Genomic DNA, 144179 nt, shown 5'->3' with positions numbered 1-144179 from the left:
TGTTACATATATCTTCCACTTGTATTTTGAGCACTGAGTACCAAAGCTGGGTGAATCGGGAAGCATATAGCCTCCTCACATGGAAAGATCACTCAGAAAGATGAGGAGAAAAGATAGTGAAATTCTCCTCCATGTTTTCAAGGGACTATTTGTTTTGGAGAGATGGATTCGTGGGTGGAGATGTGAATTTTGAATTCCCTTTGCTTTCTAACCTTGTCTAACAATTGTGAAGATTTACTGGGTAGGATGCTCCTCTTGGATGTAAGAGCCGTTTGTAGGAATGAGTGTCATTCTGCCTTTCTGTGCCTTACTGCTTTAGTTAAACAGTGTTTGCTGGAAGTCCTAGGAACAGATGGAGCAATAGCACATGTGAAGGAACATCTGTGCAGTGAAATTGCCGCAGCAGACACCTCCTTTTCAGCAAGGAGAGAAAGATTTGTCTGTCTGAAGGGATCCTCTCCTATACTTCTTTGCTCAGAACAAATGACTCAAATCAATTGAGAAATAAAAGATTTTTTTTCCTTGTCAAATACAAGAGATCTTGCTCTTTGATTTTGAGTTCTTGAGCTTCCAGAACTGTTGTGTGTTAACAAATGCAGAATGGCAACTGTATGACCAGACTCCTAAAGGCGTGTCGTTTGACAGACAGATCAGAAGTCCTTTGAAGAAATATGAGGTAGTTCACATCCATAGGACAATTTTTTCTTTGGTTTCAATTTGCAGGAGTGGTTTTGGGACCTGAGGCTACGTTGCATTGCATTTTGCTTCACATCGTCAACTTTGAGAAACTGGAAAGATGCCTCGTTGCATACCGGATCCATTTTCTAGCTATTAAGATACAGACAGCACCAGATAGCTAGTGTGCCAACTTCTTGCAGGTCAGTCTGTGTTCAGTTTTAATTCTGTGAGATTTTACTGACCTGACAAGCTACCCTAGAACATGCACATGCTGAAAGTTTAGCAAAATCACACCTACTAAAATTGCCTTCTTTTACAGGGCAATTTGCAAAGCACTGGAAGCACTCTGGTGGCATGTTACAGTGTCAAGAGAGGCTTTCTGAACTTGCCACTGACCAATAAGAGCACTAAGAAAGACTTGAATAGCTTCTATTTCTTGCAGATAGCTTAAATAATCAGGTGATAGCACTTTCAAGTAGTGAAGTCATTCTGTCAGGCTTTAGTGAAATCTTAAGAAAATTAATGTTTTATGACATCTGTGCCAAGTTATCTGTGTGCAGTATGTCAAATCTGCAGTAAAACACTGTCTTACTGGAAATCTCAGCCCCCCCTATATCTGAAAAATAGATACGATTCTGATTTTATAGGGGCAGAAACTGAGTTTGTACAATTTGAGCAAAGTCTCCTGGGCTGTCAACCCAGAAAGAATCTAGATATATTTTTAACTAAAGGTTCATAAAAATGGATGAGGTCTAACTTTCTTGAGAAAAACTGATTTAGATGAAAATAATCAAAGGATCTGAACTAGAGTTCACTAAAGTCAGGCTGATAGTATTTCTGTCTGTCTGAGCTGGATGCCTTTTTGGATGTCTACTTCAGCTGTGGATATGCAGATGAGGACTAAGAAGAAGAGTACAACCTAACAACCAGTACACCACCCAGGTTTATTGCATGTCTCAGAGGAGATGGAATAGTGTTGAATGAATAGTCTTTAATGTACCCATTCAAATTCACAAAATGGAATAAAATTCTTTGCGTTCCAAAATGGAAAGGAGTCATAGAATGGAGAAGGAAAAATTAATTAAAGCAACTCCAATATTTTGATGTGTGTTTACAACTAGAGTGATAGTGTTAAAACCTTTACTGAATAGAATTTTCCCTGAAAACTGTTATTTACAGTATCAGAATATTCTTGCAACATTTTTTTATCAACTCCAGACACAATCACATGATTTGTAAGTGTAAAAATAATGAGGGACATAACTAGGTTTTATATGTGCCAGCATTTGCAGGATGTTGAATTTGTTTTTCAGTGCCAGTTCAGAATGTTGGTATCTGCATCGCTTCTGATTAACTGCAGAACCTGAATCTGGGAGAAGTTCTTCTGAGAACCATTTATTTACATGTGACAGTTGTGTAATGTTGTCTGTTAGGTTTGTGAATTAGACTCTAGATTTCATTAACTGAGATGTCTTAATGATGCCTGAGAAGCCCCAAGAAGACTACGGAGCTGGCTACAGAGGGATCTTCCCATTAGTGATAGTATCAGCTTGTGGCAGGGCCAGAATGCTGCAAGCTGTTATGTTTTTCCTGGAGGATCAGAGCTACTGTCTGGTCTCAAAAACTCAAATCTTAACAGCACAGTAGTACAATCTATAGTCTAGCTAAGTGCATATTGTGACATGTGAGAAGGATAATGCAAAATACTAGGAAGAATCGGGCACATTGATAATGGTTAATGCCAACTGCTAACTTTGCCGTCCTAAGTATAAATTTTAATTGCATTAAAATTTATTCTGTGTCCTAGTGATTGTTCACCTGCTGGTAGCTACATCACTGTGATGTGGGCATAGCTACCTAGACAGAGGGGTAGGTGTTCACCACAACTGACTGGGTGAAACAACTGAGACGAGGAATGGTTGGCAAAAATCTTTTAGAATTTTAGTAAAAATTAAGTAAGTGACCTTGCTTAGTTCAGAGTACCCATGCTTTTCACAGCTCTAGTAGCTGACATTTTTGGATTATGTCTCAGAGGAAGAAATAACTTTATTTTGACTCTTATGACTGTGAACAGCCCAGATGGACTGATTGATAGCAGTAGCAATACTCATGGGAGGAGAAAGAGTTGGGATCAGAACCACGCAGAGTTGTTGCCATTTTCAAGGACTTTGCCCAAGCCTCACACTGAAGTTTTGCAGATAAAAACTTGGATGCACTGATAGCTGTATGTGAAACTTTGAACAGTATCTGCTTGCAGTTCTTGACTCATGCCGGTGTAGTTTGTCCTTTGCCTTTATATGCACCAAATTCACCCACAACATTTTTTAGATATGAAAATATTACATGTGTTTAGTAGTCAATTTACAAATATTAAACTTCTCAATTATTATTACAAAAATGGTTTTAGAAGAGGCTAATCACCATTATGGACTGGTTTTATAAAATACAAACCAGCTAGCTTTCAGCTACAAAACAGCTCCCACACTACAACTGGCTTCCAACTTTTCAAATGGCCAAACAAATGTTCTTGAAATGTGCTGAGATCAATTTGTACTTACTTGGAAGTCTGGTGTAGAATCATATGCAGTCTGACAGGCAGTTAAACCTCTGTGGGATAGGAAAAAATCCTATGTTTTAATGGAATTGCTCGAAAGTATCCTATAGCACTGCTCTATTCAGTTTTCATACAGCTTTGCAATCCTTCCTCTGGGCAGCCTGTTCCTGTGCCTCACCAACAGCCACAGTAATGAATTTCTTCCTAATATCTAATCTAAACCTACTCACTTTCAGTTTAAAGCCATTCCCCTGTCACTACATGTCCTTGTAAAAAGATCTGGTGACAGTGCTTTAAATTTCCATCTAAGAGTGAAAAATGCCACTAGCCTTACTCAATTTTAGTAACTGTATCAAAAAGACAAGCTTACATGAGTGCTATTGCAAAAAGAAAACTCATAATTTAAACCCTTCACTGTTGCTCTCTGTTTATTGTGTTTGGGATTCATCTCACCTATTTTGATATGTCTGTAGTGGAGCCCTCTACAACTGAGAGAGTTACCCCAGGCTGCTTTTTAGGAGAGAAAGAGATACTTTTAGAGCACAATTCATCAGCATTATTTGTGCTGTTTACTTTAGAAGCAGAATATTTACACTTTCTTTCTGCTGACTAATAAAATTAGTTAGGCTTCCACACTGTAGGTGTCTACAGTTGGTTAGGTGAGTCATAATGTTATGGAGTAATTCTTTAATGTTCATCCTTGTGGCTGATGCAGAAAACTACAGCATCAGAAGGAAAATGTTGGTTCCCATGTTCTAAAGACTTAGCAGTCTTTAGCAAAATGTATGCAGAGAATCCTGAGAGGTCCAACTCATGGAGGAATGGACTGTCACTGGGAACAAGTAGAAAATATTTAAGCTCGAGATCTGTAGAACACAAACCTTAACCAAATCAAGCCCTTCCTCATTGGACACCATGAACTTAATGTATGCTTATTTGAATTTCTCCTTCAACTCAGGTGCAATCATGAAGTAGAGATAATACTTGTCTCCTTGGCATCCTCAGGAAATTCCATGGGCTACTCCATGGGCTACTGGTCTTAGCTGGGCTTCTTTTCTTCAAAGCCAGTGGACCTCAAAATCCATAGTAAGTTTATCTAGAGTCTTCAGAGAGAGTTCTTGACAGTTACTACACATCATTTTTTTCTGTCTTGGAGAAAATTATTGGTCTCTTATTAAAAAGGTTCCAGGAATCTGGCATCTGTGGCACACCAATCTCACTTTTAAAGGAGGTGCCAAGGGATTGAGGCTTTATCTGTTCGTATCCTCACAGTTGTTTACAGTTGGTATTTTTTGCAAAAATGTTTGTGTGTGTCATGCGTTCAGTAGTGCCTGCCTGAGTCAGCAAGTAGACATTAATAACAGCATTCAGAGAAGTTAACTACTATGCTCATCTTCTCCATAGAGTTCTGCAGAACATGTTTGCTCAGAATGCTATGACATTCAATCTTTAGCTGCATCCAGGTATCTAGGATTGAGTTTTCAGTCCTACCATACTGGAATTTCTTGCCAGCCTTTTACTTTCTCACAATGATAACTCATTTTATTGTGTGCTTCAGGTATTGTACTGTGAAACAAGGGAGTTGGGAATCATGGAGCCATATTGCAGGAGTCATAAAATCACGCTAGAGAGCTAGACAGTGTGGAGAGCACTGTGAGATGGAGGTGGTAGCAGTTGTGAAGTTTATGTTCTACAGGTACTGCTATCAAGACTCACTAGTACAAAATTTTGTTCTGTATAATAGAAAGTATGGAAGGCAGTGTCTGAGTTTGTTTTGCCCTGCCCTCCTCTGTGCCTTCTAGTATAGAACAGCATCTGGACCACCATTTTTAAAGGGAAGTCACTCTTTCATGTTTCTGTATCTGTTAGCACAATCCTCAGGCGTTTGACTCTTTCAAACCTTCTAACCATGTAGTAAAACGTTTTAAAAGAATATATCTAGACAAATAGGCGACTGACTCTCAAAAGTGTTTGTTCTTTTCTAGCAATGGCTTCTGGTTCAAAAATCCCAGCCATCTGCTTTCCCTCTTATGTATATTGATGTTATTTTTTATTTAGTCAGCATTTTATGGGGCCATTATAATAAAGGGAAGCCTGGGTAATTAAAACTGTGTCATGGTTTCATGATCATTAGTGGTAAAACACATCTGTTGACACAAATTTATCTCCATTTTTTTCTCTTTTTTTTTTTTTACTACTTCAACTGCTTCAGAGATGCTGACACTTTTTCTTCAACGTCACTGTACTAGTCTAATGTAGTCTGTTAATGCTAACAAGGATTGGCTGCAAAAGTGTCAAGTACTTAAAATAAAAATGGACAGGGCCATCTGAAACCACAAACTGTTGCCTGCCTTTCCTGCTGCTTGGCCCTTTTTTGGGAATATAGAAATTCTCAACTATTTCATGTTCCAAAATATTTCAGTTACAGCACAGGAGCAACTGTAATTTGCTGTGCTGTAATTAGAAGTTATTATTTCAATATTAATAGAGAATAATGCAGCATGAAAGTCTAAAAAGTAATCTTCATATTAAGTTGGCTAATGATAATCACCTTGGACTGCGAGGTTTGGAAAGATTACTCTCTTCCCCACTGACTGGTAATCTGTGATCACTACCTTTTTCTCTGTAGTGGCTGCTATGTGAAAAGAGAGTGTTTTCAACCATTCAAAAATGGGAATGTTTTATTATATGGGCATACCTACTAGACTATTTTCTGACCAAATGTTCTGGATAATTTATATTTCTATTGGGGAAACATTTCTAGACTAACACTTTTCTTTAAAACTCTGTGAACTAAACTAGTACAAGATTACAAAGCTCATATTGGTTAAATGATGGGCTTGTTGATGTTTCTGCAGTTTGCTGGCAGGGCTATTCCTTAAAAGCAGATCACAACAGAAAGTGGTTTTTTTCTGTGTTATTGCACCTATTACAGGCTTTGGAGTCTTGATTTTTATGCTTCACATTCTCTAATCAACATTATATTCCTGGCAACAAACTAGCCTGATATAGTCTAGTTTCTGTGCATGGGGCTGAGCATGCTATAGCACAGATAGGCAGTAGATCCCCACTCTTTGAATTTTTTGAGCTGCAGGATAATACCTGAGAGGATAACATCTGGCAGTGTAGGCTGATGCTGTGTGGATAACAGAATTCTTAATACTTGGTTTGGGGCCTCCTTTTTATCCTACATCATAAGCATAAGGTGGGTATTTTCACCTTAGTCAGCAGATAATAGAGCAACCTCGTTGTACCATATACCCAGACAGGAAGGGTAACAATTTGACAGTGCTGAAAAGAGAAAGGGACTGAATGAAGGGAATGAATTTTGGCTGTGACCATCCCTTTCACACAAAGCTCATAAATATTAAAAAAATGATCCAGACTCAGGGAAGAAACTCAAAACATGCTATAACACAGGTGTTCTGACAGCTCACCATATGCCGCAACCAGTGACTTCACATGACAAACAGAAAATAGACAAATATGAATAGACCTGTTTTTAGAAACTATTTGGGATTGAATTAGAATTGATCAGTGCATTAGTGGATGTTATCCTGCATAAACAGAATGTCCCTTTTTAATCCTTGCATATTAATGCTCAAGCTGGTCACTAAGTAGGATGCAAGTACCCCACTGACTTCAGAGAAAGGGAGATTGAAAAAAATAATGCAGCAGGATGAAATCCCATTTTATGCACTTAAAATTAGGGGTTTAAGTTCAAGGCTAGTCTGTGGGGTTTTTTTTTCCACTGGGCATAACCTAATGGCAGTGGTTTGCCAGGTGTCTTTCTCTAGGCTCTTGAAAGCACATACATTTTCTGTCCTCTCATCCCTCAATAGAGGGTGTTTTCTGTGGCTGTAGTGGATTTAATTATTTAAGCCTTATTTATGTCCTGGTAGTTTATAAACAACTGTACCTTAAATCTCTGACAGTAACATAATGTGTATTGGGATTCTCAACAGAAGAAATATGCAGACAATATGGTCACTGCTGTAACACCCCTTTATTAAGCTGTGATTGCAATTCATGAAATCATTGCAAAATAATAAAAAAATGGTTGGAAGATAAATACCATAAATACAGTCCCTAGAAACCACCTCTCCCTTTAATTGAGAGCAGCTGCAATATTGCAGAAGCCCAGGGAACATTGCAGTTCATATTCTCCCTCCCTGGCTCCTTCTAGGGGAGCATAATTTTCATTTTCATCATTCACTTTCATGGCTAGGCTTTGCGAACGAAGATTTGGGAAGGGCACTACCCATGTTTATTGCAAGCACGTTGGTGGCTAAAAAGGCCAATATGAGATAGACATGTCCGGTTGCAAAAGGCACAGCAGAAAGACTCCTTAGGTGGTATATTCTGCAAGGCACAATTCTTTCTGCGTTGCCTTTTCTCCTCAAGGGTGATCCTGCGTGCTTTCTCAAAAGCATCAGCAGCGTTATAGATGGTGTGTCTCCAGATCTCCCGACTGGAGGCCAGAGTAGACCAGTTATGTTGCTCAATATGGCCAAGGCTGAGATGTTGTTTCAGGGAGTCCTTGTATCTTCTCTTTGGGGCTCCTCTCTTGTGGCAGCCGGTGGCAAGTTCACGAGAAAGCATCATCTTAGGGAGGCGGTGGTCCTTCATCCTTGAGACGTGCCCTGCCCAGTGCAGCTGTGTTCTCAGCAACATGGCCTCAATACTTGTGATTGCTGCTTGTTCTAGAACAGATGTATTGGTCACATAATCTGACCAGCGGATGTTTAGGATTGTGCGGAGACAGCATTGATGGAAGCGTTCTAGGAGATGCAGGTGTTAGCGGCAGATGACCCATGATTCAGATCCGTATAACAGAGCAGACAGCACTATGGCTCTGTAAACACAGATCTTTGTACTTTTCTTCAGGTGTTTATTTCGCCGAACTCTTTTATGAAGCTTTCCGAAGGCACTATATGCCTTTGTTAACCTGTTGTCTATCTCTCTGTCAATCTTACCATCCAAAGAGATGAGGCTACCTAGGTAATTAAAGTGCTGAACTGATTTGAGCTCTGATTCACCAATGGTGACACGGGGATGATGGAAGACTTCCTGAGGTGCAGGTTGATAGAGGTGCAGGTTGTCTTCTTTAAGCTGACTTCCAGCCCAAAGAGCTCAGCAGCATCTGCAAAGCAGGATGTTAAACGCTGCAGAGCTGCTTCTGTGTGGGCAACAAGGGCGGCATCGTCAGCATAGAGCAGCTCCCGGACAAGATGGTTTAAGGTCTTAATGTGGACCTTCAGTCGCCTTAGGTTGAAAAGGCTTCCATCAGTACGATATTGAATGTAGATACCGTCCTGATCCTCGAGATCTGCCGTGGCCCTTTGGAGCATCATGCTGAAAAAGACTGTGAATAAGGTTGGAGCAAGAACACAGCCTTGTTTCACACCATTCGTTATTAGAAAGGGCTCAGAAAGCGCATTGCCATATCTGACTTGGCCGTGCTGATCCTCATGGAGTGAGATGATCATTTTAAGGAACTTGGGGGGACAACCTAAACGTTCCAAAATCTGCCATAGACCTTTTCTGCTCACAGTATCGAAAGCCTTGGTGAGGTCAACAAAGGTTATATAGAGACCTTTGTTCTGTTCCCTACACTTCTCTTGCAGTTGTCTGAGAACAAACACCATGTCTGTGGTGCTCCTGTTGGCTCTGAAACCACACTGACTTTCAGGAAGAATTCCTTCTGCTATAGTGGGTATTAGTCTGTTCAAGAGTACTCTTGCCAGGATTTTGCCAGCAATGGAGAGCAGAGTAATACCATGGTAATTTGAGCAATCAGATTTAATTCCTTTCTTCTTATACGAAGTGATGATGACTGCCTCTCGAAGGTCTGATGGTAGTTCACCTAGTTCCCAACAGCGCACCACAAACTCGTGAAATTTAGCATGGAGTGCAAGGCCCCCATGTTTCCAGACTTCGGGTGGAATTCCATCAACCCCAGCTGCCTTGCCGATTTTCACCTGCTGTATGGCCTTGAGGGTTTCTCCCAAAGTGGGGGCAGTATCCAATTCATACTTCACCAGTTGCTGTGTGATGGACTGAATTGCTTGGACTACACGGTTGGTACTGAAAAGAGTCTGAAAGTGTTCAGACCATCGATTCAGAATGGAGGTTTTATCTGTTAGAAGCGTTTGACCATCAGCGCTGAGTAGAGAGCTTTGGACTTGGTATGTAGACCCGTAATGCTGTTTTCAGAGCCTCATAGAATCCTTTGTGATCACCTGTATCTGTGCATAATGAGTTTTTTCAGCTAGATCGATCCACCACTTGTTCTGGATGTCACAAAGTTTCTGTTGGAGCTTGCTGCATGCAAGACGAAAGGCTGTTTTTCTTGTGTGACAGGATGGCAGTGCAAGGTGTGCTTGGTGGGCAGTTCTCTTCTTCCTCAACAGTTCTTGGATCTCTTGATTGTTTTCATCAAACCAGTCCTTGTTCTTCTTGAAGGAGAACCCTAAGGATTCTTCAGAGGATTGCAGGATGCTGTTTTTAATATGGTGCCAAATTGTTTCAGGAGAGGAATCTGTAGAATCTATGGAATGGTTTTCCAGCCTAGTTTGAAGGTTTGCCTGAAATCTGTCTCTCACTGTGGCTGATTGGAGATTGTTAACTTGGAGTCTTCTCCTTGGGATACTGCCCCTTTCAGGTTTGAATTTAAGATTGAAGTTGAGTTTACAGTGCACAAGCCGATGGTCTGTTTGGCATTCTGCAATGGGCATCACGCAGGTATGGTGGACATTGCGAACATCTCTCCATCGCACCAAGACATAATCAGTGAGGTGCCAATGCTTAGATCTGGGGTGCATCCAGGTTGTCTTCAGACTATTTTTCTGCTGAAAGATAGTATTAGTGATGGTGAGCTGTTGCTCCGCACAGAATTCTAGCAGAAGTCGACCATTATCGTTGCAGTTTCCAACACCATACTTGCCTAATATTCCTTTCCAGGCTTCAAAATTCTTACCTACTCTGGCGTTGAACTCACCAAGGATAATGATCTTATCGTCTGCAGGCACCTTTTGGGTAAGGCGGCACAGGTCAGTGTAAAATTTATCTTTTTCAGCAGGGTCAGCTTGGAGAGTTGGGGCATATATACTAAAGAGGACAACGTGTTGCTTGTTGTGTAGTGGAAGGCATAGGGAGATAATGCGGTCAGAGTGACCTGTCAGCAGATTTTTGAGTTTAGGAACAATAGAGTTTTTGATCATGAAGCCAACTCCAGAGATACGCTTTTCAGTTCTGGGCTTACCTGACCAAAAGAGTGTGTAACCGGCACCATGTTCTCTGAGGCTGCCTTCTTCATGAAGGCGAACTTCACTGAGAGCAGCAATGTCGATGGTGAGACGAGCCAGCTCATGGGCGATTAGGGCAGAACATCGCTCAGGACGTCCGCCATCCGCAGAATCAAGCATGGTTCTGATATTCCAACATGCTAGATTTAATTTAGGTACACCTTTGGAGGCAGGTGTATGCCTTTGTCTTTTGATCTTTGTGCGACCGCATTAGAAGAAGATGCTCATTGGCCTGCAGTTAACCAACCAGGTGAAGGTGGAGATGAGCTTTGTTTAGGCCACCTTTTCTAGGCCCCTCTCCGAGTGGAGCAAGCAGTGCTGTCCTTGAAAAGGCTGCTTGGTCGTTCAGGGTGCTGCCCCAAGAGACTGTCATCTCCGGTCAGTCTCAAATGACCAATATCCTGAACCGCCTGCATGCAGGGTTCGGTCTGCAGCTTCCAGTGCACCTTTCACCTGCCATTTCGACCCTCGCCTGTCGCTACAGGGCTTTATGAATGTGGGTAAAGCCTTCAAGCCTGCACAGTGGATTTTTTAGGTGAGATGCAGTATGCTCAGAACTGAACCCACCCTTTAATCCTAAGGTTCATCTGCCAGGGCTGAACGAGCTTGGACGGTGGCAGCGAGGTCCTCAGGATGTAGGTTTAATTAGAGTGACCTTCTCTTAGATGGATGGCCTTACAGGGCTAAGTGAGCTTCATCTGCCCGGGTTTGGGATTAGAGTTGTCCTTCTCCTAGGATGACTGCCAGAAGGCTAACGAGCTCATCCTGCCCAAGAATGTATTGTATCTGGCCCTACGGTTTTGATCTGTCTGACATGGGCAACCCTACCAAAGGCATGTACCATCGCCAGCGTAACTCGCAACCACATAGGGGTACACAGGCTTCATTCCTACTAGAACGATTTGGGCAAGTCTTTCATTTCCTACTTTACTATCACCTATCTATATACAATCTCAAGGAAATACCCAGGAACAACCCTTTGTCCTGACCACCCTTTCAGGATGTAACAAAGCAAAGCAAATATATCCAGAACATGCCAAACCTGGGCAGTAGCCGCAGGTGAGCCAAAACCAACCAACCAACCAAACCAACCATTCTGACCCTCATACCCATCCAAGGCTGGGGTGCCTTTCAAGGCCCCAGCCCAGCCGGGACTCTCATCACTCTAAAAGAGCCCACTATCCACCCTGACCTTATCCTTCCCCCGCTGTGTTACCACATATCTTCAGGCGCACTGCTCACCTGCGACACTTCATACAGGATTGCCCCGCTCACCCTCCTGCCACTCCGGGGACCCCCTCGACCCGCTTGACACCCTTCCCCTCCCCCAAACCTGGAATGGCAAACCTTTGTGTGTGGGGGGGGAGCACAATACATTTTGACTAACATACATACTGGCAAGTTTGTATGCAAAGTTTTTACTTAAATATAAACCAAAATTAACTTAAAAGGTCCTTGCACTCAGGAACGTTGATCCATAGATGCTATTTGCCCATTTTCTTTGTTCGTTAAACATTTCCCATACATTGGGTTGTGTCTTTAAGATTTCCAATTGAATACGGCATCTAGAAACTCAAGGGAGCACTTCTTTGCCAAAAATGTGCAACACAAATAGCAATGATGTGGAAAATGTTATCTGGTTCATCTTCTAGTTCAAAGAGTTTGTTTGGCCTAGTCTTTCATGTTACTTCTTTATCATTACTACTGGAAAAAAAAAAACATTAAGTCATACAGTGCTCCCAGAACTCATATCTCCATTGAAACAGGCATTAGAGCAAAGAAATAGTGAGAACCTGGTATTTTTCATTCCCACTTGTATAACTGATGTGAGACTGTAACATATCCTTAGTCTGAAAATATTCCTGTGTGCATTTTTGGAGACAAAAACCAGGTATTAAGAAACACAGAGACAAACAGCTTAATAGTCTCGGTGCATAACTTGCACCAAGTCATTCTCTCCCCCACGCCTATATAAACCATTTTATTTTCCTGAAAGCCGAGTGAGATGCACTAGCCAATATAACCATTTTCACAGCATCAAATATGTCTTTGTGCAGCTCTCCTCTTGATAGCTTTAAGGATTGACTAGAGTGAACACAACTCTCTGGTATAGAAACCTTCAGAACAATTGCCAATCAAACACATTCGATTCCTGCCAATGAGTAGCTCAGTCAGCTGATCTGAGATAGATTTTATGTCTGACATAGATTTTATAGTGTAACTATTTTGAAGAAAAGATGCAGACAAGAAGATAGCATCTCAGAGTAGAACACTCCCCATCATACCAAGTAATGTTAAGGATTATGCTTACAGGTTAATCCTTGTCCTGTGTATTGCACTAGCCATTTGGAGTGTGTGCCACACTTACTTTATTTGTTTAAAAAATACATTGCTCTTCCTTACAAGACTTTTATAAACACTAGTAAATAATCTCTCAATGGTTCTGGGAGGCATATCAGTAGCATTAATTAATTTTTATTTTCTTAGGAGAAAATGAGGCACAGCAGCTGTGTCTCTCACCCACGATCTGCTAGACAGTCTGAAAAAGAGAAAGCAAATGAAGCCAGATCCCACTTACTTGAAGCCTCTCTGCTTTCCCCACCAATATTGTCTTCCTCTTTAATATTTCAGATTAGCTATACAGTGTATAAAGAAAGAATTCATAATGAGATATTCTTCTGTGGAATTTTTCCAGGGTTCCACCTAGACATGGCATTTTTATTTTTATTTTCACAGGACTCTCCCTTCCCCAGGCCTCACAAAAGTTTTTCTGATGGAGAGATGGGACAACTTGGGAGGTCTGTGTGAAGAACTACATTTTGCTGGATACTCTCCTGCTGTTAGCAAATTGCTCCAATGGGACGACCAGCCAACTAACTCACTCAACCTGCTAAAATGAATTCCCTGTTTTATAGAGTTAGATCCCCTCGGTTAACTCATCTGTTAGATTGCAAAAAATGAGAGAAGGCAGCACATGCTACATGGGAAGACTAAACAAAGGCTAATGGATAAGGTTTTGTTTAGTACCAGCAAAGGTGGGTACTTCCCTGTTTGCTCTTTGTGCTCTACGTAACTTTTCATGCTTTCCCTCTCTTCTCACTGATTCTGATTTTGATTCTGTAAACATAAACCAGTCAAAAATTTCCACAGGGAGCGAAGAACTCCTTGCAGATTATTGCCGGTATTGTCAAAACAAAAAAAAAGGTATATGCAAACCCCACAAAGTATTCTCAGGAGACCCTCATCAATATTTGGATTTAACCAGAGCTCTGTGAAATCTGAATCCACTGCTCTTTACTGCTACCTGTACAAGTAAGAAACTGCCCAAGCAATTGGAAAACTGGTACTAAGTTATAGGCTCTGACTGGATGTTTCCTTCAGTCAACTTTGGCAGTCTGTGAAAGAATACTGGCTTTTGGAACAGCTAGTTCATCACATGAAAACCATACTACTGAATTGTATTATTTCTGCTGGTGTCTTTGAAGATGGGTCTCTGGTTCTCTCTCTTAAAGTAAAGTTCATTAATATTTTCAGTTGGTAGATTTTGCTCCTGGTAGTTTTCTGGCAGCAGTACTGTTACATCAGTGAGTTTCTGACAGTGTTGGATAGCTTTTGAAAGCTGGTCACATTTTTTGAAAGAGCAATATGTATTTATAGCTGTGTGGCTTTTTTTTTCCCCCTTTATTGTAGCTAGTCAAAGCAACTGATATGACAATCAAATCTGAACTCTGGGCTGTAAAGGCAAGAAAGCAGGGTAGGTAATGGGTAGGTAATATGTTAGAGTGTCTGTCAGATGGGAGATCCAGCTAAGGCAAATGACAAGATAGGAACTGTTTATTGTGTGTCTTTTTACAGGCTGCATGCAATAGCGAACAATGCAGGGAGGACAAATAAGTCGCTTCTGCTTACTCAGTGTAACTGAAGGTCACTCAACTGTGAAGGGATTTTGCAGTATGACTTAAAGTGGTAAACAGCTAGCTAAAGGAACTGATTGCTGCAAGTTTCAGACCATGAACTTAGCAAGCACAAACAAAGCAACTAGATTGTTATAACCATATATATTCAGTTTAAAACAGTGAACAAAGAATGAGAGCTGTAGAGAGACAAACCCTCAACTTGTGAAGCTGAACTTATTCTAATGCAAGTTATTAGTGGCTGATCTAAAGAGTTGAGCACAAGAAGCATTATATGTCAGTAGAATGACCTCTAGTTTCCTTCTGTTTGGGTTTGTGATCCTTCATCAGCTGCTGACCTTGGAGATGGGACTGTACTCCACATCAGTATGCATGCTCCTTAGTTACATCCTGCTATTTTCAAAGCCATGATATGGCAGTTTTTGTCAGTGTTTCTGGCAATATCATTACACAATGGCAGCCAAGATGCTAGCATATTATGGTTAGCTCTGTAACAAGTTCAGCTATCCAGGGCTGGAATGGGTATAGGAGAAACTAGTCAATGTTTCATCTCAAAAGCAAAATAAGGAAAAAGGAGAAAACCCCCATAATTCACAGACTCTTTGTCACAACTCTGTGGGAAATGCATATCCTTGCATCTCTAAGTCATGGGGGCATTTTTATGGAGTTGTTTTTTGTTGTCATGCTATATTAACTGATCATTGTTTTAATTGTATAAACTCTGCCAGATTGCAAATAAGCTGTAAAATCATACCATCTATGACAAACACATATTACACAACATTATTTCAATTAGTCTTGATTGTGTTTTGAGTCACTCTCTGAAGCCAGTGAGTCCCAGTCTTGTAAATCTATCAGAAAAGACATCTGTTCTTACACCATTTTTGTGTGCCTAGCAGTCTCTTCTCCTGATTTGATTTCTCAAGTTAAAGACTCACTATGTTGTGTAGGAAAACACTGTCATCTCCTTGTTTACCATCCCTTGATGCTTATTATGAGATGAAAGCATTCTGCTGTTCTAGAGGTGGATGACTATATTATATTTTATTGAGGAGAAAGGTTGATGCAGACTGAGCATTGCATAATGGAGTATTATTTTAAAACATACAGTAGGACCTTTGGATCAAAAGATTGATACTAACTTGCAGTATAGCAGCTAAGCATTTTTAGCTCCTATTTGGACCAAAAAATAGTATTTATATAAAGGCATGTCATTGGTTTGCAACTCAGAAGAAAAATCCCCATTACAGACCTGTGTAATATCAGACCTTGCATGGAAAAAAGCAAACCCAATAAAATTAAAAATCTGCCTATTTGTATCACAGGTTCCTTGGGTGGACAAAGGACAATGACTAGACCTTCAACTTGCACCCAAGTGCAGCTAAGCCAGCACACCTTTGTAAATGCAATCTAAATGACCTAGATCCTTTCAGGTATGCAGGCACCACTCTGCCCAGCAAGACATAAAGAATTTAGACTAGTGGCTCAGTGTTCAAAATGGTTCACAGACATATAAGGTCAGATCCAGTGAGGACTTAGGTGCCTAAAAGTTAATTCTTGCAACACCAGCCTGCTCCTCAGGCTCTTTTGTGGATGCATAGACTCCCTCTGCAGTAGGGGAAGCTGGCTTCCAAAAGAGCCAACAAGTTGAGCTGCTGTAAAAGCCTGGAATTTCTCCAGTTAAGAAATTTTAAGAACATAGGTAAATCTGTACACCTTGTTCCCAGTGGACCTCATAAAGTCTGCAGGAACTGTTTCTATTTACTCTGCATCTACAGCCTGCCACTTCTTGAATGAGGTTAGCAGCATCTTTTCTTTCAGGAATTCAACACAGCTCATTTTGCTTCTGAAATGAGTCTCCATTTCTGGTAGCCTTGCCATTTTGCTTTTGATATAACAGTTTGAGCACACTCCTCTGACACAAGAGACTTGGGACAATCCCTGGCTCTGCTGGTGGGGATTCACGCCCAAGAGAATTGCCTTCCAGCAGGGTGATCCAGCTGCCAGATTAAAGGCTACTGGAATGAGGGAGAAAGTGGGCTGTCTCTATTTCTTCTGTTAGGCTTGTGCCATTGCAAAATGTAAATAAGAGTCTAAGGCCAAGCATGACTTAGTTCTAGTGGTTGAGAAAGTTCTGCTTGCTATTTTCAATGTAGTTGCTGTAGTTTAGCTGAGGACTATTTAACGCTGTTAGAAATATGAATGGTACTGACAGACAGGATGAGAACTCAGGATTTCTCTCTTTGTGCTTGTTTTGAAAGATTTACTTCATTTGTAGCTCTGACAAAGGACAACCCTGCACATCTGGAAAATGAGAAGTTTCAGGATTTTTCATGGCACAGAAAAAGGTGACTTATTTTTTTCAGTTAGATGCAGCTGAGCTTTCCAGGGCCACATGTCTGTATAGACAGTCTCTATCTGGATTTGGTCCATGTTCTTTTCCAAACGTAGGCTAGTATCATGGAACACTGGAATGAGTGAGGCTCCCCAGCATAGCAAGTTCATGGCTCTTTGGCAGGCTGCAGGCTACCTATGGTACTGAAAAATGGCTAGATCTGAAAGGAGATCACATGTCAACCTGATCCATACGTGCAAACTTGAACTGGTGTGTGTATATCGATATGTACCAAATATTAATCAGCAAAATCAGACAAAGTTCAAATCTAGATAATTGAACAATAGGATTGCCATCCAGCTTACCATCTGCTATAATATTCATGCATGTTAGTGAATTGTCTTTTCTATTCATACATCTGCATCTAACTGTCCTAGTATAAATCCAAATGGTCTAGAAAGAATGACAGTTAAAGGAGTCTGTGGTTATCACAACACACTCAGTTTATGTTCCATCAATGTGCATGTCTAGTGTTCTCTTGGAAACAAAATTTGAATAACTATGTCCTTTGAGACCAGGCTCAAGTATCTTCATAAGAGACTTCTACAGGACTGTTCTATTTGGTATTTCATGCAATTATGCAGAAACAGTTATCTCAGAGTTTGGATTTCTTAGACCTACACACTCTGCTGGTTTGACATTGCTTGTCGGATACTAAATGATGACAGACATCATTACAATCAGAAGGACAGCACTGCTCCTCCATTGGGTATAAATCTGAAGCAAACCCATTGGTTTCAGAAGTTTTAGCCTAGGTTTGGTTTTGTGTACATGAGAACAGAATTTGGACCATACCTCTTATTTTTCTTTTGATATAATTCAGTGTATCTGGAAACAAGAAAGCCATATCAAGCCCCAAATCACAGAATGCAAGTTTTCAAAGATATCAGCTTTCTTTTACAATCTGGGTGGCCTTCACCATGTCTGGGAAAACATGAACCCAGTGGCCCTGGTAATGCATCACCTGCTTTTTCCAGACTGCTGTAATCAATTTGTCTTTATTCACCACATTACCAAAAGACACTATTAAAATTCATATTTGTGTGTTCTCCCCAGAGGGTAAACCATCAGAGATCTCCAGGGTTTTAGAGGGGTTTTTTGTGGAGATGCAGAAGGCTTTAATTAGGTTTAAAATAAGATCAAATTTCTTCCCTACAGTAATATCAGATACTTCCACCAGATTCCTGTAGGGCTATTTTGCTCTCTGAAAACTTGATCAATTCTCAACCTCACAAATTACATCTTTTGTTTACATTTTTCTAGAACATCAAAGCAGAGAAGTGTTGCCCTTAACCAGTGTTTCCAGGCTTAAATAATGATGATTCCATTTTTTGCTTAAAGACTTATGATGATCTCTCCTTTAGGCACTGGAATGCTGTGGGCCTGAAGGATCTTAGTTGCACTTAGGATTGTCTTTAAGATACTTGGTATTTTCTAAGAGGTGAATCCTGAGGTTATTCCTTAGGTAAAGCTGTTGAAATAAATGGAGTTCTGCCCAAAGAATGAAAGAATAAGAACAAAGTAAAAACTTTAAATGTTGGCCCCAAGATATTAATGTCTTCTAAACTGTCAGGAGAGATGCAGTATTGTTTTATTTAAGGAATTTATTCCACTGTTTTGCTAAAACCATTGACATTATAAATGAAGGAAGGAGTCTCAGTTCTTCTTCTAGATGCCTCTCTCTGCAAAACATGACCCTAGAGAAGTCAAACATCCAAAAGAACATGTCTTTGGGCCACCATTCCCCTGCTTGTATTTGAGGCATCATCTTTCAAAAGAGCATCTCATGAACATGAGCAGAAATCCAGAAATAAATAAAAATGCAAAACTGATTGGAAAAGGGGAATATGTGGTAATAATAATCCCACAATGAGACCTGTCATGAAGAACCTACTGGACCTTCATGGCAGAGCCACCAGTAACTGCACCTGTGTCTGTCTACCCACTTACTATGTTCTACTTGTCCATCATGTCCCAGAGTGTTGTTCTCTGGAAATCCATTAGAACACTTGATTGCTGTTTCTAAAAGACAAATCTTAGTTTTCAAACACTGTAAAATTTCTTAGAGGAAATTCGCACATAAATGTGGTTTGGCTTCTCCAATATTCCATTTTAATAACTCCCTATATCTCCTTTTTATACAAGAAATACATTGTATTTTTTGTATCCAATAAATGTTTCTTTGGTGCGTACCGTTCTATTGTTTCCAGTGTGAGAAAAGTACTTTCTATAACTAGTGTTCCTGCCCATAAACACTGATCACTTGAATCCCATTTTACTTCATTCATACTGTTTTCCACACTCTGCTGCTCTGTTTACTGCTGGATTCTATATCTATCCACTTACACTCCAGAGTCTTAAATGACAGCTAAATCTGGAGCAACCATGCACACTGTTCTGTGGTTATCTAATGAAGTCTGAACACACTCCCTGTGGGTGTTGGTTGTCCTATGGTTTCTCTCCTCCTTTTTGCTATGAACAATCCCACATTTGACTTCCCTACCAGTCAAAAAGAGGAGTTTTGCAGCAAGTTTGGAACAGTAAATGTTCTGAATGACCAGTCAATCATCTCTACTGAATGGATAAAGGGCTACTGTCAAATTTAACATATTACACCTGAATTCTGCTCAACTTTCCCTCTGTCAGAGCAGTCATTCAGATCCCCCTTATTTATTTGTAGGAGCCTAATTATTTTTGAGACTTTGACTGTTCTTTCAAATATGGTTGAAATTAATGGATTTTTTCTTTAGAAGGACAGGCTTAACATGATTGCTGGTGGAGTGCCATCCATTTTGCTGACTGTACGAGGAGTTCTTTAGAAAGCATACAATTCTGAGAAGCTTGTTATTCCCACAGAACAAAATAAATTATCAAATCATGACATCAAAAGCAAGTTGTGTTTCCCAAATATTCCAGTACTCTGCAGTCTTCTCCACACCATCTCTGTATTGAGACTCTCAAGTCCCTGCAAAATTACTAGTTCCTTGCAGATTGCAGTAAATGTTAATGTAATGCAATATAAATAGCACTTCAAAACTAAAATGGTTGCAGTTAATTTCTTTGATGACTGCAGCACTGGCAGAATCTTGCAAAAGCAGTTTTGTGGTCACTTTTGGATCAAAATTGAGACCAATTTCAAGTCTTTTTTCCTAGTCTTATGAGTTTCCCTCTTGATTCTACCTTTTCTATGCAGACCTATATAACAAAAAATTCTAAGTGTCAATATATGCAGCCTGCAAATGATACTCTGGAAAGAACTGGAGTACTCTGCATTCTGTCCAGCAAAGCATATAATCTCTTTCTTAATTTTAGGCATGTGAGTAACTCCACTGAAAAGAACAGAATTACGTAGTCAACTGGTTCCTGGCCAAAGTACTGAGCCTATAAAGTATTGAATTCTCAGGGAAAATACGCTGTCTTGGTATGAGTGAGAGAAACTTTTGGAAATAGGAGAGTACTGTATATCATGCAGGTCTATTATTCCATTATTTAGTTATGCCAGTTATTGTATGAATGTCCCATCAATTTTTAATTTATTTATTTTATTTACACAAAGTTCATGCATTTAGGAATGTGTTCAATCTGTCAAACAGTATAATTCCAGATAATTACATTCTATTTTAAAGGACATACACACTTGCAATATACCAACATTCGAACATCTGGCGTCTAGATTTTTGGGATTTCCTTAGAATTTACATTCCAAGTATCCTGCTCAACTCAGTGGAAGCACCTGTACTGATGTTACCACACAAATGTTACCCAATACCTTCTCAGATCTTACTGCACAAATGTTACCTAATACATTGTCAGAAATCAAAATACAGTTACTACTTTTCCAGTTCTAATATGGATGTAGCACCTACTCTAACCTTTAGTTAAGATACTCTGTTGTAAAAAAATTCTGTATGAAACTGTGACTTATGCTTCTATTTAAAACATTTGTTACTAGACTCAGAAGTTTAAACATTTGGTTTTGAGGACAAAGAAGAAAAACTGTAACTTTCTGTTTCTTAAACTCAGAGTTCATATTTTCATTGTGATATGTATTTCTACAGACTACACTTGTAGACACTAGGGACACATTGTGTATGTTGCATATAGTTTACTGGTACTTATTTGGAGTGGCTTGCTTTTGGCTATTCTGTACTGAAAGTGGTCCAAACTCAGGTATGTATACCCTGCAAACACTCTCTTCTTACACTAAAACACTTATCTTTTTCCATAAATATAGAATATCATCCTTTAATGGGTAGGATAAACAATACTCTGCCACAATCTATGTTAAATTTCTGGTGTCCATTTTAGCCTATCAGGTAATGTAGAATTTTATTCTACAGGTGAGCTGAGAATCTCTAAGGCATTAGTTATACATAGCCAAAGAGAAGTATACCCTAGAACTGCAACTGGACTGCTGTGTATTAAACTACTCTATGGAAAAGCTATTTTTGGATAATATTAAGAGGGTTCTACTATGTTAATATGTGGTTTTTTTTCCTTCCATCAGTTAAGTAAAGTAGTTAGGTACTTAGACCTCTAGTACTAAGGGAGTCATACTTCAGAAACACAAGAAAAAAGTGTGTGAAAAATATTGTCATTAAATCCCAAGTAGTCTCATAAGTGGGATAAATGACACAATTTTCTGCATTATGCTTGATATGCCCTTTTCAGCATCTGTGACCACAGATGTAGACCCTTCCCTCTTCTGTTACCTCTCCCTCAATATCCTCTGTCCCTTACGTGTGTGTGGTTGGCCCTGACAATCAAATGATCAAGAGAGTACATATGTATGCTGTGATTCTATGCTATATGTATGTTTACTGCCTGACCAGCCTGAGAATACTCTAAGGGGTGGTGACAGACCTTCATCTATTTTAAGAAGAGGACTGCTGAGATCACACTGCAGCTTTTCTGCCAGTGGAGGCATCTTCATCTTTTCCTGTTAAGCTCATATAGCGTTTTAATTTTTTTTTTTCTTCTGAGGAATATGGGTGATTCTGCTGCTTATATTTGATGAGAAGAAGTACAGAGACAGACAGGCTTCATGAACTGCTAGCATTTTTCTCTTTCACTCTTGCTAGGTCTTGCACATTGACTGGTCAGGCAGAGACTAAACTTTGAAAGACTTCTCAGGTAAGCACTGAAGGTGCTGAAGGTGCTACTGGACTTCATAGTTCCCTGAATTTAGTCTGAAGGTATGGTCCTGACTCATTTTGGAGCATCCATATTTGCTACTGCAGCTTTTTAGAAATCAGTCAGGGCTCCCGGTGACCCATACTATGAAACACTACAGAAAAGTTTGACAGGGCTGGTATTAAAGGTTAAGATTCTTTGCCAAAACATACGAATATCAATTGTTCATGATGCAGATACGTATCTTAGATATATAAGATGTAAATTTGTCCTACCCTAACACACAGTTAATAGAATGTGATAACTAAAAAATTGTGATAGAGATTGACTTTGGATAAACAGCTTACAAAGAAAAGCTGACTAGTAGGTAGCATTTTTCTTCATCAAAGTTCTTGCATGGAAGAAACTACATTTGTTTTTCCTCATTGGCCAAGCGAATTGCTCAGGATTTTCTGGAAATAACCCATATGCTTAGAGTGGGACTTCATTCCATGCAGATCCTGGTCAAGATCATTTTCTGTGAAAGCTTTTCTGTGAAAGATTTCTTCCAAGCCAGCCCTGGAGCTAGTCCAAGAGGGTAGTCTCTTTAGGAAAGCAAACCTAAAGAAGACAGAATTAAGAAGCGTATAACGGGTGCACTATCTCTTGCCATTTCTGCCCATGCATTTGAGTCAATACTGAATCAAAGAAAAAAAAATCACAAGGACAGTGAATAACTGCTTTTGCTTTGTGAAGTTCTGGAGATTTTAGTGCCATTTGCTGTTGAAAGCAGAGGAGGGAATGATGCTCTAAGGACAGATTACAAAGTTTGGTCTAATAAATATGAATGAATATACAGGGTTGATTGTTCTTTCACACCAGTGAAACTCCATGGACTGAAATTAGGCACACTAATTACACAATATACTTCTGTAAATGATTCTAACTTTGGAGCGAATGAACTGTAATATAACCTAAAGCACAAAGTGAATGTGCAGCCCTGGCCCCTCAGGCATGTTTAAATAGTAACACAGATTGTCATCATGTGTTTTTAAATTTTTAAAACTAAATAAAATATAACACTGCATGTAATATATACTTTAAATTGCCGATGTGTAATAAATATCTCCATTTATGACAGACTTAGGCAGAAAAACACAATGAGGTGTGGTTATGGAACAAATTTTGCTTCAGGTTCACTTTGTACTTTTAACCACCTCTGTTAATTACACAGCTAAGATTATGCCCTGGAGAGTTTTAATTTTCTTGTGATTATATAATGGACTCTTGCTAATGTCATTATTCAAAAAAAAAAAAAAAGTCTAGGAATGTTTTCAGACAGACTTTTAAGTATTAAGATTTGTTACACCTCTTTTTACCAATTCTGAGCCCCAACTTAAAACATCTAAAAATGTTTCTTTGCCATGCAACTTTCTTCAGTGTTTGCACTACTGTCTCATATATATGATTTTTGAATGTCTGCCATCACCTTAGGTTTTTTTTAGACCAGAACTGTCTTTTCATAATGGCCCTGGAAGACAGGGAATACTCACATCTGCGTTTTCCTGGTAGGGCACAGACTTGCTTGGCTCAGTGTGAGGTAGACATCCAAACACCTCCAAGGAATTGTGTGTATGCAGTTTGCCCAAGGTCAGTCAGGAATGAACAGGAGTTGTCTCTGTTTCCTGAACTCCCAACTGATGCTATAAGACCTGGACCCTCCTTTGCATTCCATATATGCACACAGGGAAAATGGTCAAAAAGCAACCTAATTATGAAAGAAACGCAACAGTTTGAGACATGATGACTGTACACTGTAGGAAACACATGCTCACCCTATGGAATGCCAGCTTTCGTGGCAGGTGGGACAATTTATCAGGCTCACAGCCTGTTCCCATAGCCTTCTTTCCTGGGTACAGTGCTGGAGCATGTAAGGAGCAGGCTGTGTGTCAGATGAATTGTTTTGGCAGCAGCCACAGCTCCCACCCGGCCCCAGCCTTTCCTGATGGCTGCTTGGCTGCTCTCCCATCACATGGGGGCTAAATGTCTGGGATGTGACAAGCAAATGACCCCTGGGCAAAATGGCGGCTGGGAGCAGCTGCCATTGCTGGGAACGCTCCCCCAGCATGCAGCCAGCTCTCCTGGTTCCCAAGACGTCCAGGGAAAGTGAGGCAGCAAGGCACAGGCTGAAGGGCTCTGCTGCTGTGGCCACAGCTTGCTCCCGGCAGCCCTGTTTGCTAAGGCAGCTCAACCTGCTGAAGTAGGGACTGACTGAATTGTGCAGGGGTGTGGGGAAGCCAGCGCAGCTGGGGAGCCTGGGCATGGAGTTCCTGCACTGTTCTGCTCCCGCTGCCACTGCAATCAGTGATGCACCGTGCCTGGTTGGAAAACATAGGCACCTCTGGGTTTGTGCAAAGTTTTGATTAGAAAGACTACGCACAGTGGCTAGCATATGCTGTGCCTCTGGAAGGGGATGGGTGTCAAAACAGACAGCAGACCCAAATCTTCAGCTGCTTAAACTGTCGTCACTCCACTGGCCAGTCTGTGTCTTTCTGCTCCATACTGGTTTCTTTTCCTTCCTTCTGAGTTCATTTTTTCAACAAATTTGTTTTGTTCTAGCCATATTACAGTGGTTTTAAGGCTTCAGCAGGCAACACAAGATCTTAAGGTCTTAATGCTCATTCACAAAATATCCATTAATTTGAGCGAGAATGCCAATTTTACCACCTTTTGGAATATGTACTAAGAATTTACTGTAATGTAAATAATTTACTCCATACTTTGTGAAAGTAAGTATAGTGGAAAATTATAATTAGCCACTAACTTCTAAACTGAAACAGCAATATACTTCTCTGGTGTAATATATTTTCCAGTCATGTGATGAAGAAAAGCATTTTTTTCAGCTGAGCTCACTTAAAGTTCAAAAGATAAATATATCACAATGACAAATTGCAAAATGCTGTTCATACATTTAGGTAAAAATCGTTCCCTCATTTGTTTGTATTTCACATAAACTGTATTACTGTTATTTCCAAAGAAAATATAATACAAAATAATTCTGATTAAAAATACAAGTATTGTTAATGGACCAAAGCAGAAATTTATCTTAGCTTGTGAGGCAAAAAAAAAATATAGAAACTAAGTATACTCTTTTTAGGTAAAATTCATTCCACAAAATGATATCCACTCAGCCCTGTAACTGCCTAATCTCCAACGCAGGGCCCTACAGAGTGGGACAAGAGTGGAGTAGCTAGTGCAGGGGGTTTTGCATCTTTTCTGTTCTGGGTAGTTGAGAACTTCTCCACATGGGAAAGAGGTCTGAATTTACAGCACCGGCAGACTGTCTTAGCACTTGTCCGCAATGAGAAATTTAAAGAAATTTGGGAGTAAATTTGCCATGCTCTTGTGACTCCATACATGCAACTGTGAGGACGCCCAACCTGCTGTGAGTGTGAACTGGTTTATCTGGAAGGCTAAGGCAAACTTGCTGGGCACAAAATCAGTCCATGTAGGGAATAAACATGCAGTAGATTGATGCTGTCCGTTTGCCACTTAAATGCATCCTCTATGTGTGGAGTCACAGGCAAGAGTCAAAGGTGCCCACGGCAACAGGGCTACCAATTTCATTTTGTCCTGGGAGTAGAGAGGCACTTCTCAGTTACATTTTCATAAACTCTGTCCATACATTATGACACTGTGAGTTGAGTTTTTTATTTGTTTTGGTTAAAGCTTATGATTTGTCAAATGAAGCATCAAATTCTGCTTTCCCCCTGTATCACTAATTTACCCTACATGTGTATGTTCTTTGTCTTCAGCAGATAATGAACTTTTGGTATAATGAGTAAGGACTTTCCACTGCTCCCTTAGTTTCATCTTCATGTAGCTTACCATTGACTAACATGTACAACTCAGGTCAAAGGATATCTACACTTAGAATACAAGTAAAAATAAGGACATGTGGCAACAATAAATCTGATCCTTAAAATTATATAGCAACAAAAGGTGAATGAGTAATTTTATTGTTAGAATATATATAGTAGAGTAACATGTTGGGATCAGAAGTATTATTTATCACATATACAAGGCAATGAAGTGGAGATCTATAATTTCAGTGCTCACTATTTTTATCACTTTCATGTTATCAGTTCAGAAATCCCTTATGGAATTGATATACCCTGATTTCTCTCTCCAAACAATTATATGCACCCTGCCTTGCTTCCAACACATATGCATGTTCTCTCGTTCTCACACACACACAAAGGATTCTATAACAACAGGACTATTATAGAGAATGATCTAAAACATGTGGACTGCAGCCAATACTTAGATATGGTATAGTAAATTCTGGAAAGTATAAAAAGGAAATAACTGAATTCATTGCAGAGAAAAATGAGCCAGTCTTAAGTACTTTTAATCACTGAATTTCATATAAAACCATGTGCAAGAGCCTAATACTGAGGGGAAAAGGAAAGGGGCTATGGGAGAGGAGAAATCTAGTTCCACTGGGATTTTGGATGGGAGTTGCTTAGCATTTTTATAAGAACCTTTCAGGAATTAATGAAAACCATTTAAGCAAACATGTAAATATGTTTGCCAAGTTGTATGACAACTGTGACCTGTGAATCTTATCATGCATCCCCACAGCTCAATATGAGCTAAAGGGGTAGTCAGTATGTTGCTGCTCTTTCCCTCCACAGACAGCTGTCACACCTGCTTTGCAGGCTACTCAGTTACTGTGCCCAGTCCCTTTGCCCAAAGGGATCTGTGGGAGGGAAAAACAAGTCACCACAGCAGTATCAGAGATGAAGGAAGAGTGAGCCACTTCCGTTCCCCTTTCTCAAAATATCCAGCTGTATCCAAGTTTCTGCCAAATCAGTTTTTGCTCAACATCCCAGTGCCCTAAGCTGAGCTCTACTGCTCACTTTCACAGCTAGGAGGCTGTGGATTACATCTCCTCTGTGTCTGCCCCTTTGCCATTTCCCTGGGCAGATATGTTGAGCCTCTGCAGATATTCACAGGCATAGGCAGTTGCCCAGAATTCTGCAAATAGCTGTGTTCTATATTTGCATATAATGCTGTGTATGAACTGAAACCTGCTTGTCATTAATCAAGGGTTTTAGTGAGCTAGAGTTTTTCACTGAGATTTTTGCTGAGCCTGGACTTCAACATTTTCACACTTGCAGATTGCACTTAAAAAACCTGACTGCCAGCATCTGTCTGATAAATAGTTGTTCAAAAGTGTAACAAATGCCAAACAACACTTTCTTGTTTTAGTTGGTGTTAGAAATGGATGTGGGAGAAGGATAGAGAGGGGCTTTTTAGAAGTATTAGTCTTACTCAGCAGAAGGTGAAATACCCATACTTCAGCAGCCTGTTTCACAACTGCTTCCTAAAGCACATGGAAACACTTGGGACTGATTCTGCCAACTCTGCTCATTCAAAATAGAACTTTATCAGAAATCAGCTAGAGTCTTCATGGTGCTATTCTGCGTAAATCAGGTTTTACTGGTTAACAATAAAAAAGCAAAATTGCTAGTGAACAAGAAACTACAACCATAAATTAAAGAACTGAATCTGCATTAAGAAATTAAGACCAAAAACAAATTCAAAGATTCTGTGAGTGAAAGGGCAAATTTTATTTTGAATTAATGAATGTATGAATCAATGAAAAGACACTACCAGAAAATTGGCTCTTTCAAGACACATCTTCAAGCCCAGAGCTAGTGAGAACTAATGAGCAGAGGCAGTTCTATGGAGGGGACAGGAACACCGATTTGCTGAGATGAAGTACTGAGTATTTCATATAGAAATGCAAAAAGTAACTTCTGGACTGAAAGAAATCCTCTTATGAATGGTGACTGCCTATATGTATAGCTGTTGAGGTGCACTGGAAGCATGTTTTGGCCCATAAGGTGGCTGTGTTGCATTTTGAAGTAGCTTTCAGGTTGGAGAATTGTTAACAAATAATCCCATGTGGGCCTATTCCACTGCAGCTGCACCAGAGTTAGCAACAATGGGAACCTTAGTATAAACAGCTTTCAGCTCCAGCAGCCATTTTCAGCACTGTATCAGTTAACCCTGCTCTGAGGAGGGTTAATTGACACAGTGCTGCAAATGTCTGACTAGATGAAAACTCATATATTATGCCTCCCAACATCTCTAACAATTGTGCAGCTGCATTCATATTGGCAATGGTGGGAATTTGGAGGAGGGAAGAAAATTCCCCAGTGCAGGCAAGGCCTGAGAGTGAGCCTTAATGTTCTTCTCTGGGTCTTGTTTGTCAGTCACAGTCATGCTTCCCTAAAGCATTCTCCCAGCCATCTCCAGGTTGCTGATTATGAAGCAGACCACTGTTGGTCCCACCAGCTAGATGATAAGAGTGGAAGAGTGGTGATTTCACCTTGGCCCATCTGATAGGTGCACTCAAGTTTCCTCTCTCTTCTGTCTTGCATCCCCAAAGACCAGAGAGAGCCAATTCAAAAAGAACAAGGGAAAACAAAAGTTAACTTTTCCCAGAAATACAATGCTTGCAAAATGTACTTCTCCTGTGAGGACTGTTTCTCTAGAAGCAGAGTATTAGGATTCCCAGCTCGCTGAGTACCCAGTGTAGCCTTTGAGTACACAAATATCTTTGGCTGCTCTGGTTGGCCACAAAAGTGAAATACCCAACCGATTTACAACCCCTCTAGACATGGCAATCTCTAGCACTGGTAGACCAAGGCTGTTCCTCTAAGGAGCTTTCTGAGGCAGTGTAGAGCTGTAAGCTCCTTGAAGAGCTGAGGAAATGAGCAGAAAAATCCTTGTAAATTTTACCATCTGCTCTCCCACCGTGGCCAGAGACCTTTCAAAGTTAAAATATTGCTGCTCTCCCTGAGCTAAGGTCTTAAACTTACTATCACTACCACTTTTGAGTATCTTATACTCCATGAGAACTAGGGTGGAGAAAACATGACCTCCTTGAGCAGAACAGAGAGGTGCCGTGATTCTTTGCACTCTTACACACATGGTGAGCAAGCACTGTAAAGTTGGTGACAAACTTTCTGTCACACAGTCTGCATCACAGACCTTCAGGGAAATGTTATAACTTGGAAAAAAAATGTCCTCTCCTTGTGTAAAGAACTGCCAGTTGAGACCATCTAAGCCCACAGAATTCCACTAGTGGAAGTCAGTTATACTTACGTATGGGTTATGTTAGGTTGCTATCTATAGGTGTCATCTCCCCATGACCATGCACAGCATGAGCCTGTTGATTTATAGGCTGTGATTCTTCGGCCTCCACGGACTTTTGAGAAAGGAGGTGATGAAAAAGTGAGCAAGGAAAGCCATTTATTGGTGCTATTTATAAGCTCCAAGGCCTATTTAACCTGTAATTTTCCGTCTTCCTAAAAGATACTTTCCTGCAATGTTGGGTTCTTTGTTCTGATGCAAAATATTATTGTTGCTGTTAGAATACACAATTGAAAAAATCATCTCAGAACAGAGACAATTAACCCTCTACAAGCCACCACACTGACTACAGAATAACAAATGGCCTCCAAGTGTTCTGGGCTAGGTAATAAAATCTGCACCTTATTTTTCACTGTCTTCTTCTTAATCTTCTAGGAAGTTCCTCTAATTTCTTTGGAAATTTCCTGAGTTTTTAAACCCGTGGAGAGTGAAACCAGGCCTTATTTTATGCCTATAAATTTCCTATTTTATTATGAATGCTTTTGGGGTGGAAAAGAAAAAAAAACCACTGACAATTAATACTTTTGTTGATAGACCAAAGCTTAAATCTCAGACCAAAGCTGGTGGAAAGTAGGTCACCTCTACTCCACTGACTTTGCAGGATTCCCTCAAATTAATTATACAGTTGTATTCACTGGTGTTTGCACGGAATATAGTGCAAATATAGTTATACTGTCAGAAAACAGATTGGAACAGTGGAAGGAACAGCTACCACATCTTTTTTGGAAAAAAACCTGGGATAAAACCAAGAGCTGTTTCTGGCTCCTCAGCTTCTACCAGCCACTTGAGGAAACCGGGCTTTCTGGGTTCTGGATATCATGTTGTTTACCTCTGTTAAAATACTCAGAATATACATGACGTAAACCCAAGGTCTTTTATTAGTCTAGACAGCTTTGTATCTCCAGAGCTGCCATCAGGAGTATCACATTGGTCTAATCTAAGGACTTTTGGTTAAGGAGGTAATCAGGACAATTTCAAATAAATGAAAGACCCATCACGGTTTAGATCTTGGATACATAATTCTTATGATGGTGCATCGGCTGGCAGATTTTAGAAAGACCCAAACTCTTGTGCTGGGCACAGTGCAAGCGTCAAGACCTTTTTTGTCTGGAGCAGCTTTCAAACAGTGAGTTTAGGAACACTGCTTCCATATGAAGATTATTTGTTTATAACTGTATGTAAAAAATCTTTGGACTACAGTATAGTTACTAAAACTACTGAAAGGAAGACTAGTAGAACTATTAGTAGCCCATATAGAATGACTGTGCGGAGATGGCCATTTTGGAGCTACAGACTATTACCAATTTCATGTACCACTTTCTTTCAGAGAAACGAATACATGAATATGCTTTAAAGAGATTAATGGATGTTATAGAAGTTATGTGCTGCTACACTTTAAACTATAGATTTCACAGCCTCCGCTTGGAATCCTGATCTCATACAGCAGCTTATCATTTGATATCCAGAATAGATGTAGGGCCCTGTGGATTGCTTCATGGTGTGATGGTAACTGAGTATTGTACGAAGTGTAGTTGGGACTACAAGACTTTTCTTACAGCTATTACATTGAACAGGTGGACTGTGTCTATCTTCCATAGCTGGTTGCTTTTGGGGATGGGAGGGAAGCGGGCTTTGGGAGCCTTATGATTCGATTAAGAACACTTTGGGAATATTTTCAGCCTTAAGAAGTATTCTAGGATTACTCTTTCTTTAGCCCATCTGTCTGTAGTGTACTTTTTCTATTCCTCAGAAAACAGCTGTTTCCTCAGTGCAGCCCTTGCTGGTCAATGACTGTGTATGTTTTACTGTAATAACTTTTTGCCTGAGTATGTTATTTATCTATAGACTTAAGAATTTATAAGGTATCAAGACAACTGGCTGTATTTCGATAGCCAGTACAAGGAGCGTTGCAGCAGTATCTCTGCCCTCTTCAGTATTATATACGATAATGCAACTTTTTATTTCCTTCTGAGGACTCTCCTGTGCTCGTCCACCTCTGAGTAGGGGAGGAAGGATGCGATCTGACCTTGAGGGATGTATGGGACTGGAGGAAATGCCCAAGGTGCCCATGAAGCCCAGGTCCGACCGTTTTCTTTGGGGGACGCACAGACAGCGTGGTCCTCCCTGGCCTTTGTGGCCGTCTGCTTATGCCACAGAGAAGGGGCGCCTACGCATGGCTTGCACGGGAGAGGACCTAACATCGGCGGAGAGAGAGGGCTGCTGGACACCCTGCTTACCGCGTCTGTGAAGAGGTACCGCCTGCAGCCCCGCCGTGCTTATGGGAAAAACTACTTATGGGGCAGGGCACTCCGCAAGAGGTCATTCCCCGTTCCGTCATCCTCCCGACAGGACAGGTTCGACCCGCTGTCGGGTTACACCGCCCACATCTTACCCCGGCGCGGCCGTCTCGGGAGGCGCCGAGCCTGTGCCGCAATAGCAGCGCCTTCCTGGCAGCCGCACCGGCGGGAGGGGGCCCCGCTGCCCGGGGCCGAGCCCGGCGGGCGCGTCCCCGGGCCGGCCCCGGCGCGGCCGCCTTTGTTCCGCAGGGCCCCACGTGCAGCGGCGGCCGCGTTGTGTGCGGTGTGTGCGGTGTGTGCGGGGCGGCAGAACCCCCCCGCGCCGGGACCCCGGGCTGGCCCTTTAAACCTGCCGTGGCGGCGCGGCCAGGCCGGTGCGGGACACGTGAGGCGGCGGCGCGTTCTGCCGCCGCTGCCCCGGCTGCCGTGCTGCTCGTGTTTTATCTGGCCGGCCGCCAGGCCCCCATCGCCGGGTTTTCTCTCTGCCTCCTCCTTTTTTTTTTTTTTTTTTTTTCCCCGCACAGCCCCCTCCTGGTTTTTCCACCCACGGGTAAAAGTGGCTTTTCTTTTCCTCCTTTTTTTTTTTCTTTTAACCCTCATCCTAGTTTAGTCCGTGGGCAGGACTCGCATAATAATATTTCCAGTCTCAGCAACTCGCATCACAGACACGAACTCAGGACCGCCCCCCCCCTTTTTTTTCCTCCCAATCTCCCAAATCGTTTTATTATTATTTTTTAAGTGATCGCTCCTTTTGCGCGCTGCTCCTGCTGCTGCCGAAATCCCCATCTTCCCAGGGTGCATGCTTTTGGCAAGATTGTGCAGTGTTCTCAGTCCATTTTCAGTGTGTCTTATCTTAATTTGTCCTGATCCGATCTAAGCGCGATAGCCACCACTTGCTTTCAATTTGTTGGATTTTTCCCCCCTTCTTGGTTTGCTCCCGACTACCCTCGGAGTATTTCCCTCTCTCATTCTATTTCCAGGGTTGCAACTTACTCTGCCTTTTCTTCCTTTTTTTTTCCTCCCCTCTTTTGAATTGCTTCATGTTACTAATCATTCCTAAATTGTAAGAGAGATTAATTCCCCCTCCTCTTCCACCACCACCAGCACCACTACCACCATCACCTCCTCCTCCTCCTCCTTCTCCCCTTCTCTTCTCCTTTTTGGCAGCACCAGGACGTCCGGTGTGGTGGTGGCAGCGAGCAGCAAAAGCAGCAAGAGCTCGTTTTGATTCCTCCCCTTCCAAGGTGCTTTGGAGAGACTGGTTTCAGGCTGAGCAGCAGAAATCACGATGAGTGCACAAGGTGAGGGACCCGGTCAGCCTTCCACTGCTGCCCAGGATCAACCTGCAACCGCAGAGCTTCAGAAGAGAGGACGAGGCAGACCCAGGAAACAAACAGAAGTCAGTATCGTATAAAAACGTAGAGACGTAGATCTGTAGTGTTGTAGGCATGTTCATGTACGTATTGTGCTGCAAATGAAGCAGTCCTGGCGACGGGGTGGGGGGCTTTGTTGTGTGCTGCTTCCCGGCGAGGTGGTGCAGAGGCGTAGCGAGGGGCTCCGCCGGGCGCTCTGGCGGGGAGACCCTGGGGCCCGAAGCGGCGAGGCGCTGCCTGCTCGTGGCTGAGCCTCGGAGCCTCCTCGGGACTTTCACTATTGTGCAGGGAGCGAGCTGGGGCTTTTCAATGTAAATGGGGAACATGGAGCAGCGCGGCTCCGACCAACCAGCGTTCGCTGGGTCATTTCGAGCTGATTTTGAAATTGCGAAAGCGAGGAGCAAGGAACGGGGCTCTCCTGTCCCTTCTCTCTCAGCCCTCGCAATAGCTCAGTCCGTGCGTGTGTGTGCGTGCATGTGCGTGTGTCGGGTCCCACCGGGCGCTGCTGCCGCCTCCGATCTTGACCAGCCCAGCCCCTGACTGCCCCTAGATCCTGGGGCTGGGGGGAGAGGAGGGTGTCTAGAAAGTCGCATAGGTTTTTTCGCCTCCCCCCCCGCCCCCCGGCTTTCCCCCCTTCCTCATCTCCCTCCCTCGCCCCGTCATCGTATGCAGAGGTGCCCCCGTTGTCGATGGAGGTGGGGGAAGTAGCCGGAGGAGGCTTACCCTGCTTTTGCAACACCTTTTGCCTTTGCTTCGGCGCTTTTGCAGGCAGGTCGAGGCGACGGGAACGCTTGTCGGGTGTCTGGGTGCGGGGAGCTCCTTCCCACCCGCACCTACAGCCTCCTCCCGGGCCCCGAAAGGGACGCGTTGGGTTTCTCTTTTTGACTTGCAAGACCTGAATCCACGCTAAGGTTGCTAGATCCGTGCATTATTCCCACACCCCTCTCCCCCCCACCACCTTCCCTTCCTTTCCCGAAGTACCATTGTCGCATCGTTTGGAGCTGCCGGGCCGCGCTCAGCCCCCCGCCGCGGGGTGAGGGGCCCGGCGGGAGCCTCCGCGCTCTGCAGCCCCTCCGGCGGCGCCGCCGAAGGGGGATTTTGCCTGCGGATGCAACCAATTAATTCCCGCAGCTCGGCGGGAGCAGCGCGAAGCCGCCTGCAGCCTTTTCCCTGCCTCTCTCGGAAGTCACGATTGAGGAGTAGGGCTGTCCACGGAGCTCATTTTAAAGCGAGCTTCCGCGGGCTTTAAACATGTTTACTCCCATTCATTTGGCATCAGCCCCACTGCCACGAGAACCTTCGAGGAGCTCTAAGCACGGAGGGAGCTGAGGAGCAGAGCCGGTAGCCGGGGGAAACCGTCTGCTTTACTTCCCCCCACCCCCCATCCCCCGCTCCGATATGGTCCTGTAAATTGCACAGAAAGTACTATTTGGAAAGCCATAAAAGCGGAGACCCCAGTTTTCTCGCTCTGCCGTCGGTGACACTCCACCGAACCGGCTGCGGGCTCTGTCCCCCTTCCCGCTTCACCCTCTGGCTGCCCTCGCCCAGCCTCGGCAGCCGGCACCCTCCGGCCCTGCGGACTTGCGCCAGGGGTCCGTTTTCTTTTTTTTTTTTCCTTTATTTTTTTTTTTTCCCGTATTCTTTATTTTATTTTTTTTTTCCTCCTATAGCATTTGAATGTATGGAAGTGAAAGAAAAGCGCGTCTCCTTCAACGTGGTCAGCCCAGATGTGCAGTGCTTGCGAGGCTCACCACTGAGCTGGAGCACTTGGGGAGTCCTCTCGCCAGCCTCCTCTTAATCTACCTGGGAATTATAAAAGCTGAAGGGGTTTAAACTGGTTTAAGTTAGCAAACTGCATTTAATTACTTTTACCACATCCTGTAACCTGAATGAAATGTATAATATTTAAGACTGGAAGAGTTTTATAGTGTTTATGATTCACTGAATAAATATTTGGAATCCGAACTCTTAGTAATTCATACCCAGTTTTAAGAACTGGATATTTACTGTCGGGTAAAGGAACTAGTTAAGAAAATAGCTAAAATAATCAGTGTTCCTGTCAACTCATCTTAGAGTTGGGGTTTTGTTTCAGATTTTTCTTTGGTTGAGTTTTTCTGGCTTACTATTTTCATATTTGAAGAAACTTTTACATTTGCATTTTATTACGAATGAATTGTTTTTAGAATAGGTGTGAATATAATGCCGACTTCAGAACAACAGAAAAAAAATCCCCCCTCCCCAATATTTGTGGCCTTGAGGGAGAAATAGTCTCAGCTTACTTTACAGTAATCCGGTATTTAACTTTTTTCCCAAAGAAAGTTTGTGCTACAAGCTACATGTTATAATTTTATCTTGCTATAATGAAATGCAATTGCAATTAAGTGGGTAACTGTATTATTTGGTGAATAGCCATTCTTATATGAGGGAAATCACAACTATCTTTAAAAAATGTGTTTCCTCCTGTAACTTATGTTAGAATATACAAACTTTTCAAAGTTTTTTAATGCGATTATAAGGGAAATTAAACTCTTTTATTGTGCAAAAGTGTTTTTTTTTTATGTGGAGTTGTTTAATTTTTCATGTTGCATTTTTAATATTATGTTATTTATACTATTAATTCATATGTTTTAAGCAACTTCTGTTATAGTTTATCCTTCAGATCTCCTGGGTTAGTTGTTGCCTTTTGCCACAATAGCATGTTTTCCTGTGTTTAGGAACCAACTGGTGAACCATCTCCTAAAAGACCAAGAGGAAGACCCAAAGGAAGCAAAAATAAGAGTCCCTCTAAAGCAGCTCAGAAGGTGAGACTATTAAAGGGAAAGAGTTACTAATGCTGTTTTTTCATCAGCTGGTAGGGAAAAAATCCAATCATTTAGGCTGTGAACTGTGAGGTTGGAACCCTTCTAATAATGGAAGCTACATAAAACATGAATTTTGCATTTTTAAAACTAGAATTATCATGAAGACCATAAGTACAGAACCTATAAGGGCATCTTGCTTTTTGAGTAGTGTACAGGTTAGTGAAATAACATGTGTTATGTTATATGATGAGAAACCATTGAGATATCCTGTATCTAGTAAGGAAATCAATATTAAGGATATTATTTTCTTCATTAAAATTTTTGCAAGAGGAAGATTAATTTCTTGCCCACTTACAGTTGTTACTACTACAGACCAAATCTGTATATTAAAGCTGAGTGCTTTGTCAAACATAGGTTAATTAGAGGTAAATCCAATTATGTGTTGATGGAAATAAGTGCATATACTGAAATTTACAGCTTTAAAATGTGATGCTAAAGTAAACTGTGAGTTACAGTAAAAGCCTGCTATATCTTGTTTAGTAATCAGTTTCAAAGAGACTTTTACTGGAAGTGCTATTAGTCTTCTGAACCACTACTTCTGCTTGATGATGGGAGCAAACTTTTATTCTGGTGGTTCTGAATGCATTTAGCTATAGGAGAAGCTCTCTGAAGTCACTGTATTTAGTGCATGGACTTGACATCACAAATACAGTGACTTAATTTTATTTGAATTGGGGAAAGCACAGCATTAAAAACCTATACTGTCAAGGCAAACAATACCACTCTCTAGGAAATATTTTAGGGAAGGCAAATAGTTGTATATAGTTGAAAACAAATATGGGAAATTTGTTTGTGTTGATAGTTATACAGCAGTTAGCACTAATTTACAGGTACTAAATTGGAAACAAAAGCTTACAAAATCTAGTAGTGAACTGTAGAGCTTACTCGTATCAGTATCTTTTAAGGAGGTCTGTGACAAAACCTGTGTCAAAGGTATTTGTGTCCTCATCTAATTATGGTTCAATTGCCTATGGTACTGTCCAGAATTAAGTTTATAGTTTTCAGTGTTATAAATTACTATAGCAACTACTGATAAATATCTAATCATTAGGAGGTGACTATGATTTCATGTCTGTTTTGTCTAAAATGTTTTCAACATTTGTGTGAATTTTCCAACTCTTTAAATTCAGTTTTTTTAATTTTTTTTTAGTTTCTGGGCTGGAAAAAAACCCAGTATATTCTATCAAGAAATTAACGAATTACTAAAAAATGCTTTACAGGTTAAGTATTTAAAATATGTCAAAGTCATTCTTCAAGGTAACGTGCTTAAAATGTTGGGTTTTTTTTCTTTATACCATAAAAATATTCCTCAGATGTACTTTGAAATAGCTTAAATGTCACTCTTGAGAAGAGAGAGAGCATTTTTTTTTATTAGTCTAGCAAATCCAAATGTGAGCTTTAGTATTTTGAATATTACTCCTAGGAGTGTTGACTTTCTAGGAGAAATATTTGTAATAAGATTAGATTTTAAGTAATTCATAGAAATGTGTTTTAAAAATATTCTTCCAAAAGAAATATTAACATTGTTTCATTTACATAGTAATTTGGAAATCAGTATAAATGGAAAATAACTTAAAACATTCATATATGTGTTGGTTTATCAAGTCAAAAGTTTTCCAGATGATTTTGGTACATAGTTGTGTTTTCTTAATCTAATTTACAAACTGAGCAATTTCCTTATAACATTTTGATTTTCAGAATGCATCAAGTTACTGCTGTAATTAAAGCAAACCCTTTTGGGTGTTGCTAATGTAAAAAATTGACCAAAGACCACGTCTTTTTTTATAATAAAAAAAACTTTGAGGAGTATATAATTACAAGTCTTACTCGTTTCTGGGTTTGTAGATAAAGTATATAAATGTTTGATAAATCCTCTAAAACATAAAACACTTATAAAGCCTTACTAGAAGAAAGCGACTGGGATCCCATTTCAAATAAATATTTTAACTCTTTTTCCAAATTGATAATTGACCCTCTCTAAAATGGTTTGGCTTCTCACCAGGCATCTCAAAGTATCTTTTAATGTAATATTAATTCCAATAGTTTTTTTAACAGTAATATGCATGGGAATGTTTTGGCACTGTAAGAAAGCTTCATTTGGTGGTGAGGGTATCACCTCTAAAAAGAGTGAGTTATATGTTTGATTTTGTGCTAAACATATTTATACATACATATGCATACATAAATTTATTAAGATTTTCTCCAGCCTGTCTCAACTCTGAGAAGGAGAACTGTCTATCTTAGCTTAAGCCCCTCTACATTTGAACCTGGGTGTACTATACACCCAACTGGAATTTGCTGGAATTTCTAAAGAATAGTGTGTGTTTCAAAGGGAGCTCATTGAAATGCTTTAGAGTGTTCACATGTTAGATAAACGTTGACCAGGAGAACCCACCGAGCAGCCATAAGAAGGCACTCATGATTAATTGATTGGGTGTTCTCTTGCAAAGCATTACACATCACAATTAAAAATGTATTGCACATTGGCAGTGAGTTAAAAATACTCCAGAACTGGGGCTTTGTTTTGCTATACTTCAGAAAGGAAATACCCTTAAATCAGTTGATGGACAATTTACCCTGAAATCATGGTAATGTTGTGTATTTAAAATTTCTTGGTAGACAGGATTTTTCTGGGGTTTTTTGTTTTTGTTTTTTTTTTAAGCTTTCAGAGCTTATGTTTGGTCTTAGTAAACTGGCCTTAGGGCATCTGAAAACAAAGTGCTTGGTAGGAAATTAGCAGTGTGAAACTTGACAATGCATACAGAATGTTGCAAAACTAACTGAACAGCTAATAATGTGGCAATTACTCTAATTTTAGGTAATATGCCTTTTTTTTTTTTTAAGAATTGCATATCACACATGCCTAACTTGTTATAAATTGGACACAGAAGGTAAGCTGCGTTTTATGGAAGACCAAACCATTTCTCAATTGTTTAATTTTCACAAACAGAAGGAACAGAATGTGTTAGCAGATGAGAAGAGATAGATACAAAAAGATTCCTGATCACCTTGCACTTGAGTCCCCACAATTGGGTTGTTATTGCAGTCTATGTCTTTAAAGAAGTTATTCTGTTATTAATTTAAAATATTTGTAAAAAAATACCAAAACGTGAAGTGGGTTTTTTTTCCCCTAAAGCACAACTAGTTTTCCAGGAAGATGCTAGTGGGGATCTTCCTTTTTAATTTCCTGGGTGTTCTGTATTTGAGTTTTATGTATTATGCTGAGCTGGGTTCCCAGCCCATCACATTTCCCTTTCAAGGGCTTTTCTTTCTTTAGCTAGTGTAGTTTGGCTTGGCAAAAATACTGTATAGGCATAAATACTCTCCTACTTGGAAGCAGGAAACACATTTGTGAGGTCAAAAAAAGAAGCGATAGATACCATGTTTTTGTCTTTCAAGAAATTGTCAAGGGATATCCCAGGAAGATCTAATGGTAAGAGCTCTCTGGTAAAATTTACCTTCAGTTAAAATATGTTGAGTTTTGTTGTAGTTATTAATGTATTGAGGTTCACTGACAATACTTACAGAGTTTGATAGATCATTTTCTGAAAATGAGAACTTGTGATCCTGTGTGTGACTACACTTGCTACTGTCTCTACATTAGTCTCTACATAACATGGCCAGAGTTTGGTATGTAGAAGTGCATGTCCCTGGGTTAAGCAGTCCAAAGGTAAAAAAAGAAAACAAAAAAACAACAAACAGAAAACCACCAAACCAGAGAAGTGCATGTGACCAGAACCGTGCCCTAAATTCATTCACAAAAATCTAGTTGGCTTCTCTGTGCTTCATTCATTTTCACCAAATTAATCATTACAGGTTTAGAGGGAAAACACGATCAGATTTAACAAGTGATTGTAGCATGGTTGTTGCACTGAAAAAAGAAGAGAGATCAAAATCAGGTATTCTGAGCAAGATGGTGAAAGCAAAAGACTCTTGCTTAAAGTGGATAAAACTGAACATGGAAAGTGTGATATTTTTGTGTTTAGCCAATACCTAAGGTTTCTTTAAGAGTATTTTTTTTTACCGAATAACTGGGGTTTTTTTGAGAGGGACATGTTTCTGTGCAAGTCTTTTGACATGATTTAAGGATGATCTTCCTCCCAAACTCTCGCTTATTTCACCTGACTTACAGCTCTGACACATTTTGTTTGAGATCCCAGCAGATCAGTTTGCAAAGTGGATAGAGTTCTTCAGATTTGGATTCTGTTGCACTTGAGGTCTTCCTTGACAATGGATGATGCCCAAAAGAGCGCTTTATAGCCATTCAATTATTTATACTTGTCTTGTCTTGTTAATTGCTTTCAGTAGTACAGCCTCAGTTTCTGCCTGGGCACAGCACAGTTTTGCAACAGGGAGGCAGAGATGATGGGCAGTCAAGTCCGAGGGTTGACTGGAGCTATTTGTAATCAGGGTTTGATAGACCTGTGGTACAGGGCTTAGGTGGATTGCAAATCTGCCTGGGAACTGTTAGCTCGCTTCCAGACAGCAGTAACTGGAATGGTAATCTTTCTCACCTGGGACAAATAAAAAACATTTCCCATATGGATCATGCTCTTAAAAGTGGATATAAAGAATAAATTTAATTCTGTTCCTAAAATGTGACATACCAAAATCGTTGTATTCATATTATTGTTTATAAGAAATTTCATATTTTTTCATGGAATATGTTTTGTGTTTGATAACATACTCAACCCTTCTTTAAGTTTGGTGATTTCACGTCTTAGCTGTATGGAGCAAGGTCATGCCTCATAGTGTAGCACCAAATGTTAAAAAAACCCTGACTAAACACCACCTTTGAGTGGCCTGGCACTCTCTCTGGGTTTGCCCCTAGCTTCAGAGGCAACACTTAATCAAAGCAAAGAGCCGACAGACTGGTATGTTTCTAATGATGTAAATACCTGTGCAGAGGAATGGCAGTGTTTTGGCACTTATGTGTTCCTTCTCTTAATTGAAAATTATATGGAGAAACATTGTATTATTGATCTGATTTGCAGTAAAACATTTCTTCAAGTGCTTAAATTAAAAGACAGTCTTGTACTGTTGGAGAAAATACGAACTAAAAAACAATCCAGAGGGAAAAAGTTAGAATATTTTCCTAAACTTCATGACTTTATCATTACCACAGTACTGGCACTACTCCTTTTGGTTGTTCCAGAAGTGTTTTGTCTTTCTCTTTTCTTGGAAAGGAGATACAAACATCCACTTTGGAGGTTCTTGTCATTCATTTTCTGCAGTTTAGTCTGTGAAAACCTTGCTTTTTGCTTACAGAATTGCTCTGTACCAAAACATCATCTCTGGCATGCCTGACGACTGTTTGCTCAGCTCACCTCTGGGAAAGATTTAATTTTGATAAAACTATGGAAATATTTTTCTTCTAACATGAGGTAGAAGTGATATACAGCAGGAATTTAGTGCCTTTCAATTGAAAGGTCCCCAAGCACTTGACAAACTGATATCCAAACTAGCCAGGAGGAACACTAGCCCGTTCTGACATGGACCTTCCTCAGTGGTAAAGCGCAGCACTGCTCGTGGCAAGTGGCAACACTGTGTAACAGTTTATGGCAGGAAGCAAAGATTAGTTATTCAGAGAAATCTCTCATGTTCTCTTTCCAGAGACTAGATAACTAGATTGTGTGCTGTAGTTGAAGTTACAATTTGTGTCAGGTTTGTAGGAACTTTAATTGTGAGATAAAGTAGTTTGTGTTTCCAAAAAGTTAATTATTTTTTAATAATTTGGTTTTAATAGAGTTTTGGAAAAGGATCTTTCCTTCAGATGTGGTAATACACAGAAGAAAATAAATGGCATTAGTGCTTTGATCACGTCAGGTGTTGATTTGTTAAGAACAATTTTAACCAATATTTTCTTTTAAAATTTATGTCCAGTGTTTCATGAAGTAAACATAGATGCAGGGGGCTAAAGCTTATCAAAACTAAATCACATCTTTTTTTTTGCATCCATCATGTTACAAGGTATAAAGAAATGAACACTTACAGGAAACAAAACTCTGAAATAGACAGCTACAGGATATAGTAAATGCACTTTAACAAGTATTCTCATAAGAGGGTTTCACCTTACATGTAACACTGGTATAAACGATTAAAGCTCAAGTTTACTCTTTTAACAAGTCTGAGTGATAATTTTGCCCTTTAGGAGTGTGAATTTTATTTTTCACAGCTTTCTTATTGGCAGGGTATTTATTTCAAAGTAATTGTGTTTAACTCACAGGGCAGTTTTTTTGTAGAGATTCCTCCACTAGTTCCTCAGCTCAGGTTCTCTTTTAGAGAGATCCAATTTACACAGCATTAGGTTACAGTATATGTTACAGAGATTGACCAGCAAGTGATTTATTTAATGGCACAGTTGATTTTTAAGGGCAAATCAAATACACACACAGTGAACTGGAGGAAAAGAAAAGCAATTCACGTGTACTAGAAGTCTTCATTCTTGGGGACTTCGTATGTGGCAAATTCTGCCCTGACTAAAGGTAGTGGCAAAATCCTCATCTCCCTCAGTGGAACAGGATTACTTACCTGATGGAGTGTATGGATGGGCATAGCTTATGTAGAGAAAATAACCTGAATTTTTCATTTTAAACTCTGTATGTATTTTAGTGTAGTGCATAAGTACTAGTATTAGTTGTAGTACTATTCACAATGTCACAATGTAGATTAATGGAAGAGTCTGTAAGAGGACTTTTTCTTTACGCTGAGCTCTAGGAACAAGCACAGGCCTTCCATAAATACAGCTGTCACTTTTAGGGACCCTTCCATGCTGTTTCCTTAAACCTGGAAAGGAAAGGTGTGTTTTGGACAGTAAAAGTTTCACTTACAGCTTAAGGATGTGCTTTTACCTGGAAAACTTCAAGTGAAAAGTAGAGAAGTTATTTCCCACTATGAACACAGACATATTCATGGTGATATTTTGTCTAATCCATTTCATGCCTGAACATAATGAGACTAAAAAAGGAATTATAGCTGCTATAAACTGCTTTGACCAGGCTTGAAACAGGCAGTATTTTTAATTTAGTAACTTCAAGTACTTTTTGATAGCCTGTGAAAGACTAGATTTGATGCTTCTGGGGTTTCTCAGGTTTCCAGGCTGCCCTGTGTCCCCATCCTCAGCCTGCACGTTCCATGGCTGGCCTAGGCTCAGGCACACCAGGCTCTACTGTGGGCACTGAGCAGCTGTGTGTGTGTGGCCACACTCCTCCATGCCCTTCCACACGGTGTGGATTAGGGCTGGGGGCACCCTTGGGTGCTGGTGAGGCATCACCTGGCCACACTGGCTAAGAAATGTCAGTAAAACTGACATAATCACGTTCTACCAGAAAACACATAGATTAGGCAGGAGGCCTAGTGCCACCCAAGAGATATAATTGTAGCTAATGTTACAGGAAAGGAATTCCTAGTTACTGAGGCTGTTAAGTAATGCTGAGGTATAAAATATGCTGTGTTTCTTTTCCCTTTACAGGGAGCAGAAGCCGCTGGTGAAAAGCGACCCAGAGGCCGACCCAGAAAATGGGTAAGTATTTCACTTCCAGATTTATTTACTGTATTATAAACCATGTTATTAAGTCCATTCTTTTAGAGAACAATAATTTCTGTTTCATTTGTAAAAAAAGAGCATCCATCTTCTGTGTCTGTTCTGGTGGATTGACTGAAGGGTTAAGATAGCAGAGAAGTTAACCACAACTTCCTACCTTTAGACTCTAGTAGTTTGCTCAAGACACTTTACAATTAAATGTTTGCTGGGAGTGAATGTTTATGTGTCTCTTATCAGCATGAAAAGAGGCACAACTCTTCCTTCAAAAGAGAGTAACAATGAGATAACTTGTTCAGTAATTGAGTAACGAAGGTTAAAGGAGCACTATCAGACATCAGAAGGTGATAAGATTCAGATGTAGTGTGCACAAGCTAATGTTTAAACCCAAAATATCTTTGTCCTACCTTGCCTGGAAACATGCATATTTTCCTTAAATCCGGCAAGAAAGACTACAGATGAACAACAGGATACTTGCACTTAGAATTTATTTTTTCCATTCAGAGCTGTTTTCATGCCTCATATATTTGTAGTGACTGGTAATACATTTCATTAAAAGTTTCCACTTTCCCTGGCCCCATTTAGTCTGTAGATGTGTCTATCAGACACATGTGTTTTTATTCTTTGACCGTGTAAATATTTCAGTCTTGGATACTTGAAATTCTGTGTTTTCACTGATGTTTACAGCTAATGAGAGTCTGCTTAGTGCAGCTCTTATCTCCATGTCTTTTCCTTATGCATGAGCTTTCATAAGAAAAGTGATTGGGGATGTCACTTGGAAAACATGATTGGATATTAGAAGATACGAAGGTGTGGCTGTGTGCTCCATCACACATTAACATTTCTGATTTCCCTTTTCCAGTTCCCTTTCCCTTTAGCTGGTCAACATTCTTCTTTAAACTTCTTTTTCAAATCCACCCCCACCCTCTCAATTTTAATCCCTTATTTCACTCTGCATTCTCTTTCCTCTCTGCAGTCCTGTCATTTTCCCCTCATTTTGTTCAGTTGTTTTGCATAGCTTTTACAGAGCTGTAAAGGTATATGCTTGGAAGAGCTCAAACAACACCAGAAGGTACTGAAAACTACAGCTGAATAGTATCAGCAGCTGAACACAGGAAAAGTTGGCTTTAACAGTTGCTTAAAGACCTAGTAGTTCCATAGTGTTGTCCAGTGATAAAGTACCCCAGGACATTTCTTTGGAGAAAACAGACCACTGCATACTAGATGAGTTGCTTACACCTGTAGTTTTCAAGTCAGGCAGTTTTCAGGTATATGAAGAAGCTCACTGGCATTAGAAAAAATGATGGTGTATCAAAACATACCTGTGCTGGTGATCCTCTTGTAAGCAACTTGCAGAAGGCAAATGCCAAGTACAGTAAAACATGGATCAGTTCCTGTCTGCTTCCTCCCGTCTGGCTCAAACCTTGCACATGTGGATGCTGAGTGTTGCTTGCTTGATCTTCACCCTGGGTGCAATCCCAGGGAAAACAGACTCTAGTCTATAAGAGTAAATAATTTATAACAGTCAGGCCATCCCCACTGGATTGGGAATGTGTGACAGGTGAATAGGAATGGTTAAATGGTTTGGGGAAGAGGGAAAAGGCAGCAGTCTAAAGTGTTAAAAAGATTTTTCTCTTCCAAGCACTCATAGTCAGAAACTAAGGTGAGTTTTCAGTGAAAAGGGCTAAATATAGCGCTTGTAGCATCTTGTAGGCTAGAATGTTTCCCTTTTTTTCTTCATGGGGAAGAAAGAATGGGCATTGTCAGTGGAGCATTCAGTATGGAATGGGCTGTTTGTCAGGTGAGGAATCTGTTTTGCAGAAATGGGAATTACTAGTTATCTAGTAGATATATGCATTACTTTACTGTGAGACCAATACTTACAACAGTTTTGTTCATTTTTTTGAAACTAATGCATATTTTAAAACTCGGTATTACTTTGCTGTTGTACCTGTTGAAAGTGTAGTCTTTTTTTCTTATTCCAACTATATGATTGCTTCTTGTGATTTTCGGAGATAATGCTCCTATCTGCAGCTTGCATTGAGATAATTCTACAGACCATGATAATCAAATACGCTTTTTCCTTCCTCTCTTTCTTCTCTCTTTCCAGTATAAATTAAGTTCATGGGTTCCTTCTCTGTGCATGACAAAATGGAGAGTGATGTTATATTTTCCTCCAAAGAGAAATGTGGTTAAATTATTATAAGCCACTATGGTGCCAGCTATAAGCAGAGTTTATATTTGAAATCAAAGGAGGATTCTGCCCGAAAGCAGATGGCACAGAATCATCCTTTCTATTTAGACATCCAACATGTACTCTGAAAATGTCACTTTTTATCACCCATACTTCAGTTGAATTAATGATTATATTCTTCTTAATCCAATTTATTTGTGTATCAAGCCTTAATGATGACAGTTCAGTATTAGCGAAAGTACGGTATGTAGGTGGTTTGTTTTTTTTTTTATTGGAGAGGGCAGAATTCTACATGACAGGTATTTTCCTAAGTTTGTAACCCTTTTTTTGAGAGTCTAGAGGTTCTGTGTCATATGTTGTTCATCAAATTGTAAAGTATTATTTCTGCTATTTCCTTCAATATGCACATGCGGAGAGGTATGAGCTAACAGACCACTGTAGAATTCCGGTAGCTGGTCTTTCTGCTGGTTCAAATTAAGTATTTAATGTTTGTGACTCACAGTATATTTATTTATGTATTATTTTTTAGAAGAGAAGTGAATCTTTTTGACTAGTATAAAACTGAGAAGGGGGAGGGAGAGCCCAAGTGAAGAGGGCGAGGATCCCAATTTATCGCAAGCATATGAGACATCAGATGATCTTTTTAATGCAATAATGTGTACTTTGCAAAGTTGTCAAAGGAAAGAAGACAATAGAAAAGATAGTAAAGATCGACAAAATCTTCTGAAAATAAAATATTTAACTACATAGAAAAGCCTTCTAAATGTGGAGAGCTAATTGAATAAAAGTCCTGAAGATAACAAGGTCAAGTAGGTGGGAAATGAACATATTTGGAAGAAACACAGTGCCTGCTGCTTTAAAACTGATCTTCACTGTAGGTTGCTGCACACGTGAAATGCACTGAAGGCTGTGAGTCCTGTTACCTATTAACCCTCTTCATGGGGACCTTGGTACTCCTTAATTTTAGATGTTTTATTGCACTAATATATTCTGGGCTCTTTGGATGTATCTGCGTTAGTGTGTTAGGTCAAGTCATGAGTGTGCTTTGGAAATGCATCTCCTAATTTTCCCCACTTACTGTATACATTGTGTAGCAGTCCCAGAGCTTGTTGGCTGGACTACTTTCAAATGAAACAAAATTGGAGGATGTGCTGCAGAAGTGCAGTCTGGTAGACATTCAACCCATAGAACTAGGCTAGAGTGAAATAAAAACCTCTAGAAAGGTGCACAGTGTGGAACTTAGGTCCTCAGCACCAGCCTTTTTATCTCCTGTGGTCCATATTGTGGACTATAGCCTTTGATGGTTGAAAGAGGCTATGAAGCAATCTGGTTTTTATTAGCAGAATTATTTTATGTAGCACAGGCATAAAGTCAAATTCATAGCCATGGAGATTCACATTCCCAAAAGTCAGTGGAGGGTTTGTCATTGACTTCATCACTGCCAGGTGTTTGCCACTGAGGTCTGATGCTGCTGCTTGTGAAATCAGCAACGGTTTTGCTCACGGCTTCACATAGCCCTTTGTAAAGTGCCATCAGAGTTTTTTTATTTTATTTATTTAATTTGTGTATGCCTGTAATTTCACTGAAAGCAAGGGGCTGAAGGTTTATGAGTAGATCGGGAGACTAAGTAATCAATTACTTTGCTGTTTGTTCCAAAGAACTACGTCTAAAAGCTCTGGAAATCTCATAGGCTTCTAGTGCTCTCAGGCATCAGTTTAATGGAGAAACCTGAAACCTAGTTCTGAAGTTGATGCTTAAAAGAGTATTTGTTTTTAATTTGCAGTGTTGGTGTTATGTCTTTAGGTAGAATTTTTGGGCATTTCCACATTGTTTAAACTGAGCCACAGGCTCTCTGCATGGCATAGCACAATTGCTCCAACCCTCCAAGGAACAGTTCAGAGTTTTTATAGCCTTGAGCAGGACTTGGGTGAGGAGGAGAGATGGCTGATGCCATGCCATGTAGCTGTTTTAAAGGACGGATAGATGAAGATATAGGATCTGCATGATTGTGACAGCAGAAGATAGTGACTTTCTTGACCAGTGATATGCAGGATGTGTGTGAAGTATCCACTTGTGCATCTCATCACTGATGCCTAAGTAGCAACTGTGACTTGATCAGAAAATTTCTCTCTCTTTCAGTAATTTTATTTTCTGGTAGATTGTATATATAGCACATTTCCGGTTGGTAGAAGATAAAATATAATCAGAAATTAACTTAATTTTCTTAAGCAGAGGCTTAATCTGATCCAGTCACAATCATCTAGACAAGCTGAGAGCCTAGAGAAGAGAAGCCTTTGAGCAGACCTTAGAGCAGCCTTCAGTACCTAAAGGGGGCTACAAAAAAGCTGGAGATAGACTTTTTACAAGGGCCTGTAGCAATAGGTCAAGGGGGAATGCCGTTCAACTGGAAGAGGGTGGGTTTATGTTAGGTATTAGGAAGAAATTCTTTACTGTGGGGGTTATGAGACACTGGAACAGGTTGCTCAGAGAAGCTGTGGATGCCCTATCCCTGAGAGTGTTCAAGGCCAAGCTGGATGGGGCTCTGAGCAACCTAGTCTGGTCAAGGGTGTCCGTGACCATGGCAGGGGTGTTGGAACTAGATGATCTTACAGGTCTCTTCCAACCCAAACCATTCTATGATTATAGTAATTTTTGAAGCTTTCTTTTTCAATGAGGGCAGAATTTCACTTTATACAGAAAGTCAGTTTAAGCAGTGCCAAACCACATTTAAAAAATCATTACAAAAATGCTTTTTTATAATAAATTTTTCTTCAGGTTATTTCCCAGTGCAATTTTGACATAGATGAGATATCAAACTTTAAACATGGAATTGGCAAGATATTTCTATGCCAGCAGTTCCAAAAGGCCTGTGGCAGGGCAAGGACTTCTAATACTCATTAACTTGTAAGATTTTGAAAATTTCTGAGTTTTGAAGAAATGCGTATCAAGAGAAGCCTGTTGCCTCAGAGAAGTGATCAATGTTTTGACGATATTTCTTGACCATATTGAGCCTTTGCATACCAAAGTCAACTTTCTAAGTCAAGTTTATGTCTGGTAGTGACATACTCTGTGATGTGAAGCCATTTAACTAATTTTTCTTATTTCTCATGCACTGCAGTCATTTTTGTCTTATATGAAGTCATGGTCTAGGAGGTGCTTAAAGTCATGCAGGCTTCTTCACTAGGTGGTAGAGAGGGAGAAGGATGTTCTGAGATGATAGTTCATCCTACCCTAAAGACGGCTTTGTTATAGTTGTAGTGAATTCTCATCTGGAGATAGCAATCTTTTGACATTATGGAAGACAACCTAGAAAATGAAATGGCACATATATGACTTCTAGATAGCAAAACCTATCTAGAGAGATTCCCCCCTTTGATGTGGTGCTTAGCTGTGCATCCCTAAGATAGGATAGAGATTCTGTTGTTATGAGAACACGTTTTTGTTTAAATTAGTTACTACCTGGTCAATTTGGAGCAAACCATGATTGAGGTAAAACTGAAGTCACGTGTATTGGATGATGAATGAAAAAGTTACTATTTATGTAATTATAGAAATTATAATTGTAATTATAGAAGATAGTACAAATAAAAGTTCGGTTTCTTGTACGGGGAAGAATAACGTCGCTTTGAGTTACTTTGAGTCTTTACAAATTTTGACCACAATATAAGAGGTGTTACTGCTTCGTGTGAAGCATGTCATAAAAATTTGCATATGTTGCTGTTAATTTAATCTTCTAAACTGTCTTAGCTCCTTTGTGAAGATCATAGATGCTATTTTGTAACTTGGTAATATAAAATACCTTCTTTCTTGAACATGTTTTACATCTGTGTGGGCAAGAAAATCACCTGAGAGGGTTTGTTGTTTCAGTTGTCTAAAGAGCCTGAAGGGGCTTTTATAATTATGAAAAACAGACTATTGACCTCTCTCCTTTAAAATTCCTAAACTTAAGAAGTGGATGAAGGACATGAATTGAAAGCCTTAAAAGCTTTATACCTATAAATTTACTTTCCAGTTGAGATGATCTGTAAAAGAAATCTTCTCTCAAAACCTGAAAATTTTGACAAAAGCATTGGTTGTTGAACTTTTCTCCTATGACTAACAGATGCTCCTTTTTTTTGCCATTTTTTGTTTGCTTTTGTGGGTTTTTTTCTATTCACCATTCTAGGAAAGGAAAAAAAAAATCTTACATGCTTGCACCAAATGCATTAAAAAGGTCACTAAAAATATGTTCTGTCTCACCAGTGTTCAGAGACGTACGTGTCTTCATTTCTTTAGAAGCTTGTCTAAAGAAATGTTGTCCTTCCTTGGAATTTCAGAGTCCTGTTCCTTGTTGGTATAAATAGATGTGGCACCATTTATTTGAAGGAGACTACAACAGAAAATTTAGCCATGATATTTCTTTTCTAAAACACATTTATACTACCAAAAGGATATTTCACTCATTCTCTAGTTCAGTTCCACTTCGGTTAACGTATATTAAAAGATACCAGTTTAACTAAAAAATATTTTTACTTCAGCTGACATTTCAGACTCCTTAAAGGAAAATATTTTATTCTGTTTGAGGTCCAGAGAGGAAATTTTAGCAGGCAAAAAATGCAGAAAGCATTTCACTAGCATCTCTAGTGAAAGGCAAACTGAAATTCTGAGCTATTTCCTTTTTATGATCTCAGATAACAGATGTTCAAGGACTCTAAAAATTAGTTTTCTGTTTGGCTATATACTTTGACTTTACAAGCCTCATTGCCCATTTTACATAGGAGGAAACTGAGCACTGAGGCTGTTCACAGCAACATCAGGAAGCTTTTTTGCATCTGTGATTTTTGAATTCTTAGGGTTTTTTTCACTAGTAGTTATTGGCAATTGTGCATCTGAATACCTGACAGAGAAAACATACCAGGTTATGAAAAGTACAGGCACTCATTCTTGCTCCTACAATTCCATTTGCACCATTGAAATGCTATGAATGCAAAAAGAGAAGCTGGGCCCCACCTCCATTGAAAGTGTACTCCACAAGGTTAATTGCCTTGCCCAAGGAAATCTCTGGGAGAGCCAGGAATAGAACTCAGATTTCCTGGCAGCCTGCCCTATGCCTTCAGCTCAAGGCCATCCTCCTCCAGTAAAGCTTGCTTGAGAACAGGTTGGATGAGGGAGGGAGGGAAACACACTTTTCAATCCTGTATCTTAAACCCATATATGCTTTTTTTACCTGTTTCTGTAAACTCAGGTGTGAGTATTTTGGCATCTGTAGCATAAGTCCACCTGGTGGGCAGTGAGGGGTAGGAGTAAGCTATTTAATATCCTTCCTGGAGATACTTGAAAGATGTGTAGATGTGATGCTTTAAGGACATGGTTTAGTGGTTGACTTGGCAGTGCTGGATTAATGGTTGGACTTGATGATCTTAGAGGTCTTTTCCTAACCTAAACAATTCTGTGATTGTATGATTCTGTATACAGGATAGAGTGAAGAGATTTAGGACCATGAGGGTTTTGAACCAATCCCAAATATAAGCCTGAAAGGTATTTGATGCATATTGATGGTATTCTCTCTTCTTTGTACCTTGATTACACAGAAGTCCAATACCAATCAATTAAATTATAAACGTAGTCACAAAGCCAAGGTGCTTGGTTCCTTGAATATTTTAAATATGGTTACTTTTCTATTCAGCATTAGCTGACCTGAGCTATAGTTGCCGGACAGGGCCATTCCAAGTCACCTCATCCACAGATGGTATTTCTGTTCCCTGTGCTCTTAAAATGTAGTGCTGCAGAGGGAATGAAAACCTATGATTTAACATGTAATACAGGACAGAAGATTCAGAGTCAAGACTACTAGGTTTCCTTATAATTTCTGACGAATTGTACATCTTATTTAATGCAATTTAATTTAATTCTGCATTATACTGCAGGCCCCTGTAGTGCAGTAGCTTACAGGAAAATATCAAATTTTTGTCCCTGTGTGGGTGAATTTACTCCCATCGATTAAGAGTTACCATAATAATTAGAGGGGTAATACTTTTGGCTTTGTTCTGCATTCTTTACAGACCCAAACAGGTGATGTGGATACCAGAGGAATGCACAGTTGATCCTCTCTTAGAAGGGTTGGGGGGAGGCTAGTACTGTGATAATTAATATTTGGAGAGTACTTTCAGGTGTTTGAATGAAAGTAATTATATGCTTTAAGTGCAAGTATTGTTATTTCTTCTTCCTTAATCCTAGGACTAAGCCTCACTTCAAATTACAGTTCAGTATTACATTTTAGGTATGAGGCTAGATTCTCAGCAAGAAAATGGGCTTCGTTCAGTAAATAGCTGCAAAATATCCTCACCAGGAGTTGTCTTCTAATTCTATAGCGCACAACATTGAGTGAGGAAAAAAACCTTTTTTTGGCTGTACTGTTTTGAATTTCTTTTTTGCTAGTTCCAGTTTAAAATACAAATGAAGCATAGTTTACAATAGCATTTACAAGTATACCTGTTCTTCTGTCCCAAGGCCTATGTGAGATATTCATCAGACTGCAAAAGAAAACCAAAATAAAATAGAGGGACAAGACCCTAATATTTGAAAATTGTGACTTCATAAGCTGCATTGCTTAAATAGTCAGATTGGGATATGCAGTTTAATGATTTAAAGCTGCAGTAGTGACAAGATCTTTTCAGATCCAAGAGAATCCAGATATTTTCAGTCTTGGGGGAACCCTGCAACTGAAACCAGGACAGCCTGGGAAGATGACAGGCTGAATGATAAAGCCTATGTTGAGAAGTAAGTAATTGTGGAGTAGAGGCTGATAATGCTGATATCACTGTTTGTTTTGCATTCTTTTACTGCTCACTGTTCAAAATGGTTCTGGTTGCACAGAAGATGCTAATCAGCCTTGCTGTTACTGGAGGCTGTTGGTGGGATATGATTTCCTTCTTCGACTTCTTCTCGGTTGTTTTGATGCTGCAGTGATTTCATTTTAAAAAGGAAATCTTACTGCCCCACAAGGGCAGCCACTGACCAACCTGTGCTGACAGGAGGAGAAGGTGGTTTTTTTTCCCAAACACACATATCTCTGGATTTCATCCCTTTTCTTTCGTAGCCTGACATTGTGGGAAATCCATTACACCCAAGTTACAGCCTGCCTCACTAGGATTTTAGGAGCCTGTCATGGAAGAGGATGCGTGATATAATCTGTGGGACAAAACTCATTCTTACTTAGTTTTTATACAATCAGTGCTTGACATAGGTGCCTTATAAGGACTGCAGAGAAGGATCCATTCCCTTAGATTATGTGCTTCCTCCTCTCTACCAGGTGGTCCACTGGGTTTACATGGAATTAACACATCCACCCCTCCACTCTGTGTATGGGGAAACAGAAATGTATCACTTCCTCTCATGCTACTCGGGACCAATTTGCTTAGCCCTATCATAAGGATGGACACTTTGTGGAGGAGGACTGTCAGTCCATCTTTAGTATAATAGGATAATAGGTGAAGCACTGAGAGACCATAGATGCTACTCAGCTGGGGCTGAACCTGTGTGCCGAGAGAAGTGATGTGCCATGAGCTGGTCTGGGTTGACAACTCGTTAGACCCAGGGCTTGTAGTCAACAATGCAGTTAAAAGTAGTGGAACCACATGGGAGATGAAAAAAACAAGAGGAAACCTGTGCATATAAAGATCTGAGATGACATCTCCGGGGCTGCTTTTTGTGTGATTTAAAATGCAGACGCTGGAGAAGATAGCCTGGAACTCACTTCTGTCTCAATTTGAAAACTGACCTTAACTAGTGCTCAAAAGATACCACTTTCTTGTTTTTATGTTGGAGCTGCTTCTCTGCATTGCATTTCAGCTTCAAGAGAATGGCTGGAGAATGCTTCTCATCCAGGAAGACTCAGGAGTTTGTGATTAGGACACTTGTATAGGAGGTGTGGATTTAAATCTTCATCATGTTTACTAATAGACATACCCCCTGTGAGCAGTCCTGCTCAGAGATGCTTATGGCCAGGTTGCACATGAACGCTATGAACAGTGCTGTGCTCTGTCCTGGCCTTATGTAGCTCTGAAGGTTTCTCCAGGGATGGAGCTAGATTTTGGGTGGCTGTCAATTGAAACTTGAAATGCAATTACATTTGAGTGAGAAGGTAAGGCTTTCTACCTGAGACTAATACTTTTGAGCATGTTCAGCTAATTAAACTTCAGTTTGCAGAGGGCTTGAAGGTTAAGTAAGAAAATACTAGGCAACTGAGAAACGTCCAGAGATAGACAGTTACAGGGAATAGATGGATCAAAGCTTGTGCTGGTGAAATCTCCACACACATAAGACGTTATTTGTGTGTTTTATAGCATGGATGCTAGGATTTTGTTGGCAACAGCTTGCTGCAATCTATTTGCATGTGATTTTAATTCTGTCTTCTACCAGTTCAAATTGTGCTCTCTGTTATTATTGCAAGTATTGTAGAGTTTTGGGGGGTTTATTGGCAGTTCAGTTATATATCTGTATATTTGCTGTTTCCATAGCGGTTTCAGGAGATTAGTAATGAATATGTATGTCTTTATTCTGCTTTTTCTTTTTACTTCTTTAAACTGTCTACTTTCAGTTTGTTTTATTCAAGTCTGTCAATCCTGACAGCTGCAGAACTGTGGAACTGCAGGGTTAGACTTTGGTGTTACTTATGATCATTTAAATAATAGTACTGATAAATTAAATTTTTTGTAATGTACTACTTGTGTATCTGTATTAGTATCAGGGAATGGTGTCTGGTCTGCAGAAATGAGTTTGTTTTGATTTAAAGTGATTGGCCAATAGTGGCAGTCTCTGTTTTGGAGCTTCTGAGACTGTCAGTGAATTGGCACAATGTAGGGTTTTTACATCCTGTCTGTTCAGAGTAACTGCTGAGAGCTTAAAAACAGACTGGTAGTCCCTCTATACCACAGAAATCATGTCTTTACCTAATATATTACCCTAATCCTTTTTGACTGTTATATCAATTATCTTAATAGAGAGCAATTGGAGCCTTTTCCAAGATGTAATACAAACACATATGTGAGCTTCACTGTTACAATCTTATCAAAGTTGCATTGTGTTACTGTGTTCTTGGGGTTTCCTTAGTGTTCACACAGAACCCATTCAGGCTCTGGCTGCTCCTGCTGCATTGTTTCCTGTTAATGATACTAAACGCCTTGAGAAATCTGCTTGGGAACTCTCCTTCCATGTACAATTGTCTGTTTGGTTCTTGAAAAAAACAACTAACACAATTGACAAAGTATATACAGTACTGGGATCACAGTATTAAAAATGTAGAGGAAACAAGGCTTTCTCTGACGTGGCATGTGCTCTTTCATTCGTTAACATTCATTAACATTCATAAGCTATTCAGAGAAGTCAGAGGTGTACGCAGTTTTCAAGGTACTTCTGCAAACTTCCCATTCAGGTCAGGAATAACCATTCAAGCAATTGTTTTGTCAAGCTTTACAAGTAAGTGTGATCAGGATAGGTAGACAGACAAATGGTCTGCCGGTGACACATGACATTAGTGTGTCTGCTGCTTCATTACATGCTCTATAAATTGTGCAAGTAGCCATGTTTGCACAAAACCGAGGTAGTTTGAGGAAGAAGATCTATACATGTTCAACAGAAACTTAATGGTGACTCTCACATAACAAGAATAGTATTTGAATCGATCTGTGAATATGATAAATTTGTTATTAATGTCAGTAAGTTTTGAGCAGTCACTGCAGGAGTAACAGGTGGAGTAGACTTGTACAGAGATACAGAGAGAAGATTTTTATTGAAGTTTTTTTATTCATAAAGGAAACTTGTATGCCATATAAACAGTAATTCTTCTTAAAAGTAGATTTTTTTTTTAATCATTTCTGTGGACTGTTTGAAAAGTGGGATATGGACACCTCTGTACTGTAACCTTCAGCAAATTTTTCAAAGATACACAAAGATGTGGTTTTGGAAATTCCTGAATTATCTTGGTTTTTCCATGTGTATAACTTTCATTAAGGATATACTCAGTTGTGTTCATAGGTAGGCACATATAAATGGTGTATTACCACTGAAACAAATTCTTTTAAAGGTGAGTCCGTGTAAAGGAGTGACTCCATTGAAGTGAATCCAATAGCGAGGCTCCAACTTACTTGGTTGAAGTCAGGATTTTTGTCTCCAAGGACTTGTAAATGGTGATATATAAATTGGAAACCCTTTTTTAGTTATGCTGACAAAAAGCCACTGATTATGATTTTGAGTAAGGGAAAGAATTTGCCCTTTAATCTGCAGTATATCTTGAGGGAGAAGGTTTTGTACATTGTACTTTTTGTTTCAACTAGAACAAATTCCTTAGGTAAAGACAATATCCACTGCACAGAGAACAACAAAGAGAAATTATGTTATAACTGAAGTTCACACATGAGCATAGAAACGTTTCAAAATTATATCCTTAATAATAATTTTGCTCCAAGCAGAAAGCTACTTTATATCTTTCATTGCTCATTTCAGAAAGTAGAAGGTCTCAGAACCTCTGTAGGCAAACCAGAAGCCACTGGTTTCCAAGAAAGAGGTTGTTAATTCTGTTGTGCTAAATCACTAAGAAAGGTATTTAAGGGAGAAGTTAGAGTCATCATGATATTTTTGCATAATTATAAATCATTGTAGTTTTTTTTTCATGATTAAAATTTTGAATAGTAATTAAGTAATGTCCCAGAGCAAGCTTTGTGCATTTCAAAGCTCTGCACACCTTCCTTCACATCCCCAAAAGCCATTATGTTGAGTGTAATCATAACTGGGAGGCAGAACTCTAGTGATTTATTTATCTTCCTGATTTTTGTTGGCTTGTTAGTTATCAGAAAAGTTTTTGGTGACCTTAAAACAAAAAAAAAAAAAAAGAGGGGGTAGGAATTCCTTCCTTTCTTTGCACTTTTGTGGTGTGAGCATTCCAGACACTTCTCACAAGTATAGAAGCAGGGGTGAACATAGCTGCTTCCATTCTCTGTTTGTCTTCTCTGGGTCAATGTTTGAATACTTAGCTTACCTGCTCTCCTTATTCAGGGCTACATAAATGTCATGGATAAAAACTTTGAAAAAGTTCTCATTTTGAATAATTTGAACATGATAAGGCAGTTGAAAAATTGAAAAGAGCATTTATTTAATTAAAAAAGGAGTCTGACTGGATTTATTTGGGAGCTATCTAACAAAATAAACATCTAGTCCAAGACAAAAATGAGAATGTGAGAAATTTCAGGTAATCTTTGAGAAAGTCTTACAGTAAAGAGTAGAAGACAGGCAAAAAGAATGAATAAAGAGCCTAAGACTCTGTAAGACTTGGAGCAGTGGGAAATATTCACTCCTAGGTTCTTGGACTGAATCTAATCTCACCAGCTGTCAGCTCAGTTGTGTCCTATGTGGTGATATTATGAGTTTTTCAGTGTAGGGTGAGTGCCTAAGTTATCCATCTCTTATTTTGCCATTCCACTGCTTCAGGTGGCTGCTGCCAGACTGGGAGAGAGAGGTTGCAGTGGTCAGTGAGCTCATGGGAAAGGTCTTCGCTCAGACCCCATCAGGCAAAAGCTTCAGCTGCAAGCTTATGCCTGTACTGCCACGCTGACCTTGCAGCTGGCAAGCCTCATTCATGCCCTGTCACCTGCCAAAGGGAGAGAGTTCACCAGTCTGAGCATTAGGGTATCTCGTGGCAATGATGCATGAGAGCAGTTGCTCTGATGGATGTTGCAGCAGGTAGGCGCCATGAGGAGCAGGTTTTAGTTTGTTTGATCTGAAGTCCACCAAGGAGCTATTTTTACCACTATGCCAAATGCATTACTTTCCAGGGGAAAAAAAATTGTCCATCCACAAATTAGCCACAGAACAGTTATTTTGTTCTTTTTTTTAGAATGAGAGAGAAGCATAAGGTTCGCAGTAGTTTGAAAGTAAGGTCGTGTGTTCTAGAAGTATCTTAGCAAGATGCAGCAAATATATTCACAGCCAGTAGATTTTCTTGAACATTGCTACTGGACCAAAAGTCTTGAAGGAAAATTCTTCTGTCCTGGTCCATGTCAGCACTGTATAAACATATGTCGTAGATCAGGTTTGGAGGAAAGTTTTTGTTTTCCTTTTTTTTTTATTTCAATGAATAGTTGGAGTAAAACTTTTTTAACAGTTCAGCTGTTCAACCTGTTTATTTCCTACTTGCAGTTTTACTAACCCTTGTTTTTTGTGACATCATAATGATTTCCACAGCAACTAGTTGTGAGGTTGAAAACAAAGGTTAGTTTAAACAAAGGTTATGATTGCAGGTGCAGAGTGAACAGACAAACTCCTAAGAAACAGGTTTCAGGCAAATGACTCTATTAATAAAGAATGAGAAGGTTTGGTAAAAATCCCCAAACAGATGATGTGCAATACCAACAGAGGTGATTCAAGCTGAACAGTTGTTAGGATTTCCTATGAGGCTGTAGTATTGTTTGAAGGCCATAAGAATACATGAATCTGCAAGAAATTATTCTCTGCTGGAAATGCTGAAGTTGCTATTTAAAGCTGCAGTGTTTGTCAGAATGAAGTTACCTCCTGACTTTTGTGTTGTTTCAAAACAACACAACCCCCCAAGGTGTAACTATTATTGAAAAAGGTACTATTGAATCCTCAGGAACTCCGTTGTGAGTGTGATCCATGTGTGGGCGACAACCATGATGAGTTTCTTGCAAAAGCTTCCTCAGATTATCAGCAGCAGACATTTCTGATGAACTTCATCACATTCACTGTTGGAATGAAGGGACACGGCAGAGAAATTCTACCAGCAGTAATCTTGCCTTTGTTGCCAGAAGTTCCCAGATCTTTTTGATGATGTTTCCTACCTCCAACTTCACTTTTGGGTTTACAGTTCACTTCTGCTGCTTAGTGGGGCTCATAACCCCATTTGAAGGAGTCATGACAGTCCTCAGCGTTCAGGAATGTCTGCCTTATGTCCCCACCAAGCAGATAGATTTTTAATTCCTCCTCTGTACATTGGAATTGTTAGTTTAAACAAGAAACGAGATGCTGGACTGAGTCCATAACAACCAAGTAGTTCCTGTGGCCGTCCTTTTGTGTTCGTATCCCTGTAGTCCTTGTTCTTCCTTGGACAGCTTTCTGGGAAAGCTTATATATCACAGCAGCTTTAGGAGCTTGTTTCTTACACTTCTTCCTGGCTGCTGACAGAGATGGAAGCCTGTCCATGTCCATGCTTTGGCCTTGGTTCAAGACTCTCTGCAGAGTTCATGGCCCCAGCTCACTTCAGATGGGTACCTGTCACCCTTCAACCACTTCATCTCCCTGTGTTGATCTCCCCCTACCCCATGCCTGGGTGTGTTTATCAGAAAGCACCTGGAAAGGTTTGTGAAGATTTCATTAAATGGGCAGCAAATGCTTTCCTCTTCCCGTGCTTTTCTTCAGCTTCTTCCCATATCAGACCTTGAGACAGGACTCATGTTTATTGGCGTGGCATTTAATAAAGTTACATTAGGTCTTGCTTATTTAATTCTGTTTGTGTTCCTCAGGCATCGTTGTCTTACTTGTTTCCCTCTTCTGATAACAACAGGAGGGCTTTCTGTGTGGGCCACTTGTTCTGAAACTCTAAATACTTTCCAAATTTCCTTTCCCTTTTAATTTCCCAAAGGTACTATTTCTTAGTTTCTCTGGCATACTTCCCCTAGGATTTGTCTTTTTTTCCCCCTAACATTTCAGAGTTTGGACAGGGACTCTCTGCTTCCTGGAGTTTTAATAATTATATCCTCTGTGCCCAGCCATGGCCTGTTACTGGAGTCATGTGCATTAGGTTTCTTACAGGAATTTTCTGTTTGCTGCTCCCAAGACAGCAGAGTCTTGTCATAACTAGCATTAGAGTAAGAACTACAAATGCATTGGGCTTTTCCTGAGCAGCAGGACAGTTTGGGAGGGGCTGCTGACTCTTGATTTATCCACCCTGAGGAAATGACCTGGATAAGTTTGCTCTCTTTGATGAGAAGAGGTAGAACAGTCCTTCTGGGGAGTGGGGTGTATTATGCACATCATTTTAATCATATTTCTATGTAGCCTTTACAACTGTTTGTCAAGATGATACCTTTTCCCTTTTGAAAATTAAGACATTTTTGGTAACTTTGTCTGCAGTACAGTTTCTTCAGGTGCTTGAAAATTAAGTTTGTATAAAAGTAAACACATGAGGCAGAAGTAGCTTTTAGGGATGTTGCAGTGATGCCAACATCTTTTCAGGGACATGTACTGTTTTAGGTTTGTGTGAGTGATATTCAGGTAACTAGGACAGATTGAGGTGATTAATCACTTTTCCTTAATGACTAATGAGTCAAGATGAGAGGTGATCTGCCATCCCTTGAGCTACCTCTGTGGTCCGAATATAAAGCCATGCCATGAAGAAATGAGAAGACTAGTTGTAAGGTTCTTGTTTTGTTCTTCTTTCCCCTGTCGCCTCTCATGTTTTCCCTTTTGTCTCCTGGGCCCTGTCTTCCAGCCTGCTGCAGGTTGCTGTAAACCTTTCTTTCCAATCCTCTTTCAGCTAAGTAAACCTGATATATGGGAATAGTACTCCTAGAAATATTTACCCTAGTAGACACTGCATTCCCTTGGCTGTGTAGATAAAATAGAAAATCCTTTAGCTTTGTGAGGAAATGTGCAGACACCAACAGATGGTATCCGCTGAGGCTTTTGCATGCCAGAAAGGACAAAGAGGATAATAAGAAGATCTGTTGTATTTATCAGGTACCTAGAAAATCTGTGATTGTCAATGGATAAATGCAAACACACTCACATTCCTGGTCCTGAAGCACTCTGAAATCCTGTTGCAGTTGTTGTGAAGTCATTCACCTTTATACGCACTAAACCGTGATGTTGGTAGTTATTTTAGTCTCAGTTTCACAGTAACTGTACCTGGAATGATTACACCAGCAACAATGTGAAACATCTTAATGCAAATGGCAGAGATGAGTGGCAGTAGGCTGGAATCTTTCAAACTCCCACCTCCACTGCAGCTGTGCTGCACATCGGGGCTTCCCACAGCTGGGAGTACTTAACTCACAGCCTCCAAGTAAGTAGCTTCTATTTAATTTTGAGCACCAGAACATCTCCGCTAAGAAAGAAACTGAATTTCCTGAAGCTTGTGGAGCTAGGATTGGAGACAAACAAGTTTGTAGGAGGTTTAAACATTAAAAAAACCTGAGATTAGTCTCATGTTCTGGGCTTGATTTTTTTTTTAGCCTCTCCTTAGCTGCTTCTCTTTCTTAAATGAGTATTTTATTCCATTAGCCTCGGTGAAGAGAACTCCCAGAGACTAATGGGATTCTTATGGCATTTTAGTCTTCATTCAGCTAAATACTCTTCAGATGTTACATATGTAAAACAACCATGGCTGATGAACGCATTGTAGTATATTTATATAACGTACAAAAATACTTAAGGGCCTGCAGTCTTTTTGTAACAGCTGAATAATGCCTTTGTTTCTTTGAAGAAGTCAGGAGGCTGTGAGTGGCTGTGGTGAGGAGTCATGTAAGGATCAGTCAGATCTGATTTGGTCAGAATGAAATATTGAATGAGAAGTCAAAAAGAGATACCCTTTGTGTGAATTGGATGCCATATGAGAAAGAACAGATCAACCTGTATGAGGTTTGTGAGGTCCTTTGAAGTGCCTGTATTGGAGCAATTTTTCTACATACGTATGCACTCAGACAGACATGCATATTTTCAAATCAAAGAAGTTCCAAGGCAAATACCTTTTAATATAGAGAATAGAAAACATTAATATAACAGAAATAGAAAATATTAAATTGTGCATAAAATTAAATTTTATTAAATCGTATACAAATATAAAATACTAAATAATATAGAAAAAAATATTGCTGTTAAAAATTTCCAATTCTAATGTTTTTAAGCCTGAGAGACTGAAAATTGAGGTTACACTTGGAAAAAAGTCCCCAACAAACAACTCAAACCCCCAACATATGCTATTTCTCAAAGCTGGAAAAATATGCAAACACTTTGTTAAGATCAGTCAACTTTGTCTCCTCCTCATGTCCCTTTCCTCACAACCAGAATTCGTTCCTCACAACACAGACCTTTCCTGTAGAGACACTGCAGTAGTGGCCCCTAATAGTAAAAGCATTTTTTTTTTTAAATAAGTTACTTTTCATTATAGCTGTGGCAGACGTTAGTGGGGACAAAATGTTAACCTCCCCAGTGAAATAATTTGGGGTTTTTTCTGTGTTTAGTTGTCATTTTTTCTTTTTCTCTTCTTTAACCGAGATTTTTACTTTATCCTTAGATAGCTTGTCTTTGAATCCAGAATGTGTACCAGGATATCATTTAAAGAGAGATGGCCAACCTTCTGACTTCATTTCATCTGATGGATTATGTTTTGTCTGGAGTCACTGTGGTAGCTCTTGTTGATGCCTGACTGTGTGGGGAGCGTGCTCAGGCCTGGAGACTGAGTTGTCCGTGGGTCAAGTTCAACTTGCAGGTTGTGAGGAAGGCATCATTGTTTTGTACCCAGTGATAGCAAAGTTATTTAATTTCATGTTTCTTGGCAAAAAAAGGAGTCCATCTTGCTCCTGAAGTCCTACGTAATACCCAGCAGCATTGATCAATAATTACTTCTGCATTCTTAGACACCAAAATGTTGTCTTTCTAAATAGAAAATGATGTGATACAAATCCTGAAATTATGGAATAAATAATACGGAGTGCTATGTGCAAAATATAAAAAGTGTATCGAATGCACCAAGAGCCGTGTTTAATGATCTGGCAAACAATCTCACTCTCTGTGTATGCAGCTTGGACTGCATTTAATATGGCATGCCCTACATGTGGCATTCAGCTCCCTGTGACTTTTCCATGTAGTTCACTGATGTGCACTGGTTTTCTTGAAGTGCTTGGGAAAAAGAAGTTGAGCAGCAACTAATCTCCTTCAGGAAAATAATGATAATGTAGCACTTTACAAAATAAATATGAAAAGTAAATGTTTGGCAGGGTTAGTGAAAAGAGTTAAGGTTAGGTATATAATCAGAATTGAACAATCCTGTCTTTCACTTATTTGCATGCTTACAGTGCTAATTGCTGCCTCAGTTTTTATTTTAAAAGTTGCAAGTTGATATGCTGTTTTAAAAGGCATGAACTTATCTTACCGAGTGAATGAGCAATGATACAAGAATATTTGTTAAAGAGTCATTTCCTAGTACCACAAACTGAGGAAGTAATTTGAAATGAGTAACTAGTCGATTTAATAAGTCAGCTAATGTACTCTTGAAAGGAATGGAAATAATTTAATATCAAACTAAAATATTTGATAAAGAACCCTTGTACCTTCATCTCTCAGGCTTGAATCAAGTATTTAAAATCTGTGGAAGAGTTTTCTCTGACTTTAGTGTGGGTTAATCAGATTTTTGCAAATACATTAAACAATTAGGCTGGTTGATCCTTTACAGCACAGTTCTTACAGGAGATTATGTAGATAGATGGTAATTTTGACCTTTATTAACATTGCCTTCTGTGGTGGTCAGTGGAGATTTTTGAATAGTCATGAGGTGCTGATGTAAAGTAGTCAGTTTGCTATTACTACCTTAAATGTGTCCTTAAGTACTAGAATGCAGTTAGCAGAGCTAAGCAATAAAAGCTGTTTGTTCAGCTAAAGTCCAAAACCTTGATTTTAATATGTTTGACAAGGTCTTTCACAAGAAAACCATTTCTCTCCAGGCAGACTTCCAAGTGTTTTTTTCATCTATTTTTAAGTGGCATTTGTAGGTCAGAGAGGAGAAGCTGAGTTGTCTTAGCTTGTTGCAATTAAGATCACCTTCTTCACATAGCAGTAACTGAATTTTATGGCTTTAAAATTTTTTCCTTCTATGTAATAAAAATGAGTATAACAACAGGAATAGATGAACTAGTAGTAATGAGTCATAAAATCAATGCAGAAAATCCCCAAGGATACGTAGTTGCTTTTCAGTAGTTCTTTTTCAGTTATTTTTGCAGCTTTCTTCTCCAGGAAGGAATTTTGCACATGTTAAAAAGCAGGCCTGAAAATTCACTTTCATAGGAAAATCATTAATGATGGATTGTAGTAGAAATTGATGTGGCTATAGAGTTTAGTTTGTTTCTTTAGGATTTTTTTTCTAAAACAAGTAGCAAATAGTAGAAAAATATGTTCTTGTAAAGTATCCTGTATAATACCATATCCTGTGTAATGCAATGATTTATTCAGTACACTAGCTTCGGGGTTTTTTTTGCTTTTGCTACTATTGATATTTTATTGATGTTAGTAATGGAGTTCATGATGCAAAGATTTTTGTAATTAAAGTTGGGAGGTTTTTTCCCGTCAAGAACTTGAGAGTCAATATGCAGAAAAGCATCTGAAATGCTTATTGCTTTATACTATAAAAGCTGTTAGCAGAGGTCCAGCACTTTTGGCACATTTAATATAAAAATGAACAAGGACCAATAAAAACTAACAGATAAAGTTGTTGTAATAGGAAAAACTGAACAAAAGAAAATTTAATTTGGATATTAAGAGTATTTCTAAAAATGTATTTCTAAAATGTATTAGGCCTCCCAGGGGTTGTACTGGAAAGCAAATTGCTTTAGTCCCTTAAAGAAGAGCTACCAAACTGCGAGGAAATTGGACTTAAGCTCAGCTATGCCTGTTAATACACCGCTCCTGTCATCAGGAGTCATCGCAGCAAGATCAGCTGCTTCATTTCCCCACTGCCTTTTGTTGCTCTGGTGGAATCCAACCCACTCATCTCAGTTGCTGCCCTAGAATGTGCCAGGTTGCTGTGTTGACACCCCAGCAGACGCAGTCCCACACTTTGGCAGTCTAGGAGAGCATCTACAGCACTGTCTCAAGGTCTGCCTCAGTCTCTCCTGATGTTACAGCTGCGGCTTTTCACAGATGTGCAGTCAGATGGCCCATGCAACCACTGGTCACCCTTACTCTTTCTCAGGTTCTTAATGTCCCAGAGGGCCAATCCTGACAGAAGTGTGACATTCTTATATGCTTTTGAAAGAAAATGGACATTTCAGAGTTTCTAAACATAAAGCGTTGCAAGATGCCCTAGCTTATGGAAACCTAAGCAAAATAATGGGTGTCCACACATATTTCCCTGCTTTAGCTTGTTCTTAGGTTTATGGGGAAAGAGAATGTGAGAAGGCTATGATGTTCTTTCTGATACTTCTGTTCTTTTCTGATCCGTAGAATCACTTTCTTTTTGGCAATGAATTTCTATCTGTCTCAGCTAGTTCAGCAGTGAGACACATTTACCCCCTAGGAAAGCATGCTGCTTTTTCCTGCTTAAAGCCTCCTGTTCCTGTGAGGCCTGTCCCTGTCTTCCTTACCTTTGTATTTTTAAAAGCTTTTCCCAACACCTAGTCTCTTGTTATGCCTTTTCTTTAGACCCGTGTTTCTTCTCAGAAATTGGAAACAATTGAGGTAGAGCATCTGACAGTGACTGTGGACAGTTCCAGAAGGTCCATGGACTGTGGGACTGAACATGCACAAAAAGAAAAGGGGCAAACAGCAACATGCTTTCAGAGCAAGAGAGGCTGAAAGGACAGATAAAGAGGGAGTTGTACCGTCTAGACAGTTAAAAACCTGATGAAAAGGAAAGAGGAAACAGACATTAAAGACAAATGGAAAGAAAGATAGGCTGTAATCTACTGTACAACATAAAATAAAGGAAAAGTGGAACAAAGCCAGAAGGGATAAAAAAAAGCAGGATACTACATTGCATTATACGAAAATGTAGTAGAAAGTCAGTGGGCTTTCCTGCAATCAGGGGACTAGATGAGGTGAGGAGTATTTCACAGTCCAGACTCTTGTGGTTCTGTGATACTAAGGAAGCAGAAGTAGGGAGGGAAGCTCAAAGGAGGGACACAGATTAAATAACAGTTTGAGTAGCGTAAAAAGGCAAAACTTTAGAGGAAACCTCATAGTTTGTGAGTATCAACTCACAGAATTCTTGAGTTTATACTTGTGTATTTAGATGGAGATTCAGTGAAGCTATCTACTGTTGAAGATATTATTCATGTGGGAAGCTGTACTGAGCAGTCCTGAAGACAATGCTCACAGCCTAATCAGGAGCTCAGTGTGGTCAGAACTGTCCCACTGCACATGGGCGTGTTTCCAGAGTCTCTGACCACTCAGCCCGAAAGGCAAATGCAGAACTTTTGCCACTACAATTTGGCAAGTGTCTCTGAAGCAGAGGAAGTAGTCATGAGTGTGTTTTGCCCACTGACCTGTCTTCTGACTAATTTGTTGGTGTAGGAGGAGAGCTCTATATAAGAGCAATGAGACAGAATATTTCTGCTGTTAGTGTCCATGGTTAAGGGGTAAAGGAAATAACTCAGAACTTGTTCTAGCATCGTCACCCAGCAAACCACACACTAGTATCACTCAAGGAGTATTTATATGGCATTCCTATCTTAGGTACTCAACAGTGCAACATACTTCTCTCTTAATAATATCAACTGGAAAGGCTGACTAAGAGTCCAGATACTGTTTTCCAATTTGTCTTTGTTTCCTTCCCTTTCTGTAGAGATGGGTTGATTGTTTATAATGTGTTTAACCCTAATGGGTACCAGATAAGCAACAATTTTAAGCAAGTTTAGGTCTCTGTAACTAATCAGCAGTTGCTAAAACTCTGATATTCCTTGTCCATATCTGGTGTGCTGTGAATTTCCACCATCATTTGATTAGTAAGTTACTCTTCATGGTCTTTTCTGAAAGAGAACTGTTATCTGTATTTTCACATTCAGGCTCTCCACCCATATGTTCCATTTAAGGTTCCAGGACAGGAAATATAGTAGAGATACCCTTCACTTTCACATCTAATGACAATTAAGTGCTTTACATTGATTCAGACTTTCAGTTTCCCAGTTCCAGCATTCCACAGATGGGACTTTGTGTTAAAGAAATAGAAGTTAAAGAAATAGAAGTTAAAGAAAGCTTTGCCTCTGTATTCAAGTGCTGATTTTGTAATTTCCTTTCATTACTATCCAAGACAAAACCAGGCAAAATGCCTTTTGTCTATTGTGGATTTTTATTCCCATGGAAAGATTTTATAGACACAGTTTAGTGTTTAAGAGAATCTAAAGGTCCATGTTACTCTGACCTTCTTTTATGCAAAGGTGCTAAGTTCTACTGGCAGAAGCCAGGCTGTAAGTGAGTGGAGGTGGAGAAGGATTTTCATAAGATTTCTTAGTTGCAGCAAGCCGCAATAACTCCGACGAGGTATTACATTTTATACTAATTGAGGATTCCAGCAGGGTGCACTCACTATTTAAAAATAGTGTTGGTTTTGTTGTTCTGGGATTTTTGTATAGGTTGGGATAGGTCACCAGAAAACTGAAGAACAGCAACACTGTGATCTAGCAGAATTGTAGTAGGTGCTGCCAGCAGGGTTACTAGTCAGTTTCAATAATCAGATGTCATCTTTTTAGGAGTCTTGATGTCAGTGCTGTGTGCAGCCCAAATATCCTATAGAAGGAAGACTGTATCAGACTATATATGTCTATATAGCTGAGATTTTTGACTATATATGTCTAACTTGCATGCTCTTTGCCTTTAGTTCTTTTAATCTACAGAAGATAATGACCTGAGGATGATAGACCAGAACCTGTGATGCTATTGAAATTACCAGAAGTTGAAAGAGAGTATCTCAGAGTAGCATTTGTCTCAGACTGTCTTCTAACCTTGTGTAGTTAGAAGAAGCAGAACCTGCTCTTTTATTACATGGGTATACACACAAAAGACACCATGCAGTGACGTACAAATAGGCAAACAGATCCTAGGTGCATTTGCCCAGCTGTTTTTTTCAGTCCGTAGTAACTTAAGTTTGAAAAGGCTGAGCCTAAAGTAGTACCTGTCACCACATAACATTTACAGCTTCACTAAACATAGCCAATGTCTTACAATTATGAGCCTAGCCTTTGCCACTTTGGGCATGACACCTCTAGGTGTATTTTAGAACTACTGAGGATGCTTTTAACTACAATTAAAAATACATTTCTAGTATGGTTTTGAAAAATGACCTTCCTTTTTTTGCCTACAAATTCACCTCAGGAAATATTTGTGGTTGCCATTTATAGTACTTAGAACACTAACTACCCAGTCACATCTACAAATTAGACAATTAAACACCTAAGAACTAGGAAATGAACCTCTGAAATAATCCTCACAGGTATTTCTGGAAGCAAAATTCCAACCAAAAAATTAATGAAGTCAGGCTCTTTCAGTAACAGCAAAAAGCCCAGAGCCACTAAATTAGTTTTCTTGTAAAGTGGTTATTGACCCAGGTTTTTTTAGGTGAATGATGATACAAATATTTGATTAATACAGAAAAGCAGTGAGTAACAGTATTGACAAAAAAAATACTTGTTTAGAATATAGATATCTTAATGAAATTAAAGGTATTAATTAAAGGTGGTGATGAATAAATGGCCTCTGAAATAGTATTCTACATGCAAATAAAAATTTGATCATGGCTAGAAGAATTGCAGGTTGGCCCACACTGCTTTACCTGTTTGCCTAAAGCTGTTGAAGGATAAATTTAAATATAGTCTCTGGAGTCTTTTCTCTGAAATCCTCAAAAATATGTACTTGAACTGAGTAATAGTGTTTATGAGAAGTTGAATCTGATGCCACAGACTCATTTAATGGAAGCTAGTCAACCAGTGTTTAAAGCCCAGTAGTACACAGTCATGTGTCATTGAGTCTGTACATGAATGCATGATTCTAGAGCAAAGAGCATTTCATTTGTTCTTGGGAAAAGGAACCTCAAATTCTCTTATATAAAAAGAGCATATATAAAATTCATACAGTCATATAGTGGTACAGGGCAAAGACGTCCTACTGAATCATTCTTGTTCTTCTACTTCACTGTAATTTCTTCCCAGTTATATTTGAGGTCGTAAGTAGGTACAACATACCAGTGAGGTTAAAAGGAAGGGTCAATAGGGTGAAGTGACTTTCATTCAACAAGAAGACTGCTTACAGACATCTTAAGTGTTCCAAGTATGTATATACCAACTATCAAAATTACTTTAAAAGGATTATGAAGAGGTTGCCATTTCTAAGGAGATGTGTGGAGAGGAGAATTTTAAATAAATAGTTCACAAAAAGTAGAAGTCATGTCCAAATGAAGGAGACAAGAAAATATGTTAAATGGGAAGTATGTTAAATGAAAAGCATTGATGAAGGAGGACTAAAAAGGTGCTGAGGAATAACCTGGTAAGGGCTTGGAAGTATTAATAAAAACACTTTCATACATGCTGGAAACAGGAGGTCATTGAAGAGCACATAGAAACAATGAATCTTGAACAAGTAAAAGGAGAGCTCAAGTAAGGCAAGGCCACAGGAGTAGAGCGACACAAATTTTAGGCATCTTAGAAGAATTTAAGAAGATTTCCACATCAGAACCTTTCTTTACAGGGAAGGATTTGGGGGAGCTGTCTAGTGTTGGAATACGGGTGAAGGAGTTTTCAAACAGATCAAAAAATCAGTAGTGACAAATTGTCAGGAACAAACACTGTTCTCCAAAGAAGTCAGATCAAACTGAAATACGAAATTTCTAAACTTCCTACAGTAAAGTCGTAGCTGTAGGGCATAGGGCGGGTGGCTTAACCTCAGAGAAGGTGGTGGCAGCCATTATGACATCAAGAAAGCTCCTGGAACTATGGGCCAGTAGGTCTGATCACCACTCCAGGCACATAGGTATAAGCTATGGAAAAAACCCCAAAACTATAGAAATTTGGATAAGTATAATATTGATAGGTACAATAAGTAAAAAAAAAAAAAAAAAAAAAAAAAAAAAAGGCAGCAATCTTTTTTTTTTTAGAAAGGAATGTGTATCACAAACCTGTTGCAGTTCTCTGAAAGAAAACTAGTAAGTGTGTGGCCAGGGATGGTTCAATCAGTGTGATGTGTCTTGTTTTCCAAAATAGTTAATTTCAGTGTTATTCATTGAGTACTTTAAAGGAATTAAGTGCCAGGGAATGAGAGAGAAGGTTCTCTCCTGGGCTGCTTTGACAATATACCTGTATATTTCCAATAGGAATTGTGCTGAGACCTATGCTGCTCAAAATTAATAATTTGGAACTAATTGTGTGAAGTTATGAATTGGGGATGATAAAAAAATTAGTTAATACTAAAATAGATAATGAACAGTTAAAAAAGGAACTCATGCTACTTAAAGGCTTGGCAATGCAATGGCAGGCAATGCTTTGTGTTACTGTGTTCAAGGTGATGAGAAGCAGCTCTGCTTTTGCAAAGGTGACCTCTGAGGTATTTATTGCCGAATGGAAAAGAGAACTTGGAGTCATGATGAATAGTTCTTGCAAAATACCAGTTTTGTTAGGGCAGTGGTCAAAAGAAGGAATAAGATATTAATAATTGTTAGGAAAGGAAAAGAGAATAAAATGTAAAACATAATTCTGACATAGATAGCTCATTGACCCACTTGGATTTTTAATGGATTTGAACACTACAAATAATAATCAATCTGAAGAAGTGCAGATGAATGTTAGATTGTTCAAAGATACAGAATTATTTCCCCACAAGGGGAGATAAACAGAATAGGTCTTCTCAAAAATAAGAGACAAACTTAAGAAGAAACAGGACTGAGACCTGTACATCTAATTAATTTTGTACAGAACATGAATGGAAAATAATTATTTATTATTTCCCAAAATCTAACAGCTAGAAGACAAACAGAAATTGTTTAGGTAAACACAAGCAAAAGGGAGTATTTTTTTCACACAATGCAGTTAAATTGTTGAGTTTGTTAGCATGGAAATTCTTTATGTCAGATGTGTAAATTGATTTACAAAAATGTTAGGCAAATTAAAAGGAAAAAAAAAAATAAGATACAGAAGAAGGATTTTTACAGACCGTACAGAAAGTGTTTTTAAACTCGGTGGACTTAATGCTGTATCCCACTTAGAAAATGCAGGAAATGTCATTCCATATTTGCCACGTGTATCTTTCCTCAGCATCCATTATTAGCCACTGTCTGAGCTGGCACCACTCTAGAAATAGATTTTTATTCTGACTCACTGCAAATGCTCTTAAGGTCTTAATTTCTAGTTCAGTATGCTTCTATATTATAGTTAATATTTAAATAATAAGAAATTTCAGCTGAAATAGTAATTCCAGCATCTCCTACAAAGAAGAATATGTGTTTTGATGGGTATAAAGTATCTGGGACCCCTATACTGGAATTATGTCTCCCAACTTTTACATCTTTTTACATAACACAAGTAAAGATTATAATTTCTGTTATATGCAGAGAGACTTCAGTAAGTTCCGTGTGCTTTCTGTAAGTTCTTTACCTGCTTTAGATATGGTAGTATATGATAGCATGCTGCAGGAGAATTTTTCTGAACACTGGATAGAAATATTAGTATTTTTAATGAACATGAGTATGGAACAATTTGTCCTGTTACAGCACGTCTTCGATTCCCTAACAGCGTATCTACATCTCTTTTTCCATTATCATATATATATATATATATACACACCCATCTATATGTGTCTGTGAGAGAGAAAAACCCTTAACACGTTGCAAATAAGTTCTGTAGGTGAAAAACTTTCCACATTAATACTCAAACATTTCCAAATGTTCAGTGTTAGTTAAGCGTGATGAAGTGTACTTATTAGATAGAAAGAATTGTGAATATGCTGAATTTCAGGTAATATTGTGGTAGAGATCACATTGGGATTTACTGAATTTCATCCCAATAGCATGAGGTGAGATGTAATAAATACAGGTAGAGCAAGAAAATAATACCTACTGCACTGCTGTTCTTTATGGTTGAACTCAATGATTTTAAAGGTCTTTTCCAACCTAAATGATTCTATGATTCTATTCTTCCTCTTTAAAAGCAAACAAATAAACTAAAAACCAAAAAAACCCAACCCCCCCACCCCAAAACCAACCCACAAATAAACAAAAAAAACCCCAACTCAACAAAAAAAATCAAAGAAATTAATTAAAAGCACCCTTTCAAAATGACAAGTCAGATATACCTGTGGTAGAAGTCTGTGCCATCAGTTGACTTACTCCATGGATGATTTTGCACAAACAAAATTTCAGTTACATGATTGAGAAATGAATGCCCTCAGTGGGTGCTGGGAAGTGAACTGCACCTGGGTGCTGCCATGCAAGGAGGCAGGTCCCCGGGCAGATGGAGTAGCAGAGGTACCTCTATGGTAGCTCTCCTCCAGGGCTTACAGGGAGAGTAGCAGCTACTTTCCTTTGTAGAGGCTAAATTCTGCTGGCAGCAGGGATGGCAGAGAAGTGTTGGGTTAGAGCATGTTCTGCAGTATGGCACAGTTACTGTCCCCACCTGATAGGAAGGGATTTTTTCCCCCCTTCTTCTCTGGTTTATGTCAGTGGAAGGTTGCATGAATTAAAGATGTTTTCTGACATGTTCTACCTGACTTTTTATCCCCTATAACATTTGGAAACATAGTCTTTACCTATCGCAGTAAGGTCTGAGCACTTCATAAAGGTTTGTGCCCTAAATTGGAATAGATACAAGGCAGTAATATCTCCTTTTATAGTGAGCAAAAATAGCATTCACTGGTTTGCTCAGAGGAATATAGAAAGGGATATAGAAAGGAATAAATAGCGCAACCACGAACAGCGCTGAAATCTAACACTCCTGCTATCTTTAGGGTTGTTCCTCCTGCATCAACTTCTGCACTGTAGACACGAAACCTTTGAAAAGTGATTTGTGAAACTGAAACATGTCAAGGTAGATTCATGTAATATTTTGTGGAGATTCCAGAGAAAGTTGGTGGGCAGTTACACATTTTTAAAAATATGTTTATAATTAAGTTAATTAAAGCATTAAACAGGGCCAAATACGGCAGTATCTGCCTCTGTCATATTGATGTAGCTCAATGGTTGTTTAGTTTCCCTGTTTTCTTAACTTTCTGGAGAATAGCAGATGTTGAAGTGGACGTAAAAATCTATCAAGTGTCCAAATCTACCTGGAGTTCTATGCAGAGACAATGTGATGACACTGATTCCGTTTTCACCACAAAATTCTACTCTAATTCCAGTTTAGGTCCAGTTGCTGTCAGAAAAGAAACCAGATCCTTCAAGCTACTGTCTCCTTGGCTGAAGGGGACAGTTTAACAGCAGGAAGACTATGTTACCATTTGACAGATCCTAGGTTTCCAAAACAAGTGGAATGTTGTGAGGAGCAATTTAGAGCAGCTCAGGGCAAAGGTGGGTTGCTGCAAAACTAATTTAGCTGAACCTGCACATGCAGTGCCTGATTTCTTGATGGGAATTTAAGAAGGTTAGTTTAAAAAGCAAAGAAACCATAAACAAAAATAAACAGTGAGAATATGTACTCTTCATGCTTAACGAGAGTCTTGAAAATGCTGGTAATGTGGTGAAACAGCCACAGGCTGTATATTTTTTTTTTTTCTCCTCGTTAATCTTGGTGGACTATAAAGAGAGCAAGGTAAAACCTGCATACCTGTCCCCAGTTTTACCTTACCTCCTCTGCCTTCTGCAGACTGAGCTTTTGGGGAAGCCAGAGGCCCCAAGGAAGGTTGCAGCTAAGCTGATGTTTTGCAGCAGAGGACAGAGACTTGGTGTGTGGCAGTTCCAGTGCAGCTGTTTCCAAAATGTGCTGTGTTCTGTACAGCCAAAGGAAAGGCTTGTGGTCAACAAGCCAGAGAAGAAAAGAGACAAAAGGAATGAGCTGGCCCCAGGTTTCAAGCCATTGCCATATAGTTTATCTCATCTTTGGGGCAAAGTTATGTGACTGGGAAGTTAAGGCAGGAACAGGCTTCTTCCTAGAGCAGTGTACTGAAAGGGCTTGCAGGATTTTTAGGATGCCTGAATTCATGCTATAATCGGAAAAGCATCACGGCTCCATTGAGTTGTAAAGGACAAAGTCAGTGTGACTTTGCATGTACTGCATGACCTCAGAGCAACAGGAGTTGTTAACTACCCAAACAGCTAGAGGTGTAGAATGAATTCAGCTGAAGAATCTAACAGAGCAGAGCTCTTTGGCCAGGAGGAAGGTGACAGTGGGTGGGATACATTTAGGAGGTCTCAAAGATCAGTCGTGGCACACAGAAGGGAAAATGTTCACTATCATTCTTCTGGTAGCAGAACGGAGATCATTTAATGGAAGTAGTAGCTGGTAGATCTGAAAGAAACAAGAGAAGATGCTTTATCATACAAGGCATATTGAAACACCTTATTACAGGATGTTGCAGAAACTGGAAGTGTTTATGGGGATTTAAAGATTAATTGGATAGGCTCAAAGAATGTCATTTTTATCTTGGGCTATTTAATATCAGAGCTTATGTTCAGGAAGTCCCAGAGTCATAAATCAGTGAAAACTGAGGTACCATTATGGCAAATATCTCTATGTGCTTGTCTTACTCATACATTCTTCCCTAAATGTCCCTCACTGACAACCATTTCAGAAGGGATACTGGCCTTGATAGTGTAACAGAAATGCCCATTCTCTTTTTTTTAGGAAGAGATATGGAGAAAAGATAGCATTTGAGATCTGAATAATGATACAGACCTTTTACTAATAACATGATAGTAGCAACCAACTAAACGAGGCATTACTGTAACTGAGAGGATGAAGCATACCATATTGCCAGTCACTTGTTTTCATTATTGGAGACCTCTGAAGCCCTGCTCCAGCTGTTTGGAAACTCGGTGACGTCCCTGAGCTCCAGGTGCTGAGTACTGTCAGTTGTCAGTGAAGGAAGTCCTTCTGAAAGCAAAGTGATTTCAAATTGGCGACAAGCAGGATTAGGTCTTTAATCACTCTTCTCCTCAGATGAAAGTGCTTATTTAGGTCACATTCTCCTCTCTCTCGGACATCACAAAATTAATACATGATAAACTGTGTATAGGATTTTGTTAAATGTTACTTTGCAGCTGTAATTTTGTTAGGTGGTCAGTTGACTTTTTTTGACACCATTTCAGAAGGGGAAATTGTTAATTAATCATACTGCATCATTTGTTTATATTAAAAATGTGCATTTATTTACTTGAATAAGATGCTGCAGCAGGATATGCGTGTGTTAGGCGCAGGAGATAGTGCTGACGAGGTTATTTACTACAATTCAACCCCAGCCTGTCACATCAGCTTTTATGTCATTTGGGGCCTTTCTTGAGCTGTTTGAGGTTTGTGCCAAACTGTGCCAAATTCATTTGTTTGTTTTATGAGGTGAGAACAGAGGCTGCCAAACAGCATCTCTGCTTGTAATATGTGTTAACATCTTGTGCAGTTGAGGTGAAATGGATTAACATACTGTCTCTGTTAGGTAAAATACCCTTGCTGTTCTTCAGGTTTGATATAAAAAGGGTTTTAATAGAAAACTGGAGCTAATTTCAGGGAGGTTTAGGCTTTTTTATCTTTATATAGTGTAGATGAACAATTTAGTAAGGTCTGAATTACAATTAAAAGACCAAAGTGAACTGAGTACAGTAAAATTGTATATTTTACTTGAAAGGGCTCTATGTTTTGGTAATTTCCATTTAGCTGAGCCAGCAGACTTTAAAGCAGATAGAGACACTCAACACTATAAGTCATGTGAAATTTAAATATAAATGTATAGTGATAATGTACAGTTTCTGTTCCTTGGTGTTCCTCTGCTTTGCCCCTTAGTTGTAATTTCTCTTAAAACATAAAAAACTCTCTCGTATAAAAACTATATATGTAATTTTGAAAAGTACCTCAGTGCCTTCTTTATGTAATTTCTATAGCTGTACAGAAATTCTTCTAAAAAAGAATGTATACACCAGTCTTCATGAGAATGGCTGAAAATCATAAGAGACTTTTAAAAGTAGCTGATTTTATATTTGCCTTCAGGATTTTGAGCTTTTCCTTTAAAAATAATTTAATTTTGATGTATTTTAGTATTTTTATATATGCATTTGACTCCAGCATCTGAGATTTTGAGAAACTCACTGAGTACCACAGGACACATCATGAAGCTTAGTGAACCGGTCTTTCAAAGTGGTAGCTCCCAACTGTTCTTCTACTAGCCTTCATTTCCATCCTCTCTACTCTTCAGCATCCTGTCCGCTCCTGGTGAGAACTGTTGCTTCCATAACCTACCTTGTTGGCCCCAGTAGCCCAGCTTTCCCCTCCTTCTCCTGTTCCCTGCCTTTTATCAAGTCCCACCAAGGCAGGGACAGAGGTCAGCACAGAGGTCAGCCTGGTCATGATGTGTCCGGGAATGAGCTTGGGCTGTGTGCCATGTCTCATCTCTGTTGTCAATACACCTCACCCATCAGAAATGCTGCATTTCTGGAACGATGGTTTTGACTGGCATAATCCAGGAGTACTCTTATGCATGAGTATTTCCAGGCTTAGATCCACACTCACAAGTACTACTCCAGTCAGTACAAGTGGTAAGGTGAATGTCAGAAGGAAGCATTTCCCCTTCTGCTAGACTAAGTTTTATGTGAGAATCTCTGAGGAGGACATTTTCTTGACCCGTATGCATACTCAGCAGACTGCAGTAGTTCCAAATAAGCCTTTTCAACCCAGCATATAAATTACTTTCTTGAATGCTTTGGTGTATTGTATAAAATAAGAATTTAGAGCAGGGATTTCGGGTTGGGTTTTTTTGGGACACACACACACACACACATGTGTTTAGTTAAAGAAAACTGCTTCTTGAAAGATGTGCAAGTTTATCTATTAAAGATGGAAGACCAAGTCCTGCTTCAACTGAAGCTATTTTATGAGATGACCAATATGCTGGAGCCTCACGCAATGCCGACTCTCTCTCCCCATTTGTTAGGGAAAATGAAGTAATCCAGAGCCATACTAAGATTTCTCATTACAGAGATGTTGCAGCGTTTTCAGTACACTGCAGCCCATTTGCTGGTGCATTATTAGTTATTATCACAAGCAGTGATAATAACTGGTTGCCACAGTCTAATAGCAGGAGATACAGTGGTGCTTTCTTTTCTGAGGATACTTAGCAAGACAGGGATGTAGGGACAGGGATGTATACTTGTGGGACAGGATGTAGATGAGGTTGGTGATGGAGCAGGAGCAGTACTGGAGTGTCTGCCAAGTAGTGCATTTCCTGAGCTGAGGTGATGTAAAATAGGAAAAATCCATCTGTGGTGAAGATGTTCCCTGCACCAATGAGGCACCTATCGGGGTTATGTTGAGGAGCTGCAAGCAGACAGCTGGATGCCAGAGGTGTAGCACCAACACAGTTTTTCGTACTTACATAGGTTAGTGCTAAGGTACAGGGTTGAGGAGGTAGGACAAATCCACACTGGTAAGCTGTAAGCCGCTTTTTCCTACAGAATCCCGCTTTTGGCAAGAACAGTGGTGCAGGATGGTTGCCCACGGGGAGCCTTGGCTGGTGGATTCCCCCTCTGCAGCCATTCTGTGCCATTGATGTGGCAATCTTATCGATACAGTTTTATGGTGAATCATGGGTGGTTCTTCCAGAAGGTATTCTCCCTAGGACCAAAGCTGTGCTCTTCATACCAGCAATAACATCCATGCTCCTCCAGAGAGCTAACCAGTTGCTTCCTACACAGCTGAGCATCTCCTGCACATGCACTGTGGGAGCTGCATCTGCACAGGTGGGAATGCACAGGCATAACTCACAGCAAGGCTAGGCACATTTTGTTTCAATCACTGGCTCCTGAAGAGCCCATGTCTGGGCTGAGCATCTTAGACACATGCTTGTCATTCTGTCTGGGCTGTGAATTTTCACCATCATGTGTGTAATTTAGTATGAAACAGTTATAATTTCTTCAGTGTCGAGCATTATGTGAATTCTATCTAGAAGGCATATTCAGAGTGAGACATCTGAATCCCTGCACATCCAAAATATGCATCTCCTAAGCTGCATTTTTACGACTGAATATGTTGGTCATTATTCTTTTATTTTCCCAGTCAGACTAGTTGACTAGGATATCGGTGTTTCTTTGTATAATTGGAAGATATATGCTAAAAAGTATCCAGATGTGGTAACTTCAGTATTTTTACAAAACATTAGTATGATTTTAAGAAAGCCAAACAGTTATTTCTGAAATGTGGTAAAAATAATTTGCTCCGTATCTGACAGCTGTGTGCACCAAGTTGTACCTAGTGAGCCAGTTTTACAGTCAGTTGTAAACTCTCTCATTTAGAGGTTTATAATGGAAACTGCAACTCTGCCTTCACTAATGCTGTGTAGACTATACTGCTGTAATATCAATTTGATTAGATGCTTTGTTAAATCAGTTATTCCTGGTAACAAAGGCAAAGGGCATGTGGTGTTTTAGCATCACACATACTGCTTTTATCTGGGATACTTGGCAGGTGAATATTTGAAGGGAAGAACTAGAAATAGAGGCTCTAAGCTGTTTCAATTCCCTTCTTGCAGCATGGGTTTGTAAAGCAATTTATTCAAGCTGCAGCCTATAGACCATACATCACCTTCCTGGTTGGCTTTGTTGGCACCTTGTCACATTCTTGTGGGCTTGAGGAATTCATTGTTCTTGTTTGAGCTGATAAGAACAAAAAAGGATTTTCTGCCGAGACCTTGGGAAAGGCAGAGGGGGAGGAATGTTGACATGAAACAGCAGGGCTGCACTTTCCCAAGCCTTGAAGCAGCCTGCATTCTTCCCTAGCTGGGGAGCCCGGGTTGAGGTGTGATAAGCACTGATTTCCTTGCTGCTGCTGCCCAAAAGCATGGCCCCAGTGTTGGATCACTTCAAAAGGAGTCTCTCATAGGGCAGGAGATCACAATTGCCAGGATGAATGTGAAGCATAGTTTTACTTAATTTGAGCCAGTCTTCTAAAATTCACCTTGCTCTGTGTGTGCCTTTTGGGAAAGGTACTACTCTGATCCTTCTTCCCCCACTGTATCCTTGAATGCTCAACTTAGGACAGTGGCCTAAAGTTCTTGGTACCAGAACCACTCCTTGAAGGTGGAACATGCTATGAATATTGAAAGCATCACTTTGCTTCTTATGGGCTTGGTAACAAGAGCTGTCACAGACGTAGCATCTCATCACTATCCTGGGACTCACTATCCTGAATGAAAACTCTAGCTGAATTTTTGTGGGTTTTTTTTTTGGGGGGGTTGTTCTTTTTTTAATCAAATTTCCTCAATATTATGAAAGAAATTTGTTTTCTTGCTTCTCCTGGAAACACAAGAGGTCACCACAAGGGCTTGAGGCTTGTGCCAGTATGAATCACGTTGGTACTGATGAGCAGTGAGCTACAAACAATATCAATTAAAACCAGAATTTTTGCTGGAGCAGACAACAATCTGTTCAGAGGTTTTTTTCCTGCTATGTGTACAGAGGAGTGTTTTGATTATATTATGCCTTCCAGGTACCTTAAGCTCTCTTGTTGAGAGGATATCAAAAAGCCCTAACAGAGGCTGTCCTTGAAATAATATCAGCTCTCTTTGAAATAATAATAATAAAAAACCCCCACCTCTTTACCTTTCCAGGGGGGCCAAACTTAAATTTCAGGACAATGATGACAAATAGAAAGGGTTTTTTCCATTTTTAAATTCAAACAGAAACAAGATGTTGGCTCCAAGGGGAGTATGTAAGATCAGTGTGTGGCGAAGGGTCTTTCCAATAAAGTTCTTAGTTTTTCCTTTCATGGTTATTTTTCTTACCATCTATGCTACCGATATGCTGATCTACAGGACCATCTGGAGTGATCCACAGATAAAACATGCCACTTGGCAGTACAGCATAGGATGATGGAGAAAGCTGCTAAAGGAGCATCTCTTATAAGGAAAGGCTGAGCAAACTAGGCCTGTTCAGCCTCAAGAAGAGATGACTGAGAGGGGACCTTATCAATGTCTATATGTCTGAGGCAGGGGTACCAGGAGGATGGAGCCAGGCTCGTCTTGGTGGTGCCAGGCAATACGAAAAGAGGCAACAGACCCTGATGCACAGGAAGTTCCATCTGAATATGAGGAAGAACTTCTGTACTGTGCGGGTGACCACGCACTGGAACAGATTGCCCAGAAAGGTTGTGGAGTCTCCCTCACTGGGGATATTCAAGAACTGTATGGGTGCAATCCTTTGCAAGGTGCTCTAGGATAACCCTGCTTGAGCAGAGAGACTGGACCAGATGACCCACTGTGCGCCCTTCCAACCTGACCCATTCCGTAAATTCCGTTATAGTGCAAATATTAAGGCTGAACTAGCAATGCTTTTCGAAGAACACAATTTGTGTGATATACTGGATGTTCTGTGGGGTTTTTTCATGTTAAGAGCAGACTTGTATCTATATGTGGGACACAAAGCCAAAAGAGATGAATTATGGTTTAAATCAGCTTCACACAAGGAGGGGACTCTCACTAAACTAGGTTTCCTGCTGAGCCAGGGTACTGTGGGGAGCACTGGCTTGAAAGCTATGCAAGGAGTACAAGCATCCCCACCAATGCTGCTGTCATAGGAGGATGGCAGTGGCAGAGAGCTGAGGAGATGTAGGCAAAAAAGCAGTGGCAAGGTGTCCTGACTACAAGCAGATTGGGAAGCATCAGCAAACAACATAAAACTTGCCTGACCGGCTTCAAGTCCAGACAGTATACTTCATGTGCTTCAGTTTTCATCATGTGTAAAATAGGAATGGTAATTCCAGTCTTTTGCTTTATGAAATATTTTGACATCTTTAGACAAAAAGCCAAACATTTATTTTACTGGCACATGGGACAGAGGAAAACATTTCTACTTGGGAAAACCTGCTTCTAGGGGTCCAGATCAGTTCCTTTGGAGTTGGAACAGTTAAAGCAATCATCTGCCTGTTGCTCAGACCACAGGACTGAAATCTGTAATTTAACATTCAGTACCTTTCATTGCCTAACAGGGGTTGACATTTTGACATTTTTTTATTACTCATAGTGGCTATACAGAGAATATACCCAAGGATAAAATACACGCAAGGTGTAAATGGAGAAGTGCCAATATGCGTGGATGTGCCTGTGTATATGTGTAAGCCTATTTTTGTAATACGTGGAGCATCTTATATACAGGACAAAGACTAGGACAAGCTTGTTAGGTTTTTTAAGTCAGTATTGGCAGGTCTAAAAAAGAGTCATTTTCTGCCTGCAAATCTTGCCTTGCTCATAACCTGAGCTGGTCATATTGCAGTGCCTATTCTCTTGGCAGCATGGTGTCTTCTTGATATCACTCAAACAGGTTTGTGCATCTTTAGCAATGGTCACTGGAGAATATTCGATACTAATTTGAAGTGGGGTGGAGTTTATGGTACAAATGCCCTCTGCACTGGACTTACAGTGCAAAATGCTGCAAAGATCACATCTCTCATGTGAGTATTTCTACTGAAGTGAGGGCTGTTGGCTCAGGTTCTGCCTTTGCAGGTGTTCTTAATGATTTTCTTTTGAGATGACTCCACATTTTCATCTGTTTCTCTAAGTTCAGCTCCTCTGACATTCCCATTGGCAAGCTTGCCAGCTCTGAGCTTTGCCTTTTCTCTGGAAGCTGCCCTGCTTTCCAGGACTGAGCTCACTGACAGTGTATCACTGCTCTCTGCTGGAGAAGCACTGAGCTGGGCCAGACCTCTCTGGGTCTCCAACTGTTTGTCAGGAATGCAGGTGTGATGGCCAAACTGATAACCTCTGAGCCTTCAAGAGCAAACTTAACGTAGGGCTTATTCCTGTTCCCTCTACAGTACAATTTAGGGTCTCTGTTGTGCAGGCTGGAGACAAGGGTTTTCAGAAAAAAAAAAGAGAGAGCTAAATAGGCTGATACTGGGTGATTATAAACATCTGTGGTCACATGCGCTCGCATCTTGGTAGTGCATGATAACAGGCACTGACTGGTGTCATTTTCACAGGTTTCTGTACTGGCCTGGAGTATAATTGCCAATTGTATTTGCAGTCATATAATTATCCCTCTGTAAAATGTTTCTTCAAGTCAGATGGAATGTCCAGTTAGGAGAGTGTTTTTCTACTCAAAGGGAATAGCAAACATGAGGTCCTAAGAGTTCATGTTGAAAGAGACTTGTTCCAGTCATCTTGATCAGATTTTCGTAGTTGCGGAAGTTATTCTGGCTGTTGCATTGAGTCATTTTTCAAAGACACAGGCAAATGATCAGATCTTCCCCACAAAATGAGACTTATTTAAAATAATGTCTCCCACTTGAGCCCCACACACACACATCCATACATGCACATGCACACATGATACATCTTCTAATTTCATATACGCTTGTAGCTCTGGCATCTTTTTTGCTTGAAAACAACTCAAATCATAAAAAGGCAGCTTTACAACAGCTTTAAAGTGCTATTATATTCTGCAGCATTCCAAGTGAATTATTGCTGTGCTGTCAAAGAAAACAAAAACATTTGGGAAGGACTGTTTATTTTACAGTGCTTGACCAAAAGTATGCAAGTGGTTATAAAAAATGTAGACAGCTAACAATGGGAGGTACCATTGCTGATTCTGTAACCCATTCACAAACCTTTGACACTGATTTTAGATCATTAGAGATAGAGCTAGGTACTGCGCACAGGAAAACACATACACTTCCAAATCACTCAAGTTATAAACAAAACACACCATTCTCCCCTCCCTCAGTCCACCCTGATCCTTCTTCCCCACTCACCTACATAGCCAAGCAAAAAGCATGAGATTTCTAATGTAGTGTGGCCTTTTCAGCCAACTGTTCTTTGAATGGTTTCCACTACGGCAAGGTAGTAGTAGAGATGTGTATTTAGATTTGACTTATCTTTCAGAGAACCTTTTATATAGGTGGTACCACTTTTGGTGCCTTGCAGAATATACCACCTATGGAGTCTTTCTGTTGTGCCTTTTGCTACCGGACGTGCCTGTCTCATATTGGCCTTTTTAGCCACCAGCGCGCTTGTAACAAACGTGGGTAGAGACCTCCCCAAATCTGCGTTCGCGAAGCCTAGCCATGACATGACCACTTTTGGTGCTATAGGGTACCGGTTGCTATGATTAGACTTGCTGTGTATTGAGGTCCCCACCAAAAATTGTTGCCTGCAAGTTGAAGGTAAGTTGGAATCTGTAAGCTAATGTGCTTGTCGTAAGAAATAAGGCATGTGGTTCTGGTCTGCTCATCCTAGAAAGTGAGTAGTAGAACAGAGGGCAGCCCAAAGGGTGACCAAGGAGGCTGCCATATTGGTGGCTGCTCAATGATAAATGGCTGAGTAAGCTGGGACTCTTCAGCCTGGAAGAGAGATGACTTTAGAAGAGTCTACAAAGTCACGAGAGGCGTAGAGAGAGTTGGTAAGGATTGGCTCTTGACTAGTTTTTCTAACACTGGAGTGAGTGGTATCAAATCAAATCAGCAGTAGCCTATTTCAGAACAGGCAGAGATGGTTCTTCACACTGCAGGTTGTAGATCAGTGGAACTGCTTGCCCCAAAGGGCATTGGATACTAACATTTCATGAGAGTTCAAGTGAAGGCTGGAGAAATTCAGGGGAGGAGAAACTCATGAGATCCTTTGAGGGTTACTAAACATGGACAGACCACATGTTGCTGAGGAGCTCCCACAATCTAAAATAATTAAAGGTTCGAAGAGTATCAGGGCATTATCCTTTCTCTGTGTGGCCTTTTTCTAGGCATATGCAGAAAAAGAACATAGAACACAGTAATACTCATGGTCATAATGATAATAACAATCATAATCATAAGAATAATTTATGAAAAAAAACAAACCTGTGAGTACTTATTGCAAAGTGCTAGAAAGTTCAGCCTTGGTCTGCTTCAGTTTTTAGCTGCCAATATCCTGCAGGACACTAAAAAAAGAATAGAAGAAAGAAAACTGTTAAAATATTATTGTCCACCCACTGCCCTGCTCTGTACATGCTGAAACACGTGCAGGTTCCATGCAGTTATTAATGAAGGTCTGTTAATGAAGAAAGGATGTGAATCCCAGTGAACATGCCTTTCATAAATGTGCCAGGATTACTGTGTCACTGCTGTTGACACATTTCCTTTCCCTGTAGGTACACACCCTTTCCCATGTGTTCCTGCAGTGCATGCAATTTGGTCTGAGTAGTCCTCCGATTATGTGGAATTTCATTTGAAAATCGAGATGGGGAGTGTCTGTGAGCTGACTAGTAGCTGATCAGTCCTTTTACCCTCTATTTACTACCCTAGTACGTCAGCAGTGCCAGGGACTGTACAATACATCATTAAAGCTATCTTTCCTGACCAGCGGGAAATCAGCATGCAAAAGTCTGCTGCTGTTTGCCAAAAGGAACCTTAGTCAATGGGAGAGAGAGAGATGTTTGGTCTTTTTGCTGCTTATATTAGAATCATGCACTGCTATTTCTATCTGTTTTGCCAGTTGGCATCTGTCCACCTTTTCTGTTCATGCTCAAACAGCCAGGAACAGTACGGCAGGAGAGGAAGCCCGTTCTCATATGTTGCTGACTGAACTGCCAATGGCTTGTGTTTGTAGAGGATCCAGCAACAAAACAAAGCAACCCCATCACATCAACTGTGCGTGCTAAGGATAGGTCCATTGAATAGTATTGGAGCAGCGTCCCAGACCTTCCCTTCCTCTTCAGTTGCAATAAAGGCATTAGATTTATTTAATGTCCAAAGAAAAAGTGGCATGTATTTCTCTAAACTTGAACAGGGATTTCGTTAGAAAAACAAAAACAAAACAAAAAAAAACAACCCAAACAAAATGAAACAAAAAAAAAACCACCAGAAGGAAAACCCTGAGGCACTTACTAGTCAAGTTTAGGTGGAGATAAATGACCTTGGTATGAACTGATGAAGTTGATGAGATGGTTTAATTGAGCTCTGGTACAGCCAAAAATTAACTAGAAATCTCTTATGACTGGAAAGAGGTAAAAGCAGCTCACAAACAACCTGTAATGAGAGAATCTGAGTCATTAACGTGCATGTGCAGATGGGGTATACACTGGTGTGTCTCATGCCCAAGTTACAGCCTCAACAGAAATACTTTTATGGGGACTGAATAATAGCCGGGAGAAGCAGAGAGGGTAGGGAAGCAAGAAGAACAGCCAAGTAATTGAAAACATCCTCTAGAGAAGTAGCCTGCAAATGACATTTGGGATGCTGAATGTGAGCTGGCAATATGAATGCAGTTCTTACTGAAAAGCTGTTCATTGAGGTAGTCATCATTTTGGGACTGCTTGATTTGAAAGGATACACTTGTTGATAGAAACAGGTTTATCCTAGCCTTCCCCCATGGGAACAGTACCTACTGATGCTGAAGCTGAAAAATAATCTTCAGTTTTTCTTCCACACACTCATTCTGAACTACCAACTTATGTGATCACCATGGCGGTCAAGGTACACTCAAGGTGCTGTGCCCTGTGCTAACCTTAGTGAAGCCACTGACTAGCTTTAGTTCAAAGACTCAGATCAATCTGCTGTGTTTTCTAAAGCAACTTGCTATTGAGAATAATAGAAGGGAATATTTCTGACATGAATAGTTTGATCTTGTTGTAGTCAGACACTTTTATTTCGAGAATTTATTGGTGCCTGCAAATACCGCTTTCTTGCATTAAGGCAGAGGTAACAATGATTTATTCAGTTTTCTGTGCTTCATTCTTGCCTGATAGACTTTGCTGTTTCTGTTTCCTATAAGTGTGTTTCAGAAGTTTAAATTTTGTTATAAAGCTATACTTCCTATTCCTTGCAAGAAAAGTAATTTATTTTGAAAAGTTTTATTCCTCAGCTGGAAGAAAAGATTATTGTGAAGGTATTTCAGAAACTGACAGCACATTTTCTCAAAGATTGTCCTTTCTGTTATGTGGAGAGCCAGCAGTTTCTGCCTTGGCACCATAATAAGGAATACTTTGAAAATGGAAAATCTAGTTAATGGGTTGCTCATGTTACAGAAAAAGAGCAAGAGTTGACCCTGGGCATTTCATGTATTCTTATTCAGCATCTTTTTTCCGCAAAGCCAATTGGAGCTGTGATTATTTCTGTGTGTTACTTCATAGAGAAAACTCACAAAAGGAGTGGAATCTAGGGTCGGTTTTGCTTGTTGGCTGATCTGCAGTAGCCAGCCACATGTGTATGGTTAGTTTGCTGCAGATGGAGGGTAAATGGCATCACTTAAACTTGACTGTGCCTGCAGTTCCTGTTTTGAACTGACCCAGAGGCAGACAGTTGGTAGTAAAAACCTACTCTAGAAACATTTGGCAGGGAAAGTTTAAGACATGGGTATGGGATTTAGGTATTAAATTCAATTTAAAAGATTAAGGTATGGGAACAGGCTTAGAAAAAAGGGGATTGTTAGCATACCTGCAATGTCTGGGGAAGGTGAACATTCACTTCTGGGATGTCCTTGAGTCTGGGGTGTCTGGATGTGGGAATGCTGCATATGCAGAACACAACAGTAGAGCTCAGAGATTCCAGAGTTTAGTATCTGTTGGGGTGCTTTTCCTTCCTTGCTTTTATGGATAATGAATGAACCTGGGAGAATAATATAAGTCTAGATTTACTGTACATGTTTTAAGTTTCATATTCTTTGTAGCACAAGGTAAGCTGTAAAAGTTCCAGGTTGCAGTTCTGTGTAAATCAGTGCAGTGCCATCAGAGAGATGGAGACAGTGCTTAAGTATCAGAGCATAATTTGGAAAAAAAATAAAGCTAGTTCAGTGTTATTGAACTAGAACCTTTTCACTAACTTAAAGCAAGTAAAAACATCCAAGATTAGTAAAACTTTTCTTGTGGCCAAGCATTACTCTTGATAATTTTTCAGTCATTTAGAAACAAGCTAGTAATCTGTAAGGCCAGGTAGAGATGCTTTCAGTTGTGCCTTAAAGAATGAACCTTTTATGATCCTGAATCTCCAATCTTGCTTGTATGTCTAGTGTTCTGGGCTGTCATAGAATCATAGAATCATAGAATCGATTGGGTTGGAAAAGACCCCCGAGATCATCGAGTCCAACCCTTGGTCCAAATCCAGTCCATTTACTAGATCATGGCACTCAGTGCCACGTCCAATCTGCGTTTAAAAATCTCCAGGGATGGTGAATCCACCACCTCTCTGGGCAGCCCATTCCAATGCCTGATTACTCTCTCTGTAAAGAATTTTCTCCTGATATCCAACTTAACTTTCCCCTGGCGGAGCTTAAGCCCGTGCCCCCTTGTCCTATTGCTGAGTGCCTGAGAGAAGAGACCAACCCCCACCTGGCTAGAACTTCCCTTCAGGTAGTTAAGACAGTGATGAGGTCACCTCTGAGCCTCCTCTTCTCCAGGCTAAACAACCCCAGCTCCCTCAGCCTCTCCCCATAGGACTTATGCTCCAGTCCCTTCACCAGCCTTGTTGCTCTTCTCTGGACCCGCTCCAGCACCTCAATATCCTTTCTGAACTGAGGGGCCCAGAACTGAACAAATACTCAAGGTGTGGCCTCACCAACGCAGAGTACAGGGGAAGGATCACTTCCCTGCTCCTGCTGGCCACGCTATTTTTGATACAGGACAAGATCCCATTGGCCTTCTTGGCCACCTGGGCACACTGTTGGCTCATGTTGAGCTTCCTGTCAATTAGTACCCCCAGGTCCCTTTCTGCCTGGCTGCTTTCCAGCCACTCTGTGCCCAGCCTGTAGCGCTGCAGGGGGTTGTTGTGGCCAAAGTGCAGGACCCTGCACTTGGCTTTATTGAACTTCATCCCATTGGAATGTCATTGCCATTCTTTGCACGAATAGGAAATATTTTCTCTAAGGTGGGCATTGATTTTTGCAAATGTAAATAATACCAGCACGTTATTTGAAAAGCAGGATTATTTTGTCTGAAAGCTCTGCATTAAACAGTACTCGGATTTTCCATAATTTTGTTTTTACCAGGAGTACTCACTGTATTCTTTGTGCTCTAGGCACGCAATAACAGCTAGTGGGTACATTCAGCTGATGATGACTTGCAAGTGCTATGCACTATCTTTTTTCTTTCCTTAAAACCGTCTTTTAGGATTGTATTGTCAACCCTTAGTGGAGTTCCTGGATGCCTTCTGGATAAAATCAATGCCAGTAGCAAAGACCCTAGAGAAGGGCACAGAACCTCTCATTCATCTCTGTAGCTGAGGTGAAAACCTTTGTCAGAGGCACGGGTTTGTGAGCTTGGCTGGCAGGAGAGCTGGTGGTTGGGCAGCTCAGATGAAGCTGTGAGAGCTGCTCTTGCACCCTGCTGAGGGTGCTTGCTGGTCTTGCAAGATACCCTCAGCCCTCACCTCATGTGCTTTAATTGCAGCACACCTCCTTTCCTTCACATGTGTGAAGTGTGTTTATTCTTGCCTCAGCTGAAATCATGACCTTGGCACACAAAACAGAATAATGCATGAGCCTCCTTTTGCAGTGAAAGGATGTGACCTATGTGCTCATATTCCTCAAACTCCTCTCAGTTAATACCTTTCTTCCCACTCTCCCATTCACCATAGATTGGGCCCTGATGTTACAGTCTCAGAAGACAGCCCATGATGGAGTTAGGCAGCCTCAGAGCTCTGCTGCGAAGGGGCTTCCATTGCCTGGTTGAAAGCAGTGTTGTACTGTTGGCTGAGGGATGGACAGATGAAGAGTGTGTCTATGGGTGGATAGGAGGGAGGATGTGGTGCTCAGCCACCTCACAGCGCTGTGCAGGCTGCAGCATCCAGCCAGCCTCACACATCCCCCTTTCCTTCTCTCCTTCTATTTCAGCCTCACTCTTGCTCCTTTTCTCCTTTGCCTTACTCCACCACCTACTTAACTAACTAGTCCCGTGATTACAGGTCTCTAACGAAGCGCTTCCTTGTGTCCTCAGAGGAAAAGGAAGGAAGGAGGGAGGGAGGAAGGGAGGGAGGCTGGGTGAGCGAAGCCCTGTCTCTCCCGCTGACACTCACCCCCAGGGTCTTGGCTAGGGGACAGCCACTATTGGCAGCAGTCTGGGAGGAACTTGCAGTGGTAGCGGAAGAAAAGAATTTGGCAGGGAGGAAAACCACATGATTGTGATTCATCCTGCACTCTTGAAATGTGGCAGGAGGGGTAGGAAAGGCTTTTTGTGCCAGCACTGAGAGCAGAGACGTTCATGTTCAAACATCACATTCTTTTTATAGTAAGGCATGTCTCATAGGAAAAATATTGAACTTGGCCTTCCAGGATGAAGAAAATAGGCCTAACTGTGATTTTACTGCTTGAGTCACTCACTTAATCAGTTACTGGTTGCATGTAGGAAGCCTTCTATTAGGCTGACTTGGAAAAATTGTTTTTCATTAATTATTAGTGACACTGAGCTGTTTTTCAGTTTGCTCAAAACTGCTTTCATTTGTAGTTCCCCTTATGCAAAAACACTCCTAAGATACCATGATTCAGAAGAGTAATCACCTTATTCCAATCACTTGATGTAACTGCCTTCCAGATAGGGCTCTAGTTTTTGTCAGGGGTTAGTAGTTTGCTGAAAGGTTGCTGAACACAGCTGTACTGGAATTGTGGTGACTTTTGGTCCCAGTTCTTCTGCCTTTCCTCATACAGGATAGCCTCTTAGCCCTGGATTGCATGTGTGTCCCATTCACATATCACATAGGAATGAAAGCAACAGAAGATGTCATTCAATATGCATGGAAGTGCAGGGTGGCAGTTTGAAGACTGTGTAACAAATCAGTTCCAGTACAGCTTAAAAATTCTAGCTTTCCTTTTGTAGGCCACATTTTTGTGAAAATCCATCATAGCAAGACCATCTCCTTAGCCTTATTTCAGCCCAGCTCCTCTGTCCGGCAGGAGGTGGTTACAAACACAGCTGTGGAAGTGCGATTCAGCTGAGGAATACCACTCTGCACAGCCCTGCACACTCACAAGGTCCACATTGGCCCAAAGGCTGATTGCTTCTCATGTGCCATAAATCTGCGTCTGCATCCAAAAATGTAGAGGCCACAGCGTATGGAAGTTCCTCTTCCTCCCCGAGTGTGTTTATGACAGATTTATATTGATGGCAGCAGTGCACTACAGCCACAGGCTTCTATTATATTCAGGCTCTCCTAACTCAGTCCCTGTTTCCTGCTGAAGGTGAGACAAGGTCCTGTATGAATGAAGGGTGAAATTACAGCTGAACTTTCTAATTGCTGTTAGTACAGGAGAACCTTTAAGAAACAGAGCAAGACCTTTTGTGTTTGGAGCTACCCCTGCCCTCCCTTTACCAGTTCACTTTATGTCAAGTTCACATTTTTCCCCCCTACAGAAAACCAGTAAATGTGTGCCTATATATATCACTGTTTACAGAGGGCATTTGAAAGGAAGGTCAGAAGTGCTTTAATTCTTGAAAAAAGCCAGCCAGTTTCAGCTACCCAGAACTTTCAAAGTGTACACAAAACCACAAATGCTGGTAACTGTTATTTCAGGCCTCGGGCTTAGACCTGATTAACACTGTCCAGATTTCATTTTGGAAGCAGTGCCTACTCCTGCACAGACATTCATATCCTGATGAACTCCCAGGCGGCTCAGAGGGGCAATCACCACATCCTCTGTCTGACCTTGACAGTGACTGCTTCCTCCTGCCTCCCATGCTGGGGCTGAGCTGCCAAGTCTGGGTGTGAACACCGACCACAGCTCTGAAAGCCAAGTAAATGTCAAGTTCAGCTCTTCCAGAATATGCTAGGACCAGATACTTCTTCATTTTATCCTCCTTTTGCTCTGCCCTCTCCCTGTTTCCCTGTGACAGAAGAGGAAGAAAAATCTGATGTTTACAGTGAGGGTTTCAGAGGTTCCCAGTGTGTTTTAGGAGTGGTGCCAGTGTCTTTGGGTATTTGAAGAACCTCATCATGAAGCTGCTCTGATAAACCACAGTCTTCTTTCTGGTCTCATACCGATTTGGCACTACCATTTTTATTGGAATAATTCCTTCTCAATTCTAAGTCTAAACTGGAAACCAGGAGGCAATGCTGAGCAGTAACCAGAAAGAGGCAGTGACACCTTGCCCTTTCCTCTCTCCTCTGTAAATATTTTTGCTTCTTACCTTTGTTGGACAAACATCCTTTTTATTTAGCTTGTTATTGTAGGCTCTGGTTGCTTTGCCAAGAGACTGGAGGAGAAGAATGGACAGGAGCGGTACCTAACTCCTTGAAAGAAACTGAACCAGTCACAGAAATCATGGGATGCCTCCAGGGTGCCTCCAGGATGCCTATCCACTTCTCTTTTCATCTGTACCAGCCTCTGAATCTAGGCTGGTCAGTTATTTCTTGCTTCAATCCTTGTTTCACTACAGGATTTAATGGCTTAAGACTTAACAGTTGTTTGCAGTGGTAAATAACTCCACCTTTGATTTAAAGGAGAGTTCAAAATCTCCCAAACCACATCCTCTCTTTAAACAGCCAGTCTTTATTTTTTCCTTTAGAGCAGAAATCACTGCTGTGTTACTTTGTGTGATTCACCCATCAACCACCTTAGGCAGGGTGATTTCACACTGTTCCTGTCCAAGCCTCTGTGTCACCCATTGTGCCAGAGGTTGTGCTTCTGGCTGAGCTGGGACATCTGAACGGCCAAGGTGTCTGCACAGGTTTAACACAGGTTTTTTGGGCTGAAATACTATTGCAAACATCTGTCTATGTCTTTAGTTTCCTAAGACATCTTTAAATGCCTGGATATATGCCTCTTCCCAAAGATACAGAGGAAGTTTGTGGTAGAGAAGGAACTTCTTCTCCCTAGGGGAGGGATCCTGATGGTGCACGACAGCGGGTAAACCACTATGTCATTCAAGTAAATCACTGTGTCATTCATGGATGTTTTTGAAGGGAACTCAAAACAAAATGGAGCATGTGTGAGGTGATGTCACCCTGACTTCAGAGGAAGAGCCCAGGACTTCACTCTGCTCTATGGCAGTGTGACAAGTCAGGCTTCCAGTGACAGTCATTTACCCTGCTAGCCTGGATTTAATGGATTATGACTGAAATTGTTATGGCACATTTGGTGGAAAACAAATAAACGGACAAACAGATTTGTAGTTTTAGGAGGCTACTTTAAAATGTCAGCCATCTGCTAGGCAGAGGCTCAGTAAATCAAGGTTGCATGAGGAGGTTAGTGCGCACACGTGTGTGCTTGTGTTCTGCAGGCTTCACATACTTCTCCAATGACCAGTTTTCTCAGTTGATACTTATTTTACAGAAGATGCTCCTAGGATTTATGCAGCTGATGACAATTAAAGAACTATGCTGGGAAGACTATATCTCAGTCTGTTTCTTTTTTCACTATAGCCAAGTGCCTAACCTTGGAAGATGCTGAATATCTGCACTTCCCATTGCATTTAATCGACACTGTAGGTGTCCAATTGCTGGAGGAATGATGTATCTTCAGATCTGTTGTTTCACTCAGTGTCTACATTAAGTGTGGGCCGGGGGGGGATGTGTGGCACATATCTTCTAGCCTGTCGGCCTTAATGCCATTTTTGTTGTCAAGGATCCATTCTTAGGGCAACTCACCCAGGAGGGCAGTTTGGTATCTTATTCTCAGGAGAATCCCATTGAAGAAAACAGGTCAGCCTGAATGAGGGTGAGAGACTCCAGCTCTCCCTTTCCTACCAGAGAAGGAGATACTATCCCAAGTTTTGCAGTCAGTTACAGTGGCAGTGCTCCCACTGATGCTGAGGTAAGCTAGAGCTCCCTAACCAGCTCCCTCAGGGGAATATTCGGGAGAAAGCAGAACCTAGCTGTTAGCAGAAAGCTTCGGATGCTTTCATTCATTAAAAAACAAAGGGGAAGAGCTCTTGTAACATGACCGCTTTTTTTTTTCACACAACTGCAGAACGAGGTGGTGCTCTGTACAACCCAGCTTTGTTTGTACGCCCGGTTCGTTATGCCTTCGATGCCACTGTGTTGCTGTATGGATGTAAACCCACTTGGATCAGTAAAAGATCCTTTAAAACAAAGAGGAAAATGAGCAACATTTGCAGAGCCATAGAGGAAACACCTTTGCAAACAATTCATGCCCATTTTGTAAAACATTAGAGTATCACCCTCTACAAGTTGCAAATAATATTTTTACTAGGTTTCAGATGCACGCACACAAACAGATGGAGCATGCGCCCACATACACAGCCCCCTTCCAACTGAATGAATATTCCTTCACTCCATCATCACAGCAAATTCTTTAATGCAGGACAAAAAATAAAAGTAGTTAACAATGTTTGTGAGGAAGCATATTGTGTTTAAGTGCACATTGTGAACAAAAAAAGGCATTAAGGTTGTTCAGACCATAGGAAGTGAGGAGGGAGGAAATCGTGTTTGTTGAATGTGTTTATGTGAAGATTACATGCGGTTTATGCAATTCAAGATTTCAGAAGCAGATAAGGTTTTCTAAATCAGCCATAAAATTTGTATCTGATTTTTCACACCAAAGAAATAACAAAAAATGGTTTTATTTTCTCTGGAAGAAAATAGACTGAAGGAGGCATAGGGCCAAATTCTGATCTCACTTTCACTGGTGTTCAGTGAAATTGTTGTAAATATGCTGGATTTACACTGATGTAAGTGAGATTAGAACCTTGCCTGTGGCAGACAGAATGTCATCTCTGTACATCTAGTATGGTTTGGGGCTATTTTAGTACAAAAACTGTGTTGCTGTAATGTAGTTGAAAAGGTCATGGTGAGCAAATACAGACCAACATTATATAACAACTTGCAGGTTTAATATAATTTTGCTGATATTTGGCTGAGATTTTTGGATCTCTGTATAATTTTTCTGGTATAAATGTGTTTCTCATGAACAAGTTATTAAGAGAAGTAAAAAGCATCCACCGTGTGAATCTGAAAGGAATCAACACCCATATGTCATGTCCTTTTCAGCTGCTAAGTGAATGCTTGTCTTGTCCGATCTTGTGGGTTTAATTTCTGCCAGGATGCGTTTATGCTCTTAAAATTAATCTATCCAGGCAAATTTTTCATTCTGCAGAACAGCCTTAGCTGCCCCTGCATAGCTCATAGGTGATGCATATTCATTTGGTATTAACGAATGAATCAGAGATTAGGTGTCCAGGTACCTTCTCCACTGACTGTAGGCCCATTCTGGTGTTTGGGTACATTTCTTCTATTTTATGGGCTAAATCTGAGGTCAGATTCTGTACTGCTGTAAGGTGGCAGAGATCTTTTTATTTCAGTGGATCTGTAGCAATTTGCACTGGTTGAGAACTGGGCCCCTAAAAGCTTGTGTCAACAAAAGATTTAACTGGAGGAAAAGCAGTAGAAAAAACTAAGTGAAGCTGTTGCTGTCGGGAGACATTTCTATTATGAAAACCTGAAGCAGTAGTGTTTTGATTATAGCCTGTTTGGTCATCCTAAACAGAATGAGTAGAGTTGGGAAAGGGGGGGACGTGTGAATGTTTCAAGGAGGTCTTTGAACAGTTTCTTCAAATGTTCATTGCATCTAAGATCCCATTTTTTGTGTGCCTTTATTTGCTCCAGAATACCGCTGGACTGCCAACAAAGGAGGGCCTGTCCTCCCAGGAATTTTCTGCATTCCTCTCTGGAGTAGGCATTTTTCTCAGCTACAAAGGGCCTTTGGCAAATTCCCTCTAATCATTGGATTTACCCTGGGCTCTGATAGGTGCCATTCATGAACTTGGTGTGCTGTTTGATGGGGCTGAAGCATTAATGGGTTCTTTTCATGATAAACAAAACAGAGTAGCATTACCAGAGGAATCACAAAGCTGCTCTTGTAGGGCAGTGCAGTTCTTTCTGCCTCCCGCTCTCTCTCTGTTCCCCTCCGTTCTCCATTTTCCTTTAATTTTTTTCTGATCATTTACTTGTTTTTATGAACATGCATTCTTTTTTGTCTCTGAGACACCTCTGCTCTGCTCACCTCAGGAGACAGTGGGTTAGCTCACTGCATGTGCTTGGCCCTAGGAGGTGCAGTAAACCCATACAAACAGCTCAGCTTTAGCAGTTTTCTCTGAGTCTTATAGACCATCACAGCAGAAACATCAATGGATTCTGAATCCCATCTTCACTCTCATGGGTTTCATTCCCATCAATGGGTTTCGATTCCATCAACAACTAGTGTTCAAACAAGGAGGGGAGGGAAAAGAAGTTATGAAAGGACTCACTTTGGTATTGAAGTAAAAGCCAAAGTTGCCTCTGCTTTTGAAGTCCATTGGTAATGGTGACTTTGTAGTCTTTTAGACAACATATGTGTATGTTTTTCTCTTTAGTCACTGTTTAAAAGTGCTATACTGTCCTAGTAATGGGTATGTTGTGAAAAGCAATATTCTAAACTCACAGAGGTGACACAAAAGTTGTTGTATTTGTAGAAAATAAGCTCAGCAACCAGAGATAAGGCAGAACTGCATCTCTGCTTTGAAGTTGTTTCTGCTCGACTTTGTGGTGTGATGGGACCCAATAAAATGTAAACAACACATTGCTTTTTCTACTGCTTCTCCTTTCTTTGAAACGTCTCGCACGCCTTCTGATGACATATCACAATAATGGCCTGAGTGAGCAGTACAGCTCCTTTTGAGAAAAAAATTGCATTTTTTTTTTTAAAAAAACCTTTTATTTTAAAATTCTGAGTTCAAAAAACACCGTTTCCAATTGACAGTTTCAAACCAATTAATTTTCACATTCACCACTTACTTTGTTAAATTATCTATATTTTAAACCAATAACGAAATGTTTAAGTGAACATAAGCAACTGGGTTTGTTTCAGAATGTACTAAAGTCACCCAATCTTTTTCCAGAAAAAAGAATTTTTTGCTGGGATTTTCATCTCCAAAATTAAAAGAGGGAAGAATCAAATAGAAGGGAAATGAGCACGTTGTCTTCCATGTGCTGCACATAACTTCTGAAATTTTCATCCTGCTGAACAACACTGTGTTTGGAAAATGTTGAGGGAAAAGCTGGGTGTACTGCAAGTATGTTGGAGACCTCTTATTAAACTTAGATCAACAGGCTACAAGTGAAGTCGTGGCCTGTAACTCCTTTCTATGGTAGTGTGGAGACCCTCCTCATTTTTTCAGATAAGAGCCTTAACCTTAAGCACTTGATGGGCTTGTTTAGTTTGGAGGAAATGTGAGAGATTTGCTGTAATTTGGCCTAATGGTAGCTCTTTTGGAGAAATCTCTCTAAATCTTCCCTTTTTCTTTCATCTGTTCATCTGATTATCCATCTATCCATCTTGGTCTCATGGCAAAACTATCAGAGAAGGCAAGGCTTTTCTGATGTACCTGGGAGACAAGAAAGGCTGCCTGAGCTGACAGTCACGGGAATGGAAAGCCTCCAGAGACCCAGCTGACAGCTCTGAAGAGCGAATGAATGTGAATGAAAGTAAGAGGTTGCATCTGACAGATTAAGGGGAAAATGGAGTGAGAATGACTATGGTGCTGTGTAAGCTGACCAGGCTGTCTGGCCTGGACATGATGGACATCTGGTGGGATGCCTGCCTTGGTCATGCCCCAGCCAGGACCTGTTGGGTGTGTTTCACCAGCTTCCAAGTGCTGTGTTTGCAATGGGACCACACCTGACAGTGTGCGCTTGTGGAAATTTGACATCTACAGAGAAGTGAGAGAGTACAGAAAGGACTCAAGGCACTGGCTTGACAAAAGTCCAGTTTCTTTAACCTTAAGGAGACAGAAGATATTAATGACCTCAAGGCCCCAGAGCCTCTCAGCTCTTCCATATCAGCTTCCAAAACGGAAGTGCCTGACGTTTTATTAACAGTTGCTGTAACTATAAACACTTGGCACCAGTCACTGTGGTGTCCAAGGACCTTCATGCATTTTGGTGAATTAATTAAACATATTACAGCGTTTAATGCCCATGGTGGGAGATTCAGCCGTGGGCCATGTAGACTCGGAGTTGCATGGTTTGAGTGGGACACGATTAAGGGATGCTAGCTGTAATTCCAGTCGTGCACTGACAACGTTATTTTGTATTTGTTCTTTTTTTAAATTCACCTACTGAAACACTCATTGCCAAAAATACCGTAAGGATAATGAAATAATGTGAAAGCAACTTTATGTTCAAAGTGACATATTTCATACCTCCTGAGAATATCTTGAGTGGTATAGATATTAGAGGTACCTTTAAATAATAGAGTCTTTTTTTCCAAGTCTGTTGGTAAGAATTAGTTTTGCTGTCCTCAGAGGACTAGTGCTATGAAGTGCCAATCATAGTTTAATTGTGATTCAGTATGTTAATTCCATGTGACAGTCTAAAGGTCTTTGAAGTCTAATTCTTGATTGTGTCTAATCTGGTTTTTTATAGTGATGAACTTTAAGAGATAGGCCTGCAGCTAAACTGATGCAGGTAAATGTAGTCACGAGGTCACAGTTAACAGTGATTGAAGGTGAAGTCCTTCTAACGTTCACTTGGAGACTAGAGTCGAGTCATGAAGGGGTCACTCCAGAGGTCAGTCTCCAGCCACAAGCTCACATTTTCTGCAGATCTATTTCCCATGTATTTGACTGAAAAAGGGTAAGAATAACTGTTTGAAAACTGTGGTGACTCAAGTAAAATGCTATCCTTCCCATGAAGTATAGGAAATATTAGCACGAGGAGGGGGAAGGCTGTGCTTCCTTGTGCCACTTGGCCTCTTTGAATACACTGAAAAAAGGTGTTGACCTCTGCCTCTGCTGGATGGAGTGGACTAGCAGATGAGGGTCTGCTGAGGGTCTTCTTCATAAACATACCCTTGAGTGGCCTGATTTCTCCAGGTGAAAAAAAACTTGAAGGAGAATACATGCTCTGTGTGGAAGATAAGATTTACATTAGAGAAAACCTGGCATTACAGAAAGAGCACAATGACAATTGTCTCCTTAGATCCCAGTGATGTTAATGGGTTCAGATCTTCTTCAAGAGAGGAATAGATGACAGCATGTTTGTTTTGGACTTCATTCCAAGTTCGCTTCCCTCCTGCCCACAGCTATTGTGCAGCTGGGCTGTGAGCAACCATGTCCCACTGTTGCTGCAAGTTCCCAGCACCACCTCTCCTTTTCCTCTCAATTGTAGAGGTGTTGTTCATGAGCAATACCAACTATATGTGAGGAGATGTGTCCTCTCTGTGTTATGCACAGGGCTCTGATTACAACTGCAGCAAAATTTGAGATGCACTAGTGTGGGTTTCAGCCTGAGTAAGAGTTGACTGGAACTGGCTTGGAATTTTTTTAGGATTATTTTTTTTTCATTCAGAAACAGTAAATTGTTTAATCAGAGATTCCTAAGAGGAAGGGTCCATTTCAACGAATTTCCCATTTCAGTTGAAACCAATTCATTGTGTTGGTGTTTTTGTTTCGTGAGCCTTTTTTTTGATCGTTTAAAGGACTTTTTAACTTTTCTTCCTCAATACTTGAAATACCAGTTGCTGCATCAAACAACTGCCACTTCTCTGACCTTTAGCATGACATTTGTCAGATTGGTTTGGTTTCATGTTAGTGGCATACCCTCTGCCTGGGCTTGTATGGAGGAACTAGAGCTATAGCTGGAAAGCAGAATGTGCTCTTTGATTGATAGCACCACGATCTCTTTTAACTTCAGGAGCTGTCTTTTCAGCCCCAGCTGCTTGGCAGGCAAACCAGTCTTGTGGCCAGAGAAGAACCTTGATATTGTTACCATCATGGTGGCTCTTGTAGATCATGTACCTTGTGCAAAAATCATATAATTTGTCAAGTCCATTTTAGTGTTGAGAGGGAAACACAGTCTGAAAAGTTCTCACAAAGAGAGAAAAATGCTCTTCTCATGCTAAATTCTGCACAAGATCTTCCAGAAAGATAGTATAACCTCTTGTAGGCAGTTACAATAACCTCATAAAACTGATTGGAGGTTGATTCTTTGCTCCTGCCAGAACACCAGAACTTGGCTCACTCACCCTTTGCATTTTCAGTTCCTATATGCTCGTGAAGTATACATGTTGAAGAAAGAAGGCAATTGATCATGGCAACAGCTTGCTTAGGGGATGTGGTGAATTCTTCAAGACTTGCAGTCTTTAAATCACAGTTGGATGTTTTTCTAAAAGATATGCATTACGTCACCCTGAAATGATGATGTTGATGGAAGAATTGCTGGGCAAAGCTCTAAGACTTGTGTTGTGGAGGAGGTCAGACTAGGTGATGGCAATGGCACCTTCTGGTGTCTGGTGTATTTGGGGCTTTGTTAATTACTACAACCTAAATACTGTGCCTCAGTTCAGTGTTTTATTCAGTTTGGTGTTACCATAAAGACAATTCACGTTGTTGTAGCAGTAGAAATTATCTGAAAGCAAAGCTTCTTTCTTTCCAGAACTGTGTGCTGGTGAGAACTAATTGCCTGGATGGTACAGAGTGGGTGAGGTCAGTGGAGGAAAGAGGATAAGTTGTCCTAGCTGCCCCTTGCCAGTGGAGGACCCCACATAGCCGGCTGCTGTCTGTGAGCACTTCCTAATCTGCTCCAAGCAAAATCACCAGGATTAGTTCAATCAGTTTAAATGGTTGTTCTGAGCAATCCCTTTTGTCTGAAGGGATGGGAAGGTATGCTGCAGTGCATGCTGATGGCAGAGCTGTGCGAGTGGCAGCTCGAGTTCTCAGCCAGCAGCGGTGTTGTCCTCATGTGGGAAAAGCATGCCTGTCAAGATTCAGAGCTGGCTCTCACTTTCCCTCTCCACTGGTCACTTCCCACCTTGGAGACTGTCTCATCAGGAAAAGATGACTAGGCTTCTCATATTGCATATCTAATTATCCTGTCTCATGAGGCCTTTTGTTGCCATATTTGCACGCACTCAGCCCTTACCTGAATTCCACTGTAGTTATCTTGACTGCGCCTCCACCGCATTGAGCCTGGGTTACAGGCACATCCTTTGGAGAAGGATTTGTTTTATTTGCTCATCTAGGAAGCAGAAGTTCACATCCTGTGAGTTGTACTGGCCTGCTCATTTCTGGCATTACTCTACCACTACTACAAAAATCTGTTTATCGGCTCCCAGCAAGCAATAATTGCATTATCAACTCTATCAAGTTATCAGTGAACCTATAAAGCAGGTCTTTTCATGAACCCCTATGCCTTGCAGCCTTAGTGCTTGCAAAGCAGCACAGATGAAAGAGATTACTGGGCCTGGCATCAGTACAGACTTGTACTGACACCAGCCTCATTTAGTGCAAGTTTATTACCTGTGGAATTTAAAAAGGATGTTCAGTCTAGCATGTCCAACTGGCAGGAAGCAAACCAAGGCTTGATTTTTAATTCTGTGTAATATCCAAATATTTTGTTTCACGGGAACTGCTACGTCAAAGTCAGCTTTAGTACTAAGGAGGCTGAGGTCTTACGTAGTCAGCAGTGGTATTCTAGGTTTAAAGGAATGTAATCTGGTCAAGTGAAGAGGGAATCTGGTCTCACTTTAGTAGTTTCTGTTGATTTGAAGAGGATGCATGACTTTTTAGACAGTTATTAACAAAGGAGGCCTACAAGGAAGATTCAGTGTGGCTTATGGGCCTTCAGTACTTGTCAGATGCCTTGAAATATAAGGATGTAGATGTCAAATGCCACTAATTCAGTTTTTAATTGCTCTTCATTCTCCTTTAGTTTCTTTTGCTACTTTTGATAATTTGATGTAAATAAATGACCTACAAGCAGGATGATGCCCCCACAGACACCTCATACAGCCCCCACACACCACTCTCTAGCTACAGGCCATTTGGGGGCTGCAGAGTTGACATGGTCTAAACCCTGGGAGCGCAGCAATGTACTGGTGCCCAGACTGTTTGTGAGCAGACAAATTCGATGGTTTAATATGTGCTAACCTCCTCTTTGCTTAGGTGATGAGAAAATAAAAGCAGGGCACTCGAGTCAAAGTCAGTGAATGGAATCCATGGACCTGCAGGCCATATTGAAAGCCAAAATCTGTAGGGATTGAGAATGATATGGGTTTCAGGAGTAGAAGCACACAGAGGTGCTTTGTTACAGCAGAGTATAAAACTTTGTTAGCTACTGACAAGGCTGTTTCTGTTGAAATATTATCAGAAAATTGTGTTTCAGATGAAAAATTTTGAACTGAAAGTACTTGCTCATTTCAGAAGATATTTTCTTCATAGAAAACCCCAAAATGTAACATTTTAGAGTCCATGCCAAACTAGCGTGTCAGTAATGAGTTTTCCTACGAAAAGGTGATGTTGTCTCTCCTTCAGTCTGGAGAAGTATCTGTGGGGGTACGTATGGAGCAAGGGGAGGTAGCAGAGGTGCATGTGGATTTTCCAGCTTGACTGAACTGTCCAAGACCTGAATGGAATCCAAATAGTTCAGAGGTGTACCGAGATACATGACATGAACCCATTCACAAGTTTGAGGCAGAGGGGAGGAAGAAGGTACTCACGGAGATACCACACTCATGTGAACCTTGCAGGCTAACTGTTGAACTGGTGTAAATTGGTCTGGGTCCAGTGACCTGGAGCTATGCGAGGTATGCATTAGGGGGTCGGATGCATTCAAGCGGATCTTGCTTTGTTTGCATTCATTCAGAAATTGTGCCAGTGTACAAAGCCTGACATGAGCATATATTTTAGAATTTAAAAATATAAATCTGGCTGATTTTGAATCAGTATTTTTCTTGCTTTGTGTTAGTTATTTATGACACTGGAAAGTACAAATTAGTATGGATCCCAAGGAACTGTTTGATCTAAAATAAGGAAAATTCCTTCAAAGGGGAAATGTTTAAGGGGCTGATTGTTATTTATTTTATTTAGCATATAAGGCTTATTTGAATTTGTGTCCTGCCTGTAATTCCTGTGTTTGGAGCAGTGCTGATGGAAAAATGGTATCCAGCATTTTATGAAAGGTGATACTATGTCAACAGATAGGCAATGGGTTAGGACATGTGACAGTAATCTTCCATGGCATTCAGAGCATTCAGACCATATGCTTTAAACCATCAGTAAAATACATGTCAGAGCCACTTCCTTTCCGTGTTCCCCTCCCAAGGACCGAGGGGAAGCCAAGGAGGGGAGCTGGGGACTGCTTTGCAGCCCTCAGCATGGGGGTGCTCTCTAGAATGGAAATGGGCTTGAGGGAGCCAGAAGGGAACTGCAGAATCTTCTCTCAAATGAATGAATGAAGTTCAAATGTGTAAGGAGTTGAATTTGAGATTAGCTCAGTTGATTAAAACTTGGCGCTAATAACACGAAGGTCATGGGTTCAATCCCCCGTATGGGCCACTTACTTAAGAGTTGGACTTGATGATCCTTGTGGGGTCCCTTCCAACTCAGAATACTCTGTGATTCTGTGAATGGACAGGGTGGCAGCTGTGTGGTGTTAGCAGGACCTGGTGGACTCATGTGAGGTTTGCTCATGAATATTCACTGACTGTTTTTTGGATGGTCTTGTTGCAGCAAAGTCACGGAAATAAATGGTGGAAGCATGGCCATAGGCTATTGTTTCTAATCTTGCTTTCCTGCCCTGTCCTGTCCTGGTTTTCATCTGTAGGTTGTAAGAGCCTTTTAACATTTGTAGTTTAACATGTGTAGTTTGCAGAGAGAATAAAGGCTAAAGAATGTTAAAAAAATATTTCTGTCTTTGGAGGCTAGCATTATTTTTCAACTCAGTTAAAGCTCATTGTCAAGACGTCCCATCTCTACCCACAGCTTCTGCTCAGTGAATGCAGCAGTCGCAGGTACGAACACAAGTCCCAAAAGTCAAGAGAATAATTTGGGATCACTTTGGAGTGCACATACAACCTGGGGGATCGTGGGAAACCCCCTTTGTACCTCTTTGGCTAAGTCTGGAAAACTGAAAGTTCAGACTGGAGGAAGTACCTCAAACCACAAATAAACTGTTCTATCCATTTGAAGGTAATGGGCCAAAACCTGGTATTTTTACTCAGCCAGAACTCTCACTGAACTCGTTGAGCAGTTCGTCTGAGAAAGGGTATCAGATCTCTCTCTGGAGTTATATGTTAGGACCAGCATTTCTGAACCTTCCACTGGTAGTGCTCATCTGCCCAAAAAACAAACTACTTGGGAAGGGAGCAACAACAGAGTCCTGTGTGGAGGCTGTAAAATGGTTTATATTCTGTATTAATATTGATTTAGCAATCATAAAATGTTTTAAAATTAAACATTTTTCTGTTTAAATGTTAAACATTGGCATTTCTCCTCATCTTGACTTTTAAATAAGCCTTGAAGGTGACTGTTAACTGGTTTGCAGTCATTTCTTGCCATCTCTCCTAGATAACTTTTTAGTAGCACAAAAGCTTCCAGGCAGAAGAAGGTACCAAACAGCTAATTGTAATTGCAAGGGTTATTTCCAAATCTTCATCACTGATTCTTCCTGTTGAGAGGTGTTCCTTACCATTTAAACTTTCTGACTGGCAGCCCTGGTCATCCAAAGTGTCACCTAGATTGATATTTCTGAGTTCAGCACAGCGTGGAAGGGAGCAACCTACTCAGGCCTCCTTGGAAGTTCAGTGACATCTTCCTTAATTGAGTAAGAAATGACTCAGCATTTTATGAGCAAATTATGACTCAACACAGTCATAATTTTATCACTATGATGTTTTAAAAGACAGCCCTTGTGCAAGCAACCTCTGAGTCAATGCCAGCTCTCAGCTCTCTTCTGCCAGAAAGACCTTGCTGTCAACACTGACTGCTGAATCTATGTACCTGGGCAGGACTCCCTGAAGGGGGGGAAATTCTTAGCTGGTTTGTGAGAGTCCTTTTATCTGGAAAAGGGAATGGTGACTTTATACCTCTTTGCATTTCTTCTTGGGCAGGAGAAGCAAACTAAGCTCATACAAGTTTGGATAGCTTTGGATCTGCTTGTGCCAGTGCCACATCTGCAGCCTAGACTTGCTGGCATAGCAGCAGCTTTCAGTCTTGTCCCTGTGCCATGACAGAAGAATCTGCATTACCCTTGGCATTGTGTAACACGGAGCTCCCCGGCGGCAGGATGGCTTTGTGCTGGCCATGGCAGCGCAGCTCCCTGGTGTGCATGGGGCTGGACAGTTAATTCAGGGAAGCTGGTGATGAATGCACTCCTATGCTGCACCTCATTCATGCAGCCAGCCAAAAAGAAAGTTCCCTTTAAACCAGCCAGTAATACTCAATGCCCTCCCTTAGCAGTCTCCAGTGCTGCAACTTGAAATAGAGATATGTTTTGAAACACCGTCATACAAAAAATTGCTTCAAGGCATTCCTCCCAGCAGTGATTCTCTGGGATGTGTTCTCTCAGCTGAGAAGAGGCAAACTGTGCAAGAACGTTCCCACAGTCACGCTTCCTCCTGAGCCATGGAGCGAGATCAACAGACCTCCACAAATAAAGCCATTTTTAGAAATATTTCTGCCTTCAGTCCAGTTGCCTCATGCTCACCATTTGGTATGTTTCTCGGTGGCAGGGTGGTCTCCTTGGGAGAAACAATGGGCTGTTGTGGACAACCCTCTCCCCCCGTTATTTCAAGCAGCACATGTTTGCTGACACGAGCATGAGGGGATGTAACATGCAGCCTCACCGCTCACTGCCCCAGCCGCAGCTCCTCAAAGCAGGTACTCTGCTATGCACTGCAGGGCGTGACTCTTCCCCACCAGTGTAAGCTTGGAAGGAGAAAACAAAACAGACAAAGATAAGTTTGAAGTGGTGGGAAGAAGGGTGCTAAAGCTGAATGGACTCCTTGTGGTATAGAAAATGGATCAGAAATGTGCAGCAGGATTGCAGCTTCCTTCTGACAGGTCCCCTCCTTCCTGCCCAACCTCATGGCTGTGCTGAGAACGCTAAGGCAGTAAAATTGCTGGAGTTTGTATTGGTGGTCACCGCAAAATGCCCCTGCGGGGGAAAAAATGCTGAAAGGCTGACGTTTATTTTGGGGCTATTTGCTACAGCTGTTGTGAACGTGGCAAGGCTTGCAAGTATCTAGGTGGGGGCAGCTTTCCTTCCGCTGCCCATGGTCCCAAAATACTGCATTCTCACACTCAATGAATAAAAGAGTAGATGGAAGACATCCAAGTGCCTGCAGAAACCATGCTCAAGCATCCTGTATTCCTTCAGGGAAATAAATCCTCTGGCCGCATCCGCCACCTCATTCTTCAGTGCTGTTTGCCTAGCAAGAAAGGATGCACTCAGACATCAGCCCTGCTGCAAAGGAGGGCTGGCCAAGCAGAGTAGACTGATGAAACAGCTGAGTCACTCCCTTACTCCTGTAAGGGTAACAGGGAGAGCTGCCTGTGAGGCACACATCTTTCAGCAGTGAGTTGTTTTGTCTTCTCACTATTAATCGCTAATGACCATGAAAAGCTAGTGAGAGACCAGCTAGGACACCCGTTTCTCTGTCATGCTTTCAGGGACCCAAATATTTTGGAATAATGAAATAAATGTTGTCAGTCCAAAATAATAACACTTTACAAAGTGGAAATGTAAATTTCCTGCTATATTCCTGAATAGCAGGTGCTATTTCCTGAGATATTGTTTCTCACCTACAGGAGAATTGATATTATGAACTGACTAAGGAAAATCATTATGATATCAAGCTCCATCGATTAAAGTAAAACAATGAGAGCATAGTAAACTGAGTAAAGTAACAAGCAAGAGAAGGCTTGGATTTTGTATGTTTGTTGCTGGGGTTTTTTCTAATGCTGTAGGCAATGAATCTGGCTAAAAGCAGAAACACTCCTTTTACAGAAAAGGCAGCAGCAGAAAGGAAATAGGAGAAAATGTTAAACATTAAGTTCAATTGCTTTTGAGGGCATAAGCACATAATACATAATAATTCATAGCATTAGTATTATTAAATAAAAAAATAGCTGGGTAACGAGTTAAATAATACCGGTATGTGTCCAGCAAAGCAGACAAATGCTCACTCAAGCTTCCAGTGTGGTCAGGAACAAACATGCCTGTGTTTCTGCTAACTAGATTTTTCATTGAAAATAGGACAATCTGTTGCTGTCAGTTAAAACTCACAATTTTGTTTTTGATTTCCTATAAAGGAGGCAAACTGTTAGGTTTACTGGTCTACACTTCATGTATCTCATTTGAGTGAAATCCATCTTACATTTTCTTATGTACATAAGAAAAGTGCATTCAAAACCAACACCTACCTAAAGCAAAGACTGATAACTGATTTTAAATTGCTTGTGAAGAGACATTGCAGCATATTCCTACATATATATAACTTTATAGCTGGAAGACATATAATATATTGGCTCACCCTTTAGAACGTCTAAGATTTGTTTTCTTCAAGTGCCCGTGGCTATCAGATTATATAGGCTAACTGAGAAACAAAGTAAATACCTCCAAGGACACCTGGCTGCTGTGCTGAGATTCCCTTTTATTTCTGATTCACTTAGGAAAAATACCTTTTCATGGTACTCAAGAAGGTTTTTGTTGGAGGTGTTGCTTTTCAGATGAGATGTAAAATCAAGGCCTTGACCACTTGTGGTCATCAGAGTTCCCATGGCACTTTTCAAAAGAGTTGGGGTTTTGAGCCTGGTGTACTAGCTAAATTCAAGTCTGGATAATTACATCCTTCCTCCCCTGCCACATACACTGGATACACTATTCTTCACCTCATGCCCCAACTGTATGTAACACTGTCTTGTGCTGTTAAAGCTGCTGTCAACCCTCATCCCAGAAATGGCTGCATTGCAGGGCAGAGCGAAACAGATCCCTTTAAAAGGTTCCCATGTCACTTCAAGTGTGCAAATCACTTTAGGATCTGCAGAGATGGAAAGGATATTCAGATATAAGATTACATATTTAAATATTGTGATTGCTTTTAGTTATCTGATATTTATATCTAAACTTTTCATACAAAAAGCATGGCCACAATACAGCCATCTTGTGTACTTTGGTGGACGAAAAGAAATATGAACAATGTATTTCTGTTTTTCCTCTCAGTTCCTTCCACATAATGGGTAGGGCAGAGACCTTGTTCCCATTCGTGCGTAAGCAGAGGAGGTGGTGTGAATTTGGTCCCCTTCTTGCCTACCATCTCTCCTTGCCACTTTCATTCCTCCATCCTCTCCCTTTGGATCTTTCCCACTGTGCGACCCAACCAAAACTTCCTGGCATTGTTCCCTACTAGCCTAAGATTTCCAGAAGCACCTAGACGTACATACACTGACTCAAGTTGTTTCTCCACCCCTCCTCCAAATGCTGTCCTTCCTTTGCTGGTGGCCTCCTTGTTGGCCACGGGGTTTGCCTGGGAGAGCAGTGGGCTCACAGCAACCTGTGGTGTCCGTGGGGCTTGCCTCAAGGCACACTCTTAAGGCTCCCATCTCAAGAGAAAGCCTTGCTTGAGATTAGGCAGTCATGGCCATAGAATCTGGGGACGTTTAGGTCCCTGGGAGCCACTACCAGCAGAAAGACCTTGCTCCGCACCATCACCCTTACCTGTTAATATCTAAAGTAGCAGAGTATCCTTGGCCACATTGCTGCCAATGCTAAAATGATCATGCAGCTGCTGTTAAGCAGTCTGGTGCTGATCTCACCGAGGCACATTGTGTTCAGAATCAAGTTTCTGTCTACCCAGGGTACCTAATTCCCAGAAAAGGTATGCCTCTCTATGCCAACTACAGCACCATTTGGAGACCAGCTCTCCTCCTTCTTCATCCAGCAAACTGCTTTCACCTCTTCTGCCATGACCACCTAGCCACAGATACTACCAACTGGTATGTTTTTGGCGTGTCCCAAGCCACCGAGGTTCCAAGCACAATAAAATGTAACTAATTGGGAGATGGAAGCACTTACCTCTACCAGAGTAGACTCTGGAACTGCTTTGAACCAAGGGCAGAATTTAGCCAAGGACAGGATTTGGTTGAGGTTTTTTTGCAGCATGAAAAATCAGGTTTTGTCACTTCAGCAACAGAAGCAACAAAATATGGAAGAGTTTTCAGGAAGTGAGATGAAATATCCATCAGTCCTATTCTCTGAAATAACCTGCATTTGGTAAAACCTTCACAAGCCCTGCCTAGCAACCCTAACATTTAAAAGCCGGCTACTTTCCAAGAGGCCGATGGAGCTCTGTGAGCAAGGAAACCACTTTAAGCTGTACCAGGGAGCGGGGCTGTAGTAAGGTGCTCCAGGCACTGCATTCTTGATCTGGTATCAGGTTTCAATACTATTATGAAAAATCTGCAGGAGATTTGCATGCATACCTTACACACATAACCTTTGATGTTCACATTGTTAGATCCAAGCAACAAGTAGGATCTTTAGGTCATATGTAGCTTCCAAAAGGGTATTAAGTAACTATAGCTAGACAGTCAGGTAATTGTCCTGTAAAATTATGGTCACATTCTTCTCTCCTAGATTGGGCTAAATTCAGAGTCTGTCCAGGGACATAAATAGAACAACTTCAAAATTACACCAGGATTATCAAGAACAGAATCTCTTTCTTGCTCCCTCTCTTTCCCCTTTTTTCACTCACAAACCAGGGGAAGCATGTGTACTCAGACACTATTCATATTTCTGATGCTGTTGAGAGGCTGACAATAGGATATTGTAGATGTTGACTTTGCGATCTTTTATTAAATGAGTTCTAGCTAGATAAAAGAGAAAATGGTTTTGCCACTGTCGTTTAAAATATATTACTGTGTTGCATGGATTTCACAATGATTCATGTGATGAAATTGCTGTTAAGAGTAAAATCACACTAGAAATGCAATGCGGTGGTGGCGGGTTTTTTTGCTTTGCAGGGAGGGCCTAGAAGTCAGGCCTTTGAACATAATGAATGTAATTTCCATTTAAAAAATAAGAATATGAACTGAGGTCAGTATTTAACATGCCACACACCAGAATGATCCCAAAATATATCAAGCCAGGAAGTGGATTAATTACAACAACTCATCACCAAGCCCCTGGTATATTTCAAGTACGTGGAAAATGTATTTCTGTTTTGGACACTGACTTCTTTGTGAAACTATGCCAGAATATCAGCAGTCTCTGGTTGGACTCTGACAGACAATCTTAGCAGCATCAGTGTCCTGGAGGCAGTAATAATTGTCAAATATATTCAATAGAGAGACAGAAATCAGACATCTGTATATCCCAGACATAGAAAAACATCCCCAGCCAGCCATGTGGCTACCAATGGATCTACTCAGACAAAGAAGTTCAAGAGAAGTGCCTCAGGCCAGATCCTCAGCTGCAGAAAATCAGCCAGGCACGGTCGATTGGCCTTCCTTCGCTGTGTGCCTTTTCTTTGGAGAAAAACCCTGCCCAGCCGTCACAGGGCAATGGGAGGTCACGGAGGCAATGGGTTGGATGGGAAGAGGAAGCTCCTGCAGGAGCTTAGGACCGCCCTTGGGGCTGACCACATAAGCTCTGTACAAGGTGCTTTATTTATATCCCTGAAGGGGTAGAAATGACTGTGCCAAAAGGCTGCCTATATCCCTTGTATCCTTACCCCAGTTTGTGCAGATGAGGGGACAGATAGCTCTTCCTAACCATGTCTAGAGCTGTGTCTGTGCTCAGTGGGCTGAATAGTGCCTGAACACAGACAGTGTCAAGCACTGCCCTACAGTTTTCTGCGCCATGCAGCTGGGAGCATTCTTTCCTTCGTCATCTTGTCCTCTGCCACATAACAGATGTTGTTAAGGAAGTAGCACAACCCAGGGCTCCTTCTTCTAGGCAGTCTGGAAGACATGGCTCCATGCAGTAGGAGGAAAGGTGGTATGTATGCAAGCCAGGCTGAGGTCCTGAACTGGATTGTTTTCTCCTATTGGTGAAGTCTGAAGGTTTTCTATGCAGATCACAGTCTCCTGCACCTGCCTTACCTAGTGCCCACTCTGACGCTGTCCTCCTCTGATTGAGATGTGCCTCGCTAAAACACGAAGTGCAAATCTCTGGAGGCTGCAGCTCTTGTAGCATGCAACTAAACTGAAGAAACATGCCACAGGCTGCCACTGGGAACTACCCAAGGGAGGACACAGACTCCTTAGCTCGAATCTCACTACCTTCAAGGTAGCTCAAATGGCTGCCTTTCCAGGGTGATGAAGGTGCCTAAGGGCCAAGGGAAGTGCATGCTGTATTTGCACCAGTATCCTCCTTCAGGAGCTCTTATGAAGTGCAGGTCTGGGCTGTGGCATGGCCATTGCAGCAGCACTGTGGCAGAGATGGAGAAGGTTAGGGTTAGAGTTGCCACCTGATACTGCTGGGACACTGCTGTAGTCCCAGTGTTGCCCAGAGGAGCAGTTTACCCCTTGTTTTCCATCACTGCCACTTCAGTTCTTTGTTCATTCCTGCCTCTAAGCTTGGGCCAGTTGTTGGCAGAAGCTTTCATAGGCCTGGAAATGAAGCTGATTACTTGTATATAAGCCTTCATTGTGGAAAATGTGATGTGCATGTTTTCAAATTTCTGAATTACTAAGGACATTGTTACCAAATGAGTGAAGGTTTTTGTGACCTTAAAATGAGGCAAAGAATGAACATAGGAGATCAGAAAGACGAATGTTACCTGACAATAGTTACATTTTGAGCAAAATCACTGAAGTTTAGAGTTCACTTTCCAAACAGCAGCAGATTTTGCAGCAGATTGGCTTGTTTGGAACTTTAGTGTGCCATTTACTCTATTGCCTTACTGGAGACCAGTGCAAAGGTCAGGGGGATTCCAGAGCTCCTGGCAGTCAGGTCCAGAGATGATTCCACTGATGACAGTTCTGCAGCTCTGATCAGCTCCATGCAGCCGTCAGTGCTTCTGTTGAGAATGGCCTCTGCAGCAGGAACTGCCCTGAGTTTTCAGTCCATATGGCAGGAGGTGCCTGATCAAGGAGAGAAGACTCTAAAACGAAAGTTGGAACCAGATGGTAATGTGATATAGTGCTTTCCACCTCTAGGTCATCAATTCAAATCTAGCCTGTTTAGTCGTGACCAAAAATCATTTCCACATGGGCCAAGAGAAATGTATGGTGAACACAGGAGTTGCTGTATCCAAACAGACAAGATAGTCTGGAGATAAATAGCACAATAGTTATTTGTCTGGAGAGGTCTGCAAGGTATAAAGCTAAGTAGTTTCTGATCACTGTATCCCTGAATAATGAGGGCTTGGTTTCTTTGCGAATAACTTATAATTTATTTCTGTCTACTTAAATGTAGGGCTTTTTCTTTACACTATAGGTAAGAATAACTGAAAACTGCCCTTTGGCTTTCTCAATAGTCGACAGACTATATGTAAGGAGTTATAAATTTTGTATGGCCAGTCTTCGCGAGCGAAGATTTGGGAAAGGTCATTAACCCTTCGAGCCTGCGCAGTTATAAATAGACAGACACATATGACGTTTGCCAGACAAAAGAGCCAGCTCATGTTTCCTTATGTGTATATCTAAAAAACCCTCAATGCTGAACTATGTACTAGAATTATTCTGAAAGACAGAAAATGTTTTGTAATATTTTAGCAGAAAATGCACAGGATGCCAAACTAAACTTAAGCCAAATGCATCAGGAAAGCTTATCAAGTACATGGTGGATGATAATGAAGAAACAGGGGAACCCAATAATGCAGAGATGACTCTGAACACGAGCAGTCAGCAACAGCAGATCCTCCTGCTGACAAAATGTATTGATTTTAGCTCAGTACACCAATTTAAACTTTGCTTGTAGTATTGAACCACAGATATAAGGCTTATTAAATGGCTATTTCATAAGCTGCATTACCCTAAATATTTTATAGAAATGTAACCAATACTGGCTGAAACATTATAAGAATTAATAAAAATCTATCAAGAGCACTGAACTGACAGCTACTGTGCTTTGAGTTTTGATTATATCCTTGATAAGCTCAACAGAATATTGTTGTGCTTGAACTAGCAGTTCAGCTAGCAGATGAATAAAAATGATGGGTTTTCCCTTCCCCTTCTAATCGTTAAATTTGTACTTATGAAGATCTGTAATGGTGGGAGGAAGGCTGGGAGGAAGGTTGGGTCAAAGCAACTGAAAAGTAATGGATTATATGAGCATAAAAGAAAACAGAATTTGATTCTTTAATAAATTCCTTTCACTGTTTTATTCCTCTCAGAACATAAAACCATTGCAAATGTAGCAATTCACAGATGATTTGTAGTGAAGGTAGGTTTCTGTAAACAAAACGTATGAAATCCTAACCCTGATGAAATCAGCTGCTTGACTTCCATTGGATATATGCATACCTAACTGGATATATGTGCCTTTGCCTGAATTTTCAGACTACCAAAAGAGTTATTTGAAGTAGCGTGTTTTGAATTTGCCAATTAAAATATAAAATTTTGTTACCAGTCAAATGACTATTAAAACTCACTTTGTGTACTTGGAAAACTCTCATGCTTTCTGCTCTCCTCAACAAATGGAATAGAAATATTCTTTGCTATCAACTAATTGGTGCAGCTCCTGACATGCTGCAGGCTTTTCCAACATCAGTCAAGGAAGGTCAGTTTAAAAGCTAATAAATATTTTTTAATGACCTGACATTGTATTTGGTATTCAAAACTCAGAGGATTGCCAAGTAGGATAGGAAATAAAGAATAGTTCCATAGATTTTGCCAGAATTCTCCGCAGATTACTATTAGCCTCATTTATGGGACTGCACAGAGAACTGTGAAATATCCTTTGAACTCTAAGGGCCAGATGGTTTTGCTGTTAGATTCTAATGACCCACAGCAGTGTGCATACACAGACATCACAGTTGCCAGTTGACTGCAAACATGTGATGGAGGCAGGAGAATTCATGACCCGTGCTTCCAAAACACAAGCTAGTCCTACTTGGGCAGAGTGGACTTCCCCCATCACTATTGATGGGATAAAGAAGCATTTCTGCTACTGCCTCAAAAGGGAGGTAATTTCTGAAGCAAGCCATGAGCATACCTTGACCTGAGGAGCAAATGGCAGGCACATCGTCCCATGCAATCTGGGGTAGATTCCTGCTAATGATCAAGAAGCTGCACGTGGATTTGCTTGAAGGCGAGGGTTCTCTGGTGGGCTGTGTGGGCCCTTGGTCCCAGGGCTGTATCACTCTGTTGGAAGAGGGAGAAAAAGGCTGGACTCAAACCAATTAAAGCTGTAGGGCAAAATGGTAGTTACTCTGCTCTCATATGGAACTGCTTGTAAGACATGATTTATTTTGGATTATATTGGTTTCAACAGATATAATATGAACTTGCTGATTTTTCAAAGATGTGTAGACAAAAAGACTAAATATGGTTTTACTCATCTTTTAATTTAGAACTACAAGTGTTTGAGTGACCTATGAAATTATTTTAATGATCTCTGAGCTGTCAGCACTATAAATGTCATCTTAACTGAATAGTAGTTTACACCATGGTCATTTAGTCTCACCAGCAGAGCTACCTCCATGGAAATGTCATGTCTGTGTCAGGCTGTTGGAAAAAAACAGAGAATCACTGTTGCCAAGAAGCATCCGTCAGACATTTTCATAATACTCAGTTTGAAGAGGAAGACACAAATACAAAATCTAGGAGCACTGTGAGTGTGCAGCTTGCCCTTGGAGCTTCAGGCACAGCAGTCAGAAGATGATTTGCATTGAAACCAGAGCTTTTATCTCTGATCATTAAAAATATGTTCCAGCATTGCTTGTAGTAGTTGAAATAGACTTACCCATATCCTACCCTTTTCCTTCCTTAGCTTTCTAATATTATGAAAAGTCACAGGATAAGAGGACTCCGGTGAATGAGAAGTGTGACAAATTGAATTTGATACAACTTTTGGCCACTGGTACAAGATGAATATTAATATGTCACGTGATATACATTTTCTCATATAGAAGGCAAGGAAATTGTTTGACCAGTGACGGTAGGCTGTAAGGATGCATCTAAGATAGTGACAAAGAGTAAAGTAACAGAATTTGAAAATAAAAAAAAAAAAAAAGAGGGATGTGGTGACACAGGAGGAGTGGAAGAAGTGTCTTCTAGAAGATAGACAGTTGGACTTTGAACGTCCAAAACTTACAGCAAAGATAAAACAATCAAAAACTTCCTATACATTCCTTTTCAGGTGTTTTGTGGGTTTTTTTCTGTTCAAAGTTAGGAATACTGAAGTTCTAAATTGTTATCTTTTGCCTTAGCTCACATACTTAATATTTAAAACCCGGCAAAAGAAATACTTCTGTACTTTGGATTTGTTCTTACATGATGGATATTTTTGAAGACCTGGTCATAGGATTTTTCCAACACTGTCAGTTGTTCTTTATGTCTCATGTAGATTTAAGAAAGATACTTAATGTTGACTTTGTAAAAAACCCTGACGTTTGCTTTGAAGTGTATGGAACTTCAGCTGATATACATGCAGTGTACAACAGCTGTTTTTCAAACCTAGGATAAAAATGAAATGTGAAAGTGCTGTGTTGCATGAACCCCTCCGTACTTAGGATCACTGACATTAGTGAGAGAGCCTCTGACAGAGTAGAAATTCTGCCATGTTACTCTGCAGGCTCCTGGCGGGGAGAATACAGAATAGTTCAGAGCTCTCGTATCTTGTGTACAACTTTATTTTCCTCCAGAACACCTCTCTTTAAAGTCTTTTGTCTGTGGGTATTTTATGGTTCCAGTCTTCTCAATAACCAAGGCAGATTCTCTTTCTTTCCAGTTAGTTGAACATGCAGTTGCAACACGCTTGTAAATCAGAGATGTTTCTTTTGAAGCTCCAAAAAGATAACTCAGTGAACACAAAGTTTAGTGAGTTGAGGCATTAGTATCTCTAGTGTGTCAAAAAGGTTCCAAAGGCATCACATCCACAACAGTTAAAGAAATGAGAGAGGTGCTTTTGAAATTTCTTGTTACTCCCCTACACCTCAGTTCTTCTGGGCATGCTGACCTAAGTAAGCATGCAGTCCTTACAGGATTGGACCTTTCTGGATTTATTTGTCCAGCTAGCTCTCCCACACAGCCAAGCTGAAGCAGGAAAAGCAATGCCCCTGAAAACTGGCCCTTGCAGTGATTCAGCTGCCACAAGCCATAGCCCTCAGTGTGACATGAGTGGGCATGGCTCCTATCATGTCAGTGGTGTGTGCCACTAATACCAGCTGAGGGACTAAGCCCTGCTTCTGAACTTGCATAACTGAGCTGCTTCCATTTAAGGGAGAAAGCATATCACACACTGAACTCCAGATTCCAAATCCAGTGGAAACCTAGCTGGCAGTAAACAAGCACTACCAAGGAGCAGTATGATAGCAAAGGTCTTGAATGACTAAGATTCTTGCAAGCCTTGGTCAGTATGAGAGACAGTTTCCAACTGGGCAAAGTACAATATTTTCCCTCTGCTTTTTATGAATGGCTGGATAGGACTGTGCTGGAGTCGGAGTCCCCTGTGGAAACCATTCACAAAAATAACAAAACAAACCAAACACACACACAAAAACCTTTCTAGGTCCAGTCCAGAGCCACTGGGTGCCAGAGGCTGGAAAAACATGCTGGCAGCTCAAGCCCCAGCTATCACTGAAAGTATTCAAGGGGCTTTTTGGTGGTCTGAAAAGTATGAACTACTGTATAGAAAGGCAGCTGGTAGAATTACTGTGACACATACTAGGCAGAAAGCCAGAGCTGGCCTTGTTTCAGACATTGTCTTTCCTCTCACTGAAGTGTCAGGACAGGACCTAATTCATGGAAAATTTGGTGAGTTGGCAGCTCTTTCAGAAGATTTCATTGAGCCACAGTGTGTGAGTCACATGAATGTAGAGTGCATGGCCAAAAATATATGGGGATTTCTGAGTAGGAGAAAACAGTCAGCCTCTAAAAATGTCTGTGGATTTCATGTGGTTTGGGAGTAAACACATGTACAGGTGTAATCAGCAGGCAAAAAAAAAGAAAATAAGGTGGAAAAGCACTAGTGGCAGATTACAGAAGAGCTCAGTAAGTTCCTTAATTATGAGAGATTCCTTTGAAACAAATAATTCCTTAGCCCAAGGGCAGCAAATGTCCATCGAGTTCAGGGTTTGCAGTCCACCTGGAGAAGCCATCAATAAAACGTGTGCCTTGATAATACTTGCTCCATTGCAAGGGAGTTTAATGGAAAAAAGAGGGTCCACCCTGAAGTTTAAAGACAGACCCAGCCATCATGTAATTTTTTTCCTCATATTTATTTGAGAGCAGAATTTGGAGCCTGAGGCACAGATACAAAAATATAACAGCGCTAGGACTCTGCTGAGTTACAAAAAGACTGAAAATAAACAGAGCATCTCTTGTTAAAATGGGACGCTTGAGATGGGCAGTCTGAATTGAATCAGTTACATTTAATTTACGTTTTCATTGATCCTTCCCACTGAAATATTGCTCTGAAAGGCCAGTTACATCGAACTGCTTATTCAGAAATATTCCAGTTATTTCCTACTACACTGTCATGAAAATTAGGTTTTTGGCCATGGAGAGGGACAGCATATTGGCTTCTGCCCAAGCAAGGCACTGAAATCGTGGCTGGGACTGGGATAAAGCAGGAAGGAAGGGCAGAAAGAAAATCATGGGGTGTGATTCATAGACTTTGAAAACAGTGCGGGGAAGGGGGGTAGGCAGGAGCTTTGCCCCTCTGAAGTAAGAAAAGCTCTTTTGTTCTTTCTGTGTCAGGATTTCATCCTTCATCTGTGGTTTTATTGTTCCATGCTGCTCCTAGCACCCACAAGCATCATCACATCATGTGGGTAGTGGTGGTGGATTTTAAGCATGTCTGTATTTGTTCCTTAATTGGTACTCCTCCTCCCCCAGGTGGGGATGAAGTGCACTGGCACCTTGGTGGGTCTCTTGACTCGTGTGAGGACCATGTTTCCCAGTCCTGGGTGGGAGCAGCCAGGAGGGAGACTTGCTGAGGAACCACTGGGGCACCAGGTCCTGCATAGGCAGGTGGATACAGCCAACCTGCCTGAGGATGGGCATCCCCAAAATCACATCAGTAGGCTCAAGAGGGTCAGCACATGAGCATCACCTTCATGCAAAGGTCTGAAACCAGAGCTTCCAAGGGCTGGAACCACTGCCCACCCCAGCCTCCTGATTTTGGCAGGGATGGCTTTGGTCATGTGGGAAGCCATGGCTCAGGAATGGGGCTATGCGTCCTTCACCTCTCTGTCCAAGCTGTGCCCCAGCTGTGCTCATGACCAAGAGGGAGGGCTTCCCCACAGCAGGACACTCCACTCATGGCTGAGAGAGAGTCGTAAGAGGGAACAGCATCAGTGTAGACAAAAAAATACAGTTACAAAATCAGGCCACTCCCATGGTCTGATAAGTTAATACAGCAAAGGAAATTTAGCAGTACCATAGAAGAACTGAAAGATGTAACACGCTAAATTGGACTTCACTTTGGTTTTAATGATACAAACTTAACATACTCCTCTTTTTCCATGGTAATCTGAACTACTTCAGAGCAAGATAGGTGTAGGAGAGGCTGGGTGTGAGAGCTGGGTATGTACATCTCTCCAATTCTGAATGTGGGCTTTGCCTGTGTTTTATTTCTATTGCTGAAAACATTTTTCCTAGCATTTGTGAAATCACGGTTAAGTGCTCTCAGGGAATTTTGTTTCTCACTGTGCTTTTGTTTTACTTTTCAGCCTCAACAAGTGGTTCAAAAGAAGCCTGGTCAGGTAAGAAAAGCTAATTTAAATTCTTTAGACTAAGTGAAATAGCTTTTTAGTATTTCAGCTGGTCTCCTTTACTGTAAAGAAAGAAGGGAAATGCATCAGTCGTATGAGCTGGGGGAAAGCTGTTGGCTTGCTAGGCACAACCATCAGAGCAATTCACGTGATGGCCCTTGGGAAAGAGAAGGGGAAGCAGTGGATGGTGCTTGCTTAGAATTGTCCTCTTTCTGCATGTCTCACCTTACAATGGTAATGCAGACACACATGCACACCTCCATGGTGTGAGTCCAGCATGTGATAGATATCTCTGTGTATCCTGAACATAGGTAGCTGGGGACTGCATTACAGCAAGGAGGGGCATATGCATAAAACCAGTCTCCCCATTGGTCTAAAGATTCCCTAAATCCACAAAATAAAATAGACTGAACTTTGTAACTAGACTGGATCCGTCATAAAGACTAACACATTTGAATTTTTTGTATTGGATGGTATTATTCTTCTTTAACACTCTGGACAGATGCAAACCACAAGGTGAAACCAGTCAAACACTGCAGTTACAATCATCTTCATTTTCTTTTCCCAGTCTGCCCTGTGTTAAAAACCCCAAGAACCTAACTCTAGCACTCTTTTACATGTGCACCAGCAGAAAAGCCTGTGGGCATGAGAGCAAGTCCATCCTTGGGTCTCCAGAGTCCATGGGCTGTGCTGCTGTATCTCCATGCAGATGGATGATTGCTGAGTCAGGAGCATAAGGGGTCCATAGCTTTTCTGGAAAGAGGTCTGCTTTCAGAAGGGAATAATACTTTCACTTTTCCACCTTATGGTTTTAATACATTATTGTACAGTGTATATTGTTGTAATATCCGCTGTAATCTGAATTAGGATCTGTTACATAAGAAACAGAAAACATCCTAACCATAAGTTGAAGGGGTAAAATGATGTAATTCTCCAAAGCATGTGCAGGAATCAGATTTCTACAAAAGAAATCAAGACAGTCTCAGCAGTGCGAATCCATGCACAGGTTAGTGTCTCTGAATGGTGGACGTAACATACAGAGTGAATGTAGTAGTACTTTCAAGTAAGGTCAGTTTTGCAAGGACAGGTAATGTCTTTTATTGGGCCAGCTTATGCAAGAAACACAGTGTAAGTTCCAAGGGACTTACTGTGTATAACCTTCTGACTATACCACACAATTCAAAACACAACAAGTTGTTCTAATAAAAGATATTTCCCCTCCCTGGTCTCGCTTATTTCCTTCAAATGTTATGGCTGCAATCAGGCTGTTCCTGTTACAACATGATAGTAAATCTGCCAGTGCACAAAGCCAGCTATCTCCTCTGTGGCACCTGAGAGGCTTAAACCCTGCTGTGCAGAGGAGGCCAAATACAGGAGGCGCAAAGACTCCCGGGAGGCTGTTTGTGTTGCCTTTTCTCCTAGTACATATCACTGGGGTCAGCAGGAAGAAGGGATCTAGAGTTGGTGGCTGTGCCTGAAGCCTAGCCTGGCAGAAACCATTGCTGCCAATGGCCTGTGTGGTGCCACCAGGTCTACAAGATCCCTGGGCATTGCTCCTGCAAGTTTTGTTTGAACAATAATCGTGCAAGCCTGAGTGCAAGACAGTAAGAAATACCAGAGACTGAGGCTGGTCTGGGGTGTAGGAGGACAAAGAGGGGACCTGGACTCTGTCATCTGGTAGGAGAACAAAGTAATGACAGATTTAATTGGTGGCAAAGTGACATAGGCACTTGAACCAAAGCACCAGTGTTCCCTGTATGAATTTTCCTGTCCCTCTGCTGAAGCACTGATTCTGGTGGGGATGCTGTAGCGTGTTTCAACCAGGATACCACCGCTCCTGCAGCAGTGCCTTGGCAGCATCTCTGCGGTCAGAGACAGAAAGAGAGAGAGAGAAAAGAAAGTCCTTTGACATTCCCATTAATAATGGAAGTGTTTGTGCAGAAAGCAAGGAGTCACAGAAGAATACATGAAAAGAGAGAGAAGGCTGTTTACAACTCTCCAGTTGTCGCAACGGAGTAGTGAAATAACACTTTTTAAATTATTTTTAAGCCATGTCTTTACACAAAGAACATTTCTTTTTTTTAATTCTTGGCCAAAAGGACGTTCAGTGAAATTATTGACATGTCTTTAACCCTTCCTGGTATCAATAGACCCTGCTCCCATGCTTATGGTAGCACAGAATTGCAGCTTTGCTGGTATAGGTGCATGACAGAGAACAAAAATTATTATTGTGAGCAAATGCCCATAACAGTGTTGTCCTCAGGCTGAAAGAAGGAGAGGTAAAACAATGTAATTCCTGAGACGATCAGGAACTTCATGCTGCTGGGTTTCACTCAAGTCTTGTTGCCTTTCTCTGATTTCTTTTTATACTACTGAATTTCCCTTTAAAGTAGGGAGGTTCAGACTGAGAATTAACAACAAGAACATGAGCTAATGCAGGCTTCCTAATCTGAGCTGTCTGAGGAAATAGTGATAAATTGTGTAAACATGGGGACTACATGGAAGTTCATGGAGGATAATGTAAATCTTATACTACATTCAGAGCAACCTCTTCCTTTTCCATCTGTTTCCTTCAAAATATCCTCCCAGATGGTTTTACCATGTGGCAGTCTGGATTAAGTTAGGAATGTATCCTGTCTTCATTATTGGGGACTATAAGAGGTTACAGTCAAGAACTGCTGTGTGATGGTAAGCCTCCCTTGGTACAAGTGGCAGAAACTCTTGATCAGGATTCATCCCAAGTGCTCTCATGTGCTTTGAATTGTAGGTGTATTCTCAAAGATTTCCATGAGCGTTAGTGTACATCACCGTTACTCTTGTTATTGCTGCTAGCATCTATATCTCTTGGGCTTGTGTAATTTTTTAAAATATAGAAGCAGTAGGACCAGATAAAATTCTCATTTTATGAAAAACAGCTCTGTTCCTTGAACCATTTCCCAGATTTTAAGCATCATACAGGGCTCTGCCATGCTCTAAATCTCTTTATGGATATCTGCTGTCCAGTTTGGGGCCATACAGATGCCTGTATAAAGTTTTGCAGTATCTTTAAAACATTCCCGGAGCTCTCAGAATTTACCACCACACAGACAGTAAATAGCACCAGTAAAATCCACTGGAAAGCTGCACACCCATATAATTAATACAAACCTTTGAATACTGTGATCTACACACATCTTTGTGGTGATCACTGATGCATACTTTCACACTTACTTGAGTAAATGAAGAAAAAATAGCCAGACAGACTGTATGACATTGGTAGGTTTAGCACTTTCACATAAATATTTGCCTAAATCTCAAAACAAGACTCTTTGAAATCTTCCCTGTCCCCAAAGAACGTAGAGCCAGATTTTACAATCAAGATGTAGTAATATTCTTATCAAGGTGTGAAAATAAACAATCCAAGTAGAAATTTCTCCATTTCCTCATTTTTAGGCAATTTGTAGCAGCTGTAGACTTGGCTATATGGGGGAGTTGCACTCTTAAGTAATACAAAGGAAATAGATATTTTTATGGAAACATAATTGAAGCTATCAAAGTTTTCTGGAAACAAGATATGTTTTATTTTTTTCATTTCTGGAAAGAAGAAGTACTTTGCATGTAGAACAGCCCTTTGAAAATCTTATAATCTCTTTCGGAGATCTATTAAAATCTCAGATCCTCACAGATCCTTAATATCTGATTCCAAAAGACAGCATACCAGGTCAGCAGGACAGTGCATAGATCAGAAAAAAGATTGTATCAGTCAGAAAAGTACACATAAAGTGTACATAGAAAAGCGTGCACAAAAAAATGTGCGCCAAAAGAACACATAAAGTTTACTTTTCTACCTAATGCAAAATGTAGTATATGCTTTTAAAACAACATCAAAAAAAAAATCAAATCCCAACAAGAATAAACATTTAAAAGTGTTATTTTGTATAGGAAAGAAGATGCAGATTTGCTATATTTTTTCCTGCTACTCATTTCTCAATCTTGGTATCAATAAAGTTATGCATGTTAATTAGTCATAATATATATACACTTCAAATTGCACCCATCACATATGTCTACTCAATGTAGGACACAGTAAATGCTGAAAGCATCAGACAGACTCTGCAGCCCAGGAGCTACATCCGTGATTCGCACATTCATATGCAGCCCAAAAGCACAGACTTTGTGAGCAGAGCTGAGCCTGGGACCCATGATGGTTGTGTGGCAGGTCCAGTGTGCTGGGATACCCTGGCCAGTAGGTCTAGGGTTTAAATACTTCATCCCCTCTCTTTGCCATGCAATAAATCTGCACTTGGACAAGCTTCAGGCGTTCTGTTACGTGCTAGCCACCACATGTGAATTTAGCCTTTTCCCTTCTGGGAAATCTCAGACAGATATGTGGTAGAAATACTCAAGAGACCCACTTCCATAGATTGAAAAGAAGCTTCCAGTGTCACTGACAGGATGGTAAATCCCTTGCACCTAAGCAAGGTGCACATACACATCCAAGAGAGTGAGTGCCACTGTCCAAGGGCCACCCTGTGTCCTGCCAAGCCAGGAATACTGCAACCTTACTCCACTGAGCCTTGACTGTAGAAATACTGAAAAACCTCTGCCCTGGAAATTGACCTAGTGCCCTGGGGTTTCATTGCCCTTCCCACTGCATCCAGCAAGCTGTGTTGTGTGTTGTGGACTTTTTTTGTATCTGCTGATATGGAGAGTCAGAAAGTTCCCAGGGGAACTCCTGAAATTCAGATCCCAGAGGGGTAAAACTTTCTTTTCCAATAGTACATGGAATTTTGTACTTTAGCATAAGATAAGTGCATATGTGTTATATAGGCCATTCCAGAACATCCTCTGAAAGTTACCATTCTTTCATTATTGCCTTTTTTTTTTTTTTAAGCAAATATTGAATGTTTTCCCCAAGGTAGCACTAGGGGCCATCTTATATGTACTGGAGGTTCTTGGTACCATGTGAACACAGACTGAGCAAGTGTATGTTGTGGAGCATGGGAAATCAGAAAAGCCTCTTGCTTTCTTCATGGATGCAGTAAATGGAATCTCATGGAGGGTACTGGGCTTTACATCCTTGCCTTCTTTCTCTTTTCAAGGCAAAATGGTGGCAACTGCATGATGTGACTTCAAAAGGAAGACATATTCAGTCTTCTTTTTTTATAATCAGTTTATTATGACAGGAAGAGACTGAATAATTTGTCTGATGTCTTTAAAAAAAACGAACAAGTTTTTGGAATAAAACAAAAAAGAATCTGGGGGAAAATATAGAAGATGCAATTACGAGTTCTATGAACAGATGGAGCACTAACCTGGGCTAAAGAATGAGACCTAGAAAGGGATGTCACATACTTCTGACAGCAAATATTTTCTTATTTATATGACATAACTTCTGAATAGACTCTGAATAATGTAATTCAATGAGGCTATGCCTAAATACGCAAATCATTGTAAGACTCATGTACCCAAGGCTGTAAGTATTTATGATTGTCATTTATTACATAGCTATGATAGAGTAACATTTTAGAGATGGCTGCATCCAGAAATTTGGCTGTAAATAAATTTTAAAAATTGAGATATTATAAAACCAGAAGAAAAGGAAAATAATACCCTTCAGAACAGGAATATATTCAGATAGTCACTTTTAAAGAGTCAAAAGTTGGAAATACATGCAGTGATCTGAAGAGGTAGGTTGCTGCTCTATAAGGCAAATTTGTTTGGATTTTAGTAGTTTATTAATAGTGGGTAAGTACACAGTGACCTCTCAGTTCTGGGATGACAAAGACTTTGCCACCAAGTACAGTGTCACGCAATGAACACTGTAGCCATAGGATCATTACAAAAAGTCAGTTTTATAAAAATCACCGTCATAAAAATTTGGTGGTAGAAGGCTAGAGGAGGAAGGGGTAAACTAAAACACTTCCCTAAGCCAGCAAGGCTCCTCTTCACCCTCTCCCCACCTCTTCCCTCCCCTCTCTTTGCTTGTGGAAGGAAGCCCAAGATGGGCAGGTGATGTGTATGGACAGGGTGGCTTTGTGTTTGACCCCATAGCTGTGGCTATGCAAGGTGTTTATGCAAGTACTCCATTCAGTTCAGAACTTGGCTGTGATTTGACATGAACTGAAGTCTCACTAATAATAGCCAGAAGAGAAGGGGTTGTGGTGTGTACTTGGGAAGCACCATTGAGGAACATGGCTGAGCAGTGTTTAAAAAATGTCAGTCAAGTGTAAATTGAACAGTGCTATTTTTGCATACACATACTACATATTTTGGCAGAGATTTCAAGAGTAGCAAGAGTCAGTGCTGCTAACACTTGGGTATCTTGCTTCACAGACATACAAGATTCTTAGCAGCACTTGGCTATCCTCTGAAAATCTGGATTCTTTTAAGGTATTTACAGAGTGATATACAGAAAGTTGAAAATACCAGAATGATCAGTCTGCAGACTTATAGGAACAAAAATAATCAAAATGCTAATTAGTAAAGATGAGGTGCGTGAGAAGGTTGCGCAGGAAGAAAGTGCTCTTTGCTGAGAGCTTGGTTCCTGAGCTTTTCATAAAGGCTCTGCATTTTTAAGTCAACATCGTTTTTTCTCCTCCACATCCAGCTGAAGTCACTGAAAGATGCCATATTTCCTGACTTAAATATTATTAACAGATACTCAAGGGCTGTATCCTTGCTCATTGCTGCACCGAAAAACAAGGGAAACAAACCTCCTGTGTACCCATTCTTGAAAATTGTTCCATCTTTGCCATTCCATTTCAGGGCCGTATAAATTCTGTTGCAAATTTTATGTTAAAAATGAGGTATGCTGAGGTGCATATGTAATAAGATAAATACAAAGAAAATCAAAGTTAAGACCAATGAAAATAGGTTTTTGTTTGTTAAATAGTTTGCTAAGATAGTTACAGTATTTGCATACCAGCACTATGAAAGTTTGACTAGGGAAAAGAGTAGTATACTCAGCCCTTATTAACTGATATACATATTTAAACATGTTTCAGAAGGAAGTAATAAGAAGCAAATATTTTATTTTGGGGTTTCCCTGGCATCTGGGGAGTTTTATAAGGTCTGCTTGTTGTCCAGAATAACAGTCTTGGAATAGAAAAATAAGAAGCATTTCACAGCTACTCTGTCAGTTCTCTGTAGGGCATTTGTGAAATTTGATGAATTTATTTCCTTGAAATCAGTGTTGCCATGCTACCCCGGGGTGACATCTGGCCTCCTCGATCAGCCTGTCCGCTTGTGACACGTGTGCCAAACATTAAGGCTGGGGGGGGATAGGCTGAAGCTATGAGCATGCCTCCTCCGTTGCAGTCTAGAGAGGACCACTCAGGTGAAGGATTTATAGTCAGTGTGAAACAAAATCACAACAGACACTTTAAAATCTTTTTCCTGGTGGAGCTTCTATCCCATGTCACTTCTGTTGGTGCTCTCACTGTACTGTTCCTTACTGCTGTGATGGAGTGAAGCAACACAGATGGCAAGCACAGGCTGTGATAGGCTGGCTGCTCTTTGGGGGGCTGTTCAGGTCATAGATTGCTCATTGGATATTGTAGTCACGGGGCTGCTGTCTTTATAGACAGAGTAAGAAGTATAGGAGTGTCACAGCCTCATAGGAGACCACACAGTGAGAATTATTCTCCTAGGTACTTCACATTGAAGGCTACAGAAATACATAGGTGGTTTTCAGACATGAGCAGTGCATGAAGGATCTAAACCTTTGGGCAGTTTGTAAGCGTTTTGAGTTCATCATTATAGGACCTAAATAACTAAATGTGCTTTTCCCTGACTGAGGAAGGAGAAAAGCTATTCAAAACCACTGCCTGACTGTTGGGCATTGTAGCACTCGCATAGTCATAGCGTTAATCCATATCTCATGGCACTCGCATCATCATAGCGTTGATCCATATCTCATGGATCCTTTTTCATTGGGATCCCAATGCAAGAAATGTTAAATTCTTTATGAAGTCTGCTCCAGCAGATGGTGAGCATCACCATGATGAAGTTCTGCTACTGATCTCACTGTAAGACGTTTCTGGAAGTGCTAGAATGTTTTCAGAAAATGTTGGCTGAAATCTCACTTTAGAAGTGACTGCTGCATATATTAGAAAAGGATATAATATTGCCAGTGTACATCTTGCTTTGCCTCTGTTTTGTCAGTGTAGTCACATTGTTCAGGGCTGATCTCTGATCTCAGGTTTGAAGAGTTATTTGACACACAGCAACCATGGGAAAAGAGAAAGAGAGAAATAAAAAAAAGAATCACCCGCATTCTGCCTGAATTCAGATCTCAGATTTCCCACATCCTGGTATTTAATTTCTCACAGAGTTACCAGTGGTTGATCTCACGGCAGGATTAGTGGGAAGAAAAATGAGAACTCCATTGAAACCAGACTTGAATCTGGAAGGAAGGAAGAAGGAACATGTGAGCTCTAGGACTGAGGAGATATCAGATTCAGGGCAGTGAATGGCTTCTACCCCTTCCCCTTCCCTGATTCCCATGCTTATTTTGAGGCAAATTCTGGAAACTGAAATCAGAACAGCAAAGACACAGTTAAAGTAAGTTAGGGGACTCACACATTGCTTTAATAGTCTCCTGAGAGCTCTGTTATATAGTGAGGCATTAACTGTAATTTGTATTAGTATTTTTTTTATGTTTAGAAAGAGGAGAATAGATTAGCATTGAGGTATAAATTACAGTAAATCTGTGTTGATCCTAAAAGAAAACATGTTTTGAATGCACGTTTTCACCAGGATACCTTCTCTGATTTGATTATAGAATATAGATGTGATCAACTGGAAACGAAATTCCCATAAAAGGTTCTATAATCAAAATGAAATAATCACTATCTGTTAAGTTGGACAGCTTACTCACTTTGAATCAGGCTGTCTTGCCTAGAGAAAGAAAAAGCTTTGTCCTGTGGTAGCAGGACACTGTGTAGATCAAGCTCAAAAAGTTGGGTTGTTGCTCTATGCTGAGAAGGGACCAAACTTTCTCACCCTTTCCGCCAGATTGTGTAGAGATATTCAAGAAGTTGGAGAAAACCTTTAAATGCATCACTCTAAATGCTTTTGCAGTTGAAGATATTAAGATGACAAGAAGAGTATGTCATTAAACCATAGCTACCCTTTTTTGATTACCTGGTATTTGTAGATTTATTGGCAGGGTGGCTTAAATTAGGGTTATATTTTTAGCCTGCAGCATTACATAATAAAATAGCAGCTGAATTCTTTGCAGTAAAAAAAGAGAAGGGGTGGGGGAGTTTATTAAAACCAACACAAACCTCTCTGATTTTGCGCTTTCGTCTGCACAAAGAGGTGCTCCATGGTTACACAATCAGTAAAGTTTGCAAGAGAAGCATTTCCATTGCCCATTGTGTTCAGGAGCTGTCGCCTGCCTTTTGCTGCAGACCTGCTGTTTAGTCTGAAACTGAAAATTAAACCCAGAACTTCAGCTCTCAAAGTTAAATACTCTGCGTTGCTGGAAGCACACAGCCTTGCCAGTGTCTGTGTGGCAAGATCCATGATTAAACTCTTCAGATATTTTTAAAAGCATTTAACAAGTCTGTTAAACTTTATTGTTTTTGTTTTGGTTTGCACTTTTTTTAAGAAAAAAAATCATTTTCTGAATTACACCAGAAAGTCTCATGTGAACTGTACTGAATCGGCTCAGTAGAGCTTGCTGTCTTTCAGAAATATGTTTCTCATTTTGGAGGGCTTTTCTGAGAATGGCCCTGGCAAGGTAGAGCCCTGTACATTCAAATCTCTCCTTCAGAAACAAAAAAAGAAAGGAAAAGCCAGGGAGAGGAAGAGCAATGATGGTAGTGGCAGCAGAGCCCCGTGCCCTGTCCTGCTGAGGGCTGCCCTGGTGGGCGGCAGCATGGCATGGGCCGCTCAGCCTCAGGGCTGGCGTTCATAAAAATGTCACCGTTGCGCTTCCAGTGTGAAAGGCGCTTTTATCTCCCCTTCCCACAGCCCCTTTCCAGTGGGTACTTGGGACTGGACCCGGCGGCTGCTGCTCGGCCTTCCCGCATGTCTGGACCCTAATGAGGTGTGTGCGGCTCTTGGCTGCAAGTTTTCAATCTCTTTCTTATTACTTCAAAGCTGCTGCTCCAAGGTTCAGACAAGTTTGATCACTTGACAAAATCTCTCAGCTGGGATTCAAAAGGGAAGACGCTTTATTTTATTATTTATAATTGCAGATAGATAGCTGCTCCCAAACTGCTGTTGCCAGTGGCTCCGTGGGCAGAGCCACAATGCTTTTTTAAGTGATAAAGGATTGGAGGTGAATAACTTTTGGCAGTTGCTTCCCGTCTGTAACCAGTGGTCGATTTTAGAGGGAGAAGAAAAGCAGAATCAAAATCGAACAGGCCTTATTTTATTTTTCTTTTCATGTTCTAAATTTGGGGGGGGGGGGGGGGGGAGGGGGGCAGAACCTAAACGATGTGGGTTTGACCTCAGTTTCAAAGCCTCTACTAGTGTTTCCCTATTCCATTCTGGGAGACCTTTGCTGTAGTCTTTCCTCTGTCATTCAGCATAAAATATGCACAGAAACTGGTGCTGTTTTGAGTACCTCAAAGGCTCAGGGGGAAGGCAGACTCCTACGGGTTTACCTGTAGGGGCTCCAGTATCCTTTTGGGCTTTTCCATCTTCAGTGCCACAAGAAAGCAGAGCTAACGCAGTCACCCACAGCATTTCAGTGAACTAGACAAGTCTAAGAATTTTTAAAGGTTGGCATCCGTCGTCTTTTGCTCTTTCATCTAATTATGGACTATACATATTAGTGGTTAGAGACTATTATTAGAGCCTCTGCTTGCCTTATGCTTCAGTCTGGATTTTGTCTGTGAATGCGGAGCAGTTTACCACTACAGTTTAAGCCTCCACAAGAGGTTTTAAGAGCAGCTTCTCAAAGTTGGGGTTAGTCCAGCTCAGTTGTATATGTTTCTAATAGCACCACTGCCTTCTTTTTCTTAATATTTTATTTCCTTCCCACCAGAACTGTTTATATCTTGTAGGGTTGAAGCTCTCCAAGACAAAATACGTCTCTGTCAGTGTTAGGATAGCACTTGCAATTGCTTCAAGCACCATTTTCTCTTTAGGCCTGTGCGGACTTTAAATGGTGTTTCCTGCAAAATTCTTCTGACCAGTACTGAGATTTTGCTGGAGATTTTCAGTCTCCTTTTAATCACATGGGGAACAGATTTTTTTCAAAGTGTTTTGACCTGCTTAGGTCAAAAAGGCACTTGCTCTACTCAGATGCCAAAATGCGTTTAAGAAATCTGGCCTGACGTAATTTAGACAGCTGAGTCTCAATTTCAAGGCTTCAGCCGCACAAGCTTTGGTGCTGAGCGACCTGCTGCCTTGCAGAAACTTCTTTGCTGAATTAACTTCAGGGTTGCTCTAAAATCCATGGCAAATATGGACACTTGAAGCTGAGGTTCATTCAAGCCCATCTGTAAGAGAAGCTGAGAGGCAGAACCCAAGGCAGGTAATTTTTAGGATATCTAAATGTCAGGCAGCCTAATTCCTGTTTCTGGAAGTTCTCAGTGTAAGCCCTCCTGGATTTAAAAATCCTGTGTTAGATAAGCCCTTTCTATCAAAGTAACCAGAGAGACTCATTATCACTCCATTATATCAAACAGTTCTCCTAGTGGGAGATAAGCTAGGAGATAGAGAAATGTTTTTGATTCCCCCTTAACCTAACAGGAAGAAGATACTTGAATCTATATTTAAAATAAGCTGTTCTAACTTAAAGAGGAGTGTTCTGTCCTGTCCTGTCCTGTCCTGTCCTGTCCTGTCCTGTCCTGTCCTGCCCTGTCCTGTCCTGTCCTGTCCTGTCCTGTCCTGTGAGAATCCTCCTGCACAGTGTCCTGGTCCCCTCCAGTTACCTGAACCTGTTGCTTAAGGACCAAAACTTGGCCAAGCCTGGTGAGACACTTCTTCCAGAAGAGGAAGGGGATCTGTAGGAGTGGTTTCTAAACGTGCAAGGATGGTAACTCTCTCTGACCTGAACCAGCTGAATCCCAGCACAGCCCCAGCAACTTCAGTCTGTCTGCCTCAGCTACTTCACTTCCTCCAGCAGCTGGGGATGTGGATTATCCAGTAATCCCCATGAGCAGCCTTTTTGCTAGTCAAGCAGTGCTATTCCAGCAGTAAAAGGAGAGGACACACTTAATTTGCTTACTAACTATGCAGCTCAAAAACCACATGCTGGTCACCTGCAGGACAGCATCAGTTTTTTGCTTTATTCCCTCTACTCCCTTTCTGTCTTTAACAGAATATTTGATTATTTATATAAAAGTGGAGTGTCTTCAACAGAAGAAAATGTGTCCTCTATACACAACAGTTTAGTGAGGAGGCTTCCTCCTAGAAGAGAGAAAACCCAGCTTGAAGTATCTACTTCAAATGAGAGCATGGGGATTTCAAAATAAGTCTACGTGTGAATCCAAACCAGTGCTATTGCATTCATGCACACTCTTAATTTTGCTGTCTGTTATGGATTGCCTTCCTGGGTGTGAAAACTGTGAGGAAATTGCTAAGTCAAAGTGACCTTAAAGACAGTTGCTATCCCTTAGACTGCTCCTAAGAGCATTAGACAGCTCTAAACATGCCCACCAAAAGCATTTGGGCTTCGGTAAAGTTAAGCAGCAGCTGCTTGCTGGTATCTAAATATTGAACTCATGCTATGATCAAATCCGTGACAAAGTGGGTCATAGGAACTTAAACATTTAAAGCAAGAATATTGGTTTGCAGTCCCTAAATCTCAACCCAAAACTGCCCCACCATCTGCCATCTCTCTGTTTGTCTCTCTGTTTATATTCAGTGCCATTTAAGTACTAAAAGTTTTACTTCCTCAGGGGGACCTGCCTGCTCACTATCCCATGGGCTGTCCCATGCCTTAGTCTATGACTGCAGAAACAGTGCTGAGAGAGGGCAGGGTATCTCAGATACCCTGAGCAGAGTTTTTAACTGTTTTGTTACCCACCAAGGTAAAGAATTTGTGCTCCTACCATACTAGCACTTGCAGTGCACAGAAATTGCTTGCTTGTGGGCTGGTTTACTTATATGTGTTTGAATGCAGAGTTTCTGTATTGACATAATTTCCTTAAAATTGTGTTTTAATCCAGCAGTAAGAAGAGTTGTGTGGCCTTTTCTGTATATGGTCATGATCATCTCTTCTGCCTTAATAAATGCATACGTTGTGATATGTGAAGTATATCTGCAACAATTTGAGCTCCGAATCCAGCTTCTGGAATTCAACTTTGCCTTACTGCTGAGTGATACTGTCACTGAGCTCTCTGTTGTGCTTTGCAGAGAGTACAGTAGCTCAAAGCAGCAGATCCCACCCTAAGCTTCATGCAAAGGAAACAGCACTCTGAGTGTCTGTTAGTGCTGTAAGAATTTCTACAGCAGTTTGGTGCATTGGCTGTGGAGCCATCGGGATGGCACTGTGTCTCAGCTGAGCAGAGTCCGGGCCCCTGCATTTGCTATAGAAGCCATCTGTTCCTATCCCTGTATTTCAGGGTCTTCTCTGAAAATACTAGCTTGCATGCCAGTGGATTTCAGAGCAGTTAACAGCAGACAATGGTCCACAGTTTGCAAGTTGCTCTTGTCAGCAGTTCTTTTTGACGTATCTATTCAAGCTTACCCTCTTGGGCTTAGAAAGCAGCGAGCAAAATCTGTGCCAATAGCTAATACTTCATTATAAAATAAAAGCTCTGACAAATTCAGAGGCTCCATATGCAGCATTACGATGATCCTGAAGTTCATTTCACAAAATGGGTTCTAATTTTTAAATCTGCAGTTCGGAAATTCATGAGCAAAAGGTGAAAAAACTGAACTGCAGCTGAATTGCCAGTGAGTTTCACGGGGTAAAGACAATTATTCTTAAAGCTTTGCCCCAGGGTATTAGAACAGAGCAAACATTTTTACAAAAATACCAGTTACCCTTCTGCAGGTTGGGGAATGCTTCTCTCAAACACCAGTAATTGTCTCTTCATCAGGTTTTGTTGTAACCACTTTGTGCGAGTCCAGCAGAAAAAGGAATGCAGAGGACATACAAAGACCAAACTAAGTATATCTGTTCTTGAGGTCACTAGGATGCTACTGGCTGCTTGTACTTCCAGAAAAATAGCCTACACCAACAAAATGTGGATCACCAAATGAAGATCTTGGTGTCAGGCCGTGACTTTGACCTGAAAGGGTGCTGAAGTTTAAATACAATCATTTGTGGCACAGCTTTGTTCTAGATGGTGCCACTTCTGAGCTTTAGGAATGAATCACAGGATCACAGAATTGTTAGGGTTGGAAGGGACCTCTGGAGATCATCTAGTCCAACCCCCTACCAAGGCAGGGTCACCTAGAGCAGGTTACATAGGAATGCCACTGGGTGGGTTTTGAATGTCTCCAGAGAGGAAGACTCCATGACCTCCCTTGGCAGCCTGTTCCAGTGCCCTGCCACTCTCACAGTAAAGAAGTTCTTCTTATGCTGAGGTGAAACTTCTTGTGTTTTAGTTTATGGCAAGTGCTCCTCGTCCTGTTGCTGGGCACTACCAGAAAGAACCTGACACCATCTTCTCAACACCTGCCTTTGAGATATTTATATGCATTAATGAGATGCCCTCTCAGTCTTCTGTTCTGTAGAATAAACAGGACCCGTTCCCTCAGTCTCTCCTCATAAGAGACACGCTCCAGTTCCTTAATTATCTTTCTTCCCCTCTGCTTGACCGTCTCCAGTAGCTCCTTTTCTTTCTTGTACTGAGGAGCCCAGAACTGGACACAGCACTCCAGATGTGGCTTCACTAGGGCCAAGTAGAGGGAGAGGATCACCTCCCTCGACCTGCCGGCCACACTCTTCTCAATGCACCCCAGGAACCTGTGAAGTGCATGTGCTAGTGGTTGTCACTTTGCATATTTCTGCAGTATATACACCATTTTGTTTTTCCACAGTGGAGAAACTTATAAAGCAGAGATGGAACTTCATAGCTCTGGAGAGGGTTCATGGATCCACAAATCTTAACACAGTTGTTCTGTGCCCATTGAGTGTCTGCAGGGATCACAGGCAGCCACACAGAGCAGGTGGGCATGGCACAGGAGACCAGCACCTTTCTGGCTTATCTGCTGGTTACCAGATGAGATATCCAGGGCAGCAGCCTCAGGGTCCTATAATCAGGCAACCAGATGCCACCAAGGTTGTCATGTGTTGGGCAAGCCCAAATAGGTACTCGTTACTGAAGCCTGCTGTCCTGCCTCCTGGTTCTTTTTGTTACCTTCACCACTGTTAAATCAGGGCTAACAACAGTGGTACCAGTCCCCCACAGAGTAGCCCTTCTGAGGGCAGATACCTTCTGTGAGTCACCGCAAAACATATGTCCTTTCCCTCCTGCTGGAGTCCAGCATATATGAGAGTTGAGGGTCCAGGCTAGTGTCCTCATTTGCCAGCCCCTTGCCAGTGATACCGCTCAAGAAAAGACCTGTTAAACATCTGTGCACATAGGAGCTTTGGAGAAAGCTGCCTTGCAGCTCTGTTTTGGGGAGAAACACCAGCTCCCTATCATCCCTGCTTGACAGGGCAATTATAGCAGTTAAGGGTGGAAACAGCTCAGGGTACTAGCTTATAGTTTGTCATACAATATCATGCTATGACCTGTAGCAACTCAGGATAAACATACCCATGCATGGCACCCTTGGATGACCAAGGACAGTATGTGCCAAGTAAAACTGCTTCTGTGGCAGGTCCTTGTGTCAATCAGTCCCTGAGGATACATGTATGGGGTTGTATACACAGATGCATAGGAAGTCACCTGAGATATTGTCTTAGAAGCAAGAATAAAGCCTGAGCTATGCATGTGAGTATTTACCCTGCCCTTTAGGTGTTAATCCTATTCACCCTGAGCTCTTCATGGCTATGGCCATGGCCATCCAGCCCTGTTAGCTGGATTCGACATGGTTTGTAGCTTTCTCAGGTTTCTCTTTGCAGTCTGCTAGCCCAGACTCTTGCTAGTTTGCTGCAGCAGAAAACAAAAAAACAGGGGAGTAGCCCTTCAAGGCAAAATTGGGTTGACTTATGCTCAATTAACATGTCACCATGCTACAGTGAATGCAACTAAAAAGAGAGAACAACCTGAGTTAAGGCTGCCATGTAACCTGAAACCTTTGCTTCGTGGCTGAAGCTTCTTGTGGTGTTGCTGAATTTATGCTCTGCATGGCTATCATGCTCTGACTGAGTGACTTGGATTTCTGATGTCTGGTCTAATGACCATGCTTTCCTTCCTAATTTTTTCCCTGCTCTTCAACTTTATCAGAAGCATTTCTGGACTTACAAAGTGTTTAACTCCCGCCCCAGTTCCTCCTTCAACTTTTGACTCAGGGACCCCCTATGATACATGGTTATACCATCGACCTTGACGGGGATCTGTGATGACTTGTAAGTTCCTAGAGGGTGCCTACTGATGCTAAAGCATCCTTCCCCTGAGGTACCCAGTGCCTGACTGCCAAGCAATGCACTTTACTGAAATGACTCAGCACAGAGCTGGTTTTCAATTTCCACAGGTTGCACAGTTCTCAAAACGCCTAGCCCCCTCCATCTTTTGGGAAGTGTGTGTGCGTATGGGTGCTGTAGAGCTAGAGAGTGGGTTGAGGATCACAGCTGCACAACCTTCTGGTATTCACAACCAGTTTTTCACAAGTGCAAAAAATCCCTCTTTTCCTGCCTTATACATTTGTATTTTCTCTTTCAGTTCCTCTACTGACCTCTTCCTTTGGCTCCCTCCATGCATATATGTCTGATTGGTACTATCCCTTTGTTTGAATTGTAAGCACTTCAGAGCAGTAATCATGTCTCCATCTGTTGTCTTGACAAGAAACTTACATGATAGTTTAGTTTAAAACCACTCATCTGTAACTGAGCTATCTTGGACTTTTGCAAGGAATGAACAACAATATGAACCCTTTGACAGCTTTTCTTCATGAAAAAGTCTTTCCCAAGACTGATGTGAATTTGAAATCTGCCAGTCTCAAATATATTTTAATAATTAGTTTATTATTTAAATATTTGGGTGGGTTATCTTAATTTTTTGTTTCTCATTCTTCGAGGTACTACAGGTATACACATTTGCATGCACGTATGCAGATGAGAGCAACTCTGCCTTCATTGCATGAACATTGCATGAAGGAAGAGCTTCTCATTAATTTCCTTTGTCACTACAGCGGGGCTACAAGAAAAAAAATACTGTGAGATTCACAGTAAAAAGCACTAGAGTGGATGGCTTTTTAAATAAAAAGAGCTCTCTTGTGGCCACCCTGGCTTGGCTTTGAAGTATGTCCTTCCACATACTTTACCTCTCCCCCATCCTTCTTACACTGTGATTGGAAGTCTACCTTCATGGAAAATGCGTTCATCAGGTTTCAGTAGCCTCCTGACAAGCCAAGCATAAAACAAAGAGAGCTGCCGCTCTGTACCCACACGTGTGTTGCTGCCTTCCAGGAAACAATAATCAGAGGCTCAGGGCTGACCACAGTGCTGTAAGAAATTAAGCATGTGATCATCATCAAATATCAAAACATGTCTACCTGTATTATGTTAAGAGCACAGAACCCACAGTTGTAATTTTTAACTGAAATGCTTGGCTTGGAGGCAAAGCTGGGGTTTTCCACGATCATTCCGAGTTCTGAATTACCAAGGCTCAAACCAACATATTTTGCACTGTCTCTCCACATGCAGCCCAAATCAGCCCTCTGTTAGGTGCCTGAAGATACGATTTTTATTCTTGACTGAAATGTTGTAACAGTTACTGGATTCAATGGGGTGTGAGCTCAGATCCCCCCTAGCCCCATGCCACCAGGGACAGAGTAAAATTCACTTGATCATTTTGTGAGTTGGGGATCTTTTTTTTTTTTGCAGCACTGCGAATATAACCTGCTACAACTGGACAAAAGTTATTGTGAGGAAGAAATTGTTCATCTTGTGATAGATCAGTGTCCTCTGGAATTTAAGTATTAATTGAAAATTCAGTGTCATAGGGCAGCTGGCACTTGATTTTGCTCTCTTTCCTCTGTCCATGGCTTTGATCATGCTACATCTTTCTTTGTGCCTGGTGCTCAAGATAGTACCCCAGGGTCACAGCCTGGTTCCTAGTAAAGAGGTATAAACCTACTGGCTTAAATATCTGAGGCCCAAGCTTTAGCAGGAGTGGGAGCATGAAGGAAGAGGAGGGAGCATTTCCTTCATGCTTTTCACTTTTCCCACATAACCCAAAGCAGACTAAACAAAACCAGTGTGAAATCTCATGGCTTGATGCTGCTATGGTTATATTTTTTAAGCTGTCATCCATTCATTTATAGTTATGTTTGTTCCCTGGATTTACAGCTTTTTTTTCAGCCTTTTCTTGCAGTGAGGTGGGGGGGAGGTCAAAACCTTATGAAAGAAGATTGCAGTGAGCAGTGGCCTGTGATTAAAGCACAGTGTTTTTCCTTGATGCTGCTCCTCCACAGCAGTGTCACACATGGTAGCATTTAGGAGCCCTTCACAGCTGAGGTGTTTCAAACACTAATGAATGGAAGTTTGGTCGCATAAGGCAGGCAAGCTTTAAGGCAAGCTTTTCTGAATGGTGTACTGTAGTGGCCTGGGAAAGGAAGAGAGTTATAAATTGTGTCAGTTAGCCACCCAGACAAAATGAAGCCATGTGGAAAATCAAATCTATTAAAGTATGAAGACTGTTATAAGCTGTTTTAAGCGGTCATTCTTCAAAGGTCTCAGTTGGCTGAGGAGGCAAATTCCTCTTCTTCATAGATCTTTTTCATGTGCTGTCTTAGGCAATGATGTGCAGTGTTTGATAAAAAACAACTTTTCACTGACAGCCCCTTTTATTATAAATGTTTATTGCCCCCAGTTCACCACCCATGTCCTGAAGGGTACTGCACATTCATTAAAAAAATCAGGATAAGAGCATCACATTTGGTCAGGCTTGCTGAAGGTAAACATGAAGTAGTAAAAGGGCCAATGAGGAGGAGAAGGAGAGCAACAGCTTAACATTGGATACCTGCTCAAAACGCTTTCTCTTTTCTAGCTGCCCATGTTTGCTGGCCATAGGAGACCTATGACAGAGCATGGCACAGATTACTTTTTCTTGACGTCTCCTGGGGTGGAAGAAAAACCTGGCAAGGCAAAGTGGTGGGATCAGAGAGCAGGGTACCTTCCTCTCCTCCCCAAGGTGGTTTCTTGAGGTGTCACAGCAGCTGTAAAGAGCATTTTATTAGCTCAGGAGGTAATTGTCAGCTGCATGAGGGAACAGTGAAGCAGCAGCTTAAGATACACGGTCATATTATTATCATATATTATTCCTATTTGTGTATTCTAGGAAGAGACTGAAGAAACGTCCTCACAAGAGTCTGCAGAGGAAGACTAGGACACCGCACCATGCAATTTCTACCTCATCAGCAGTCTTTTGAAGGGAGAAGACACTGCCTTGACCACTTACTTTCTGTTGCCATGATCTTTCCACTTTTGCCTGAAAGGGGAGGGGGGGAGGGGAGGGGAATCACATAACCTTAAAAAGGATTTGACTAATCATCTTTGTAATCCCTTCACAGTCCCAGGTTTAGTGAAAAACTGCTGTAACAGAAAGGGGACACAGATTAACGATGCAACTTTTAATTACTGTTTTCTTTTTTCCTATTAATAGTTTGTTTGAGTTGCTAAGTAAGGGTGAATGGGTCCAGAAGAGCTCCAAATCAGGTTTATGTCATCACTGCACTGCATATAAACAAGAAACTTGTAACATAGTCATTATAATGGGCATTGAAATAGGAAAGGCTGAGTGTTGTAACACTTATGCCTTGCAGACACTTCCAGCAACCCACTCCCTACTTAGTGAACTCCCTGTTTTAGATCACCAAAGATAAGGATAGATACTACTCTTTTTCTTTTGTAACCTTCTTGTAGACTTGTACTTGATTTTTTATTTTTTTGATAAGACTTACTGTTATTTCAGGAAAAAAAATGAAAGATGATCTTTCACTTCATTCAGCTGGTAATCAGAAGAAAGAAATCAACACGAAAATGGTACTTTCATTTTGCAAAAGGGAAGAAAGACAAAGATACATTGTATGGTTATAGATACAAACATATCAGCAGAAATAGTAGTAAACAAAATGAACAGCCCTTATCACCTGGATAATAGGAAGCCAGGGAGTTGGCTCTCTATAGAGTGAGGCATTTTCTGTGGAAACAAAAATGACTGACACCAAACTCTCTTATGCCATTAATGACTAAGTCTTTATCGATAAAAGTGTTTTAAAATATACAGAATGGTACCTAAAAATTAATCACACATTTACCTGAACAAAAATAATCCAGATTTTTGCTTTGTTTTAACTAATTCCCCTCACCCTGTACCAGTGTTTTGAAAGAATTGAATATCTCCTCATTACACATCAGTCACAATGTTAGAACCAACACCATGTACCTCAACTAAGCTCGTGCATTACCTTAAGCAATGTATTTTGACATAGGATGGTTCACTGAGCACCTCTGTGCCAGTGGCATTTCTCCATCTTTTCATTCAAAGCAGCACTTTTAGCACCAGATGCAATATTACCCCACTATTCAATACTACCTCTGATTTTTTACAAATAACTCAACAGACTGATAAATACATGCTGCTATACACATTCAATGCAGGAAATTTTTATTGGGTAGATAATAATGAGTATCTGCATTCTCCCTTTCTTTCTATTTCAACATTATTTGCAGTTAAGGAAGCAATGTCTTTTTTTGTGTTTCAGCATGACTATGTGTTTTTCTTTTCGCTTGATTTGTTTGAGTTTTTTTCTCTTTGTGTGGATTTTGGGGGTTTTTTTGTTTTGTTTTGTTTTATGTACTTTACCCTATTCTCTGCTAGACTTCTGTGTAATGTACTGTTAACTTGAATATATTTTTGTACTGAATTGCTGAGAGGTTTGTGGGATAATTTTCTTCAGTGACACTACATGACATAGAAAAAATTTAGCTGTAATGTTTAAATATTACTGTCCAAGTTTGTACCTCAAATGAATTGTTTAAAGGAATGGACTAATTGATTGACAAAGACCTACCTCCAGACTTTAAATGGAATGAACTTGTTACTTTCAGCATTAGTTTTGAGATGTTTGAAACGGTTAGGACTGCAACTAATCCCTAGTTCAAAACTATTTTTGTAAAATAACTTGTGGAAAATGAACACATTTTAAATTACTTTCATATTAAAAAAAAAAACTAACAAAAAAAACCTTCAAAGAAACTTGAAGCTTTGTAGGTGGAAAGCAGCAAGCTCAGCTTTTGCATAATGCAATCACAAATATGTGTTTAAAAAAAAAAATTAGTAGATTGTAAGAAAATACTTGACAAGTATTTTCATGTATTTTAGACATATGTGATTTTGTAATGTTTCAGCCAGATTTATTTTAAATGCTTCTAATGTAGAGGTTTTTTATTCTCCCTTCTCTGACTTTTGTTGTTCCTTCTTTCTCTCTCTCCTCCCTCCAATTTCATTTTTCTCTATTTCTGTTTTATTTCCCTTCTTCTTCTCTTTCCTAGTCAGTACTTTGTACCATTGTATTAATAACTGGGCCGGGGTAGTTTCTCAGGAAGGCATCCTTTGGTATGGCTTTAGTACTGAGCCAAATGCAGTTAAAGATAACTACTTAATGGCTTCTTCCAAGAGGCAGTGTCAAGAAATGCAGACCTCCTTGAAAGACTGAGAGTTCAGTAGTGGAAGTTGCTGAGAAAGAGCTGATTGGAGTATCACAACTAGACACGTTAATATTAAGTAAAAGAGAAATCCTAGCTATACAGTAGCTCTTAACAGGCCAATTCCAGTGTCACTTCAAGGCAGTAAAAGGAATTCTGCTGACATCAAAGGGCATTGAATCAAGCCTTAGCAAGTCCCTTTTAGGATTTAAGGGGGTTTTTTTTGCATTTTCTAAAACCACGGTATTCGGCGGATGACACAGAAATAATTGCTGGGTGTATGTCACTCTTCAACCTCCGAGAGACTTACCACTCTGATGAACTGAATCATACATTTTCTATATATTGTAGTACAATCAAAACACATTACTACCTCTTAGGGCCTACTATACCTCATTTTTTCAGACTGAAAAATTGCATGTGGCCATTGACTCAGTGAGAACATCATAAAATTTTTTTATATGTATAGTTTATTTTTGTGGGAGATAAATTTTATACGACTGTTCTTTGCTGTTATTGGTCACTGCTAACTATGACTGGACATGTAACTCTTCTACCATTTCTGCAAGAGAGGTGTGTTTGCAGGAAAAAAAAAATCACTTCAAGATGTTTAACTACAGTGTACTTTTGCTTTTGAGCATCTTCTAACTTTTTGCTTTGTTCTTCATGTAGAGTTGCTGTCTATGATTGTACTTCAAATCGCTTGCTTGTTGAAAATGTTCCTTTAATGGATTATCACAGTCTGTTCAGCACAATAAACATAATAGCCTCTGTGATCCCCATGTTGTTTGATTCCTAAACTTTTGTCACAGTTCCATAAAATGAGTAATAAAGTTTGGTCACAATGACCAAATTTGTAAAATCTTTACATGCAAGTAGCCTTTGTTTTGTCCTATGACCATAGGCATATGCCTGAGAAGAAGTGCATTTGCTGTTAGGGGCACCAGGAGTGGGGGCTTAGCAGAGGGACACATCTTATGAGGCTCCCCAAAAGATTCCCATTCCTGGCCTGGAACTCGCTGTGCTGAGCTAAGGACTAAACCATGTACTTGGAGACCAGCAATCCTACCTTCCAGACAGGGAACATCATAGCATGGGCCAGGCTGATATGGGTTTTGTTGCCTGATCTCAGACCCTCCTCTCAGGAGTCCACCAAGGTGACAAGCCTTCTCTTTTTAGGCAAGATTGCAGTTTGCACCCAAGTTCATGGAGTTTCCATTATGCAGCCATTAAGTTAGGAAAAGCAGGTACTCAGAGCAGCAGACACAGGGATGTGGCTGAGTACAGTCTGCAGCACAAATTGAAGAGCTCAGGAAACTGCATCAAAACTCAAACACCCCCAAGATTGTCACAGGCAAGTTGGGCAGGATTTTTCTGACTTCTTCATTTGCTCTTGCATGGTCTCTTGGCCTGTTACAGTGAGATTTAAAGTCACAGAATCATAGATTTGAATCACAGAATATCCTGAGTTGGAAGGGACCCACAAGGATCATCAAAGTCCAGCTCCTGGCCCTGCACAGGACAGCCCCAAGAATCCCACCATGTGCCTGAAAGTGTTGTCCAAACCCTTCTTGAACTCTGTCAGGCTTGGTCCTGCAACTGCTTCCCTGGGGAACCTGTTCCAATGTCAAACCACCCTCAGGGTAAAAAAACTTTTCCTAATATCTAACCTAAACCGCCCTGACACAATTTTAGGCCATTCCCTTGAGTCCTGTCATTGGTCACCAGTTAGAACAGATCAGTGCCTGCCCCTCTGTCTCCCTTTGTAAAGGAAGTTGTAGACTGTGATGAGATCTCACCTCACTCTTCTCCAGGCTGAACAATCTAAGTCACTTCTGCTGTTCCTCATATGGCTTCCCCTCTAGGCCCTTCACCATCTTCATAGCCCTTCTTTGGATGCTCTCTAATAGCTTTATATCTGTTTTATATTATGGTGCCCAGAACTGCAGACACGGCTTGTGGTGAGGCCATTCGAGTGCGGACTAGAGCAGGACAATCACCTCCCTCATCTGGCTAAGTCTGTGGTGCATGTCCAGTGATTCATGTTGGCAGCCATTCATCTCTCACCTTAGGGGATTGTCCAGTTATTATTTCCTGGGATGTGTAGGTTTACACATTCTTTATGTTCACTCATTTGCAGTCTCTCCACCTAATCTCTGTTGGCCAGATAACCACTGCTTTGCCAAGGGCTTCATGGCATGTTTCCTTTGGGCTCAGTTACTTGTAAAATAACCAAAATACAATCACAAAAAAAGCATTAAGTAACAATACTCATTCGGTCCCCAGGCAGATGTAAGTAATTACATTCATCACATTATATTTCCTCTTCTGCTTTGTCACTCTGCTTGGTGGTATTAAAATATCATTCCAATTTTCAGTCTTCCTGGTGGTCGTCTTCCCTGTGGTTGCCATCACTTGGCTCATCTTGTTATTTTATCTGGTATGATGCTCCAGCTGTAATCCACTGACCTGATGGATCAGCCAAGTGGCTGAACTTCTGCTGCTCTGTGCTTAACTCCTCTCTACTTCATAGTCATTCCTCCAGCTTGCTTCACTCCCACTTCCCTTCTCAGGGCATCTTCCAGTAAATTTCTGCACACTTTATTCCACAGACTGTTTGTGTGTATAAAACTAGTTGGCTTCTGCAGGATCGAGGCCTGTGTTTGTCTAGTGGCTGAGTGTACTTTATCCAAGATGCCTGTGGCAAGAATTATATTAAGTTTCTGCTTTTGTTTTCCCCTCCTGTAACATTTCATCCACACAAAGATGGGGGGAGTTATTGAAAGCTGGCACTGCCAGTGCCTTGCACACCTTTTTAATTGTCCATAGCTCTTTACAAAACCAAACCACCTGGTCTAGTCATCATTAGAAACAGGATCCAGTGCAATGACAACAACATGTTCCCCTGATCACACAAGAGAAGTCAGATTTGTCATGCATCTAGCTTCACCTGAAGCCTGAATGAAGCAGTGTTTTCTACCCCAGCACCTCTGCATACACGGATATAGAATTTCGTCTCTCAATTTTTCCTTTTTTAATGTCCCACCATCTTCCCGATCACATTAGTTTTTAAATATATGAAAGTACTTAAGCATTGCTTTGGTTTAGGAATGGTACTCCTGCTCCCCTCCTCCATCCCCTACGGTGAGAGAGACAAAAGGCAGAGATTACCGGCTGAGATAAGAACAGTTTACTGGAAACAGCAATGAGATATGAAAACAAACAGTAGCAGTGACAATACTAATAACAGCAGTGCACGAAAGAGAGGGTGTTTGACATACAATTGCTCCCTGACTGACCCACTATGCTGCAACCCAGAGACAATGAACAAAATGGCAGCTGCACACCTGCTTTTACCCCAATCGCAAGCCGTGCCCCTTCTTCTCAGAAGTGGGAATCCCTTACTTCCACTCCCCAGCAGTGATGTGAGTGGTATGGAATAACAACCTAGACATGACCACACAGCTCCAGGCTCCGCTCCCTCACAGAGACTGCAAAAAATTAACCCTGTCCTTAGCCAAAACCAGGGCAAGACTGTATAGCCTTTAGTAAAAATAAAGGTTGTATTGCTATATGGATTCTTGATTCAGAAATACTACCATTTGAAGCTTTATTGAACAGGTTGTCCAGAGAAGCTGTGGATACCCCATACCTGGAAATGTTCGAGGCTGGGTTGAATGGGGTTTCGAGCAACCGTCCCTGCCCATGGCAGGGGACTTGGAATTAGACGATCTGTAAGGTTCTTTCCAACCCAAACCATTCAGTGATTCTGTGGTTTATTACATCTGTGGTTTATTACATCTACTTGCTCAGTCAAATGAATGTTTGCCACTCTGTGTTACATACATTGTCTGAACAATACAGACATGGAAGCACTAAAGGTCAGATTGAACAGGGCTCTGAACAATCTGATCTCGTTGAAGATATCCCTGGTCATTGCTGGGTGTTGAACTAGGTGACTTTTAAAGGTCCCTTTCAACTCAAACTATTCTGTGACTCTATGATCCAATTATCCTTGCTGTTTGGACGTTCATAGCCAGCAGAGTCAATGTCAGTTAATGCTCTTCCTGCCCGGCTCCAGGACCTATGGGCTGTGTGCCGGGCTAGGAGACGTTAGCAATGGTGAAACCTCGATCCTCTTGCCGCCCCACCTCACAGGCACACAAGGAGCGAAACCACCCGATGCATTCACTCCGCCTTGCTTCAGGACACCCCTGTCACGCATGTCCTGCTCTAGCAGAGTTGCTGCTCCAACCATCCTCATGTCCTCCAGTTGGAATGATGAGCTCTGCTGCTGCTCTTACCCTCTGGGCTGATTCACCTCCATGTGACTGTAAGGTTTAACATGTCTTTTTTCTTCACACCTTTTACTTCCCTGTGCCACCCAAACAACCTTTTGACCTATTGGAAACGTTTTTCATTTCTTTCCTTCCCACCTGTGATTTAATGCTTCTCCTTTATTGCTCCAGACTTGCAGTGCACATGATCCAGTATTCAAGAAAAGGAAAGCATCTTCCTGTAATTAACATTCTCTGAAGATACATGAATGTAATTACAATTACCCTGAAAATAACAGTCCACTGTGGCAGAAGTTTAAGTGGGAAGCAATCTGCCCGTTCGCACTCTAAAATGAAATTGCAGATGGTTGTGCTCCAAACCTGCAGCCCGCGGTTACATTTAGCTTTTATCTGCTAGAAAAAGTGGAAATTGAAACATTAGGAAATAAGACACAAGTCTTAAAAGTGCTTCCCTACTAAGATGGGGCTAATTAAACACAGATAAAAACATTAGCACTGTCACATAAAGGAGGAGCTTTATGTTGTTAATAATGGTTAGGGTAAAACTGGAGCCAAACATATGCTACATTAAGGCATGCTATTAAAATAATCAGTAAAAGAAAATAACAAATGAAAGCTGGGTGGATCTGAAAAATCAATGGCAGGCAGAAACAATTAGCCAGAAAGGAAACTTAGCAAAGACAGAAGTCCCATCAAAAAACAAGATTATATTATGTTACTTATGAATGTCAGCTATAAAATATTATGTGGGACCACCAAAGATTATGATTTTAATTGAAGGGGGTTTTAATTCAGAAAATCTATTAAATATATATAGCCCCTTAAGGCATTTTATTCTTAGTTCAGGGAGTAGGAAGAAAAATAAGCACATTTTTATTGCATTGGAACACATTTGCCATAAAACCATAGTTTTAGCAATATCACATAATAAGAAGTAAAATTTAAATCAACATTTGAAAACAAATCAGTTCAACAGATGCACAGAGGAAGTCACTTTGGCCCTGTATAACTGCAGAATATTGTCTTTAAAGCTACATCCTAGTCTAAGATAGGGATTTTATGAGGTCTGACGTGCTCGGAAGGTGTTTGCAATTAATTACTGCTCCTAGACTCTAGCTGTGCTTGGGGCCAAGACAAATTAATACCTGTCTAAGGCACTAAGACTATTTTTGTCAAAGGTTCATAATGTGCTCAGTTTGGGATGGTTTAGGTTTGGCATTTATATCCTATAAGCAAACAGTAACTTCAATGAGATCCAAGACCTGGGGAGTGTCACCCGCTGGAGTTCTCCCCATGATGCAGACT

General features: G+C 40.8%; 1 protein-coding gene across 1 annotated transcript; it reads left to right on the top strand.

The window, feature by feature from the left end:
• Positions 1–31351: 31351 nt before the first annotated feature.
• On the top strand, positions 31352–136358 carry HMGA2 (high mobility group AT-hook 2). The gene is made up of 6 exons (XM_027741509.2): positions 31352–31439; positions 32652–32883; positions 35572–35658; positions 43190–43240; positions 116823–116855; positions 136208–136358. The coding sequence occupies exons 2-6, from the start codon at positions 32773–32775 to the stop codon at positions 136253–136255; spliced, it is 330 nt and encodes a 109-aa protein (XP_027597310.1). The 5' UTR covers positions 31352–31439; positions 32652–32772; the 3' UTR covers positions 136256–136358.
• Positions 136359–144179: the final 7821 nt, after the last annotated feature.

Source organism: Pipra filicauda, unplaced genomic scaffold, assembly GCF_003945595.2.
Source record: "Pipra filicauda isolate LSUMZ 115617 unplaced genomic scaffold, ASM394559v2 scaffold93_size3172892_pilon, whole genome shotgun sequence".
Lineage (NCBI taxonomy): Eukaryota > Metazoa > Chordata > Aves > Passeriformes > Pipridae > Pipra > Pipra filicauda.
Note: the sequence above shows the minus strand (reverse complement) of the source record. Positions and strands in the feature narration are given on the sequence as shown.

What these genes read in the sequence shown, in the direction of transcription:
- HMGA2 (XM_027741509.2), top strand. Translation starts at nt 32,773, where the DNA reads ATGAGTGCACAAGGTGAGGGACCCGGTCAGCCTTCCACTGCTGCCCAG. An exon ending in GAGGCCGACCCAGAAAATGG is followed by an intron (nt 43,241 to 116,822) that starts GTAAGTATTTCA and finishes TTTACTTTTCAG; the next exon opens with CCTCAACAAGTGGTTCAAAA. An exon ending in TTCAAAAGAAGCCTGGTCAG is followed by an intron (nt 116,856 to 136,207) that starts GTAAGAAAAGCT and finishes TGTGTATTCTAG; the next exon opens with GAAGAGACTGAAGAAACGTC.